The sequence below is a fragment of the Carcharodon carcharias genome, chromosome 2 (assembly GCF_017639515.1).
Source record: "Carcharodon carcharias isolate sCarCar2 chromosome 2, sCarCar2.pri, whole genome shotgun sequence".
Taxonomy (NCBI): Eukaryota; Metazoa; Chordata; class Chondrichthyes; order Lamniformes; family Lamnidae; genus Carcharodon; species Carcharodon carcharias.
The window spans coordinates 131,924,772-132,068,950 of NC_054468.1; the positions used below are offsets into that span (position 1 = coordinate 131,924,772).

General features: G+C 44.3%; 1 protein-coding gene across 1 annotated transcript; it reads left to right on the plus strand.

The window, feature by feature from the left end:
- The first annotated feature begins 16,737 nt into the window (after window positions 1-16,737).
- Window positions 16,738-63,576, plus strand: LOC121275376 (synapse differentiation-inducing gene protein 1-like). The gene is made up of 3 exons (XM_041182907.1): window positions 16,738-17,220; window positions 32,095-32,232; window positions 63,418-63,576. The coding sequence occupies exons 1-3, from the start codon at window positions 16,738-16,740 to the stop codon at window positions 63,574-63,576; spliced, it is 780 nt and encodes a 259-aa protein (XP_041038841.1).
- Window positions 63,577-144,179: the final 80,603 nt, after the last annotated feature.

The following is a 144,179-nucleotide window of genomic DNA, read 5'->3' on the forward strand; positions in this document are numbered from 1 at the left end:
TCTATCCCCCTGGTTATTGACCTCTCTACCACTCTATCTCAGCTCCTCATACTTTTATACTCCTCCATTAAACCTTCCTTCAGCATTTGCTGTTCCAAAGAAAACAACACCAGCCTATTGAATCTTTCTAAGATGATCCAGTTCCCTCTCTCTCTCTCTCTTTTCTAACACTATGCCCTAAGAGGGCATCGGTGGCCATGGACTTCCATGTGTTGGTCCATGGTTATGCTTGGTACTGCAGTGGCTTACCAGTCCTGACATCCTCATAAATCTCCTTTGTTGTGCGATCACATTTTTCCTATAAAGAGGTGACCAGAACTGTACGCAATGGCCTAATGAGTATTTTATACAGTTCCAGCATGACCTCCCTGCTCTTATAATCTCTGCCTCAGTTAATATACCTTTCTACTTTTCCCCTTCCCCCACTCTCTAGCCTTTTCCCCTTTCTCCCTTTCCCCTTCCTCCCCTTTCCCTTTCCCCCCTCCCAAAGTACAGCCATGCTTGAAATAAAACCTTCCCTCTCTAATGAACTTGTAGTATTGCCTTTTAAAACAGATTTCCCCCTCCTTGAGAATGTCCACCAAATTGTAGTGTGGTACTATCCCTGTGTAGAATGGACAGACCAAGGACAGATCTAGCTGGACACCAATGGAACACCAGTGGAATGCTTTATCATCACCGTCTGTAACCTCATGGCCTGAGAAATCTTTTACCCCTTGATCACCATCAAGTGAGGAGACCAATCCTAATTCAAGGCAAAGTGTGGAAGGGTCTGCTAAGACGAGAGGCAGGCATACTTTAGAATGAAGTACAAATCTGGTAAGGACACTACACAAGACTACTAACATGATAAGAACCAAAAGCAGCAGGCTGCAGACAGAGCTTAATGGTACAAAAACAAACAACATGTCAAACAAGCCTCGATAGCCCTTACCACATCTACAACAGAACAGAAGTGGGAAATCAAGCTGCTATTGTCTTCTCAAACATGGTGGAACCCAGTGAGTGCAGGAGAGGAGACATAAATGTGTACAAGTATCTTCAGCCAAAATTGCCAAATGCATGATTCTAATTGGCCAGTTTCCAGTAAATTCAATTAATGCCATGTAATACTAAGATATGTCTGAATGCATTGGACACAAGTGTCCCTGATAACCTTCCGGCTGCAGTGCTGAAGAGCAATGCTAGTGATTTGCCAAATTATTTCAATACAGCTCCAAAACTGTCATTCACCCAGCAGTATGGAAGGTTCCCCATCTATGTCTTATCCACAAGAAACAGACCTGCATAAGGCTCGATAGAGAAAGAGTGTGTGTGTGTGTGTTTGTGTGTGTGTGTTGCTGGTGGTGGGGGGGGGTGGGGGGGGTGTAGTGCGGGGGTGTAAAATGGGCTGGTGAGTCGCTACTGCGCAAAACAAATTTCACCTCCAGTAGATGTACATGTTGGGAGTTATGAGAGCTGGGCAGAATATTCACCTACCTAATTTATGAAGCCCAGTGACTTTCAATCCACTGAGGGCAGACAGGGCCTCGGCTTCACATGTCATCCTAAATACAGCACTCCTGGCAGTGCAGCACTCCCTCAATACTGCACTGGGAGTATCAGTCTGGATTTTATATTCAAAGCCCTGGTGTGGGGCTTGAACCCAGTTCTCTGAGGGAGATTGCAAGCTCTAACCCAGGCTGATGCTTGTGGTAAACACATCTTTCTGACACTGACTTGGAGGCAAAGTGAGGATTCAAAGGAACTGATGACAACTACATTTTTAGGGCCCCTCGAGATTGTTAATTAAATTGAATTCCACTCAGAGACTCAGCAGATGAGTGAAAACTGACTAACCTAAACCATATTTCATCAAAATACACCAGGCACCAGGGTGAAGGGGCATGAAGAAATAGCGGCATTCCCTCTTATGAAATTCATATCTGCATCTCTGAGTGCTGAGTAAAGCACAGTGTAGCTTAAATGAGACTGCCCTTGAAACAAGAATGCTTGCCTTTAAAATTCACGTATATATTCAATGTTCACTATTCTGCTGTCAGTAAACACATTTAGTTAGATATAAACTTCCAGTGCTGACTGCCTGTTCTGTTAAACAAAAGGGTTATGAATCAAAAAGACTACAAAAAGCTGCCTCAATAGAGTGACTGTGGATTTCAACTTTTATATAAAAACAGATGCAAGATAAATTGCATAATAAAAACGAAATGTTGCTGAATTGCGATGCAGTGCTCAAAATTTCAGTGAGCCTGTCTGCACTGAATAAGTGCCAGGTTTTCATCAGGTCCTGGCTCAGCTCCTGAGGACACTTGGCTCAGTACCAAAGGCAGGCATGCTGGCTAACTGGGGGCTATCGGGAGAAAGAAATCAGGAAGCCAGTCATACTTTTGCAAAATGGAGTGGGGAGGCAGAAGCAAATTAAGAAAAATGTCGAGTACATGACTGTTCTTCCAACAAGGGAGTTGGCTCCAATTCCAAATTCAAACTGCATTCAGGGCCAGTCAAGTTGGATAATTTATTCTGCAGGAAATAATCTAAAGATTGTGAGTTTTATGCACTCAGTGATGATAATTTGGGGGAATGATGACACCATTGCAAGGATTCAAGGGCACTCTGCCCCATTTTTAAAGTCATATTGGTGCCTGCGGCCAATTTTCATGTTGTTTAATACTCTGGATGTGAGTGTTGCTGACATGACAGCATTTAATGCCCATCCCTTAAATGAGTGGCTAACTAGGCTAAGTCAAGGTGATGGTTAAGAGTCAACCACATTGGTGTAGGACTGGAGTCATATGTAGGCCAGGCTGGGTAAGAAGGTTTCCTTCCCTAAAGACCATTGGTAAACCCCTTTGGTTTATGACAACCCACTGTTCAGCTGTTTAGCCAGGTAGAGACCTTGGTTTGGTAACAGGGTACGGTGAGGTAGAGAGAGAGAGAGCAGGGGGTAATAGAGTGAAGTAGAGAGAGAGCAGGGGATGATGGAGTGAGGTAGATAGAGAGAGGGCTGAGTATGATGGAGTAAGAGAGAGAGGGGCAGGGGATAATAGTGAGGTAGGGAGAGATGATAGGGGATGATGGAGTGAGGTAGATAGAGAGAGAGAGGGCAGAGGATAATAGAGTGAGGGAAAGAGTGAAGCAGGGAGAGATGAGGGGGGATGATGGAGTGAGGTGCAGAGAGAGAGAGAGGGCAGGGAATGATGTAATGAGATAGAGAGAGAGAGATGGGGAGGGCAGGGGATGTTGGAGCGAGATAGGTAGAGAGAGAGGGCCAGATATAATAGAGTGAGGTAGAGAGAGAGAGAGACAGGGAGGCAGGGAATGATGGAGTGAAATAGAGAGAGAGAAAGAAAGAGAGTGCAGGGGATGATGGAGTGAGGTGGAGAGAACAAGAGAGAGCAGAGGATATTAGAGTGAGGTGGAGAGAGAGGGGACGGGATGATGGAATGAAATCGAGAGAGCGCAGGGGATGATGGAGTGAGGTCGAGAAAGAGAGAGGGTGGGGGATGATGGAGTGAGGTAGAGAGAGAGAGAGATAGAGAGCAGGAGAATGGCCTCCTTCTGTTCCCGTCCAGCATAGCTTGACTGAAAAACCTTCAAGTAAAGGATGAACAATGAGAAACATCCTTCAGATCTTTAACTGAAGCCATCTGCAAGATCAATAATTGTGCATCATATTCCAAGCCCAGGTAATTCCTGACAAACTGGACTATTCCTTATCCCTTTGAGAATGTGATTATTATTAGAATATAAAAATCAACTTGTGAGAAGGATACAAAGAGTCTGCAAAGGGATGTAGATAGGTTAAGTGAGTGGGCAAAAATTGGCAAATGGAGCATAACAAGGCAAAACCTGGGGTTACCCACTTTGGTAGGAAGAATAGAAAAGCAAAATATTATTTAAATGGAGAGAAACTACAAAACTACAAAAGGATCTCTTACCTGAATCACAAGAAAAATGCAGGTATAGCAAATAATTCAGGAGGGATGTTGGTCTGTATTGCAAGAGGATGGAGTAAAAAAGTAGGGAAGTCTTGCTAGAACTGCACAGGGCTTTGGTGAGACCACAACTAGAAAATTGTGTACAATGTTGGTCTCCTTATTTAAGGAGGGATATCCTTACATTGGAGGCTGTTCACAGAAGGTTTAATAGGTAGATTTCTGGAATGAAGGTGTTGCCTCATAAGGGACGATTAAGCTTATACACATCACCGATGACATAAAAGTTGGTGGGGTGGTAAATAGCGAGGAGGAAAGCCTTAGACTACAGAATGATATAGATGGGCTGATCAGATGGGCAGAACAGTGGTAAATGGAATTTAATCCTGAAAAGTGTGAGGTGTTGCATTTTGGGAGGACTAACAAGGCAAGGATGTCCACGACGAATGGTAGGAAGTACAGAGGATCAGAGGGACATTGGTATGCATGTTCATAGATCCTTGAAGGCAGCAGGACAGGTAGATAAAGTGGTTAAGAAGGCCATGAAAGTGACCACAGTGCTGAATGTTTATGCTAGTGGCTCCTTTCAGGGCTCCACAGGTGACCTGTGCAGAATCTCACGAGCCTCCATCCACAAGTGATTCTGTGATTCTGTGAAGTTGGATTCAGGAGGTCACAGATGCCATCTTCACAAAGGCACAGAACCTTGTGCATTTTGACCAGGATCAGGAATGCCAGGAAGCAAGAGCATTGGGATTTACACAGATCTCAGGTTTTCCACAGGTGCAGGGTGCCATCAACTGCACTCACATGGCACTTGGATCTCCATGGCAACAAGCAGTCAACTATGTCAACCGTTTGGACTGCCACTCGCTGAATGTTCAGCTGATGTGTGACCACCACAAACACATCCTGCAGGTCTTCACACAGTTCCCAGGGAGCATCCACGATTCCTACATCCTTAGCAGGCCTCAGATCCCTGACATCTTCCAGGCCCACAGAGGCTGCAGGGTTGGCTCCTCGGGGACAAGGGCTACCCACAGAGAATGAGGCTGATGACACCCGTGCAGTGGCCTCAGCCTGCAACAGAGTGACGGTACAACGAGGCTCATGCTGCGGCCCGGACTTAGGTGGGGCAATAATAGGCATCTTGAAAATGAGGTTCTGGTGCCTCAGCAGGTCAGGTGAAGCACTGCAATACAGTCCCCAGAGGGTATAGCACATCATCGTCGCTTGCTGCGCAGTCCACAACCTGTCGCTGCAACAGGAGGAGGACCTGGCTGAGGAGGAGATGGAAGAGCTGCACATCTCCGATGAGGAGGATGTCGAAGGGGATGAGAGTGATGAGGTCCTCAAAGTCAAGGATGCTGGTGATGAGGCCGTCACACTGACCAGACGAGGCAGGCATGCTCGGGAGGCCTTCATAGCTGCAAGATTCATGGAGGATGACGAAGAGATGCAGTGAGGACAGTTCTGACATCCTTACCTTGCACCTGTGAACGTTTGACTCCTGTGTGGCTGATGGCAGTGCACATACTCTCAGTGCTCAGACTCATGTCATGGAGACGCAGTAGAGGCTCCAATAGTTGCTCGATTGCAGGAGGATGATGATGACATGCACTGAGGACACTCCAAAGATCTTCACATTGCCTCTGTGAATGTCTGACTCCTGTCTGGCTGAGGACAGCTCACTTGAGCTCTGTGATCAGGGTCATATCATAGAGACGCAGCCGTGAAACTTTAAATGTGCCTGATACTTTGTCCGCCTTCAGCACCTGAGCCCTTCAGGAGCACAGCATCACTGGCACAGATGCTAAAGAGATGGGGGCCAGCCCCACCTTAAAGGCGCTGAGAGCACACAGAGAGGAAGACGGAATTCTGAGATGCCTGACTGTGACATTCTGGCAGCAATGACCAGCACCACTGAGGTACTGGCATCAGCAATGTGTCCAATGAGTGTGAAGCTGGACCATCACTTTGGTCTGAAGGTTACACACTGCACAGGGAAGAGGCCCTGGACTGAGACACCTGCCTTTATCTTAAGGTTTCACATCTGAATGACACAAAAACTGCTCATCAGAACAAGGAGCCCTAGACAAGGAAACATTCTTGAGAGTTTACTTACAATAGTGAACATTCTGTACAAGTTATAACACCCGTGCTCACACTGTGCAACTGTATCTTAACCTTCACAACCCTGCCGTTACGTCTTGGTGCTCCCCCAACATCCACAGGTGAGGTGGAGACAGCTTGCTGACTGCCACATCCTGTCCATGATGACCTTGGTGGGCTTCCTCTAGAGGGCTGAGACATGGAGGGCCCCAGCCTGCTTTGGGTGTCCTGCTGCGGGCCAGGTGCACCCTCCTCAGCCTGTTGAGTTGGTGCTGCGGGGTCGCAGGAAGAGGGGATTTGGATCGACCGGACATTCCCAGAGTCTCCTGAGTGTATGGCCCCAGGCTGACTCTTTGAGGAGAAGGGGAAGCTGGAGTGAGATCGGGCTGCCCCACATCCATATCATATTGACACTGTTGGAGGCCAAATATGGCTTCAGCGATGGAGTTCAGCCTGCGCAGCAGTGCGAGACCGATATCCTGGACCCAGGTCTCTATGGCAGCCACTATGCCACCAGTGTTGACCTCGATGGTTTGGCATACCGGCACAATCACCTCAGACTGAAGGCAGACAGACTCCTCCATCATCCCTTGCAATCTGAGGAATGCACCAGACATCCCTTCCTGATGTTCCCATGATTGTCTTTGCAGCTCCACTAACTGATTGAAGACCGAGTCCAGAGGCTCATCATCCGACTCGGACCCAGCAGATTCCTTGCCTCCAGCAGTCCTCTGAGTGCCGGCAACCAAGGATGTCCCTGCCCTTGCCTGCTGTGGAACAGATTGTGTGCTGTGCTCACCAGAATGTGATCCCGAGGCGACTCTAAAGCTAGGTCCCACCGAGGTGCGTGTCGCTGCGCTGGTGGAGGGTATGGGTGAGCCTTATGACGGGTCTTCAAAGGCCCTCAGGGTCCTCATCCAAGGTGCTCTTGATGCTGGGGTCGGGGTCAAGGTTACCTGAGGGCAACATGTCGGATGTGCTTAGGATAGAAAGTGGAGATTATTAGTTCTTGGCAGTCACATTGACCACAGAACAATGGACTCATAATGGTGTTGAGAGACAGATGTGGTGCAGGATCCTCACGTGGGTGTTCGCCACTGAACTCACCGTTCCCGCAGGAATGGTCGATGCCCTCTCCATCCAGCTTCAATATTCAACTCTCGAACGGAATGAAGAACTTGATGTCCAGCACTCTATTCCACCCCCCCAACCCCCAGGTTTGGGACCCCTCCCATTGTTTGTGCACAATCTTGTCCTGCATAAAGACAGGTGGAGAGAGCAGATGCTGTGAGCAAGGCACATGCCAGGCCAAATGAGAAGGATGCCAGGCGTGCGTGTGTGCTGAGTGGAGCCATGGACAGGATGAGGAGGCTATCTCCAGAACAGATTAAGCCAGATGGAGATCTGAGGGTGTGTGTGAGAGAATGAGTGGTGATGTCTCTTGAGCTGGCAGTGAGTGAGATTGCAGTGAATGTGTGATGGGCTGGTGAGTGGTTGAGTTGAGATTGGTGAGATGGTTGACTTACCCTGGCAGCACAGATGAGGTCATTCTTCTGTTTTCTACACTGGATGGCCGACCACTTGAGTGCAGTGTTGGGACTGACCACCTCTGCCACCGCCTCCCAAGCCCAAGTGGTGAGACTGATGGGCCCTCTGTGGCCAGAGTGGGGGTAGAGGACTTCGTGGCGGACCTCCACAGTGTCTAGAAGGCATCCCACTGAATTGGGGGGGATTCAATCTTCCTGATTTTTGGGGCAATGTCTTCAGCGGAGCAGTCCTGGGCTGCAAGCATTGAGAAGTGTGCGCGTGGCTGCAGTTTAAATATGGCGTCCGGCATAAGGAAGCAACGAGGTAACAGCGTGGCAGGCCAATCGGTGGCCACCTGCCAGTGATACGGTGCGTTTCCTGCGACTGCGTAATTTATGAGGCGGAAAGGGGACGATACGGTGCGAAATCCCGCCATTGCGGCCGGCAGGTAAAACGACTATTTTCACACCCACTACCGCACTTAATGCAAATCTGGGATGATTCCACCCAATGTTTACATTAACTCGGTTTCTTTCTCCACAGATCATCTGGGTGCTTCCAGCATTGTCTGTTTTTATTTTCAATTTCTGGCATGCGGAGTATTTTGCTTCCGTTTTTAGGCTCTTATTTTCTGAAAGGTTTCCCCTGGCACGGAATTGATTTTTACATCTTGCTGAACCACAGTTAATAAATTCAGCTGATCCTCTTTCCAAGTACTGCGCAAACTGTGCAAACTAACAAGGGAACAAGCTCGTTGGAGGTTATGATCCTGGTCAGCATTCCATTTCTCGCTGTCAGGATAACATTGCTGACTTTAGCAATGGCAGGAGCTGGAAATGGTTGTCGATCGAACACGGAAACTTCATTTGTTTGCTTTCTAACACCAAGGGCAGGATTTTCGGGTCAGCGGGTGGACCCGGGAGATGGCCTGTCACCTGCGATCAGGCCCCCGACTGTGACTTCACGCCAGTTAACGGCCAGCCAGCATGAAACGCACACTGAAAGGCTCAGTGCTGCCGGTGTGGGGGGCAGGAGGAGGGAGAGCACAAAAGTCTGCGCAGGCGCAGGGGAGCACGCACTGAAAGCTCCCTGACAGCAGGGAGCTGCCTCACGGAGCTGAAGAATTTTAAAATCAAAATTTTAAGATATTGAAATTCGGAAAAAAATGTCCCCACACAGGACTCACTCACATGAACAGAAACATAATAAAAATGATGTTAAAACGTCTTTTTTTTAATTGATGTCAGAAACCTCATCCTGCCGTGGTTCAAGAAGCCTGCTCACCACCACCTTCTCAAGGGCAATTAAGGATGAACAATAAATGTTGGCCCAGCCAGCGAAGCCCACATCCCGTGAATGAATAAATTTTTAAAACTTGAGATATTAATGTTTGGTGTTTTCAATCTATTAATATCTCCTTCACCAATGCCATGGGAACTCTCAAAATGTCAATCACCTTGAGAGACAGAGAAGTGGCTAAAATGACTTAATTGATAGCGTTAAATCAGCTTGTCACTGAAACAGTAGGAGAATGGCAGTGGCTATGTTATTGGACTAATAACCCACAGAGTGTCAGTTCAAACCCGACTGTGGGAGTTGAAAATTTGAATTCAATTTATTCATTATTTTAATTTTTATGTTTTCAAGAAATTGGTAGAAATGATCATGAAGATGTTGGATTGTCTTCAAAACCCAAATGGTTCACTAATGTCCTTTGAGGAAGGAAACCTATCAACCTTAAATGGCCTGGCCTATATGTGGCTCCAGTCCCACACCAACGTGAGTAGCTCTTAACTGCCCTCTGAAATGACCTAGTGAACCACTCCTTCGTATCAAACTGCTACAGCAATTGTTCACCAAGCAGGCCCACTATCACTTTCTCTGGACAATTAGGAATAGCCAAGAAGTGTCTCCAGCAACAGCTCCTAAGGAATGAATTATTTTAAAATTTTGTCTAAAATAGCATTTTATAAAGCTTCAGTTGCCTTGTTTCAAGCAAAATAATGTTTGGGCTGTTGTATGCTAAGCAGCTGCACTGAGCGATATCATTCATTTCACCCAAGAACATCTAATTTGCCATTCATGGATTACAAGGTTTTCCTGACTGCTGACATAAACCATCCTCAATTTATGGCTTCTTCACATTGCCTCCATTTATAATCAAGTCAGACACAATAGACGACTGCAGTGATTATGATTAAGATGCAGTAAAAATAGAAAATGCTGGAGGTGTGCATTAGGTGAATCAACGTCTGAAGTTGAAAGGTAGGCCAGTGTTTCAGGTAGAACCTTTCATCATTAAGTTAGCAATAATTTGGCTCACCCATTAGTGTTTCTGGTTCTACAACTCTCCTTCCCTTAAATTCTGTTCTCCTCTCCCCTATAATATACCCATTTCCATACCTTGTGTCCTCTCCCCAGCTTTGCCCTGACCATTCATTCTGCTCCTTCCCTCATCTTGCATTTATTTCCCCTCCACCCTGCTTGTATTCTCACCCCTCCCCTTTCTATTCTTCCCTTAGGCTGATCTTTATCTTCTCTTGTCTCTTGCATTCTTTCTTCCCTTTTCCCTGCTCTTGCATTATTTCCTCATTCCCCTCCCATTTCCATTCTCTCCCACCTTTCCCTCCGTTATTTTCGAGGTACCAATGTCAACCAGAGAGTGGCTGCTTGGTGACAAGGGCTAACCTCTCTATACAGGGTTCATGACTCCCCTCCACTACCCAACCATTGCTGAAACAATGAGTGACTCATCAGACTCGGGCTGCCCTGAAAACAATAGTGCCTTCCCTTGGCCTAGCGATCCTATGCAGTACCAATGCAGTGGCCGCACCATGGCTGGTGGAAGGATTCTACCTTTCAAAGAGGCAAACTGCGGATGGCCTTTCGACCTCAAGTAGCTGTGGCCCTTTGAAGGCCCAACTTCAGACTGTAGCACCTGGAAATGGGTGATAGCAGCCTGGGAGTGGCAGTGGTGGGAACACAAACCCTATCTCCTTAGAGTGGACAGCAGGTTCAGGCACCATGGAACCACTACCACGCCCCACTGTGTAATCTATAGATTTAGCAATAGTGCACTGTACCCAAATCCAAGTCATTAATGTACATCAAAAAAAAGCAATGGTCCTCATACTGAAACCTAAGGAAAACACTGTATATTTCCCTTCAGTCCAAAAATTCACTACAACTCTTTGTTTTCTATCTCTTAGCCAATTTTCTATCCATGCTGTTACTGTCACTTTTAACCCATGGGCCTTGGTTGATATGTGGCATGCTGTCAAACACGTTTTGAGAGTTCATGTATACAACATCAACTGCACTGCCTCGTTCACCCTCTCTGTTATCTCTACAAAAAACTTAGTCAAGCTAGTCAAACACAATTTGCCCATAATGAACTTGTGTCCTTTATTTTTCAGCTTGCCCAAGTAGCTGTTAATTTTCCCCCAGATTGTTGTTTATAAAAACTTCCACCAATATTAAACTGACCGGCCTGTATTTGCCAAGTTTATCCTCCTCCTTTGTTTTGAACAAGGGTTTAACATTTGCAATCCTCCAGCCGTCTGGCACCTAACCCCCCACCCACCCCACCCTGTATGTAAGGAGGATTGGAAGAATGTGGCCAGCATTTCTGTAATTCCCTGTCTTACTTCCCTCAGCACCCCATCTGGATGTGGTGATTTATCCAATTTGAATGCTGCCAACATTCTAGTACCCTCACTTTATCTATTATCTTAGCTGGTATCCCATCAAGTTTGCTGTTTACCGCGGGTGGAATTTTAACCATGGCACGCCTGACTGCGGAACAGAAAATGGGTGCCAATTCCACTCTCTTGCTTTTTTGCTGGTTCCCACACAAATGCAATTAAAATTTAAAGTGCCACAGGAGACATGTGCAATCAGACAGTGTGGGGAAGCTTTTCAATAATGAAACCTGCCGTTAGCTGACAATACAGCAGATACAGACGGGTTATAAAAGAGCCTCCTGGACAAACAGGGAGGCTTCTTATCATGGCCATAACTTTCCTGCCCAACTCCATTGCCATAAATGTGAGACATATTGAAAGCGCAAAGATAGCAGGGGTGCTTTTCAATTTTAATTTTCACTTGTAAGTATTTCACATTACATTGGTTTCACTTCATTCATGAGTGCATCATCGTTATTTGTTGAAATTAGCTTAGTCAGAGAACTAAATGTACTAGCACGCCTCATGGTTGGCACGCATTGATGCTTACAGGGGAATTAGGACCATTTCCTTTATTGTGGAAGAAATAATGTGTATTTTTGTTTACTCTTTATTGAATGTCAGTGTTAGTGTCCAGTGTTGTACTCACCACTCTGTGGGAGCTGCTGACCTTACAGGCTCAGCTGGTCCTCCTTTCTGTGCATTGTAAAGGACATTGTCCGAGATCATTCTCAACAGGGACAATTGATGTTGTAGGTGAAATCAAAGCCCTGTAAGGACTCTGCCAGCCAACACCCTGAGGTGGACCCACATTTGGACAGTACTGAGACTGCCCTTCAGACCCCTCATTTTCTCCCCTTGTCTGACTGTTCCAACCACACTGCACCACCCCAGAATGCCAGGCTCTTCCCATTTCATTCCTCCATACCCCCAACCCCACTCTCTGTCCTCCCTTGGATGCCCCTTCCACTCCATGCCCCCAACCACAATCCACACCTCTATTCACCACTGACTCACCCTTGCCAATCCCGGGCCTCCATACAAGCTGCCATTCTCCTTCACCCCTGTGCCATATAGTTAAACGAGGAAAAGCCGCTGGCCTCAGACACAACTTCACAAAGCCGATTGTTGCATGCCACCTTTAAACAAAGTGAACCAGATGGCTCAGGATACTTGTGCGCTGTTGACTTTATCATGAAGGTAGGATATAATTACAAAAAGTTTTAAATATAATGAGTATTCATGGCATGCAAATGTATTGCTGAAGAAAGAGTTATGTCAAAGCTTTTCACCTTGCACACATCAGGACACTTCGCAAGAATACCAATCTAAGGAGAAAACAACAATTTATACTGTATGAGAAGAGAGTCTTCTGATATAGTATAAATTGTTATTTTCCCCTTATAGTAGGATTCTTGTGAACTGTCTTGATAAGTAAAAGATGAAAAGCTTCGACATGTCTCGTTTTTCAGCAATACTCAAGTTCAGTACTATCAAACAACTATTTGCATGCAAATGTATTACTATTAGGAAAGCAACACAGGACGGCATGAGGCTGAACCTGCCACAAACATGCCACTGAGTTCATCTCAAAATTTGAACCCGGTGAAAAACAAAATTTCAGCTCACTCCTAATTACGTCACCCCCGCCCGCCACAGTTCCCACTCTTGCAGATCCCATAAATAGCCCCTAAACTTTAGCAAAGTCCTCTTCAATAGTAAACACCAGTGCAGAACACTCATTTAGTAACTCATCCATCCTTCTGTCTCCACCAATAGCCCTTTATTTTGGTCCTTAAATGGCCTTGCTGCTCATCTGCCAGCCCTTTTACTGTTGATATGCTGACAGAAAATCTTTGGATTTCCTTTTATGCTTGGCGACAATTTATTCTTATACTCCCTTTGTCCCTTTTATTTCCTTTTTCACTTCTCCCCTCCTTTTTCTATTCATCCTGATTTCCATTCCATTATCTAACGTATTAGTTGACATCGATCATGCATTACTTTCTCTGCTCCATCCTAATCTCTAACACCTTCGTCAACCAGGGAACACTGGCTTTGGTTTCACTCGCTTTCTCCCTTGTGTATCTAGTCTGCAGCCTGTTTAAAGGGTCCCCTTTGCTCCATTGCATTGCTGCTTGCCAGCCGTTGACTTCAATTTAACTGGGTTAGATCCCTCACATTAAGTGAGACGGATTGAGCGCATTCATCTCGGCCTCCCCCTGCTCAGATGCCAGTCTTCAGCCATTTTGTTTCACTCTACATAATATCAAGAAACAGCACAGCATACAGCAAAGACAACGGGCCCTGACAACATCTAGCAATAATACTGAAGACTTGTGCTCTAGAATTAGACACACTCCTAGCCAAACTGTTCCAGTATAGCTACAACAATAGCATCTACCCATCAATACGGAAATTTAACCAGGTACGTCCTGCCCACAAAAAGCAGGACAAATCCAATCTGGCCAATTAGCGCCCCATCAGTCTATTCTCAATCGTCAGCAAAGCAATGGGAGGGGTCGTCGACAATGCCAGCAAGTGGCACTTACTCCCCCTAGCCTGCTCACTGATGCTCAGTTTGGGTTCTGCCAGGGCCACTCAGCTCCTGACCAAATTACAGTCTTAGTTCAAACAAGGGCATAAAAGCGGAACTCCAGGGGTGGGGTGAGAGTGACTGCCCTTGACTTCAAGGCAACATTTGACTGAGTGTGGCATCAAGGAGCCCTAGCAAAACTGAAGTCAATGGAAATCAGGGGAAAACTCTCCACTGCTTAGAGCCATACCTAGCACAAAGAAAGATGATTGTGATTGTTGGAGGCCAATCATCTCAGTCCCAGGGTATTGCTGAAGGAGTGTCCTAGGCCCAACCATCTTCAGATGCTTAATCAATGAACTTCCCTCCATCATAAGGGCAGAAGTGGGAATGTTCACTGATGATTGCACAATGTTCAGTACCGTTTGCAAATCCCCAGATACTGAAGTGCTGCGTGCCCGCATGCAGCAAGACCTGGATAACATTCAGGCTTGGGCTAATAAGTGGCATTTGCCAAGCATTGATCATCTCTAACAAGAGAGAATCTAACCATCTCCTCTTGACGTTTAGTGGCATTACCACTGCTGAATCCCCCATCACCTACATCCTGGAGAGTCACCATTGGCCAGAATTTTAACTGGACTTGCCACATAAATACTGTAGCTACAGGAGCAAGTCAGAGGCTGGGAATTCTGCAGCAACTATCTCACATTCTGACTCCCCAAAGCCTGTCCACCATCTACAAAGTACAAGTCTGGAATGTAATGGAACACTGTCCACTTGGATGGATAGGTATCCAGCAATACTCAAAAAACTCAACACCAGCCAGACAAAGCAGCCCACTTGATCAGCACCCTGTCCACCACTTTAAGCATTCACTCCCTCCACCACTGATGCACAGTGGCAACAGTGTGTACCATTGACAGGATGCACTGCAGCAACTCACCAAGGCTCCATTGACAGCACTTTCCAATTCTGGGACCTCCACCACCTAGAACAAGCGGAACAGTAGGCGCATGGGAACACCACCACCTGCATTTTCCTTCCAAGTCACCAGTGTGACTTCGAAATATATCACCATTCCTTCAATGTTGCAGGGATAAAGTCCTGGAACTCCCGTCTCAGCAGCATTGTGGGTGTACCCACACCACATGGACAGATGCAGTTCAAGAAGGTGAGTCACCATCACCTTTGCAAGGGCAATTAGGGATGAACAATAAATGTTGGCCTTGTCAGCAATGCTCACGTCCCAAGGACAAAGGAAGTCTAGGACTTGGTGAATGGGATATGCAAATTGTATTACTGCGGTCAGATTGTGAGACAACTCTCTGGACACGAGCAGGATTTGCTCAACCAGTTCTGCAGACAGCAATTCAAATTCATACTGAACCTAATGCCCTGGAATCAGGACTTGAGAATTCCATTCCACAAGGAGTTTCCTTTGCAGGTATTTAACACATTATACAGATCGCCGTGGCTATTTTAAAACAAATTTCAAATGTCAACAATAAGTGTGCTCCTTTATGTATTATCTGGACTATAAATGAAGGACAGTCATCATCTGTAAAATGAAACATAAAGAACAATGGCTTAGGAAATTGATTGCACAGTGCATGTATTTTGGTTGCTAAATGACTACTTAAGTGTCCCATATAGCAGGCAGGAAGTGTAGAAACATTAGGAGCTAGAAATGTACCATTCATCAAATTGCTAAAAACCAAAAGCTCATGCCTACATCTGTAACACACACTGAGACCCTTTGGCACATGCAGGTAAGGGGCCTAATGCCTGTTTGAGGCCCCCACTGCAAGATTGGTTTGCCCTGCACCAGTCAGCATCACCTGTATCAGGAAAACTGGGCCTAAATGCAGTCTAATCCATGGTCCTTAAAAGCATCGCCTGTTAGTCCACAACCAACAAGGTAAGATTCGAGACTCCCACATTTCTATGATATTGAAACTCGAAATTGAAATTATCCAAACTCTGCGGCCTGTTTCCTAATGGCACCCAATTCTAGTCACGCAATACCCAACCAGTCACTGACCTACATTGGCTCCTGGTCCACAAACATCTCTTTAAAGTTTTTATCCTTGTGTTCAAATCTCTCCAAACTCACTATCTCTTAAACCTCCTACAATCTTCTGATCACTCTGCTCTGTCCTCTTATGGATCCTCTCACCTCCTTCACTGTTACCATTGGTGGTTTTTGAATTTTTCTTTCTTTAAAATATTCCTTCAAACCTACCTGTGTAGTCAAGTTTTAGCCAAGCTTTTAGTCACCTGTCCTAACAAAGTAAACTTTGTGTTATCCAGTACTCTGCCAATCAGAATCCTCTGCTAACCGGAATTCCTGCTGTTACCCTAATACGATTCACCACTTTACCAACCGGAAACAATTACAAAGTTATCCGGAACCTGGACCTGTATACTCTTATTATTTTTTAGTTTAAATAATGTTTCCATGTATTGTTGAAGATTAGAAGTAAAAAGAATACTGTTCTTTACTTCCTGAGCACTTGCTACATGTATTGCCCTGTATCCTATTGGTAAATGGAACTCTCCTGATTAACCGGCACCACCCATTCCCTGTGCAAGCTGGACAATAAAGATTTTACTGTACCTCATTCTGTGGTTCAGTGTCAAACTAGGCTTGATAACACTCCTTTGAAGCCTTAGGGGATTTTTCGCTGTATTATGCAAGATGCTGACTGAGCTCAGAAAAGTTAGTAATCTACAAAAAAAGGTGGATGGAGAGGTCAATAAGTCTGATGGTGCATCAGGAGCCCTCACCTGCTCCCTTGGCTTGAAGTGATAAGCAAAAGACTATTTCTGCTCTCTCAACAGGAAGAAGACCTAAGAGGTTGGATGTGCTCCACTTAAATAACTTTTCTTCTTGGGCAGCATTGGGAATTCTGAGGAAAATAGGTAGGAGGTAGCAAGCAAAATGGAGGGTTACATGGATCAAAGCAAGGGCTTGAATCACAAAGCTCCTATCGAGGCTGGGAAGAGGAACGGTCTAATCAACACCAAAGACTTGGCAGCAGACAGCAAGGACGGGCTGGTATCTCTCTATTCAGCTCCTCAATACCAGGGACACACACTGGGGAGTTTCCCACCTCAGAACTACATAGAGAGGAGCAGGAATGATTCCGGCCAGCAACAGGTCCTCAACCCCAGTACCCTGCAACATGCAGTTGAGGCCCAATACCGACCTAATATCATTTTGTACTCCGAGAGCATCCTGAGACCCTGGAGTGAAAACAACAGTTCGGACTGCTGTGAAACAACTTTCATTGAAAGCAGGTCCCCCACAAAGGATGGCCTGGAGTATGGAGACAGCCAATTTATAGACCTGTCAGCTGATGATAGCAAAGTCCAAACCCTGTCTTATGATGTGGAAGATGATGATGACTTCCAAGAGCTGGAGGTAGGAATCTTTTTCAAACTGTTCCTTCAGAAGCTAAATTTTGGGGTTAGTGGGAGGTGGGTAGATGGGGGGATAATTTCAATATAAACTGCCCAATGGAAATGAGTATGGAATTGGGTCTGAATCCACTTTACAACCTTGCCCAATTTTACACTCCATTGAAATCAATGGAAACACAATTCCAGTGAACAAGTGTCCAATTTGTGCTATAGGCTCCCTTTCAAATGGTGGAAACGTCAACAACAACAAATTGCATCTACACAGTGCCTACAACATAGTAAGAAGTCCCAAGGTGCTTCACAGAGGTGTTAGCAAATAAAATTTTACACCCACCCACATGAGGGGACATTAGGGCAGGTGACCCAAAATTTGAAAAAAGAAGTAGGTTTTAATGAGCGTTGTCAAGGAAGGCAGAGAGGCGAAGAGTTTTAGAGTGGTGTTCTAGAGTTAAAGGCCTATGAGAAGCACAAGGGCCTTGACAGAATGATAACAATTGTTATCAATTCGGTATGTACTGAAGGTTGTGTTAACTGAGCAGATTTCAATTTAAGTCTTCCCACTTTCACTAGAGGAATAATGAAACTGTTTTTTTAAAACCTTTTTTTAAAACTTGTTTTTATGTAACACTTTACACATCCTCAGGACATCCAAATGCATTTTACAGCCATTAAACACTTCTGAAATGTACTCACTGTTGTAATATAGGGAAACGTGCCAGTTGATTAATACACAGCAAGCTTCCACAAACAGCCATAAGAAAATAATCAGATCATTTGTTTAGTCAAGGGATAATTATCGACCAGGAAACTGAGGAGAGCTCTCCTGTTCTTATTGGATCTTTTACATCCACCTGAAAGGACATATAGAGTCTCAGTTTAATGCCCCATCCAAAAGACGACACCACTGGCAGGGCAGCACTCCTTCAGTACTCCAGTGGTATGTCACCGTAGATTCAAGTCTCTGGAGTGGGGCTTGAACCTACAGCCTTCTGATTCATGGGCAAGAGTAATACTGAGCCACAACTATAGTTAGCAAATTACACCAGGGGTCATACTATCTACGAAACTGAAACCAGTCAAAATACAGTAATTGTAGACTGATGAACTGTTGTGTTAATTAGGTCACAGAATCACCTTTCGGTTCTCACATCAAATTCTTCTTTTGCCCAAATTGGTAGAAATGAAAGTAAACACAATTCTGTAATAATATGAATCAGATTGCCAGTAATTACTATGTGGGAGTTGATGTAGGAAGAAGTCATGTTAAAGATGTCATTACCTGCCAAATTCTGCAGACTTTAATGTGCGGCAGTTTAACCATATAACCAGAGGACACGGGTTTAAGATAATTGGAAGAAGGCAAGATGAGGCATATTTTTTGCACACTGAGTTATTAAGAGCTGGAATGCATTGTCTGAAAAAGCAGTGAAATCAGATTCAACTGTAACTTTCAAGAGAGAATTGAAAAATGCTTAAGAAGGGAATATTTTTAGGTTATGGGGAAAGAACAGGGGAGTGGAACTAATTGGATAGCTTTCAAAGAGATGGAATATATTGTTACAGACAGGATTGGGTCCATTCAAACAGCACTCACTTTCTCTCATTGGAGACAGAGAGGTGTTTTGATTTCTTTCCTTTTTAATAAGCAATGGTGTATTTCCCAACCTCTTGTTTTTTGTGTGGTCCAATTACTACTAATATTCCCACAGCAAACTCGAGATAGGATGGACTCAAAAGGTTATTTTATTGTGCGCATTCAAAAACCGTGAAAAGGAGGGTCCGCAATGTTCCCCTCTACACACATAGAGTAAAGAGAAGGAGAGAGGCAGAAGGTTTGACAGTGCAGAGACAAGAGTGAAAAATAAATATTGGTTCATGTGAAGCCCAGAGCCCAGAATCAAAGTCCCATGAGGAATTCTTTCATGGAGGTCAGCAAGCTGAAAACCGGTGGTGTAAAATTCACTTTTCCAATGGGGTTGACTTCACAAGATGAAATAGGCATGCAGAGATTAACCTGTAGGTGACGGTGCAGAACTTTCAGCTAAAGCAGGGTCGTTGGGGCCAGTTGTCCAGCCTGGCCAGAGCTCCTCCTAGTCAGCTCAGGAAGTCCATACTAATTTGTTTAACAAGTCAGAGTCTTAAGTCATGTGGTCAGACCTCACCACAAGGTCTTCAACAAAGGATGTTTATCCAGTATCTGGAGTTCAGCTTGGTCTTCAGGACTGCTAACATCCCCATCATTGTGGGTTAAAGGGAATGTTTGAGAGGTCATTATTTTAATAGACTCTCTGACTCCGCAAGCCTGGTCTTATCAAATGCAAATGGATTTGTGTAGCTTGCTTTGAAGTTAGGCTGTGCAGTCCCCAGGTGGTCTGTTCGTAGCTCGTGAGAAATAGCGAGATGTGACATTTCCAACACTGCGACATGGCTTCTTTTGTTCTGGTGAAACACAGACAATAACTCACAGACATAGGGTCAGCCATCCTAATGGTCTTTGTCAGCCAGTTTAAAATTAAGAAATAACCATGAGGACATATTTTATAAATGAAATGTACAGTGTTAAGTTCTGTTCCATCGCAGTATATATGTATATAAAATCATACAATTTTCTCACCCTCTGCCTACTTCAGCATCTTTTAAAATGTTTTCAGAATTCCCCTCTCCTCCACTTTGTCTGAAAATCCATTCCAGGTGTTGATAATTTTTTATGGATAAAGTATCAGTCTTAAATGTACAGTTTTACTAGCTTGGACCCATGTCCTACTTTAAATTAAATGCCCAGAGTCATACTCTGGATTTATGCCTTCCACCCCCATGACTCTCATCTATTCCTCTCAGCCACCTCCTCTCCAGGCTGACAAGCCAACGTTTTCCCAGTCCCTCCTCATAACTCAGATTCCTGTCATTAGGCTATTAGTCTTGTGGCTCTTTGCTGCACTGTCTGCAGTTTTTAATGTCTCTTGTTTCTCAGTGATCAGAACTGAACCCAGTACTCAACGTGCAGTCTGACCAGAGCCCTGTACTGTTTGATTATGACTTCCCCTGCTTTGTATTCTACTGTGCTAACAACATCCTATTGGCTTAACTGACCTTGTTGAGTATCGAGCTTACAACAACTCTTCAACCTCTTTCTACCTCTTCCGGAGCCAAATCAACCCCACTTTCCTTCCCTGTGTGTGTCATTTTAGGTCAGCCTTAAATCTCATCTGTCATTTTTCTGACCACCATGAATACTTTGCCCAATTCATTTTGTTGTTTCTGACCTGTCTCCTCCAGTTCCACTGCATATTCTGGTTTTTAATCATCTGCAAACTGACTGCCTGAAAGGAAAGTAAAATCAGGAACTGATGCAAAACAGACAGCCGATCCAATCTCCTCAGATTCCCATCATTGACATAAATCCAAGGTCAGGAAACACAGGGCCCTGAGCACCTCACGCAGTCCTCTTTTTCCCACCCCACCACTGGCCCCCACCACTGACCCTCCAACACTGGCATTATTCCTTTAACCAGGAGTTTTCTGCTCTCCAGCGAGTTTCTTATCTATTCCCATGGTTATCCCTCACCGTTCATAGTGTTATGGCGTGGCAGATGCTTTGTGCCAGGTTGACCAAATCCACAAGAGAAACTTGGTCATGCTATCACAAGTTTTGCAATTTGCATTTATTACAAGAAGATGTGTGTACTGAATTCAGAAGTAATAAGTCTACCAAGATTTTTAGAGATTTTAAAAATTAAATTAAGCTATTTATTAACAAAACAAAAGATTTCAAGCGCATATATCATACTACAATTACTACTATAATAACTCCTAAAATTCCTAATTAACTTGACTCCCAGTTACACTCCCTTTAAGGAAACAGTCCAAAATAGACTTTAGATTTAAAACAGAACCATCAAATTAACACAATACCCACTTGACAGTGGAATTCCAAATGGCTTTTCCCCAACTTCAGTTTCGCTACATAGCAAGCTTATGCACAAATGGCTGGAGGCTTCATTAAGGCTATTTCACACACTCCTGTTAGGTCTTACATGGACTTCTTCTACATAACCTTTCATTTTCCTTTATATATGTTTCCTCTCTTTTTAATATGTAAATTCTATTGTTTCATATGTCTTTGAAATTGTATCTCCCTCACAATATAAAAATGTTCATATTGCCAATATTGTCAGTAACCTTTGGGAAAAATAAACATACTCTTTAGCCTTGCTTATCTGGCTAGTTGTAAACAGGTTAACATCCCTTTGAAATCCAAATCTCTTCATTTATCTAAAAATGCAAATTCCCTTCATACCTTACATGCTCAGCCAGCATCCATGTTTACTCATTAGCATGTCAAGCACTTAGCTTCTTTTAATGATTTAAAGCTTGCAGTCTACTTGACTCCAAATCACACTGACAAACTCAACTTTACTTACCCCCATAAACCTACTTCACAATAACCAGGAAAATACCATGAAAATTATTATACTTTCATCACAATAGTTCCAACTTTCACCTATGGCCCTTCATGTGAAATATTGTCCAATTGGTTTTAAAAGCCTAGGTACTCTACAATGTAGAAGTCAGCTTGAGTTATCACATCCTCAAAGAATTTGACAAGGTTAGTCAACCAGGATCTTCTCCTTCTACAGCCATGTTGACTACTGTTTACTTGGTTATTATTGTACAGATCATCTGTTAGCTTACTCTGATGGTCAATGCCATTTTATGGGATTAAAGTGGAACTCATGGCTCTGTAATTATGCTTGGTTTGCCCCCCTATTTGAATGTGGGCACAACATTTGCCTGTTTTCAATCTACTGGTATCTCCACACTGCCCATTAACTCACTGATAATGATTGTCATTGCCTCACAAATCCCCTCCCTAGGCCGGGATTTTCCAACCCCGTTGTGGGTGGGACCTGTCGCGGGTGAGGCGGGGACGCCCCAGCCAGAAGTCCATTGACTTGCGGCGGAACCAGAAGATCTGGCAGCGGGCGGGTGATGAAGATCCCGCCCCTAGTCTCTCTCAGCTCTCAGGGATAAGTGCCATCTATCCCCGGAGATGTATTTGTTTTGAATCTATTAAGCCTGATTGGTAGCTCCATCATTAAGGTCATTATTCTGCCTTGGTTACCCAGGCGTTCTGGTCAATATTCGTCCTTCATCTAACATCAATCAGAGGAATAATCTGCTTGAGGAGACCATATGGCTCGTGCCTTCCCTTGTGAATAGTTATAGGAAGTGACCATTCAGAATATTTGCTATGTTATGCTGATTCTTAGTCTTAAAACACTAGCACCTTTTATGGTTCTTAATTCTTTTCTAACTATTCTTCCTAAGGCATTGTCAACATACGTATCAGTGCTATCAGCCTCACCTGAGTCAGAAGGTAATGGATTTAAGTTCCACTTCAAAGATTTACGCTCATAACCCAGGCTGACACTCCAGTGCCAGTACTGAGGCAGTGCTGCATAGTCAGAGGTGCTAGCTTTCAGACTGACTGTTAAACCGAAGCTGAGTCTGCCCTCTTGGGTGGACATAAAAGATTCCACTGCAGTATTTTAAAGAGGAACAAGGGAACAATCTCTATGATCTGGTCAATATTTACCCCTCATCCAACATCACTATGAGAAATTTTCTGGTCATTTATCACATTGTTGTTTGTGGGATCTTGCTGTGTACAAATTAGCTGCCACAGTTCTTACTTTAAAATAATAACTAACACTTCTCAAAAATACTTACTTGGCTATAAAATGCTTTGGGGGATCCTGAGGTCATATAAGTTGCTATACAAATGCAAGTCAATTTTTTTTTCCAGTACTGAAATTTTTTTAATAGTCACGTTTTTCCACAGCATGTGTGCAGTTTTCTACTAATCTATGTTCCTGCTGTTCAAACTTTTAGTGCTTTTCCTCATGTTTCTCCATTCATCTAACTTCCCATTTTTTTTCTTTATGGAATATACAGAGGTAATATTTTTTCTCATCACTTTTGAGTTGTTTATTAATCCATTTAGGCTCATGTTTGTTTAGCCTGGGCTTGATGAATTTAGGTATATATTTGCCTTGTGTGATCAGCACTATTCCTTCAAAGGTGTTCCATTTATCCTCTCTACTTCATCTTTGCCTGAGCACCTTCTTCCAATCCAGTTGCTTTAGTTGTTTCCTTGTTTGCGTGAAAGTTATATACAGGTCGAGTATCCTTTATCCAAAATCCTCAGAGCCAATTGCGGTTCAGTGTTCAGATATGTTCAGTTTTCGGATCTACCGTATATACGATAGGCCTGGGCCTACTTACATTAAAATAGCCTCGGCCTATAGCCTACAAACACTGGGTTGGTTCTCCATTTGCTAACTCTCTCACCCTACTTCTTGCCTGTTAACACTTATTACACCTGTAATGTAAATATTACATTGCTTTATAAAATACAAATTAACTGCATAGCCATTCAAAAAAACATTCGGTTTTTGGATGTGTTTAGTTTTCAGATGTACGAATAAAGGATATTCGACCTGCACTTGGCTGGTAGCCTTTGGAGCCTCTAAATCCCAGATCATTCAATTCTAGCACTGCACCTCAGAAAAGATAGATTGGGCCTGGAAAGGATACGATGCAGATTCACAAGGATCATGTTCAAGCCAAAAGGATTCAATTACAGGTTGCATAGATTAGGCTTGTATTCTCTAGAAGATTAAGGGGTGATCTGACTGAGGTGTTTATGATTATAGAGAGAAATCTCTGGTTTCCTCTGGTGGGAGTCCAGACAAGGAGCATAACTTTAAAACTAGAACTAGGCTGTTCAGTGATCAGGAAACATTTCTTCACAGAAAGGGGAGTAGAAATCTGGAACTCTTCCCCAATCACCACCACCCGAAAAAGGTGTTGAGGCTAGGTCAATTGAAAACTCCAAACCTGAGAATGATAGATTTTTGTTAGGCAAGGGTATCAAGGGATATTGGACTTGTTGTAATATGCCTTTAAGGAGTAGCAGCATGCCATCACTTTAAGGGAAGTGTGTCATGTGATCCAGCCTCAGTTTCATTTCGGTCTGGAGTAGAACACAGACACACAGCTCTACAGCTCAGATGTCCTCAAGCTTCCTATCCATGAATGTATATTCACATGTGCCTCAAATTAATAAATGAACCCACAATGTGTTTGCACAAGCCCTTATGAGTGATTGGTGCCTTTTATATTATTATAACACACACAACAAGACTAAGTCAGGTAAATGAAGATAAAATTCAGATCAGCCATGATCTGATTGAATAGCAATCTAGGTTTGAGAGGTTAAATGACCTATTCCTATATTCCCAATCATTCCGTGGTCATTATTCACCAGAGATCTATGACTTCCATTGCCTGTACACTGTCTGGATCATTAATGAATGCTAAGTCAAGGTGGACATTTCCACTTGCAGCTCCCTTGAAGCAATAGGCCATGAAGCAGGCGTGCATTGGATTTAACAATTCTGGCTCAAAACTGCTGGGGTATTCCCAGTTTATATTTAGGCTACAATAAGTCTCCCATTAAAATTACTTCCCTGTTCTTACAACACCATTTTACTTCTTCACAATAGTCTTTCTTATGCCAGCCTACCAGTGGTATGATACACCTGCAGCTGGATTTCCCTCTTTATAGTAGGAATCACACATCAGGAGGTTCTCTGACATTATGGTGCCACCTCCTGGGCGGCTGTGCCTGCCCACATTATTTTCATGGTGGGACGAGCTGGTGTTGGGACTGCCGCTGCCCAAAGCAGGCCCAAGGTGGGAACAGAGGTGGACAAATGTCGAGGTGGACAAATTAGAAGCCCCCCTCCATTCACTGCGACGTTGGTCCAGTTCTGTACATGAGTATTAAGCATCCTAACCCTCATTCCTCAACTGCCTCATTTCCCTGTCCCCATGCCCCCTCCATACACCCCATTCCCCCTCCATAACTCCCATGACCCTCATATTCCTTCATGGCCCTATATCCTTCCATGCCCACTCATTTGGTATCCATGATGGACAGAACCCACAAGTCCTATAATAACATTGGGAAGAATTTTCAGATGCTCATGAAACTGTCAAAATAAGCAAATAGCAAATCTAAAATCTCTTCAAAAAACCTTAATCCTCTCAGGAGCTCATAAAATTGGTAAGAAAGTCAAAGCTCACAGTCCTCTTGACAGTTTTATCAACAACCCCTGCTAAGCTGAATCCATGGGCAGAATTTAATGCCCTCCATTGAGGCGAGTTTGAAGGCTGGAGGGTATTTAATCAGTGGAAGGGTGTCAGGTAGAGACCCTGCCACCTTCCTGCCTCTGCCCCAATTAAACCTGGGATGGAAAGTTTGCAGATGGCCTATCTGCCCCGCCATCAATTGAAGCTCTTTATGTTTGAATTAAATTCAGCCCCATTAGTGGGATTTCAAGCTCAGCCAAGTATCCATAATGAGGTTCCATTGCACAATCATGTCAACAAAGCCTCCAGGAGTGTAAACATTGACATTTTTGCAATAATGGAACAGATCAACATCTGTTCCACTGGTTCAAAGGTAGAATAGATAATGAACTGTCAATCAAATAACTCAGCCATCTGTTCCATTTTTTCAAAAGCTGAACAGATGCCTTACCTGCCAATCAAAGAAAAGATCAATGAACAGAGTCCAATTGACACATTAAAATCTGAATCTCAATATCATTCAGTGCAAAAGAGCACTTTATCCACTGAACAAAGAACTCTAATGCAGCTGAAAACTTTCACAATACTGGTCAATTTAATGGTCACTTACCCTTTAAGAACAAAGCTCTATGATAAATCTTTGTATTTAAAGAACATTTAAATTATCATACAGCATGTAATTATGAAATGTAACGTTGTCAACATGTTTTTTACACTTACCTGTTAAAAGGTTCCCAAATCCAGAACAGCCTTCTGCCATGATTCACGACCCCTCTGACCTGACATGAACTATGTCACCTTTAGAACCTTTCTGAAGCCAGCCCAGCTCCATGAAAATTGCAGGGGTTCTGAAATCACCAGACCGCCCCCCGTCCCCCAACCCCCACCCCTCAATGAAGTGGCCTGCGTCTGGATTTCTGAGTGTCGGCTCACAACCTGTACCCTTACCCTGCACCTGTGAATATAGCAGAGGATTGAATTGGGGGCATGAATCCTGGAATCAGGTCACCCACCTCTTTATCCCTTCCTGCCTGACACGGGTTTACCCCATGACCGGACAGCAAAATTCGGTCCGAGTTTGTCACATAGGAACAAGAGTCAGCCATACAGCCCCTTTTCCACCATCCTGTTCAGTCATGGCTGATCTTCACCTCAACTCCATTTACCCCCCCCCCATTGCTGCACGTCCATCAATAATCTAATCAGCCTTGAAAATGACATTTGGCTCAGAATCTACAGCAGTTTGCGAGAGATGGTTCCAAATTTCTAATATCCTTTATGTGAGAAAGTGTCTTCTGATTTTACTTCAAAATTGTCCAGAGCTAATTTTAAACTGACGCACTCGTGTTCCAATTCCCCAACTGGAGGAAATGAATTCTCATTATCTATCATTTATCAAGTTAAAAATCTCATTTCGATCACCCCTTCAACTAAAGAAAATGCAAAGCAGGTTTATTCAGTTCATCCTCATAATTGAATCTTTTTAACCCAGTGTGATTCTGGTGAATATGCACAGTACCCCTACCAATGCCAATATATCCTTCATGAGGTGTTTTGCCCAGGACTGAACTGTGTACACAAGATGGAGTCTGACTAACTGTATCCTGTTCACTACAGCCACTGTGTTGAGTTGGTTTGTCCAGTTTTATTCCTGGCTGAGATGAACCATCAGATCAGGTGTTTAGGTTCCGCAGTGTTAAAGGTCAGGGATCGTCATGACATTTCCCCCGTACAGTGAGTTCCTTATCTCAGCCAGGTCTTTGGGTGAGTTGCTGAGCAAAGTCAAGAGTTGTCACCTCAGGGACGGATAAGGTAAAAGAAAAATCTAAGGGGAACCCTACCCATATGACTCTCAGCATCAGGAAAGGTTTGGAAATCACAACCACCTGCCCACACTTTATGTTTGAGAAATGTCTTGTCACATGTTCCAAAGGTACAGGAAATGATGGGGCTTGAGTAAAAAGAAATAAAGACTTGCATTTATACAGAACCTTCTACATCCTCAGGACGTCCAACAGTGCTTTATAGCCAACTAAGTGCTTTTGAAGTGTAATTATGCTGGTAATGTAGAAAATGTGGCAGCCAATTTGTGCACAGCGATGTCCAAGGAGCAGCAATGTGATAATGACTATCCAATCTGGTTTTGCAATGCTGAGAGGACTCGCTTGATGTTCTTTGAAATATTGGTGTGAGACATTTTATGCCCAACTCAGAGGGCAGACAGAGCCTCTGCTAAACTTTTATCTGAAAAACAGCACCGTCGACAGTGCAGTCCTCCCTCGGCACTGCACTGGGAATGCCAGCCTAGATTAAGTGCTCAAGCGTGGAGTGGGACATTCTAATTTGGGGGTGTGCATGAACGTTTCAGGCATGGGTAAAGGGTGCATCATGTTTTTCCTTTCACAAACAGAGGGTAGTGCATGTTTGGTCATATGTGAACGATTCCAGCCTGCCATAAATCTTGAAATGAACACAATTTCACTAGGCTTCATTCAGTTCTATTTCGGAGTCAAATCTCCACCCTCACATATCTTCTGTAACTCAGCTGATTGAATAGAAATTCTGAAGCAGTCTTCAAATAGAGTGCTTTATGCCCTTTGTAAGAATAGCAGTATATTTTTATATTACACTTCTATTAAAGCTGAGACTATAATGTAGAAAGAATTGGTTTAAATCATGACTTCAATAAGTTTTGGCTTGAAATTGGGACAGGTGGCGCACGTTGTTTGGGTTCTGTTTGGGGATCAAAATGGTGTCTGCAGCGCACCAGCACACTTTTGGGGTGAGTCACGCCACAGGCACTACATTATGATGGCATATTGGCTGCCATAAATATGCAGGACAGACAGATCATGGTGTTAATCGACATACAAAGCTGATTTACGCCAGCTGTGCAATTCTGGAGCTCATCTCGAGCTGAAACCCCCTCTTAAACTTGCATGGCTGAACGCACAGAAAAAAGGTCAGCTCCCTCTCAGGTCTCAGCACCTGCTTACAGATTAGCTGCCAATTGATTTCCTCTGTCTGTGACTTTAATTTTACAAACGTTTGGAACTTTCTGTGTATGTTTAAAGTTAAAAAAACTTTATGAGGAGTAGCGTGGCAGAGTTTTTTCTGACTTCAAGGTTTCTGCAGAAACCAGTTGCTCCCAGGCATGAATTCACTAGTAGCCATTCCCTTGGAGCACAGCATGACTTGGAGAATGAAGATGCCACACAGAACAGGACAGGCTGCTGGAAGAGAAAGGAGGAGGAGGAGAGAGAGAAGGGCTCTCGGTGGGAGGCCATATTCATCCTGGCATGTTCAAGGAACAATTCCCCTTACGAATCTCAGTGAGGATAACGATTTGTGACTTCTGCTGTTCAGAAAGGAGGTCCTCACTGAAATCTGCCACCTGCTGCAGCCACCATTGAGATTTCAGAGCAGGGCAAGGATAACATTGCCAGTGGCTGTAAAGTGGCCACTTTGAAGAACTTTATGCATCCTGCTCCTCCAACATAGAGCTGGAAACATTCGCAGCATCTCATGGTTTGCCATCCACTGTTCTGTAAGGGAGGTCACTGATGATCTCTATTCATTGAGAGATAGCTACATTTCATTTGCTTTGGCCAGAGAGAATCCAGCAGAGCAAGCACATGGCTTCACTAGGATTGCAGACTGTCCCCTGGTGTAGGTGCCATTGACCTCAGCTCAACATTTTACAGGCACTGCATGTCAACTCTGCCCATTAAAGGAACTGAAAGAGATTTCATTCCCTCAATGTTTAGCTGGAGTGTGACCATACACAACGAGACATGAAGGTCAATGCCCAGTATCCTGACAGCAGCCACAATGCCTTCATCCTGCGCCAGCCACATTTGGTAGCAAGTAACAATATGTTGTAAAAAGGCATGGGGCCTCTCAATAATGTGTGGCAACCTATTCAAGCAACTTGTAGTCATAAAAGATGAGATAGGGTTGCAGCCAGCAATAAGCTACAAGAACAGGTCAGAGGCTAGGAATTCTGCAGCAAGTACCTCACCTCCTGACTCCACCATCCACAAGGCACAAGTATGATGGAATACTCTCCACTTGCCTGGATGAGTGCAGCTCCAACAACACTCAAGTGGCTTGACACCATCCAGGACAAAGCAGTCCGCTTGATTGGCACCCCATCCACAAATATTCACTCCCTCCACCACAGTAACAGCAGTGCACACAACCTACAAGATGCACTGCAGGAACTCATTGAGGGTCCTTAGACAGCACCTTCCAAAGTCACGACCACTACCATCTAGAAGGACAAAGAGAGCAGATAGATGGGAATTCCACCAATTGGAAGTTTCCCTCCAAGTCACTCACCATCCTGACTTGGAACTATATCGTCATTCCTTCACTGTCACTGGGTCAAAATCCTGGAACTCTCTCCCTAACAGCACTGTGGTGTACCTGCACCTCAGGGATTGCAGCAGTTCAAGAAGGCAGCTCAGCACCACATTCTCAAGGGTAGTTAGGGATGGCCAATAAACGCTGGCCTTGCCAGCGATGCCCATATCCCATGAATGAATAAAAAGAGAGAACCATAAAAGAAAATGCTACAAGAGGGATGCTATATTTTTACTTACTTGGAAAGAAGGGAAGAAAGAAAGACTATTGCTGCCCTCGAGACCTGAGGTGGAAAATGCTTAATTCTTCACTGGCCCTTATTAAATAGACACACAGTAATTCTTGGAGGCAGAGCTAATGTGGGCTACTTTGTATACTTGGTTAGGTTGTTTAAGATTAATGCATTATCAATAATAAATGAAGTGAATTATCAAACGTATTGGCCTGGATCTTCTGAGGAATGGCAATCATTGTAGAGTTGGGGGAAAGATGGGACACGACCCCTTTTTATGGCACTGGCTGCCATCCACTAAGTTTAAATGTAAAGTGTGAATGATAGAGCATGGGTGAATGGATAAATGTTAGTGAATGAGAGTGGATGAATGAGTGAATGAGTAGGGTGGTGGGGTGGGTGAAGTAAGTGAGTAGGATGGGTGAGGTAAGTGCATAGGTGGGTAGGGTGGGTGAGGTGGGTGAGTGGGTAGATGAGCCAGGATAGTCCAGTCATGTTGGGAGGGTTAGTCAGGTAGGGGGGTAGTCAGGTCTGGTTGGAGGAGTAGTTGGGTGGTCAGGGGGTAGCATGGTCAGGAGGTGTAGTTGGGTTGGGTTGGAGAGTTGGTTGGGTTGGGTCAGAGGTTAGGCTGGATGAGTCAGGAGTTAGTCAGGGGATCAGGGAGGTGGTTGGGTGCTCCGGGGGTGGTGGTGGTGGGTGTGAGGGGTGGGGTTGGTGGGGGGGGGCGGGGGGGGGGGTTGTGGTGTCAGGAGTCGTTGGCAGGTCAGGGGATATTTGGGTACTCGGCTGGTCAAGGTAGTTCCAGAGATAGTCAGTGGTCAGAGTGCTAGTTGGAGGTCGGAGATGGTTAGGGAATCGGTGTGAATAATTTTGGGGAGAGTTCTGTAGTTACCCAGGTGCTAAACTAGGATTTTTCTGTCTAACATTTCCCAGGAAACTACTCAGGTAAGTAAGTCGGAACCACCCAAAGTCTCTGACTCTAACTCAGAATTGGAGACTTTTTTGGAGGGCCCTGGGGAGCAGGGGAATTGCCCATTGGAAGTTCAAACTTCCCAGGCAATTCCTATGGAGGTCAGGGGGGTAGCACTTCCGGAGGGTCTGACACACATCTTCAGATGTACTTCTGGTCTCCAATGATATGGAGACCGGAGCATCTGGTGTCCTAGCTCTCTGCAAATCTATATATTGGTTAAAAGTTTTATCCATTAGTAAAGTTAATTCAAGTTGAACAAGGAGGTGTCATGCACAAAAGTTAGCCCATCAGTGATGCCAGGAGAAGAGAATGTTCACAAGACAGCCTTTTTATGATCATTCCTTACTTGTGGACAAATTGGCTGTTATAATGTGTGTGCTCTTTAAATAAATTCCTCGCCTGTCTTTTTTTTATGTAAAGAATTAAATAGTGATCTATCCCATTGCTGCCTCAGTTCTTTCCTCCACTAGGAGGTGTCAGACTAGCTGAACAAAACTAGTGAACAAATGGGCAAAACATAAATAAAATTGCAAATTGGATCATTAAAGTCAATTGTTGTTGGCACCAGTTCATTGTTTTAAAGTGTGTGGTAGAGCGTTTTGAAATAGCCAGCCAATTCACGACAGTCCCCATTATCCTCATTTGAATTTGTTCTGAGTTCCCTATGTCTCATGATGGGACAGCCTATCCCTCGACTAGCTTCTGACTGCATCAATGGTGCTCCTATTTTAATTGGCCAGGAATTGTAGCATCTTGAGCCAATCAGATTTTTCCTCCCTGAAAGGACTAAACTGAGACTGGCAAATGTACTCTTATGAATCACTTAAACGTCAGTCGGGACTGGTCCCTCAGTCTGGACTCTAGTCTTGTAGCTATCGAGCTGTGTCAATAACTCTATTTTATTCAGATTTGTGTTTTTCGACATTTCTGATTAACAGCGACTGGTATTGAGAGTTCCAATCTTATAGGTTGACATTGTTGTACCAGTTGTAAACCACAAAACAGAATGCATTGGAATTTAGTCACAGCCCATTAACTCTTTACTTAGGTCTTGGATTTTCTCACTAACTTATGCTTTTATTATGAAATGATGGAAAATTCCAGGATTATGTAATTAATTGGATGCCTTGCCTTTTGATTTCATGCAGAGTGATTACTCAAGTGAGACAGAAAGTGAGGACAATTTCCTAATGATACCACCTAGGGACCATCTGGGCCTCAGTGTTTTCTCCATGCTCTGCTGCTTCTGGCCTTTGGGAATCGCTGCCTTCTATCTTTCACATGAAGTAAGTAGGGGTGAAAAGCCACATGGACTGCTAAATGAAGGTAACATAACAATTCATCATCAAACATTAGCTGACATTGGAGTGACTATTGATCATCGTAGCTTTATTCCACAGTGGCAGCAATTCTATTGGGTCAATGTATTTTGTTAGAGCAAAACTCATGAAACTACTCCTGATTGTTCTGATTCATTAGTTAATTCAGCCCTGATGGCATTGCATACCCACTGCCAGTATAAATGGTATCTTGAGGTATCTGGAGAGGAATTTGGAAAAGTTGGGGAAAATGCAGTTGTTGTGGTCAATGTTAGATCAAAGTGACATATGTAGGAATAGGAAGGAGGTCTTTCTGAGGGAATATCGGAAATTGGGAGCTAAATTAAAAAGATGGACCTCAAAGGCAATAATCATTGGATTATTGCCCAAGTCAATACTAACAGAATTAAGCGATAGGGGGATAGTACGGGAAGGTGAAGGTCAGGTCGATCAGTAATTATCTTGTTGAATGCCAGAGCAGGCTCGAAGAGCCAAATGGTCTACTCCAGCTCCTGTTTCCTATGTTCTTAGGTAAGATGGTTAAGCATAAAGTGAGAGAGACTGCTATTAAAAATGAGTTAAATTGTCAGTACAGCATTGCACACAATGTCTGTAATCAAGGGGGAAACTGGAAGCAATGATACATTACAGGAAACCAGAGTTGGGAATACTAAGACATGGCAGCAAGAAAAAATCAGGGCATGGTAGGGTATGACATACTTAGAAAAGATAGAGAAGGAAAACGAGAAGATGGCATCATGCTACTCAATAGAGATAACATAATGCCAGTTTAAAATAATGTGATGCAGTCATCCATAAGACAGAAATAGAATCTTTATGAGTCAAGATACAAGATAATAAAGGGGCAATCACGGGAATAAGTGTAGCCTACAGACCACCAATTAGTGAAAGGGAGGTGAGGGAAGATGGATGCAGACATATTGGAGAAATGGAAAGAAAACAAGACTTAAATTTATAAGCACTTTTCATACCACCAAAAGCACTTTTCAGCCAATAAATTAGTTTTTGAAGTGTAGTGACTATCGTAATTTATGAAGCACGGCAGCCAATTTGTGCTCAGCACATTCCCACAATGTGATAATGACCTGATAATCTGTTTTTGTGATGCTGATTGAGGGATAAATATTGGCCAGGATAACGGGGATAATTCCTGCTCTTTGAAATAGTGCCATGGGATCTTTTACATCCATCTGGGAGTACAAACGGGGTCTCGGCTTAATGTCTCATCCAAAAGAAGTGAAAAAAGGATAATATTTATGGGGGGATTTCAAACATTCTGAAATTAGTTGGCCAGGGAAGGTAGGTAAAGGGACTGAGGAAATGGAATTTCTATAATGTATACAGGACTCCTTTCTAACCCCATTTGCAAAGCACCCAACAAGGGAGAATTCACTCTCAGATCTAGTAATGGGAAATGAACCAAAGAAGATAAAAGAAAAACAGGGGAACATCCAGGCAATAGTGGCCATAATATAATATGATTTAAAGTTAAGAGAAAGGCATACACATGATAAAGATCATGTCAAAGACCAAGGCAATAGAGTGGAAAAAAGTTGATTTTAAGCTGCCCAGAATAGAACTACAAGTAAAATGGGTAATAACATTAGCAAACAATGACATTTAAAACAAAAACAGAATTACCTGGAAAAACTCAGCAGGTCTGGCAGCATCGGCGGAGAAGAAAAGAGTTGACGTTTCGAGTCCTCATGACCCTTCGACAGAACTTGAGTTCGAGTCCAGGAAAGAGCTGAAATATAAGCTGGTTTAAGGTGTGTGTGTGGGGGGCGGAGAGATAGAGAGACAGAGAGGTGGAGGGGGTTGGTGTGGTTGTAGGGACAAACAAGCAGTGATAGAAGCAGATCATCAAAAGATGTCAACGACAATAGTACAATAGAACACATAGGTGTTAAAGTTAAAGTTGGTGATATTATCTAAACGAATGTGCTAATTAAGAATGGATGGTAGGGCACTCAAGGTATAGCTCTAGTGGCTTTTTTTTTAATAATGGAAATAGGTGGGAAAAGGAAAATCTTTATAATTTATTGGAAAAAAAAAAGGGGGAAACAGAAAGGGGGTGGAGATGGGGGAGGGAGCTCATGACCTAAAGTTGTTGAATTCAATATTCAGTCCGGAAGGCTGTAAAGTCCCTAGTCGGAAGATGAGGTGTTGTTCCTCCAGTTTGCGTTGGGCTTCACTGGAACAATGCAGCAAGCCAAGGACAGACATGTGGGCAAGAGAGCAGGGTGGAGTGTTAAAATGGCAAGCAACAGGGAGGTTTGGGTCATTCTTGCGGACAGACCGCAGCTGTTCTGCAAAGCGGTCGCCCAGCTTACGTTTGGTCTCTCCAATGTAGAGGAGACCACATTGGGAGCAACGAATGCAGTAGACTAAGTTGGGGGAAATGCAAGTGAAATGCTGCTTCACTTGAAAGGAGTGTTTGGGTCCTTGGACGGTGAGGAGAGAGGAAGTGAAGGGGCAGGTGTTGCATCTTTTGCGTGGGCATGGGGTTGTGCCATAGGAGGGGGTTGAGGAGTAGGGGGTGATGGAGGAGTGGACCAGGGTGTCCCGGAGGGAGCAATCCCTACGGAATGCCGATAAGGGGGGTGAAGGGAAGATGTGTTTGGTAGTGGCATCATGCTGGAGTTGGCGGAAATGGCGGAGGATGATCCTTTGAATGCGGAGGCTGGTGGGGTGATAAGTGAGGACAAGGGGGACCCTATCATGTTTCTGGGAGGGAGGAGAAGGAGTGAGGGCGGATGCGCGGGAGATGGGCCGGACACGGTTGAGGGCCCTGTCAACGACCGTGGGTGGAAAACCTCGGTTAAGGAAGAAGGAGGACATGTCAGAGGAACTGTTTTTGAATGTAGCATCATCGGAACAGATGCGACGGAGGCGAAGGAACTGAGAGAATGGGATGGAGTCCTTACAGGAAGTGGGGTGTGAGGAGCTGTAGTCGAGATAGCTGTGGGAGTCGGTGGGTTTGTAATGGATATTGGTAGACAGTCTATCACCAGAGATTGAGACAGAGAGGTCAAGGAAGGGAAGGGAAGTGTCAGAGATGGACCACGTGAAAATGATGGAGGGGTGGAGATTGGAAGCAAAATTAATAAATTTTTCCAAGTCCTGACGAGAGCATGAAGCGGCACCGAAATAATCATCGATGTACCGGAGAAAGAGTTGTGGAAGGGGGCCGGAGTAGGACTGCAACAAGGAATGTTCCACATACCCCATAAAGAGACAGGCATAGCTGGGGCCCATGCGGGTACCCATAGCCACACCTTTTATTTGGAGGAAGTGGGAGGAGTTGAAGGAGAAATTGTTCAGTGTGAGAACAAGTTCAGCCAGACGGAGGAGAGTAGTGGTGGATGGGGATTGTTCGGGCCTCTGTTCGAGGAAGAAGCTAAGGGCCCTCAGACCACCCTGGTGGGGGATGGAGGTGTAGAGGGATTGGACGTCCATGGTGAAGAGGAAGCGGTAGGGGCCAGGGAACTGGAAATTGTTGATGTGACGTAAGGTGTCAGAGGAATCACGGATGTAGGTGGGAAGGGACTGGACAAGGGGAGAGAGAAGGGAGTCAAGATAACGAGAAATGAGTTCTGTGGGGCAGGAGCAAGCTGAGACGATCGGTCTACCGGGGCAGTTCTGTTTGTGGATTTTGGGTAGGAGATAGAAGCGGGCCGTCCGAGGTTGGGCGACTATCAGGTTGGAAGCTGTGGGAGGGAGATCCCCAGAGGAGATGAGGTCAGTGACAGTCCTGGAAACAGCGGCTTGATGTTCAGTGGTGGGGTCATGGTCCAGGGAGAGGCTGGAGGAAGTGTCTGCGAGTTGACGCTCAGCCTCCGTGAGGTAGAGGTCAGTGCGCCAGACAACAACAGCACCACCCTTGTCAGCGGGTTTGATGACAATGTCAGGGTTGGACCTGAGAGAATGGAGTGCAGTAAGTTCAGAGAGAGACAGGTTAGAATGGGTGAGAGGAGCAGAGAAATTGAGACGACTAATGTCGCGCCGACAGTTCTCAATGAAAAGATCGAGAGAAGGTAAGAATCCAGAGGGAGGGGTCCAGGTGGAGGGAGAATATTGGAGATGGGTAAAAGGATCCATTGAACTGGGAGAGGACTCCTGCCCAAAGAAGTGAGCCCGGAGACGAAGACGGCGGAAGAAGAGTTCAGTATCATGCCGAGCCCGAAATTCATTGAGGTGAGGGCGTAAGGGTATGAAACTAAGTCCTTTGCTGAGCACTGAACGTTCAGCATCGGAGAGGGGAAGGTCAGGGGGTATAGTGAATACACGGCTGGGGTTGGGACTGGAAGAAAGGGTGGGGACGGAGGGACAGGCAGGGGTGGAGGGTCCTAGATGGGTGTTGGTGTCGATGAGTTGTTGGAGCTTGCGTTCCTTAGCACTTGAGAGAAAGAGAAAAAGTTTCTTGTTGAGGCGTCGAGTGAGCCGAAGGATAAAATGAAACTGGGGGCACGCGCAGCTTTGAAAAAGGGTACGGCGGTGCTGCTGGAGGGAGAGGTCGAGTGTGTTCATATGGCGGCGCATGGCACTGAGAGTGGATTTCAGAATGTGACGGGAACACCAGTCCGAGAAACGTTTTATGTCCCGGAGATACCTGTAATCCTGGGTGGGTTCGAAACATGAGGGGTGGAATTTCAGTTGAAATCCACGTGGGGCGATGATGCTACATTCAAAAACAGTTCCTCTGACATGTCCTCCTTCTTCCTTAACCGAGGTTTTCCACCCACGGTCGTTGACAGGGCCCTCAACCGTGTCCGGCCCATCTCCCGCGCATCCGCCCTCACTCCTTCTCCTCCCTCCCAGAAACATGATAGGGTCCCCCTTGTCCTCACTTATCACCCCACCAGCCTCCGCATTCAAAGGATCATCCTCCGCCATTTCCGCCAACGCCAGCATGATGCCACCACCAAACACATCTTCCCTTCACCCCCCTTATCGGCATTCCGTAGGGATTGCTCCCTCCGGGACACCCTGGTCCACTCCTCCATCACCCCCTACTCCTCAACCCCCTCCTATGGCACAACCCCATGCCCACGCAAAAGATGCAACACCTGCCCCTTCACTTCCTCTCTCCTCACCGTCCAAGGACCCAAACACTCCTTTCAAGTGAAGCAGCATTTCACTTGCATTTCCCCCAACTTAGTCTACTGCATTCGTTGCTCCCAATGTGGTCTCCTCTACATTGGAGAGACCAAACGTAAGCTGGGCGACCGCTTTGCAGAACAGCTGCGGTCTGTCCGCAAGAATGACCCAAACCTCCCTGTTGCTTGCCATTTTAACACTCCACCCTGCTCTCTTGCCCACATGTCTGTCCTTGGCTTGCTGCATTGTTCCAGTGAAGCCCAACGCAAACTGGAGGAACAACACCTCATCTTCCGACTAGGGACTTTACAGCCTTCCGGACTGAATATTGAATTCAACAACTTTAGGTCATGAGCTCCCTCCCCCATCTCCACCCCCTTTCTGTTTCCCCCTTCTTTTTTTTCCAATAAATTATAAAGATTTTCCTTTTCCCACCTATTTCCATTATTAAAAAAAAAAACCACTAGAGCTATACCTTGAGTGCCCTACCATCCATTCTTAATTAGCACATTCGTTTAGATAATATCACCAACTTTAACTTTAACACCTATGTGTTCTATTGTACTATTGTTGTTGACATCTTTTGATGATCTGCTTCTATCACTGCTTGTTTGTCCCTACAACCACACCAACCCCCTCCACCTCTCTGTCTCTCTATCTCTCCGCCCCCCACACACACACCATAAACCAGCTTATATTTCAGCTCTTTCCTGGACTCGAACTCAAGTTCTGTCGAAGGGTCATGAGGACTCGAAACATCAACTCTTTTCTTCTCCGCCGATGCTGCCAGACCTGCTGAGTTTTTCCAGGTAATTCTGTTTTCGTTTTGGATTTCCAGCATCCGCAGTTTTTTTGTTTTTAATGACATTTAAAACTGTGTTCAGAGTCAAGGAAAAATCTATTCAATTAAACACTAATGGCACTCCATGGATGAATAAAGAAACAAGGGAAACATTGAGGACAAGAAATGAGGTATACAAGAAGTATACGGACAACAGGGGAGAGCGGGATAAAATACTGCGGATGCTGGAAATCTGAAACGAAAACAGAAAATGCCAGAAAAACTCAGCATTTTAGAGTTCTGAAGAAGAGTCATATGGACTCAAAATGTTAACTCTGTTTTTCTCTCCACAGATGCTGTTAGACCTGCTGAGTTTTTCTAGCATTTTCTGTTTTTGTGTGAGGGGAGAGCATGATATGGGAGAAAAGAAAGAAATTAGGAGAGACGTCAAAAAAGCAATTAGGAAGGCAGGAACATAAAGCAAATGAGCAAAATAATTTAGAGGCACAAAATTAAAAAATGAAAGTCAGGGCAGGAATAGGACCACTAAGGGATGGATAGGATAGAATCACAGGTAATAACCACAAAATGGAAGAAATGTTACATAATTACTTTGCTTCAGTATTTGCCAAGGAGACAGATTAGGTGGATTGGGGAAGATGAAATCAGTCATGATACAACCACATTTAAAATAAAAAGAGGAGAAATAGTTAAAAAAAACTAATCAAACTCAAAGAAGATAAAACTGTAGGTTCAGATGGATTACTTTAGCGCATTTTAAAAGAATTTAGAGATAGTACTATTGCACATGTTAAATAATTTGTTAGAAAAGGTGTGGAAATGCTAGAGAAATAGCAGACAGCCAATGTTATATCTATATTTGAGAAGGGACATGGAACATATCCAGGAAATTATAAACATCAGTGGTAGGAAAAATGATGGAATCTACAGTGAAACTAAAATTGGTAAAACATTGAGAAGCCAAAAATATAATAATGAACAGTCAGCATGGATTTCAAAGGGAAAAGACTTGCTTGAATAACCTCATTGAATTCTGAGAGAGTAGACAAGGGTAATGCAGTGGATGTAATTTATCCAGTTTTCCAAAAGGCTTCAATAAGTTTGCACTTAATAAACTAATGAATAAGGTCCGAGCATATGGAGTCAGAGGACAAACAGCAGAATGGATAGATAGCTGGGTGCAAGACAGGAAACAGAGAGTCGGAGTAAAGGGTAGCTATTCAGAGCGACCAAGGTAGAATGTGGTGTCCCCCAAGGATTAGTGCTAGGACACCTGTTGTTCTCAATTTATGGCAATGATTTAGACTCTAGGATCAAAAACCCAGTTTATATATTTACAATTGAGACCAAATTGGGTGGCGGGGGGGGGTGGGGTGCCAGTCAATACTGAGGAAGCCTGCAACAAATTACAAGTAGACAGTAAATAAAACATCCAAAATAAGTGTATAATTAACAAATGAATTTCAACATAGATTAAATGTGAAGCATTACATTTTGGTGAGAAAAATAAGGTGGTTATTTATTGTTTGAAAAATAAGAATCTAAATGGGATTGAGGAGCAAAAGGATTTGGGAGCACAAATATGCAAATCACTAAAAATAACGACACAGATTAATAAGGCTTTTTTAAAAAATGCAAACCAGGCATTAGGAATTATTTATAAAGGGATAGATTTAAAAAACTAAACTGTATCAAACCCTGGTTACACCTCACTTGAAGTATTATGCATAGTTCTGGTCACCGTATCATTAAAAAAGATATAGGGCTGGATTTTATTATCCCCCACCAGCATGTTTGAAGGGGGCATGTAAAATTCAGCAAGTGGCCTTCCCACTGCCTACCCACCCATCCCAACTTGCCTGAGATTTTATAGGGGGCAGAGAGACGTCAGGCGGCCTTGCCTGCCCTTGGGCCTATTGAGGCCTTTAAGTGGCTAGTTAATGACCAGTTGGCCGGCATCTCTCTAAGCTGGGACTTCCTTCAGAGAAAGAGGTGGAAGTCTTGTTTTAAAGCAATTAATAGTCGTTTAAGGCCCTCATCCCACCATTGCCAGTATTTTGCCTGCGATGGGGGAGGACCACACCATACAGCAAGTTCATCAGCTTTAGCTTCATGGATGGGGTCAGGCCAGGAGGGGAGTGGCCTCCTTTGCAGACTGCCTGGACCCATCAGATCCTGCCTCCCCCTCCCCCACAAAACTCATTCCCAACCCCACTGACCCTCCCTGTAGGCTCGAACCTAGCCCGCGACCCACTCATCACTCACCCCCTCTCCAAGACTCCCAACTCAGACTTACCTGGGCTCCTCAGCATTCCGGACCGTCCGTAGCAACCACAGTAGCCACTGCTCCCAGTGACACTGCTGGGACTACAGAGTAGCCGGCTGTCCGATTGGCCAGCATCTCTCTAAGGTGGGACTTCCTCCAGAGAAAGGGGTGGAAGTCTTGCCTTAAGACAATTAACACTGCTCCCAGTGTTAAATTGTTGAGGGGCAGCCACTGGGATCGTGGTTGGGCTCCCCCACCCTGACCTTTTAGCTGGGGGTGTGAGGGCGAGACCACAGCACCCCAAAAAATCCAGCCCATTGAGGAGCTGGAGAAGGTGCAAAAATAATTTTCAAGGATGATGCCAGAAATGTAAAGCTATACCTTTCAGGAAAGGATAAACAGATTAGGTCTCTTTTCTCTAGAAAAGAGAAGGCCGAGGGGTGAATTAATAGAGTAATTTAAATTGTGAAAGATTTTCACAAGGGTATACACAAAAAAAGGTGTCTCCACAGCATAGTGATTGCAGGTGTAACCTTCCCTACTGTATTTTGGGGTCACATGATTCGACTGGCGAATCAGCCTTAAGCACGGGTAATCTAGGGGCTGAGCTTTCTGGTCATGGACCTGGCTCAAGCATGTAGCTTCTAAACAAGCTTTGTAATAAAGTTATCTGTTTCAAGTAAGAAAGCTGTCCGGTACATCAAGTTCATTTCAATTGGCGACGAAGCTGGGATAGCTCCGATGTTGCACCTTGTCTTGTGAATGTGAGTACATCAATTCTTAAGGGATGATAGAAAAGTATACTCACCAGTCATGCCACTTTTCAGCAGAATCGACCCTTATGACTCATCCATGGAAGGCTGGAGCCAGTACATGGAGCGCCTGGGTTTTTATTTCATTGTGAATGAAATAACAGTGGAGGATAAGCAGAAAGCAATTCTTTTGAGTGTCTGTGGTAGCAAGACACATAACCTCATCTGTAGTCTGACAGCCCCGAACGCGATTAATTCTAAATCTTTTAACAAGCTGGTAGACCTTGTGAAGATGCATTTTCAGCCGAAGCCATCGGTAATTATGCAGAGATTTAAGTTCAACTCCAGAGTAAGGGCCCCAGGTGAGTCCATGGTAACTTATAGCGCGAAGTTGGAACAGTTGACTGAGCACTGCAAATTTGGAGATACACTCAATGGCATGTTGCGAGACCAACTGGTTTGTGGCATTCACAACGACACCATTCAGCGTTGTTTACTTGCAGAAGTTAACATTGATTTGAAGCACACCATGGAATTAGCACTAGCAATCGAGAGTGCTTAGATGGACTTTGCAGAGTATGCAACATAGCGCCCCTGTTCAGTGGGGGCAGGAACCTACTGCCGGGCGAGGCACAAAAACCAGAGAAACAGCCACAAAATGGGATATGGTCTCTACTGCTGGAAAAATGGAAAGGCACAGTGGAAGCATCTCACCAGTTATTCAGAAATTAATCTGTTACTGATGTGGGGGTAACCATGTACCAGAAACCTGTAGATTTAAAGAGGCAGAATGCCACTACTGTCACAAAAAAGGCATGTAATAAAGCAATGCAGGGCAAAATCGAGATAGCCAATCAGACAGTAAGCCAAGATGATTGAAGTGCACAATATAACAGAACCAGAAGCTGCTGATACTGATATCTATTCCCTACACAATGTCGAAGCAGTAAAAACTGAGCCAATCACCATCACCCTTCAAGTGAATGGGAAGCTTTTAGTCATGGAGGTAGACATGGGAGCCTTAACCACAATGGTGGGAGAACACACACTTAAATACCTAAGTGAAGGTGTCCAGCCACTGAATCTGGAGCAAACCATGGCTCAGCTGAAGATGTACACTGGAGAGTCAATACAGGTAAAAGGCCATCGCCACAGTACCCGTGTCCTATAGGCAACAGACAGCCCAGCTTCCAGTGATCATTGTAGCAGGTGAAGGACCTAGTCTTTTGGGCCACGACTGGTTACAAAATATTACAAGCAACTGGTCGGAAATCTTTTAAGTGAGCTGTTGAGGAAGTATGACAGCATAATGTGTGACAAATTGGGGAAGATTTTGGTTACAAGCAAAAATATTTGTAGTTTTGAAGGCGACACCCCAGTTCTATAAGGCCAGACCTGTGCCTTATGCCCTAAAAGTGAAGGTGGATGCAGAATTGTGCCGCTTGGAGAACATGGGCATCACCCACCCACTCATAGTCCCTGTGATGAAACCAGGTCAAACTATTCACATCTGCAGAGACTACAAATTAACTGTGAACATGGCTACTAAATTAGATAAATATCCTAAACTGGGGATAGAGGATTTGTATGCTAAATTAACTGGAGGCAAATCTTACACCAAACTGGACATGAGCCATGCATATCAACAGCTACAGTTGGATAGCACATTTAGAGGGTATATAACCATCAACACACACAAGGGCCTGCACCAATATACATGCCTACCCTCTTGGAGTATCGTCTGCATGTGCAATCTTCCAAAGGACCATGGAAAGCCTATTGCAAGGACTTCCCCAAGTAGTAGTGTACATGATGACATCTTGATCACAGGATCAACAGAAACCAACATTTGGCCAACCTAGAAGAGGTTTTAAGAAGAGTTTTGGAAGCTGGTGTATGATTGAAGAAAGAGAAATGTACTTTCCAAATGACTGAAGTCACTTACTTGGGTCATTGAGTGAATGCCCAGGGGTTGCATCCAGTAGAGGAGAAAGTTAGGGCAATTAAGGAGGTGCCCTCTCCTACCAGTGACACTGAACTCAAGACTTTTTTGGGCATGATAAATTATTTCTGTTGCTTCTTGCCAAGCTTGTTAACAGTGTTAGCACCATTGCACTTATTACTGAAAAGAACCATCATTGGCCATGCAGTGCGCACAAGAAGAAGCCTTCATAAAGGTCAAGAAGATATTACACTCATCATGTCTACTCATACATTATGACCCATAAAAAGAATTAATATTAATATTAACTTGTGACGCATCTCCCAACGGGGTGGGAGCGGTCTTGTCACACAGGATGGAAGATGTTTCCAAAAGGCCAGTTGGCTATGTCTCCAGAACCTTCTCTGCAGCCAAGGAAGGTTATTCACAATTAGAAGAGTGTGTGGGTGGTGAGTGGTCCCATGCATGGGGCGAGGGCAATGACAGTGTGTGTGAAAGAGTGAATGGTGATTTCCCTTGCACTGGCAGTGATTGACACCCTGTGGGTGTGTGATGGGTTTGTGAGTGTGCGAGTTGGGAGCAATGAAAAGAGTGACTTACCCTGGCAGAACAGAGGAGATCATTAACTCTTTTGCATCACTGGGTGGCTGTCCTCTTCTGAAGGGCGTTGGCACTGACCACAGCTGCCACTGCCTCCCAAGCCGGGTTGGTGATATTGCTATCCATCCAGCATCCAGAGCGGGGGTAGAGCCAATCACATCGGGCCTCTACATCATCCAGCAGTCACTCAAAGGACCCGTCGTTAAAGCGGGGTGGGGGGGGTGGAGGAGCGGGGCTGCACTCTTTTTGCCTTTTCTGACATGTCTCCCAGGCAGCAGTGGTGAGCTGGTGGCGATGAGCGCTTTGCTAGCGACTGCCTTTTAAAGATGGCGGCTGGCGTGATGCAACAGTGGGGTGATGGCGAGCGGGCGAATGAGAGCCCGCTCACCATGGAAACAGTGTGTTTCATGGGAGTGAATATATAATCAGGCGGCCTTGGGATGATATGGCATGAAAATCCGCCATTTTCATCAGCGGGTAGGACTCCATTTTACCCGCTTGCTCCTTCACTTAGTGCAATTCTGGGAAAATTCAGCCCTGAATCTTTAATTGCATGACTTCTGTATATATGTATATGTTGTGGATTAAGATATTTTTTGTAAATAAGAAATGTAAAAGAAACTAAAGGGGGAGGAAATGTAGTGATTGTAGGTATAACCTTTCCTGCTGCCTTTAAGTGTCACAAGCTTGTACTGCCAAATCAGCCCTAAGCACGGGTAACCTTAGGGGCAGAGCTTTCTACTCGTGGACCTGGTTCAAGCACATAGCTTCTGCAAGAGCTCTATAATAAAGTTATCTGTTTCAAGTAAGAAATCTGTCTGGTACATCAAGTTAATTCCACACTGCGAATAAGAAATTCAGAATGAACTTCTTTACCCAAAGAGTGGTGAAAATGTGGAACCCGCTGCCATAAGGATTGTCTGAAACAGATAGGACAGATGTGTTTAAGGGAGATTAGATAAGCATATGAGGGAGAAGGGAATAAAGATCATGCTGATAAAGTTAGATGAGGAAAGATAGGAGTGGGCTTGAGTGGAGCTTAAACATTGGCATGGACTTTTGGGTGGAATGGCCAGTTTCTATGCTGTGCATTCTATGTAATTCTAAGTTGAGTACTCTTGTCCTATGTACATGTAGAGATGAATAATCTCATCTAAAGAACTATTACAGAACCTGTGGACTCTGCACATATAGGGATTAGTAATAACAATAATCTCATTTAAAGAACTATCACAGCGCCTGTCTCCTATGAAAATGTAGGAATTAATGATAGAATTGATTTCATCTGAATAATTATTACAGTACCTGGGTCCTGTGTACATATACTGATTAATAACAATCCTCTCATCTAAAGACCTATTGCAATACTCATTCCCATTCCCATGTCATAATTGTTCATGCTCACACTCATTATCCTCATACCTCCACCTACCGCTTGGCACCATAGTGCTGTCCTCTTAACAGTTCCCTGCAAAGAAGATTAACATGTGTGCCTGGACTGCTGCTGCCTTCCTAATCAAGACACATGTACAAATTTAGACCCACAGACAGAAACCAGAAGTCTAACACCACGCAATTCACTGTTTCTGGCAGGTGTACTGTCATTCTCTATAAGACCTACATCACGCCTCATTACCCACAAAATAAACCAAAATCTTTCTGGCTCTTCAGTGAACCTTTAAGTCTGCCTGTGCCTTCTAACGGCCCAAGAAACACCTAGACTTCCTCTTGTCACCAACTGTCAGGGTGGGTGGCACCTTCTTCATTTTCATTACACACAAGAACATGTTCAAGGGAGTGTGTTCCAGGTTCCAGTCGCATGCAATCCGGTGTTTCCTGCAATTATTTACATCTGGATGGTGTCAGGAGGGGGAGGTCATCCCTGACACCAGCTAGAAGGTGATCTGAAGCTCCTTCAGATTCCAAATCATCTTGCATATGAACCTGAGGTTGGAGTTTTACTGGTCCCCATGCTTCACAGGAGTGTAATAAGACAAAAGGTGACACTGAAGCAAAGAGGGAGATGTTAGGACAGGTGACCAAAAGCTTGCTCCAAGAAGTAGGTTTTAAGGAGGAGTGGGAGACTGACATGCAGAGTGGTTTAGGGAATAAGTTTAAAAAAGTTTAGGGCCTAGGCTACTGAAGACACAACTGCCAATAGTAGGGCAGAGGAACTGAAAACAGAGTGCAGATTGCAAACAGAGTGAGCTGATATGAGTTTGGTGAATGGGGAGTTTTAAATATCAATAACTTTATAAAAATCTGTTTTGCAGTTAACATTTAACTGGTATTTAGTTAATAAATTAAAGTAAGTTTCTTCCAGCCTTCGGCAGGGATAAACAAGCTCTACTGGAGAGCAGCTGATTGGTAAATTGGCTAACTTGTCCAATCTAGCTGTTATAGTATCAGCTCCAAAGACTATAAATATGGAAGTTTGTGTGCAGCTTTGCAAACGGAGTGCAGATTGCAAGCAGAGTAAACTGATATGAGTTTGGTGAGTGAGGAGTTCAGTGAGGGAGGAGGAGTTGCTCTATTATTTTGCATTTTTCTTACTTCAGTGCAGCGGAAGAAGCTGTTTGGTGAGTAACCGGTAAGCCAATTAGGAATTAAGAAGCATATAACTCAGTTGCAGTACTAGTATATATTAAGCAGAGTAAATTGTAGTATATATAGGAATTAATCTGTTAAGTAAGAAAGTAATTAAATTAAATTAACTAAATAACGTAAGTAGCAATGGCAGGACAAGTGTTGTGCTGCAGCTGTGGAATGTGGACCGTTCAACAGAACTCATGAGGACTCGAGACATCAACTCTTTTCTTCTCCGCCAATGCTGCCAGACCTGCTGAGTTTTTCCAGGTAATTCTGTTTTTATCCCTGGATCATTACCTGAGCCACGTGCAAATTGGCACAGGGTAAATAAAATTAGAGAGATGAATATGTGGGAGAAGAGGATTCCAGTCCGTGGGGCACTGGCACCAGTACTGGGAAAAGTTGGGACTATACCGTTCAGATGGTCTACACCTGAACCATGCTGGGACCAGTGTTCCAGTGAGCTGTGTAACTAGGGAAGTAGAGAGGGTTTAATCTAACAGTGGGGGCAAGGGATCAAGTTTGGGAAGATGTGATAACTCAAAGAGTAGAGACAATGCAAGAAAGAAATATATTAATATGGAAAATGATAAAAAGACCATGACAGGAAGGGACTGAGAGTACAAAACTAAGAGTAAAACAGCAGATATGGCTAGGGGTTACAAAAGTAATAGAAGGACAAAACTAAAGACTCTGTATCTTAGCATTTGAAATAAAACAGATGAACTGAGAGCACAAATAGAAATAAATAAGTATGATCTGATAGCCATTACAGGGACATGGCTTCAGGCGGACACAGATTGGGACCTGAATATTGAAGAGTACATGACATTTAGGGAGGATGGGAAGCTAGGAAAAGGTGGAGGGGTGGCTCTGTTAATTCCACGGAGTGGAATTAGCACCATAGAGAGGGATGACCTAAGTTCAGAAAACCAGGATGTATAAGCGGTTTGGGTAGAGATGAGAAGTGATAAAGGCAAGAAGTCACTTGTGGGAGTGGTGTACAGATCCCCTAACAGTAATCACATGGTAGGACAGGGTATAAAGGAAGAAATAATGGAAGCTTGTCAGAAAGGTTCGGTGATAAGCATGGGGGATTTTAAACTACATATAGACTGGAAAAATCAGATGGGTAAAGGGAGCCTAGATGAGGAGTTCATAGAATGTTTTTTGGATAGTTTCTTGGAACAGTACATTCTAGCACCAACCAGAGAGCAGGTTATACTAGATCTGGTATTGTGCAATGAAATAGAATTAATTAGTGATCTCATAATGAAGGCACCCAAGACAGCAGTGATCATAACATGATTGAATTTTACATTCAGTTTGAGGGAGAGAAGAATGGGTTTAAGACTAGTATTTTAAACATATATAAGGGCAATTATGAGGGCATGAAAGCTAAAGTGAACTGGTAAATTAGGTGAAAGGATAGGTCAATAAAAAGTAAACAGCAGGCGTTTAAGGGGACATTTCAGAATGAACAGAATAGATATATTCCAATGAGAACAAAAAATTCCAAGGGGACCCATCATCCATGGTTAACTAAAGAAGTTAAAGATCGTATCAAACTTAAAGAAAAGCATGTACTTGCATAAAGATGGGTGGCAGGTCAGAAGATTGGACAGAATATAAAAAACAGTAAAGAATTACTAAAAGATTAATAAAGAGAGAAAAATTAGAGTACTAGAGAAAGCTAGCTAGAAATATAAAGGCAGACAGTAGGAGTTACTTTGGTATTTAAAAAAAGAAAAGAGTTAACAAAGTGAGCATTGGTCCTATAGGAAGTGAACCTGGGGAATTAATATTGGAAAATAAGGTGAAGGCAGATTAACTGAACAGGTATTTTGCATCGGTCTTCACTGCAGAGCATACAAGTAACATCTCAGAAGTAGCTATATATCTTGAAATGGAAGGGAGGGAGGAACTCAAGAAAATTGCAATCACCAGGGAAGTGGTACTGAGCAAATTGTTGGAGCTACAGGCTGAGAAGTCCTTGGGTCCTGGTGGACTTCCTCCTATGATCTTAAAACAAATGACTGGTGAGATAGTTTTGGGCCTGGATTTTTCCTATGTTGGGCAGGCTGGGCGGGAGCGGGCGGAGGTGGGCGCAGAGCCGATTGCCACCCGTGATCAGCTGCGCGCCGCCGGCCCACCCATCATCATGTGCGACCGATAGCACTCAGCACTATCTGTGCAGGCAGGGGGAGAAGGGAGATTCAGGGCCTGCACACTTGCACGTATGCGCGCAAAAGAGCGCAGCAATCTCCCTGAGGCACGGAGCTGCCTCAGGGATATTGAATGGTTATGAAAATGACTAAGAATCAATTGAAAAATTCATTCAAACATGTCCCTTCATGTGACTGTGTCACATGTGTTGGGATATGTTTGTAAAGGTGGGAAAATTTATTTATTTATTTTATAAAAGTTTCAGGAAACCTCATTCTGCCCGGGGATGAGGTTTCCTGAAAAATGCGAAGGACGCTTGGGCTTTTCGCCAGCCCGCCAACCTTAAGATTGGACAGGTAGCGTTCTTATATACTTTAATTAATCCTTCAATGGCTTTAATAGGCCCTTAACATTTCGGCGGGCGCACAGCCGACTCTGGCGCGCACCCGTCGAATGAAATATCATGATGACGTTGGAACGCATGCTGACATCATCACACATCATTTTACGTGTCGGCGTGTCAGGCCTACCCCTGTACACTGACCGGAAGATCCTGCCCTTAATTTCCAAAATTCCCTAGTTTTGGGGAAGGCTCCATTGGATTGGAAAATAGGGAATGAAATAAAAAGCAGGAAACTACAGGCCGGTTAGCTTAACATCTGTCATAGAGAATATGTTAGAAGCTTTTATTAAAGACATTATAGCAGGGCACTTAGATAAATTCAAGAGTCAACATGGTTTTGTGATGGGAAATCATGTTTAGCCAATTTATTGGAGTTTTTTGAAGAAGGAACATGTACTGTACTTAGATTTCTGGAAGGCATTTGATAAACTGCGACATCAAAGGTTATTGCGGAAAATAAAAGCTCATGGTCTAGGGAGTAACATGTTGGCATGGATAAAAGATTGGCTAATTAACAGGAAACAGAGAGTATGCATAAATGGGTCATTTTTTGGTTGGCAAGATGTAATGAGTGATATGCCAAAGGGATCAGTGGTGGGGCCACAACCTTTTATAATTTATATAAATGACTTGGGTGAAGGGACCGAAGGTATGGTTGCTAATTTTGCTGATGACACAAAGATAGGTAGAAAAGTACGTTGTGAAGAGGACATAAGGGGCTACACAGGGATAAAGATAGGTTAAGTGAGCGGGTAAAGATCTGGCAAATGGAGTATAATGTGGAAAAATGCAAATTTGTCCATTTTGGCAGGAAGAATAAAAAAGAAGCACATTATCTAAATGGTGAGAGATTGCAGAGCTCCGAGATACAGAGGGATTTGGGTGTCCTAGTGCGTGAATCCTAAAAGATTAGTATGCAGGTCCAGCAAGAAATTAAGAAAGCCAATCAAATGTTATTGTTTATTGTGAGGGGAATTGAATACAAAAGTAGGGGGGGTTTGCTTCAGTTATACAGTGCTAGTGAGACCACAGCTGGTGTACTGTGTACAGTATTGGTCACCTTATTTAAGGAAAGATGTAAATGCATTAGAAGCAGTTATGGGGAGGTAGTGGCATTGTCACTGGACTGGTAATCCAGAGACCCAGAATAATGCCCTGAGTTCAAATCCCACCATGGCAGATGGTGCAATTTGAATTCAATAAAAATCTGAAATTAAATGTCTAATGATGACTATGAAACCATTGTTGTTTATTGTAAAAGCCCATCTGGTTCACTAATGCCCTTTAGGGAAGGAAATCTGCTGTCCTTACCTGGTCTGCCCTACATGTGACTCCAGACCACAACAACGTGGTTGACCCTTGACTGCCTTCTGAACAAGGGCAATAAATACTTAGCCAGCAATGCCCACATCCAATGAATTTTTTAAAAAAATTAGAGTCAACCACAATGCTGTGGATCTAGAGTCACATGTAGGCTAGACCAGGTAAGGATGGCAGATTTCCTTCCCTAAAGGACATTAGTGAACCAGGTGAGTTTTTAACAATAACAGTTAATTGGTCTTCATTAGACTTTTAATTCCAGATTTTTATTGAATTCAAATTCCACCATCTGCTGTGGCAGGATTTGAACCCTGGTCCCCAGAGTATTATCCTAGCTCTCTGAATTACTAGTCCAGTGATAATACCACTATACCATCACCTCCCTGTAAACAAGAGTAATTATGAATGGGCAATAAATGTTGGCCTAGCCCAGCGACACCCACATCCCATGAACGAATAATTTTTAAAAAGTTCAGAGAAGGTTTACCAGGCTAATACCTGGAATGGTCAGGTTGTGTTATGAGGAAAGGTTGAACAGGCTAGGCTTGTATCCACTGGAGTTTAGAAGAGTAAGAGGCAACTTGATTGAAACATATAAGATCCTGAGGGGTCCTGACAGGGTGGATGTGTAAAAAATATTTCCTCATGTGAGAGAATCTTGAACTAGGTGTCACTGTTCAAAAATAAGACGTCGCCTATTTAAGACAGAGATAAGGAGAAATTTTTTCTCTCAGAGGGTCAGGGTCATGAGTCTTTGGAACTCTCTTCCTCAAAAGCTGGCAGAAGCGGAGTCTTTGAATATTTTTAAGACAGAGGTAAAAAGATTCTTGATAAGCAACCAGGTGAAAGGTTATCGGGGGTAGGTAAGAATGTGGAATTAAAATTACAATCAGGTCAGTCATGATCTTATTGTTTGGCGGAGCAGACTGGAGGGGCTAAGTGGCCTACTCCTGCTCCTAATTCATATGTTCATATGTATGTTCATATGACAAGAGGCCAGAGTTGGAGAAATGTAGAAATCTCAGAGGGCTGTAACCAGGAGAAAGTTACAGTGGTGTAGAGAGGTGAGACCATGGATGGATTTGAACAAGAGGATGAGGTCTTTCCCACATACATGTTTTACTGTATCACACTTAGGAGTTACGGGCAAAGGCCATGACTAACAGCATTAACCATGATTGAGGTTAAAAAAAAAGAAACAGTAGGTTGACCATATAGATCGCTTTGAAATTATCCACCCTGCTGCAGTGTATTGAAAATTGCATTGTGCATTTTATCCACTTGAGGCTACCGTACACACATATACCAGCAGAGGAAGTCTGCTGGGAGAGACACTAAAGGATCCATGTTTAACAGCTCATGCAGTTCTAATTCTAAATGTCTTTGGCTAAATATATAACTAAGAACTACTTACCTGCTTTACATTGTGTGACCTCTGTAACTATTTTTATGTATAATTGAAGAGAAAACAATGTTTAACTGAACTATCACAAGGTTTGTAGTGACAGTTTAAGAGAAAATCTTCAACTTTCACACAAAAAATGCATTTGTATATAGCCTTTCACAGCCTCAGGATGTCCCAAAGCACTACACTACCAACTAAGTACTTTTTTTTCGAAGTGTAGTCACTGTTGTAAGAAATGCATGGCCAATTTGTGCATACCAAGCTCCCACAAACAACAATGTGATATTAGCTAGCTAATGTGTTTGAGTGATACTGTATTGGCCAGGACACTTGAAACAGAGGAACATGTACTACAGACAGCTTTGTCATTGCACATAAATTATGTGAACTTGGTTTCTCCTCCTATTGGTCAGTTTGCAATAGGAAGATCCTAGCCTCCACCAATGTGACACCCTTTTTAACAGGGAATATTAACCTTACAGCATGGTTTGGAGGGCAGAAAACCAGGTCTTCACTGACAGGACTAAGAAAGCATCTTTGGATCTGGTGTATTGGCAACCCAACCTCCTGCATCGTTCTCATTGTTTTCCTTTGGTCATCATCCCGGGATTTTTGACACCTGTGCCATTTTATTTCGGTGAATCTTTTGTGTATAAAAGGGTGGTACACTCCCACAACCCAAGAGCTCCATGCACAAACAACAATTGCTGAACACAACAGATGAATCTGTCTAATATTACTGAGGGGGAGGTGTAAGGTGTAGGTAATATTCAGCTGGCCAGCAGAGACTCTCATTAAATTGTAAAGTCTCTGTTCGAAAGCTATTGGACCTTAGTTTGATTTGATGCCGTGTTGTGGGAAGTGCACTCCAGCACTTTCTTCATTATAGTGCAGCTCCTGAGGTTGGCATGACAATGAAGGTGGATAACATTGTAAAATTCAGAAAGATATTAAACTACAATCCAGGAGCCTCAAAGGAAATAACTTTCAGCATGCACTGTGCCCCAAGGCACCACGCAACCCCGACTGGAGATGTTTCGGGTCTATAATCTTAGTTGCCTCGCAGCTTGACAGGGACCCTGTGCATCCCTGAAGTGAAAGTAAGTAGCGTGGAGGCTTCCTTCGTATGGAACGGGGAAATATTATGCCATCTGTCTCCATGCAGGTCAATTGAAACAGATTCAAGCCTTGACTCTGAGAGAGAACAGCAGCAGCTTGAGAAGGTGCCAGATGATGCAGTTTGATTTCCTGTTCCATCGGCCACTTTGCAGGAACACTGCAGCAGCTAACGCAAATCAGCCAGGCGCCAAAAAAGCGCAAAACATGTGCTTCAGCCCACACTGCATCTGCAGGCACCTGCACAGTTTCTGCCACCGCTGTTGTCACTGTGGTGCATCCATCGGCTGGTGCCAGTACTGGTTTGCACTTTGTCATCCACTGCATCACTGGCCCAAGACATGGCCGCCTCTATCCACCACATGTTCAGTGCACCTCTGGCCTGAGCCCTCGCCACTTCTGTATTCCCTTTCCCCACGACATGTCCAGTGCACCACTGGCCTGAACCCTCGTCATCTCGCTCCCCCTCTCTCCAACACATATCCAGTTCGCCACTCACCATGTCTCGCTCACCGCCCCTTTCCCAAGCACTTGCCACCCCTCTCCTGCATTTACAGTATCCGTCAGATACAGAGGAAAGTGCCCTGTACATTGTCTCATCACACACTGTCAGGAATGACAGGTGTTATGTACAGAGTAAAGCAGCATATCATCCATTTTTATTTTTGAAAAAGGCAAATTTTTTTTATCAAAGAGGGTATATCATCGTTAGCAGTTTCCGGTTCATGAAATAACCTGTTTTCTGGGTGAGTTTTTTTTTTCAGCCATTTTTGATGCAGGCAGGTACCTGGGGCATCACTGGCAGTGATGTCACAGGCAATGCAACAACATGTGCAAGAAGTCACCTAACTCAACCTTGCAGGAAAACCCACTGTTGACAGGGGAGCAGCGGCCGGACGACTGCCTTTGCGCGGTTGCAACTGTGAAAGCCGTACTTGAATTATTAACACGTTGGATGTCTTTAAAAAGCCTTTCCTTTCCAAATCTCTTCCTTGTGTCAACAGTGACTACATTTCAGTCGATTTGCTGTGAAGCAACTGGGGCCATCCTGAGATCATGAAAGGTGTTATATAGATACAATTTTTCCTTTCTATTCATTAAGTTTAATAAGAATCTACACTTCAATGCTTTAAGGCAAAACATAAAGAATGGCATCCACCAACAATGGAGAAAACAATGACATGAGGGGGTGTAGGCTTGATAGGGGCCAGCAACAATTTGGGTCCCATCCTCCTGGATCCCCTTTTCCCCATGAGGGATTAGACTCTTCTTGCACCAGTATCGGACCAACATCCCATGCTCCAAGACTCCTTTTCAAGTTGCTGGTCCTCGGAATGGTCCTCCTTAGCCTTATTTCTCTGCCACACCACTAGACCCTATGACCCTCTTTCTCAGTGGTTGCATTCCCCTAGAGTAGACACTGTGCCAGTGCTCCCAACTCCTTAATCATCCCCAGGCATTTGGAGCCCACCTGAAACTTGCCCGGCCCTGAGATGCCACCCCCTGTACTGTTGGCTTTCACCCCACACCATGAGAGACTCACCTGTAGATGTCTTTGCTTGCGACTTTACGCAAAACCCATCCATCACATGGAAATTACTCAACACCTTTATAGCTCCTTTTTCATCCGAAGACGATTCATTAGGTACAATTGCAGAAACTGAATGTGTTGATATTGCCAGATATCACAGAACCTTGTGCAGAGATGGAAAAACAAAGTGACAAAAATAAAATGCCCATCTGTTAAGTCAGCCTGCCTTTAGGGCAACAATCCAATTGATTGCCATCTGCTTTGTGCTAACAGCAAGACTTCATTTTGCTCGACATGCTAATGGCACAAATTGCAAATTGAATGTTGTCCATTCTCCTCCCGTTCGCCTCATGAACACTGGGGTGAAGACAAGGCCTCCTCTGTTGCAGTGCCTCAGTGGTAGCACTCATGCTTCTGAGTCAGATTCCCACCCCAGAGACGTGAGCGCAACACCTAGGTTGAGACTCCAGAGCAGTACTGAAAGAGTGCTGCACTGTCAGAAGTGCTGATTTTCAAACGAGATCTTAAACCGAGTGTTATGACGTGGCAAATGATGTGTGCCAGTTGGATCAAATCCAAGAGGGAAACGTGATCATGTGATCACAGCTGTTTTGCAATTAGTATTTTATTTCAAGACGCATGCCTTGAATTCAGAAGTAATAAGATTACTGCAACTTCAGAGGTTTAAACAAAGGAAAAGATTTCAAGTACATACATAAGTCTACAAATTACTATTATAATAACAACTAAAATTCCTAATTAATCTGACTCCCAGTTGCACCTTCATTAAGGCAACAGTAAAAACTAATAGATTTAAACAGACCCAGGCAAAACAACACAATACCCTGGATAGGAGAATTCAAAGTGAGGTTTCTCAATCTTGGTTCCTGTAGACAGCAACTTGATGCACAGAGGCTGGAGGCTTTTCACACTTGTGTTAGTTCTTAAAATGCCTTCTTTCTTACACATAGCCTCATCTCCTTTATACATGTTCCTCCATTTTTAATGTAAATTCCATTGTTCCCATATGTTTTTGCAATTTTACTTTCTTCATAATATAAATATTTCATAGTACTAATTTTATCAGCAACCTTTGGGAAAAATAAACACACTGTTTGGCTTAGCTTCTTCTGGCTAGGTGTAACTCCTTACCATCTCTTTGAAATTCAAACTAACCTAATTTATCTAAAAATGTAAATCTTTCTTACACCTCACATTCTAAAACTTCAGCCATGTTTACGTGTTTAGCATTTCAACCCTAGCTTCCTTTTTGATGACTCAAAAGCCTCCAGACCAGCTGTCTCCAATTCAATTAAATCTCCCCCCACACACACATACACACAGAGATATTAATCCAAAGCCCACAATTAGCCCTCTTTTACAATAAATCACAATAGTATTATGAAAATTATTATATTCCCATGACACCGAGGCCCTGTTTGCACTCTCTGATGGATACAAAGACCTATGGCATTATTTTACAAAAGAGCAGGGAACCCCTGGCCAACAATCATCACTCAACCAACATCATTAAAACAGATTATATGATCATTTTCTCATTTGCTGTTTATGGGACTGTGCTGTGCACAACATGGCTGCTGTACTATACTATACTATATATAGTACTATATGTACTATATGCCTATAGTATAACAGTGACTCCACTTCAAAAAGTACTTCATTGGCCGTAAAGCACTTGTGAACATCATGAGGTCATGAAAAGCGTTGTATAAATGCATATTCTTTCTTCTTTTCACACAGGAGACACATGTGAAGAAAGACAAAAGCACGGTAAAAGGGGAAATTGATGGATTTTTATTTTACCCAGAGTATCAGACCGGTGGAGTTAGTAAAGCAATGAGATGGGCAATAAAAATGGATTCAAATGACATGTAGATATCTTTGGCAGAGAAAGGATTGAGGGATGAAGTGAGAGGTGGGCTGATAGGCTTGAACAGTTTCAACAAAGCATAGCCTCGCTGGGTTGGGAATGGTTACATTACTGGACTATTAATCCAGAGGCCTGTACTGATCAGCTAGGGAGGGAGTGTTCAAATCCAACCATGGCAATTTGAGTTCAGTATTTTTACATTTTTCTTAAACCTTGAAAGAACAATCCAGTCTCAGTAGAAAGCGACCATATCATTGTTGGTAAAAAAGTCCAACTGGTTCCCACAAGTCCGTTTAGGGAAGGAAACCTGCCACCCTTACCTAGTCTGCCTGTGTGTGATTCCAGTCCCACACCAACATGGTTGGTTCTTAGCTGTTCTCTCTGAGGTGGCCTAGCAAGCAACTCGGTGCATCAACCTGCTAGAGATGGGCAATAATCACTGGCATTGTTAGCAATGTCCACATCCCAAGAATGAACAAAAAGAAGGATTCAATTAGGTTTTCCATTCCCTGTGAAAACTTCTGTTCATGAAGTACTTTTGAAGCGTAGTTATTTTTTTAATGTAGGAAACAGTGGATAATTTGCGCATGAACACAATCCAACAACCAGCAATGAGGTGATAACCAGATCATCTGTTTTAGTGACGTTCGTTGAGGGATAAATTTTAACCAAGACACGAAGGAGAACTCTCCAGTTCTTCAAACAGTGCCACAGGAATTTGTACATCCACCTGTGAGAGCAGATGGGGCCTCAGTTTAACATCTCATTTGAAAGATAGCATATCCAACTGTGCAGCACTCTCTCAGTCCTGCATTGGAGTATCAGCCTAGATTTTGTGCTCAAGGCTGTGGAGTGCGATTTTAACCTGTGGCTTTCAAATCAGAAGTATGAATACTACTGTTGAACCATAGCTGATACCACTTGATATGAAGACATTATGCATTCACAGGATAAAATCTTACAGTTCCATTTTTCTCGCCGACTGTAACAAATTGAATCTGATGCGAATTTGAAAATGTCCAATAAATTAATACAAGTTGCCACAGTTTGTCAATCAGGGAAACAAATTGGATGTCTTGGAAAAGATCACAAACGTTTAAATGTGTACTTCTTCATTATCTGTTGAATGGTTTTACGTCTGTTGCTTAGAAACCTACTTGGTTGCTAAGAAACCTTCCACGTTTTAACGAATCATCAGAAATGTATTGAAACAATGGCATGGCCATTTGTTGCAGAATTGTAAAATTGAGTACTTAGTCCTCCATTAGATATTAATATCTTGCATGTAATCAGGATTATTAAAAGAATAAATCATGAGAGCGACATCCCTCATTTCTCTGTAAGCGCAGAGCTTTCTAAGACAAATGGATAAAAGCCATTAAAAGTCTACAACCTGCATGTTGTCACCACTGATATGAGCTACATTAGTAACTAACAGAATCACAAACTAGGCTTATTCGTACACAGGGGTCGATTTTCACTTGTGTTACTTGTACAGTATCAACCTCAAAATGGGGTCAGCTGCCATATCGTCCCTGTTAATACCGGTGTTGTGGCTGGCTCCATTTTGAAAGGGCCGTCTGCCCACCTGTTTCAGGCAATAGAATATTTTTAATATGGAAGCCGGGGCCCTGTGATGTAAATACAGACCCCCAAAACCATCTTCAGTCAGAACTAGTAGAGGCTACACTGAGGAGGCACTGACCGATTCCACAGAAAGTAATTATGCATTAATTTCTGAGTGCACATCCATGGTCCGCAAAAATACTCTGGGCTGCTGCAATGCCAGGGTCTCCACCCACCACTGTCTCGACCTTTCTGCACTCCCCTCCTCCCCTGCATTGTACATTGACCCAAACCCAATCTTGAGGTCTCTATCTAGCGAGCTGTACCAGATTGCCTTTCATATATCTGGTGCTCCAATCATCCACGGGAGCAGTTTAGCCCCTTATCCTTTATTTCAGTTGTCAGCCATAGCTCAGTGAGTAACACTATTGTCTCTCATGAACTCAGGGTGTTCCAAAGTGTTTTACAACCGCTGCAGTACTTTAAAGTGTAGTCACTGTTGTAGTGCAGGAAAAGTGCCAGCCAATTTGTGTACAGCAAGATCCCAGAGACAGTAATGTGGTAATGACCAGATAACCTTGTTTTTAAGTGATGTTGGATCAGGAATAAATATTGATCAGGACACCTTCTCTTTGAAACCCCGATTTTTTTTTCTTCCCTCCTGGGATGTGAGCATCATTGCTCATCCCTAATTGCCCTTAAGAAAGTGGTGGTGAGCTGCCTTCTTGAATAGTTGCAGTCCACAGTGCCAATGGAAGGGAGTTCCAGGAGTTTGACCTAGTGATAGCTGGTGATATAGTTCCAAGTCAGGATGGTGTGTTGCTTGCAGGTACTGGTGATCCCATGTGTCTGCTGCCCTTGTCTTTCTAGATGGTAGAGGCTGCGGCTTTGGAAGGTGCTGTTGAAGGATCGTTAGTAAGTTGCTGCAGTGCATCTTGCATATGGTACACACTGCTGCCACTGTGCATTGGTGACAAGGGAGTGAATGTTTAAGGTGATGAATGGGGTGCTGATCATGCAGGCTGCTTTGTCCTGAATCTTTGCTCTGGGGTCTTTATCTGAGAGGTCACTCAGGACAGGTTTATGATTCAAAAGGATGAAAACCCAATCAGTGCTCACTATCATGCCTCCTTTCCATTAAACCTAACACCCAGAGACACTATCTGGCTGTGTAAACACAAAATGCCTTGGCCTGCTGAGGAAATGTTGGGAGGCAAACACATGATTAACATTTTGATTCTAGCCAACTGAAGCAGAAAGTGAATTGAACAGACAACACTTGACAGAGACAAATGTGAATCAATAGAGAAACGAGCCCTTCACACTATCTCACCAACCTTGGATTATGCTGAGTCTCTGCCTGAATTCAATCTTCCTCAGCTATTTGTGTGACCCCCAGACAACTGTGCATGAAACATTTCTGGAACATGCAATTTTCTCCCAACAATTAAATAGAGCAGCTGTTGCAGTGCTGTGTTGTGTAAGGGATGATGGAGTGGGTTATTCCACTGGCTCATAAAAAAAATGATTTAGTAGTTTTATTCATCAGTTACTCAACACAAAGAAAATCGTTGTGTATTATACATCATTTTTGTGTATATGCTGGCTTTCCATAGCACTACTATGCATTATCTTTATGATGCTTTGCTGTAGAATTGTGCAAGTAGAAACCAGGCTTCATTGTGCCCTTTTCTGTGTATAAAACAGGTCCAATGCTGCCCAGTTTCAAGGCCCAAAGTCCTGCGCCCAAGGATCTCTGAAAAACCTCCAACTCAAGAGTGAGTCAGGTCATTTTTCAGTCCTCCTCAAACAGGCCTTAGAACTCTCATGTTTGGAAATGCAGGGCCCAAGGCCTGCTTCGGACCCATCTGCTAAATGGGTCCAGCAAGGCCTCGCCCTGGTTTCTTCGGCAACCACTGCTAACGAAATTATTCTTAAAAAAAATCATTCCTGTGGAACTCCTCCTGCCTTTACTAGATTCCTGATCATGATCAGCTCCCCCGCGCCCCCCCCCCCACCCCATCACCCCCCCCCCCCCCCCCCCCCCCCCCCCCCCAACTAGCTCTGATTTTCCTCCCCTCCCAGGGATTTACTTGAGGGCCTACAGTTCTCAGTGAAGATTAATTCTCTTCTGTTTGTAATGTGCAGCAGGTAGACTGAAAATATCAAATGGATTTCAGCCAGGAAAGGGTCAAGAACTGCAGCTTCAAGTTGCTGCTATGCAGCTATTTTTGTAACGTTCTTTATGCCATAAATATGACTTATTTACATTTGAGGCAGCTGCAAAGGGTGTGCATGAATAATTAAAACCTGTCACTCTGGAATGTTACTGGCTGAATAAAAAAAGGGAGACACCCATTTCTCTAGCGCCTCAGCAACTTCGGCCTGTCCCAAAGCACTTCACAGCCAATTAAATGCTTTTGAAGTGCAGCCACTGTTTTTAATGCGGGGAACATACCAGCCAACTTTCACACAGCAAGATCCCACAAACAGCAAAATAATACCAACCACATAACCTGTTTTGGTGGTGTTAGCTCAAAGATAAATACCAATCAGGACACCGGGGAGAGAAGCCTCCTCCCCTTGGGACTATGGTGCCATGGGATCTTTTGCCTCCACCTAAGAGCACAGACGGAGCTCTGGTTTAGCCTCCCATTCAAAAGGTAGTCTTTCCGACAGTGCATCGCTCCCTTAGTGGAGGTAACAACATCCTGACTCACAACCAAGGCAGCAATACAGTTACAGACCCAACAAGAAGGCCAAGTGAAATTAAGTCAGGCTGATGCAGTGACGGTATCCATGTAGGATACATTTCAGTTTGATGCTTCAATCCTGTGAACAATCAGGATTGGGGTGGTGGGGAAGTACAACTCAAAGAAAACTCTCCTGTTGGATACTTGCATTCTCTCCAGAGACCTGTGAAATTGACAGGAGAAAATTGTTACAGTGTTCTCGCCTTTTTCCCTCTCCTAAAGTCTGTGGTAAGTTTCTGAAGCGTCCCGGTCTAAAAAGTCCTTCTTTATAAATATAAGGTAGTCACTAACAAACCCAGTCCAGAATTCAGGAGAAACAGCTTTACCCAGAGAGTGGTTAGAACTCTTTTTCTTTATTCTTTCATGGGAGGTGGGTGTCAGAGGCAAGGCTAGCATTTGTTGCCCATCCCTAATCAGCCTTGAGCTGAGTGGCTTGCCAGGCCAATTCAGAGGCACTACAGAGTGAACCACATTTCTATTGTCCTGGAGTCACATCTGGGGCCAGACCAGGTGAGGGTGGCATATTTCCTTCCCTAAAGGGCATTAGTGAACCAGATGGGTTTTTACCACAATGGATGATAGCTGCATGGTCACTATTGATGAGACTAGCTTTCAATTCCAGATTTATTCATTGAATTTAAATTCCACCAGCTGCTGTAGTGGGATTTGAACACAAGTACCCAGAGCATTAGCTCAGGCCTCTGGATTACTTGCCCAGTGATATTACCAGTATGTCACCATCTCCCCCAGTGAATAGTAGAGATAAGGGGAAGTTAGATAGTCATTTGAGGGAGAAAGGAATGGCAGGAGGCTTGTGCAGGATATAAATGCCAACATAGATCTTTTGGGGCTGTTTCTTTTGCTGTAGAAGCCTTATAGATGATGACTGTTAGTTTGTTGTTCCCTGGATGGGGAGAATTTCTTTTAAAGGTGGGTAGAGAATACTGCAAAGCAAACTTATCTTTCAGCTTCTATACTGATCAGTACACCTCCTCCACATTGTCTCATATCCAAATCACCATAGCCCAGGTTTTCATGAGAATCTGTCACTAATAATCACTCATCGCCTGCACATAACAAAAATGAGGTGCCACTGTAAGAGCCATATTCCATTATAGGTTTCATTTTAAAGTATCCAAGGAACATATGTAAAAAGCTCATGTCAGAAATATATAACCTTTGCTGTATCTCGTCAAACAATCAGATTCCAGAGCTTTGTTCAGTCAGGTGTCTGATAACACCAATCCTTCAGTAACCCTTCAACCAGTCAGGCCCCAGAACAAGAGACCATTATCCTGTTAATTAATCAGACATCAAAACACATATAAAACAGATCCCTAACAGCCTTGCCTCTTCAGCCAATTATATCCCCAAGAACACTGCCCATCCACCAATTAGAACCAGGATCCAATTAAGTCCAAAACCATGAAACCAAGACCCCATCAGATTCCTGAACCACGTCTGTTGTCATTTCTGATTACTTCCACCCCTCCATGATTGGACTCTTGTATCAGACTCTGCTTCCCAGCTACATGCACCAGGTGTCAGAGCCATCACATCCTGATCCTCGCCTCACCACTCCCCTCACAGTCCCTAATTCCAGCTGCACTGCTGTTCCCCTCACAACTCCCTACATCACAAGCCAATTGGGATCATACAAACTAGGAGAAGTAGGCATTTCAGTCCATAGAGTCATCGAGTCTGCTCTGCCATTCAATAAGATCATGGCAGATCCAATTGGAGCCTTAATTCCACTTTCCTGCCTGCCACCCCGCAGCCCATAACCCTTGACTCCCTTGTCAATCAAAAATCTGCCTAACTCAGCCTTGCATATAGTCAATGACCCAGTCTCCACTGCCCCACTGGAAGAGAATCCAAAGACTAATAACACTCTGAGTGAACATTCTTTGTCGTCTTAAATGGGAGATCCCTTATTTTGAACTGTCTCCTAGTTCTAGATTCCCCCACAAGAGATAACATCCTCCAGCATCTACCTTGCCAATCCCCCTCAGAATCTCAATCAGCTCACCTCTCATTCTTCTAAACTCCAATTGTGGAGAAGCCCGAATGGGGAAGGCAATTCAGGCCATCTTTTTTCACCCAACTGGAATGGCCCTACAGTTCTTAAGTGATTCAAGGGGTTTTGTCCCTGCCTCCTCTCTCTGAAGTCCCTTCTAAGTTTTGAGCAGTTTCTGTGATAAAATAATTTCTGATGTCAATTCTAAATTTGCTTTTACTCATTCCACCTGTGACATCTACTTCCAGTTTAATTCAAATTCCCAGCTTACTTTTTCCATACCATTTGCAATCTTATATTCCTGTACAAGATCACAACTCAGACATTTTAATTCAAGGCTGAAAAACTATTGGTCTTTCCTCACAGCTCATTTCAGAATAGTGTCATGCGATTTTTGAGGTCAGAGAGAGGACAGAGGGCATGTTGGTTTACTGTCTTATATGAAATTTAACGCCTTGAACAAGGCTGCACCCCTTCAGCCCTGCACTGGAGTGTCAGCCAAGATTATGTGCCTAAGTCCCCTGAGTGGGACTTGAACCCACAACCTCTGACTCAAAAATGTGATTGCTAGCACCACACCAAATGCTGATATGCTGACATGTGCACTTTCTCCTAAGCCCACACTCAATGCTTAAATGCTTTCGTTGGGTACCTGAGCACACTTCTGGAAAGATACCTGAAGTGGTCTATTCCTCAGCACTAGCATATTTTACCATGAAGAGCACAATACTCACAATATAAAGACTTTATAAACAGCCGTATATTTCAAAGTGTTATGATGCAATACAATTTTTCTAGGAAATGTTGATAAGCAGCTTTGGTTAAAGAGACAGTTTCATCATTGAATAACTGATGTAAAGTGTACCATTCCTCACTGTTCAAAACTATTTATTTTTATTCATTCCTCTCTAGACCAACAAGGGTGTGGCGAAGGGAGACTACCACCATGCGAGCTCCAGCTCCAGGCGGGCCCTGTTCTTGGCCGTGCTCTCCATCACCATTGGAACTGGCATTTACGTGGGTGTTGCTGTGGCACTGATAGCCTACCTGTCCAAGAACAACCATTTGTAGGACTCTGACCTAAGTGGACACACACGTAACTCTTTGGCATGTGACCTCTTGAGACATGCAAGAGAAGGCCCAAAATCAGAAGGTGAACTGGGCAGCTCCAACACGGCCAATGGAACATTTGATTAAAACAAAAACCTCATCAGCATTCATTATGCCGATCAATCGCATCAGTGTACAGTATTAGGAGAACAGAAGACCAAGTGTTTCCGGAAAGTAGCCCGGGCTCTAACTGGTAATTCAGTCAGCTAAAGAAGGAGGAAGCTTTGCCCCAAATGTAAGGATGAGGCAGCTTTTCAGAAGTGTGTTAGAGCAATGACAATAATGTAGAAAATTTGTTCAAGTTGTCCTGATAGCTTATGGTTGTTTTGGAAACAGCTTGTGAAGATGAGGCTCTCCAAAGTATCTCTTTGCTTCTTTCTTGTCTCCTTCTGTTAATCTCCTCACAGGTTGTAGCCTGCTCCAAGGCCTTTGGTAAATGACCAGACTGGAAACTGGCTACCAGACCAGACCCCCTCCCCCCTCCCCCTCACCAGCTCTCTTCTGCCCTGCTTCAATGAATCTCTGTAGACAAGCACCTGGCTTCTCAAGGACATCTTTTCAAATGGCATCTCCCACCTCCAGCCACTGGTTTGTCCTGAGTCAGCTGACCAGCCACATTTGGAGTGAGGCTTCACTTGGTTGTAGAATCCACCAAAGGAAGGGTTCTCACTCCTGGCGGCCACCTGACAACCATTGGCTGGAGACGTAGGGGTCGTGTCACCAGATGAGGACGGCGCCAGGCTTAGCAGTTCAGTTATGATCAGCCAAGTCTCTGACCGAATGCGCAGGCTCTAGCCCAGAGAACGAGTGTGGTGTGAGTCTGTGAACTTCATCAATTGGACCTTGATGCCTTTCATGATTGAATGGCTTGCTAATACTCAGGGTCAAGGCACCCACATGCATAATGGTTCCAGACCTCATTATAGCCTTGTCCCTAAACATAGACAAAAGAGCTGAGTTCAAAGATTAAATAAGGTGATTGTCCTTGACATCGAGGTAGCATTTGACCAAGTGTCAAATCAAGGAGCCCTAGCAAAACTGGCGTCAATGGGAATCAGGGGGAAACCTCTCCACTGGTTGGAGTCATACCTAGCGCAAAGGAAGATGGTGGCACTTGTTGGAGGTCAATCATCTCAGTCCCAGGACATCACTGCAGAAGTTCCTCAGGGTAGTGCCCTAGGCCCAACCATCTTCAGCTGCTTTAGCAATGACCTTCCAGAGGTGGGGATGTTTGCTGATGAATGCACAGTGTTCATTCCCATTTATAACTCTCAGATAATAAGATAGTCCAGGCCGGCATGCAGCAAGACCTGGACAACATTCAGGCTTGGGCTGACTAGTGGCAAGTAATATTTGTGCCACTCAAGTGTCAGGCACTTTCCATCGAGAGAAAGTCTAACCATTTCCCCTCGACATTCAACATGATTACTATCGCTGAATCCCCCACGATCAACATCCTGGGGGTTACCATTCAACCATTTTATTACCTCTTTGACAAAAAGAGAATATTGTTTGGCTAAATCCAGTTAAATTTTGAATCAATTTCCTTTCAGAGGTTTCAAGAACAAAGAGCAACAATCTTAAAATCTAAGAGCCAAGCCATACAGGATCAAAATCAGGGAGCATGGTTTCACATAAAGGGTAGTAGAAGTATGAAACTTACTCCTCAAAAGGCTCTTGATGTTCAAGTTCAACTGGAGCTTTCAAAATTGAGATTGATATATTTTTGTTCTGTAAGACTATTGAGGGATATGGAGCAAAGTTGGGTGAAGGGAGTCGAGTACAGATCAGCCATGAATGGTGGAGCAGGCTTAAAGGGCTGAATGGCCTCTTCCTTTTCCTAGGTAATCTTTGTTTATATTGATTCAAAAACATAATTGAAACAGAAACGGGATAACTTTTGTTTTATCCCAGCATTGTTCTCGTTCCACGGGCTTAAAGGCATTGTTACCTCCCAAATCAAACAGCTTCCACCTTCTCTAAAGCAGCATACCCTAATGCGAAGATATATCTGACAGCATTAATGTCATGAAGCCAAACTCTAGTAGTTTAATGATCTCTAACTGTGCCTGGAAGTTGAAACCGGGCCTGGTTCTATAATCAATTGATTCTTACGAATATTTAAGCAAAAGGTTTTTTCAGCAGAACTGAAAGCTTGCTTCCTCAAAGAACTTGTAGCAACTGATTCTCCTCTCAGTTCAAACTGCTAATTGTTCTCTACATCTAGTACAACCTACCTTTCTTTGTTTTAACCCTTATTCCCATTCCCCGACAAGCTTGGCATCATTTAAATTCTACTCCTTGACTTGTCCCATTTTCACTCCTATTATTTTCACCGACCTAAACTTTGGTTCAGTGGGAGTCTGAAGGTGATGGTTCAAGTCCGACTCCATCAACTTGACTACAGTAGTGTAGTGTTGACTAAGTCAACACTTCTAGTGCATTACTAAGGGAGTTTTGCACTGCTGGAGGTGTCATGTGTTAGTTGAGACATTAAACAAAGGTCCTGTCTACCCTCTCAGGTGGATGTAAAAGATTCCACGGGACAATTTTGAAGGAAAGCTGGTGTCCTGACCAATATTTATCGTTCAACCAGATTCACTAAAAGCAGATCATATGATCATTATCATATTGCTGTTTTTGGGACCTTGCTATGCATACATTGACTATTATAGCACCATTTTCTACTCATGTCTACAATCCAATAAAACTAATCATAAAGGGGAAATGATAACCCATTGTCATTGGGCGAGTTGATACTTTACCATGGCCTCTGATCAGAATTGTGTACAATTATGCGGTCAGTGCTGCCACACTGACACCATGCCATTAATCACATCCACAGGAAAATTCCTGAACTTTAATTGGAAAGGGAAAAGTGTGGATTACCAAATCTCACCCTCAGTTACAACTGTGCAAATGTACACCAACACAGCTGATTTACAACAAAGTCCTGCTGGCTAGTACTAGAATTCAACACGCTCAACAGGATTCCATCAATTCTTGAAGAGGAGAGCCTTTACCAAACCTTTATGCTAACTGTGGTATCGAGAGATTGAAATGATTATTCAGCTAATCACACCTACTCAATGTGAAATCTGGTTAAAGCAGGATAAGAACAATTTACCTGGAGCATGTAGAAATGTCCATAAAAGTGAACTTAAAAACAAATTGATTTGACAGTACTGATTTAGTCACCTAACACATTCCTGAAAGTTAAGCATGCAGAAGATAAAAAAGGTAATTGTATGTTATTTCGAATTTTGCAGTTAATGAATGCCCTAATGTTACCAGAATGGTTTAAGTTCTATTTGCATGTAAAATTGGATGTGTATTAATCAGAACGTAGAAGATCACATGGATATATATATTATATATATATATTGAGCTACCACAGTCCCATTGGCGTATTTATTGCTTATATTTTTCTGACTACTCTTGGATGGGTTTTAGCTTCAAAGCTCAAAGTAAAACTTATATATACTTTGTTTTCATTAGAATGAAATATCAACCAAGCACTTGGAGACTGCAGCTAGCGTCCATTTAAACTGTCGGACTAGTTAGCCAGTTAGAGGCTGTTACCAGTGTCCATCAAAACCCATTGGACTAAATGGTTCTGGAGACATCATGACAAGTATCTATAAAACACATTGGGCTAGTTGGCCCATGAAAGATTGTGGCTGGTGCCCCTTCGAATTTGGGTGAAGAATTTTTGACAAAGGTTGATGAAAACAAGCTATTTGTACTATTGGGACTAATACCCAGTGTTGTTTATTAGGGGCTGAAAATAAGGTTTACAGATTATGATCTATAATGAAAATATGTCACTTCAAAAAATTAAACACACCTCCATAAATTTAATTGCTCTATTTAATAATTCTAACTAATCATAAATCTCACTCCTAATGTTGCTCTGATCCTGACAGTTTTGCAAGGTAATGTTGTTCATGCCACTTACGATTTATTTGTCATAAACACCTACACTTAATACATATTCAGCTATAAATTGAAGTTGATGGAATACAGACTGCTGATTCACTGTCGCTCATTTTGCATTACGAGCCAAGACATAATGATATCCCCAAACATTCGGTCGGACTTCCTTTAGAGTGCCATGTTTAGTCTTGGGCACCACACCTCAGGAGGGAGATATTGAGGGAACGCAGCACAGATTTACCAAAATGATGCACTGGGCTTAAAGGGTTAAATTCTGAAGACGGGTCATTTAAATTTGGCTTGTGTTCCCTTGAGCTTAAAAAGTTGTGTGGTAATCTACTGGAGGTGTTTAAAATTATAAAATAATTTGATGGAGTAGATACAGAGAAACATATTCTCCTGGTCAGACAAGGGGCACAATCTTAAAATTTGAGTTATACCACCTAGGAGTCTATTCTTGAAGCATTTTTTACACAAAGGCTAGTGAAAATCTGGCGCTCACTCCCGCAAATAGTTGTGGACTCTTAGAGCTTCCAAGACTGAGATGGACAGATCTTTGTTAGTTAAGAGATATGGATAAATGAAGTTGAGCTATGATCTAACTGAATTCCAGAATAGCACCGAGGGGCTGAATGGTCTCCTCTTGATCTCTGTTTTGTTAACAGGTCTCCTGTGTCTCTTATGATGCAGTTGCACCATTAAAAAAAAATGTCCCTACTGGCCAAGTAACTCCATCCTAAAGAAACAACCAGGAAGCTTCCCCATTGTCCCGGAAAACCATAGCTGTTTATGGTGCCCGTGGGGCATAAACCCCTCAGTTTTGAAATAAGTCAGGGATGATAGCATAAAACAAGTAATAGCAAATTGGCAACCCATTTTAACTGTGTTCCATTTTCCCCTCACATGAAATCAATGGATGAAGTGTAAAACAGGCAGCCAGTTTGCTAACACCCGCTTTGCACTTCCAACCAAGAACAATTTTACCCCAATGTTTCAAACTGACATCCTTCCTCTTGTGCGTCCCACTGTCCTTCTTCCTTTAACTGTGATGATTTTGATTTTCCTTAACTTTTGCTGATTGCACTTCTAGCCTCACACTTAGAGATAGAAGAGGCAGGGAAGAAGAAATGATTATACCAGCCTCGCCCCCCCCTCCACCTCCACCCCTCACCCACCAATGCCGATCGCCCTGCGTGGAGGCGGAAGGAATGGTTGGGAAAAATTTTGCTCCGACCTACTTCCAGGGCACTTGAATGGTGTGTGCTTGTAATTGTAGTAAAAGCACTGAACAGCAGGGAACTTCGCCAATACATTTATGATAGCACTACCCGGAACAAGTAGCATACAATTCTTCCTTCATCAAAAACAGAAGTTTGGTGAGAAGACAAAAAGAGAATATTTGTGTTATCTTACTCCAATAGAATTCTATCATAATAAAAGTCTGGAATGCTTGGAAGAGATCTTCGAGGCTTCTTCCCACAGATGGCAATGAGTGACTGCCAAAGACAACATTTGAGCTTCAATCTATATGTAGTTCACTGTTTCAGAGATTGCGATTTTCCACAATGTCCCGCCAAAACTCATGGCAGTCTGTCTCAAAGGTAAATTCACTTCCACTCCTCCAATTAATGAAACATGCTTAATGTTCAGCCTGCTTTCATGAGCTTAGTTTAAACTACCACCATTACAGAGGAGATATTTAAGCAACAGCAGAAATATAATATGTCTTTTCCTATTTGTTTACTCATCTCCTTCCACTTGTTTGTGTATTTCCACTCATGGGTGCACCTTGTCCAGAGGACCAATTACCAGTAACACCTCTCCTCAAGCACTAATATCAGTTGTAGATTTACAGAACTTAATGTATAATAAAATGACATTGCAAAATAAAACATTCTGGCAGTTCTGCAAATGAATAAATGTATGGCAGTTGTGTGCATCATTGGAGCAGATCTTTTAGGGAGGCCAATGTACAGAGTTGAACGCTTCCAATCATAAATGATTGTCTGCTTCTTCCAGCATGGAGTTAGAAACAAGGATCAGATAGGCCTCGAGCATGACTTTCTAAGCTAACAGTCATCATCAGCGACAATGGCGGACAAACGCATAACGTATTCATTTGAGATTCCGTTGTTGGCCAACTAACAAAGGCATTAACCAATTTATTTTGTCAGAGAAGAACACAAAATGTTAAGAAGTAGTGCCTTATTGTCAGCTTTGCACTTCCACCTTCCATAAACTTCTGTTTGTCCAAAACCCTCCACTAAGCCATCCACCTTCGGGAGCAAAGCACATCAGATGCCGGAAATTTGAAATGAAAACAGAAATGCTGAGAACACTCAGCAGATCTGCCAGCACCACTGGAGAGAGAAACAGAGTTAATGTTTCAGGTCAGTGACCCTTCATCAGAACTTCCAAGCTGACATTGGCTCTTGATCTTGATCTCCAATATCCCATTCTCACTTTCCCCTGGTTTAAATACCTTAATGGCTTGCTTCTCCCTATCTCTGAACTCCTCCATCCCTAGAAAATCACCTCACTGCCTAATCGCCCCTTGCAAAAATAAAAAATCTCTTTCTGCATGGATTCATCCCATTCTCACTTTCAATCACTTTGATCCCATCATCCCATCTCTGTTTGAAGCAACGATGCATCCTGGACTTGTTGGCTTTCCAGCTCTGCCCTTGTAACTTTACACTTGGTGGAAACCTCAGCCGTTGTCTTTTTAGAAATTAGCCGATGATTTACATTTGCACGGGTTCAAATCCCACTCCAGACACTTGAGCACATGATCCAGGCTGACATTCCCAGCTCTGCACTATCAGAGCTGCCATTTTTCAGGTGAGATGTTAAACTGAGGCCCAGTCAGCTTTTACAAGGGGATGTAAAAGATCCCAGGGCATTATTTCAAAGAAGAGCAGGGGAGTTCACCTCTGCCCTGGCCAATATCTATCCTGAAAGCAAAATCATTGAAAAGCAGGTGACATGGTCACATATCTCATTGGTGCTTGTGGGATCTTGCCGTGCACAAATCCACTGCTGTGTATCCTGCCTTACAGCAGTGAAACACTGCAAAAGTATTTCATTGGCCGTGAAATGCTTTAGGATAATCTGAGGCTGTGAAGTTTGCTTTATAAATGTAAGTTAATTTCTTTAATTTTGTGTCCTGGTTTCTCACCAACTCTGTCCTGGAATCAAGATGTGAACATACAAATTAGGAGCAGGAGTGGGCCACTCGGCCCCTCGAGCCTGCTCTTCCATTCAATAAGACCATGGCTGATCTGATTTTAACCTCAACTCCACATTCTTGCCTGCCCCAATAACCTTTCACCTCCTTGCTTATCAAGAATCTGTCTACCCCTACCTTAAAAATATTCAAAGACTCTGCCTCAACCACCTTTTGAGAAAGCGAATTCCAAAGTCTCGCAACCCTCTGAGAGCAAAATTTTTCCTCATCTCTGCCTTAAATGGGTGACCCCTTGTGAAACGATTGAGTTATCCCATCATTTGATGCAGCATCGTGATCACTTATAATGTTACTAAGAATTCTTCATTTTTAAATAGATTACACCGCTGGAGTAGCATGCTAGTCATAAGAAAACCTTTTCCATCATCAACGGTCAGGCTTCTGACTTGATTTTTTTTAAACAAGATCCTCTTCATTCTTGCCTTAGCACTGGCACAGTCATCATATATAAATGCACTTATTAACAAATTGACATTGCCAACCAATCTCATGTGCCAAGGTTTAAATGTACCTTATCTTTCTTGGACAAGATAATGATGATTTATATTTTATGTCTGAGGTGCCTTATCAATTCTGTTTTTTTTTCCACAGACAATGATTCTTCTCATAAATCACAGAAGAGGAATGAGTTCCCATTATTTAGAAGTTAAAGGAATTTCTTATTGTGTGCATTAGATGAAATAAAGTCATGCTCTGCCTCTCAGGCAAGTGAATAACATAAATTCAAATAAAGACCATCAAAGTAAATGGATAGTTATAGGAATGGTGGGGCTAAATAGCGACAGAAAAGGAAACCCTCTTGCGAAGAAAGAGGACATGACTGAGGTACTGGATGAGTACGTTGCATTTGTCTTGAGAAAGGAAGAGGAGGACATCACAGAAGAGGAAGGGAGGTGGTAGAGATATCAGATAGGGAAGTGATATATAGTTCAGTATCACTCAAAGTAAACAAGCCATCGGTTCCCGAAAGGGTGCATCCTAGGTTGCTGAGGGAAGCTAAGGTGGAGATAGCCGAAGCTCTGATCACAATCTTTCAATCCTCCTTGAGTATGAGACTAATGCCAGAGGACTTAAAGATTACAAATGTTACACTCCTATTCAAAAGGGAGGAGGGAAATAAGCCTGATGACTACAGATCAATCAGTCTAACTCAGGCTGGTAAACCACCAGAAACCATTGTCAAGGACAAAATCAATTCTCAATTGGAGAAACATGAGTTAGTAAAGGTCAGACAGGCTGGGCTTGTTAAAGGAAAATTGTGCCTAGCTAACCTGATTGAGTTTTTTGATAAAGTAACACAGATGGTTGATGGAGGTAGGGCAGTAGACGTTGTATGCATGGGTTTTCAGAGCACGTTTGATAAAGTAACACTCAACAGATTTATGTGGAAAATAGAAGCACATGTTATTAAAGGGACAGTGGTAACCTGCACACATAATTGGCTCAAGGATGTGAAGTGGAGAGTAGTAGTGAATAAACTAGTTTTTCAGACTGGAGAGAAGATGTTGTGGGTTCTGCAGGGGCCAGTATTAGGACCATTGCTTTCCTTGTTATATTTAAATGGCCTGGTCGTCAGCATAGAGAGTACAATTTCAAAGTCTAGGTTGATACAAAACTTAGCAGCATAGCAAAAATTGAGCATGATAGCTGACCTCAGGAGGACATAGTCAGTTGAAATGGGCAGACACATGGCAGATGCAGTTTAATATGGAAAAGTGTGAAGTGATGCACTTTGGGTGGAACAACATGGAGAAGCTGTATGATCCACATGTGCTATTCTGAAGAGATTGCCAGAGCAGGGAGACCTATGAGTGCATATTCACAACTCTTTGAAAGTGGCAGGGAAAGTGAATAAGGCAGTTAATATCATTCAGATATATGGATTTAAGCCCATGAAATAACGTCTAACCCAGGTTTGATACAGGTTTAGCATAACTTCCTTACTTTTCAATTCCATCCCTCTAGAAATAAAGGCAAGTGTTTGCTTTGCTTTTTTTTATGACCTTGCTAACCTGTAGCACAACTTTTAGTGATTGATGTGTTTGTAGCCCGAGTTCCCTTTGTTCCTGTACCCCACCTAGACTTGCACCTTCCAAGTAATAAGCGACCTCCCTTTTCTTCCTGCCATAATGTACTACCTCATGTGTATCCGTGTGAACTTCATTTGCCAATGGTTTGTCATTCTGCAAATTTATTAATGCCCTCCTGTAATTTGTTGCAGAACTCAAGTATTGACTATCACCCAGTTCCCCGACCCCGACCCAGCTCCCGCTATTTTGGTGTCATTTTCAAATATAGAAATTGTGCTTTTTTTTTCCAAATTCTAGAATGTTAAAGTGAATTGTGTGCAGGAGTGTTCCCAGCACTGATCCTTGTGGAACACCATTTCCCACCTTCTGCCTCCAGCCACTCTCAAGAACTACCCTTTATGCCCACTCTCTGCTTCCTGTCTTGAAGGCAGCTAGCAATCCATTCTGCCACATGTCCCCTGCCTCCACATTCTCTGACCTTACTCATTTGTCTATTATGAAGCACCTTATCAAAAGCCATTTGAAAATCCAGGGGCAGGATTTTTATTTTGTCCGACGGGCATGGTGGGCGAGCCTGGGAGCAGTCATGAAACTGACTGCCATCCACGATTGTGCCCCAGCCACGATTTCATGCTGGCTGGCCAATTAACAGCCAGTCGGTGTGAATCGCTTGCTGCAACACTGAGCACTGCCGGGATGGGGGCGGGAGGAGGGCAAGCGCCCAAGTTTGTGCTTGCACGTGGTTGCGCGCACTGAATGCTCCCTGAAGGCACAGAGCTGCCTCAGGGAGCTGAAGAATTTTAAAAACATAAATAAAGAATTTAAAAATGGTAGAAACATGTCCCCTCATGTTCACATGAGCAGGGACATGTTAAGAATCATTTTAAAAGTTTTTTTTTAAACACTGGTCGAAACTTCATCCCGCCTGTGGATGAGGTTTCGCAAAAAATGCAAAGGCCACTTGGCCTATTTGCCCACCCGCCAACTGAACGATTGAATGGGCAACAAAAAATCTGATTTAATTAATTGATTAAGAGCCTTAATAGGCCTCTTAATTGTCGGTGGGTGCACTGCCACCTTTCGCGCGCGCCCACCAAGCAAAAAATCGTGAGAACGTCCAATCATGCTGGGACGCTCACCCAACATCATCATGCACCATTTTGCTCTAGTTCGGGTCGAGCGCGCACTATCCAATGAGGGAAAATTCTGCCCCAGATCAACTACATCTACTGCATTACCATTGTCGACTCTCTCAAAAAATCCAGTAAGGTTGATCAAACAAGGTTTTCCCTTTTGTGATCTATGCTGACTATTTATTATTATACATTTTGTTTTTAGATATCATTCTATTCTCTCCTCTAGTAGGGATTCCATTATTTTTATGACCGCCGATCTTAAGCTCACTGGTCTATAATTCCCTAGGCACATTCTTTCCCAGTTCTTAAATTAAGGAATTACATTAGACATCCTCCAGTCCCCTGACACCATATATTTTTCAAATGAATTATGAAATATGTGTAGTAATGTTTCTGCTGTCCCTTCCCTAGATCCTTTCAAAATACCATGGATGTAATCCATCTGGGCCAGAAACTTTATCCTCTTTAATCTTAATTAATTTATTCAATACAGCTTTAGCTTATTGCTTAATCTCATCATTCAATGTCATGTCATGATAACTCTTTCAAAGAGCCAGCCTAAGTGCATCAGTCTGAATTGCCTCTAATATAAAAGCAAAATACTGTGGATGCTGGAAATCTGAAATAAAAACAGAAAATGCTGCACACACTTAACACTCTGGCAACGCCAGCGGACAGAAACAGAGTTAACCGGCTGGATTTTCATTACCAAGACAGATAACTCAAGTAAGGGAATTTCCCACCTCGACAGACCTGCCTCGGTAAAAGGTGCCTCATCAGACTCAAATTTTTGCTCTGGAGTGGGGGTACTGCAATGGAGAGGGTGTGGAATAGAGTCAGGCCCTTTGGCCCTGGAAGCGGACTCGAGGTGGCCACAAGGGCATCAAGTTCCAAGCCTGCCTTGGTTCTCCAGCACTTTGTTCCTTTTGCTTGTTTACATTTTAGGCCCTCCAACTCTCACCCTCACAGCCCCTAATGAGGCTTCATTGAGAGCCCAGACTTTCATTAAAGGATAATGTGAGTGAGTTTGGTGACACAGGTGCAGAGAATATTGGAAGCTTTATGATGTTATAAGTTATTTTTTATGTAATCTGTTTTGTCAATGGCTCAATGTTTATTTGCACAAAATAAAAAGTTATCAAGTGCTTATAGTTTCTACCACTGATATTTTAAAGATCTGGTTGATTGACATTTTTATAGGGTCGTAGCAACAGCAGTTTTTTTGAAGAAAATCATGAATGTTCTTTTTAAAGCAGTTCCAAACATTAAATACTACAGGGTTAATCAGTTCTGTCTAGAATTTATACTGAGCGAATGGGCATGGAAGTGCCCTGAGTAGACTTGGAGAGTATGAGAGGCCATTGGGGATGGATGGGGGGACATGATTTGGCATAGAGGTGGCATGGTGGGCATGAGTAAGACCTTACCTTTCAAAGGTTTTCTAAATCCAGACTCTGAGGGGCCATGAATCACGAGCCATGGAAAAGTTGACCCGATTCCATGAAAATGGTGGGTGAGGGGGTTGGGGGGGGTGGCTGTGGTAGGAGATGCCTACCCCTGCAATGGAACCAGCCAGGTCGGGAGTACAAGATGGGAGCCTACTACCCGCATACCAGCATCCTACGTCACCGCAAATTGGCTGCAAATCCCAAAATTGGGTCCCGTCCACCATTTTTAAAGGCCCCAGAATCCTTACGATTCTGTAAAAATCTGGCCCAACTTTCCAGATCGGTGACCTTTCATCACAACTTGAAAATATGTCAGATTTTAAGTAAGAGACAAGGAAAGGTGAGAGGGGAGGAAAAGAACTAAAAGGAAATCTATGACAGGGTGGAAGACAAAGGAGATTAAATAACAAAAGGAATTATGGTGCAAGACGAAAGGAGGTGGTAATGGAAGAAACAAAAGAGTGTCTAGAGGTGGCGTTAATGGGAAAGTGCAGAATAATTACCAACAGCTGCCAGTCAAAAGCAAACAAAAAAAATTGGAAGCAGAGGTTATAATATGAAATTGTTAAACTCAATGCTGAGTACAGACGGTTTTAAAGTGCCTAATCAAAAGATGAGGTACTGTTCCTCGAGCTTACATTAAGTTTCATTGGAACAGTGTAGAAGAGGACAGAGAGGTCAGAGTGGGAATGGAGCGAAGAATCAAAAAGACAGGTGACTGGAAGTTTAAGGTCTTGCTTGCAAATTGAACCGAGTTAAGCAATTCCCAATGCATTCAGTCTTTCAAATGTAAAGGAGATCACATCGTGAGCAGCAAACACAGCATACTAAGTGAAAGGAGTACAAGTACAAACACCTGGAAGGAGTTTTTGAGGACTTGGACAGTGATAAGGGTGCAGGTAAAGGGGCAGGAATGTATGGGAAGGTACCATGGGAAGGGGAGTGGATAATCATGGTGATGGAGGAATGGACCAGGGTCGCAGAGGGAATGGTCCCTTCAGAATGCTGAAAAGGGAGGGGAAGACATGTTAGGTGGTGGTATCACACTGGAGGTGATGGAAATGGCGGAGGATGATGCATTGAATGTGAAGGCTGGTGGGTTGGAATGAGCACAAGGGGAACCCTCTCGTGTTTCTGGGAGCAGGGGTGATAGGGTAAGAGCAGAATTACTGAAAATGGAATGGGCACATTCGATGGCCCTGTCGACCACAATGGAGGATGATCCTCAGATGAGGTAAAAGGAAGACAAACTGAAAGCACTGCTTTGGCAGGAAACTTCAATTGCCTCTTTTTTGCTGTGGTATTCTATGATTCTGTGATATGTCTCCAGCTTTATGTATAACTGCCCTCTTTCATATATAGTTAAAACAGAAAAAAAATACCTAACAAATCAGAGGGTATACAGTTCTATGTGTTTATAGAACAAGATTCTGAGTTGTTGAACAGACCACAAATTGACAGCACTAAAGCAATTATCTGGAGGCCCAACATAGTATAGGCATAGAAATTCAGCAGTGTCCATTGTTGGGCATCTCGCAGGGAGTGACAACAGTCTGTGCTCAAATGGGGAGGTCTGAGAAACCAGGGATTTTGGGCCTCTCATTATCATATAAGAAGCACAGCAGCAGAATCCAGGTTGGTGCGTCAAAGGTCAGGTGAATGGACTCCATATTGTTTGGGGATCGGGAGTGTTTTTAGGCAAGGGGAGCTGGGAGGTCAGGGATAGGCCGGCAGGATAACAGGGGATGCCTGGAGGTCAGGGTCAGGAGTAAGATTGGAGATCTTGGGGAGGGGAGCAATGATGATTAAGGTAAGTACAAAATCTTTCTTTTTAATTCTCTGCTGTTGAGCATTGGTTTTACCAGAGGCAATCAGCACTGGTGCTAGCTACCTCAGGAACAAGCCAAAATCTCAAGAGGGAGCGACAGCAAGCATCAGGTCGCTTATCTGCATATGTCAAAGGCCTAATGCCTGTTTCTATTGGGTATACAAATGGCACACCTTGCTTGGACTATACTAAATTTGTGTCTGGCATACCAGAAGGATGCACTCACAGTGGACCCCATCTTGGACACAAAATAGTGCTGGTAGCACCAAAAATGCAGGTGCTATGGAGTCAAATTTCTAGCCCATAGAACCTTGCAGCACAGAAAGTGGCCATTCAGGTCACCATGATTAGACCAGCCCAATGAATCACTTGGCCTCACTCTCCCACCCTTTCACCATAGTCCTGCAAATGATTCCTTCTCAAGTATATATCCAATTTCTTTTTGGAGGTACCACAACTTACCATGTGTAGCAGAATCTGCCACTTAATGTTGGGGCAAGTTGATTTTTGAAGGTGAGTCTCCCTGCTGCCATATATAAATCTTTAATTTTCACTATTGGGGATTCTAAGGTCTAATTCTTAGGCACAGAAAGATGGAATTAAGAGGAATCTAGACAATTACATGAAGGACAAAAAAAAAGAAGGAAATACTGATAGCGGGGGCCATGAATTATAGTGAGAGGAGGTTCAGGCGTGGCGTAAACACCAGAAGAGATCTGTTGGATCAAATAACCCATAATTAAATGATCGGTTTAATAATCCTATGTAATTTTCTATAAAGCCCATTAATATGTGAAGGATTGTGAAGAGAAAAAAGTAGGATTACTCACCAATATTGGGAAGGTAGGGTTGGGCAATAAATGCCTGTGACCTCCCAAGAAGGGGTTTTAAAAAACTGACTCGTAACTAATGTATGCTGTGGTGCCATGTGGCGTGAGATGCATGGATAAACTATTAAACATCTTCTCATGGATAAGCTTCGATCACTGACACAAATCAGATTGTTTTCTTTTCAATTATCTTATCCATTTCATATTGAAGCTAAAATAAATTAGCTCTGCGTTATTGCATGGATCCATATCTATTTTTGGAAAAAGTACTTACGATCCCACATAGGTTGCATCAATAGTACTCTAATGCGTTACATCAATGATAGGTCTGAAATCTCAGTTAAACTAATCAAGCAAAAGATTTTTGTCTGATAAAGATTTTTTGTTAACTTTGTTCCAAACTTGGATGAGTTTTAATCACCTTCCAAATCCTAACCCTTGGTGTGTTATGCCTAACCAGCTTCTGTTGACTTTGTAACATTCACAATGCGATTAACAGTCTGACAGGTTGGTGATTTTACTGTTTTTGTATCTTCACCCTCTTCTCTTGGAAAAACAGTGTGAAGTATGAAAGGATTTGTCGTCTGATTAACAGTTTGACAAGCCACAACATGAACTCCCCTTCCACACCCGTAACCATCTTTATCCCAGCTGATAAGGTGGTTAGGCCTTTGCAGTGGGTGGGTTTCATGGGCTCTCACAACCCATATGATGCAAGTAAAGTTGGGTGGGGGGTGCGGGGTGCTGTCATCCACAGCCACTGGATGAGGGTATCCTATTGGTTGTCAATCCAGAATTCAGATACAGAAATCCAGTCTCCGGTCACTGGACTCAAGCAAACAATTTTCAAACCCTGTACCTTCTGACTCAGGGGCAGCTGTGGAATCACTGAGCCAAAGGCTTCATGGGAGTTAGTTTGAAGTTTATTGAAAACTGACCTGCCTTTCCCTCACATGTCTATTGAAACACAATTATTACAGTGTAGATATCTGAAACAAATCACCGAATTTGACGGCAATGTCATTCCAACAAATACTTGCGTGAGAGCTGACTCAGTCTCCCCTCAATGTGCCTTCTACCATAGATAAAGCCATTGCAAGGGCAATTATAAATCTATATAATGAGGAGGCTGTGGATTTGAGACCCCACATGAGACTTGAGCACATAATCTAGGCTGATGGTCCATTGCAGTTCTGAAGGAGTACTGCATTGTCAGAGGTACCACCATACGGATGAAATGTTAAACCAAGTCCCCATCGACCATCTCAAATGGATGCAAAGGACCCCATGGTACTATTCTGCAGAAGTGTTGAGAAGTTCTCCCCAGTGTCCTGGCCAATATTTATCACTCAATCACCATCAGTAACAACAGATGACCTGGTCATGAATTTGCTATTCGTGAGACCTTCCTGGGTACAAATTAGCTGACAAGTTTCCCACATTACGCCAGTGACTACACTTCAAAGGTGCACATTGGCACATTTTGTGGTCATGAAAGGTATTACATAAATTCAATTCTTTCCTTCTAACATCCAGAACAAATATAGCAATGATGATATTTGTTCCACAGGATTTGTTACAAAATGAGAGGTCCCGCAATATACGTTGCACTGAAGAGCTAACAGAAATTCCAGGACTAACACAATGTGGATTAGATTAACCATAAAAAGCTAAATCAAGATTATACAGAGTAGAGATTTCTCAGTTTCACAGGGATAGGAATGTTGTAATCCTGCATACGAAGTAGCAACACAACAATACACAATGCTTTAAAATAGATCACTAAGGTAGAACTGAAAGACCATGTGGAAAATAAAATGTCTTTCCAATCATGAAGGTTACACTTACATCAAGCCTTTTAAAGAAACAGGTTTATTTTTTGGAAAAGGCAAATTGCATTTACCTAACTTGATTGAGACTTTTGGTGAGGTAATGGAGAGCGTTAAGGGGAGACAACGGTGTAGTGTTAATGTCACTGGACTAGTAATCCAGAGACCCAGACCAACTCTCTGGGGACAGGGGGTCAAATCCCAACGTGGCAACTGGTGGAATTTCAACTCAGTTAATAAATCTGGAATATAAAGATAGTCTCAGTAATGGTGACCATGAAACTATCATTGGTTGTCATAAAAATCCATCTGCTTTAATGCCCTTTAGGGAAGAAAATCTGCACTCTTTACTTGGTCTGGCTTACGTGTGATTTCAGACCACAGTGATGTAGTTGACTCTTAGCTGCCATCTGAAATGGCCTAGCAAGCCATTTAGTTCAAGGGTGATTAGGAGATGGGCAACAAATGCTAGCCTTGCCAGTGACACCCACATCCCATGAAAGAATAAAGCTGATGTGGGTAATGCAGTTGATGTGGTGTACATGGATTTCCAAAAGGCATTTGATAAAGTGCCACACAATAGACTTGTGAGCAAAGTTGAAGCCTGTGAAATTAAAAAGAAAAAGTTGCAGCATGGCTACGAAGTTAGTGAAGTAGACAAGAAACAGAGAATAATGGTGAACAGTTGTTTTTTGCACTGGAGAACAGGATATAGTGGAGTTCCCTAGAGGTCGGTACTAGGACCACTACTTTCCTTGATATATAATGATGTAGACTTCTGTGTACAATTTCAAAATTTGCAGATTATGTAAAACTTCGAAGTATTGTGAGCCATGAGGAGGACAGTGATAGACTTCAAGAGAACATAGACAGGCTGGCCAGACATGTGGCAGATTAAATTTAATGCAGAGAAGTGCAAACTGATAGATTTGGGTAGGAAGAAGCAGGAGAGGCAACATAAAACAAAGGGTACAATTCTAAATGGGGTGCAGAGAGAACTGAACAAACTATTGTATGTAGCAGGTCAGGTTGAGAAATTAACTGCAAAGGTATACAGGATTCTGGGCTTTATAAATTGAAGCATAGGGTACAAAAGCAAGGAAGTTATGCTAAACACTGGTTCCATCTCAACGAGTGTATCATTTCCAGTTCTGGGCACAAAACTTTAGGAAAGATGTGAAGGGTTTGGGAAAGGTGTAGAAAAGATTTACAACAATGGTTCCAGGAATGAGCGGCTTCAGTTTTGTGGATAGGTTGGAGCAGCTGGGATTGTTCTCTTTAGGGAAGAGAAAGTTGAGAGGAGATTTGATAGCAGTGTTCAAAATTATGAGGGATCTAGACAGGGTAGATAGCAAGAAATGGTTCCCATTGATTGAAGGCTTGAAAACCTGAGAACACTGAGAAGAAAAATTACAAGGCTGTAGGGAAAGGGCAGGGGAGTGGGACTAACTAAGTTGCTCTTGCATTGAGCAGGCCTGACACAACGGTCTAGAAGACTTCCTTCGGTTCTGTAGTTATTCTATGATGCTATGGTTCTAAAAAGAGAAGCTGGAATTTGTGTGTTCCAGTCCTTATAATGACCATTGTATGGCAAAAATAAAATCTAAAATTGTTCTTTTACATGGTCATTTGGATTAATAGGAGGGGAGGTGCATTCTTCAATAAATATGCTGACAGGCATCAAGTCCTGAGTGTAGGAACTGTAAAGGATGAAGGAAGTGCAGGGAGGGTGATTGGATGATTTAGGATTCAATGCCTGTAGCAGCCACAGTTTTTCATTCAAGATTGGCCAGCACTTTTGCTTATTTCTCTTATTTACTTCAAGACTTTTAAAGAAACAGATTTATTTTTTGTTAAAGGAAAATTGCATTTACCTAACTTCATTGAGGCTTTTGATGAGGTAACAGTATTAAGGAGCAATGATGATGTAGTGGTATTGTCACTAGACAAATAATCTAACAGACCCAGGCTAACTCCCTGGGGGTAGGGGTTCATAATCCCAACCTAGCAACTGGTGGAATTTCAATTTGGTTAATAAATCTGGGATATAAAGATAGCCTCAGTAATGGTGACCCTGAAACTATCATTGATTGTCATAAAAATCATCCTTTGCAATTTTGAACACTTCTTTAAATCTCCCCTTAACCTTCTTTGTTCTAAGGAGGACAACCTGGTCACTCTATTTTCTTCATGTACCTGAAGTTCCACATCCCTGGTATCATGCTAATAAACCTCCACCACCCTCTCTACAACCTTGGCATCCTTCCTAAAGTGTACTGCTATGAACTGGGCACAATACTTCCACATGAGTAAAAACATGTTTACACAGCAAGTGGTTACAATCTGGAATGCACTGCCTGAAAGGTTGGTGAAGCCATATGCAATCCTGGCTTTCAATACAGAAGGGGGAGAAAATTGCAGATCTACGGGAAAAGAGCAGGATGTGGGGCTCCAAATTGCTCTTGCAAAGTGCCAGCACAGGCTTGACGGGCCGAATAGTCTCTTTTTGTGCTGAAACTATTCTATGATTCACACCACTGATTTATAACTGTTTAGCATAACTTCCTTGTGTTTGTATTCTATGCCTCTATTTATAAACCCAAGGATACTTTTTTCAGAGCCTTCTCAACTTGTCCTGCCACTTTCAAGATTTGTGTATGTACATCCCCAGTTCTTTATGTTCATGTTCCACTTTTAAAATTGTACCACTTAGTTTATTTTTGCCTCTTCGCATTCCACACAAGATACAGCTAGCTAAAATTAAAGCTCATGGAATTGAAGGTAAATTATTGACCTGCGTAGGAGATTAGTTAGGCAGTAGAAGACAGAGTAGAGATAATCAGGATGCACTCTGCTTGCACAAAGTGATAATTAGTGTCCCACAAGAGCCTGAACTACTCACTATATTTACTAATGACTTCAAAAATGCAATAGACAGCCGTGTATCCAGGTTTGTCGATGACACAAAGATTGTGGTATATAATAAGTACATAATATAGTCAGGAGCATAAATTTACAGAGACCTCATAGATTAAGGGCAGAATTTTCCTGTTGACATGCAGGGGCAGGCCCCGCATGCCGACACATAAAATGACGCAGTGACGTTGGATGAGCGTCCCGACGTCACCACACGCCATCGCGATATTTTGGTGGGTGGACAGGTGATGATCTCCGATGCACGTCCGTCATTAATTAATGGGCCACTTAAGGCCCTTGAGGCACCAATTGGCGGTGATTTTTCAGGGCCCGTGTGATCTTCAGATTCAGGTTCAGGCGGGTAGCAGACATTTGTATAAACTTCATCCACGGATAAGAGGGGTGTCTGGGGTCGTAAATGTGCTCTGTCAGTTATTTCATTTGGAAGGGTACTGATACTTGCCTGTGAGAGCAGGATATTTCAAAACTCATACCAGCTGCTTGGACAGCACTCACAACCTTCAGGTCAGGACTCTACAGTGAAGATCATTTTTGGGGCCTGCAGGTTTCAGGAAGCCTTCCGTTAACCTGGGAATGGGAGTTGTGTTCTCCGCTGGAGACACCTACTCTGAGGAGGAAGGGAGGGCCAGAAAGGACAGGAGGCCAGGAGTGCACATTCAGCCTCCAGGGGAGCCACCTTTGGGAGAAGAGGCGCAGGCACAAGGGGCGCAGGGCCAACAGGAAGTCCCAGGCAGAAAGGACAGTGGAAGATGCCACTATCCTGCTGCCAGGGTATACAGGCGGCAAAGCATCTACCTCAATATGTCTGAGGTGCAGTGCCGAAGGAGGCTCCGTCTCTGAAGGGAGACAGTCAACTCCATCTGTCAGATGATTAGGCCTGAGATCTCCACTAACTGTGTAGGTGGACACCCCATGCCAGTGGCTCTAAAGGTCACAGCTGCTCTCAACATCTATGACTCTGGCTCTTTCCAGAACTCGGTGGGTGATCATTGCGGTGTCACCCAATCAGCTGTCCACACGTGTGTGAAGTAGGTGACAGGCGCTCTGTTCAGGCGTGCACTGAAATTCATGCACTACTGCTCGGACGAGGCCAGTCAGACACAGCGAGCCAGAGGTTTTGCAGCCATTGCTGGCTTCCCCCGCATCCAGGGTGCAATAGACTGTACACATGTGGCCATCAAGGCGCCAGCAGGTGAGCCCGGTGTCTTCGTCAACAGGAAGGGCTTCCACTCCATGAACGTGCAGATAGTGTGTGATCACAAGATGCTGATTCTACAAGTCTGTGCAAGGTACCCAGGCAGCTCCCACGACACATTCATCCTCAGACACTCGCAGGTGCCGGGTCTCTTCAGTGCTCCAGCCCGGCTGGATGGATGGCTGCTGGATGACAAGGGCTATCCTCTCAGAAGGTGGCTCATGACGCCTCTCCGCCATCCAAGAACAGAAGCTGAGCAGCGCTACAATAGGAGCTAAGCCTCCACAAGGACTGTGGTGGAGAGAACCATCAGTCTTCTCAAGATGTGCTTCCGATGCCTGGACCATTCAGAGGCTGCACTCCAGTACCCCCCAGATCGTGTGTCACAGATAGTGGTTGCATGCTGCGCTCTCCACAATTCTTGCACTGGAAAGAGAGGACACAGTAGATGATGAAGACGTCGATGCAGTGGCTGCAGCTGCACGCAAATGGGTCCAGCAGTGATTCCGAGGATGAGCATGCACAGGGAAATGCTGAGGGGGTAGACACTGACCCAGGCATACTCCAGGGAGGCAGCAACACCTGGGAGGCTTTAATCCAACAAACCTTCAGCTAGCACACCACAGATGGAACTCCAACACAAGCCTGTACTGCAGGCTCCAAAATCAATACTTGAGTGCACAATCTGCATGGATAGCAACATTAACTAAGGGCCTTGTCAATAAAGCTCAATGTCACACAACTCACTCATAACATCATAGGTAACCATCCACTGGCAGAAGAAAGGAGGCACCCTAAGCCATGCTCACGTATCTAAATTTAATATTACAAAATGAAGTTAAGGAAAAAGAATTACAAAGGTGTTAAGCATCACACCAACTCATCATGAACTCATAGTGGGGCAACATAAAAGCACCAGTGAGAAACCCCTGGTATGCCTAAGGTGCCTTAAGTTTACGCTTACGGATGCTACGTCTTGGTGCTGACCCCTCGCTGGGACTGGCATCTGAGACAGCCTGCTGACTCTGCTGTCCTGTTGGCCTCAATGACCTTGGTGGCCGTCCTCTGGCCCGTGGAGCCTGTGCTGGCCCCACCTGGGAGGGAGCTGCCAGTTCCACAGCTGGCATCTCCCCAAACATTGCAGCCTCATCAGATGCCACGGTCACTGGCAGAGGGGCAATGGAGCTGCTGCACTCATCCAGAGCACCCTAAGAAGAGCTCGCAGAGACAACAGGCAGCTGCTGCACCAACGTGAGGTCTCTTCGGACCTCACTGTTCACCATGGATGGGCACCAAGCTGGGAAACTTGGTGCCCAAACCATCTCTCACACTGGCACTGACCAGCTGAGGTCAATGCTGATGTGAGGGCTTGCTGGTCAGAGCGCATCCCCAGGAAGCCCTGATTGGTTCGCCACTTTCTCCATGGAGGATGCATGGCACTCAGCCATGAGGCTCATTGCATCGGCAATGGTCCGCGTAGACTCCACCATGGAGACCAAGCCAAGCATAACCTCATGTATCTCCCCCAGATGCTCCCATACACCCCACCGCATTTTCTGCACCTGCTGTGTTGTGGACGACTCCAGAGACACATCATCAGGCACCGACTGAGCACGTGCCTGGTCCCCTGCAGTCCTCCAACTGCTGGCGCCATGGGCACTCTCTGTCTCCACCTGCACCTCAGGTGACCATGACGTGCCCTCACCGCTGTGCCCCAGGACACTAGCCAATGATCTAATTCCCACCGAGGTGCTAGTATCTGCGCTGGTGCCTGCCTGGCACAGATGGTGTGATGCTGGTGAGTCCGAGACTTCAGGGCCCTCAGGTGTGAGAGGGGGCCTCTGCTGCTCCTCCTCCCGGCCCTGCTCCGCTGATGCTGAAAGGAAGAAGGACATTGGATCAGTTAACATGGAGACAATGTCATTGTGCATCCCTGTCCCCCAGATCATTAAGCGCTCATCTTTCCATAAGCAATGGTCAAGCCATGTTAAAAACTTCAATCACTGAGCATTCAGCACTGCCATGGCTGCTGTGACACTAATGGTGACCTCAGTGCTCGGCAAACATACCTGCCCTTGGCACCCCAGCCTCACCGACACCGGTGGAACTGGGTTCATGGCGCCTCTCCAGATTGAGGGTCTCCTGCTCGAATCTGCTGACGATGGACAACTGGACTGGCCCTCTGCCAGTCCGCAATTTCTCGGTGGCATTGTGAACATTCTTCCCCTGAAAAGGAGAGAAGAGCATTGATTTGTACCTGTATTCTCATCACAGCCAGCCCACTCCAACCAGAGTGGGACATATCAGGGCTCCAGTGCCTCCTCACCCTGCTGCTGCCAAACATTCACACAAAGATGCCAGGCCTGTCTCCCCCTTGCCCAAATGCTGCCTATATCACATTTGGCACCATACGGTCTAACCTTGCAAAGCAAGGAGGCACAAGCATGTGGAACGCCAAGGGCAGCAGATGAATCGGTGCCCCGCCACCTGAAAGCTCCCCTCCCAGCATGTCAGCACCCTGACTTTGACATGTTTTGGAGTTACAGCACTGCACCAAGGGGCAGATCCTCGAGGTAGCCCCAAACCAGTAATGTGGGTGTCTGTCTACCACATGCTGGGAGTGCAGAACTTATCTCATCACAACCCTCTCAGGGTGGCCTAGGCATGGGCAATATCTGCTGGCCCACCCAGCAAGGGATACATGCCATCAATGATTCAGTGCAGTAACTACACTCAGAGTTGGGGGGATGGTGGTGCAGCCATGGGGGAACGCTGGGTTAAGTGACCAATGTCAACATGGTACTCACCCTTCCAGAGCACAAGAGGTCATTGAAACGCTCGCAGCACTGGACCCAGGTGCATCGCACCACGTTGTGGGAGCTCACTATCTCCACCACCTCCTCCCAGGAATGTTTAGTCATGTGGAGGGGGCCTCCTCTTCCCGTCCCTGGGGACAAGGGCCTCCCACTGTGCTGCCACCTCCCCTAAGCAAATGCACAAAACTACGGTAGATTTTTAAAAAAATTTATTCATTCACGGGATGTGGGCATCACTGGCTCGGCCAACGTTTATTGCCCATCCCTAATTACCTTTGTAAAGGTGATGGTGAGCCACCTTTTTGAACTGCTGCAGTCCATGTGGTGTAGCTACACATACAGTGCTGTTAGGGAGGGAGTTCCAGGATTTTGACCCAGCGACAGTGAAAGAACGGCAATATATTTCCAAGTCAGGATGGTGAGTGGATTGGAGGGGAACTTGCAGGTGATGGTGTTCCCATCTATCTGCTGCCCTTGTCCTTCTAGTTGGTAGAGGTCGCATTGTTTGGAAGGGGCTGTTGAAGGAACCTTAGCAAGTTGCTGCAGTGCATCTTGTAGATGGTACACACTGCTGCCACTGTGCGTCAGTGCTGGAGGGAGTGGGTCTTTTTTTAAGGTGGTGAACAATGTGCCAATCAAGCGGGCTGCTAGATTTTTATGCAGGTAAGCATGAAATCATCCATTTTGGATCAAAAATGAATTGATCAGAGTATTTTTTAAATGGTGAAAAACTAGCAAATGTGAAAGTGCAAAGAGATTTATGGGTCCATATATATAGATTACTAAAATTCAGTGGTCAAGTACAAAAATATTCAAAACATAAATAGAATTTTAAACTTATAAATAGGGCATTAGAATGTAAAGGGGAGGAAGCTTTGCTACGGCTGTACAAAACAATTATATCACAACTGGAGTGCTATCTATAGATCTAGCCATCACACCTTGGAAAGGATAATACTGACTTTGAAAGGAGTGCAAGCACAGATTCACCAGAATGTTACCAGGCCTCTGAGGGTTAGACTATGAGGAGAGATTACATAAACTTGGCTTGTATTTCCTAGAATATGGAAGGTTCTGGGGTGATTCGGTGAAAAAGACATGTAGGGATGAGTTTTGTCGCTTACTTGGAATTTGGAAAGGCAGCTCCCTCATAGTGCCGCCTCCCTTACAGACATGTCATGGCATTCTGCTGCTGCTTCCAAGCTGAAATACCTCTGACTGGCCATCCAGCTTTGAGAGCCACCCACCATCCTGAATTGAACAGTAAGCCCACCTTCTTAATTGGCCGCTGTGGGGAAAATCACAATGAGTGACTGTTTCTCACACAGTGGGGGCTTCTGACCCTTATTTGAGCCAGATAGCAGGGTTTAGAAACCCACAGGGAAAATCATGCCCCTATCTCTAATCTCCTCCAATCCCCAACACTCTGACAAATCTCTACTCATCTCATTCTGATCTCTTGATTATCCTAGGTTTTAATCAACTGAAAGCTGTACCCTCAGTGCCTTGGCCCTAAGCTCTGAAATTCTCTCCCTACACCTCTCCACCGCTCTACCACATTGTCCTTCTGTAAGACACTTCTTCAAATCTATCACTTTGGCCAAGTTTTTGGCCCTCTTAACTAATATCGCCTTGTGTGTCTTTGTTTTATAATGCTCCTGAAGCATCTTGGGATGATTTATCACATTAAAGGTGCTATAAGTATAAGTTGTTGTTGCTGTTGTTGGTGATGGTGGTGGACAGGCTTAGAGGAATCAGGAGGTGAGTTATTCATCATGAAGTACCTAGCTTCTGACCTGCTCTTGGAGCCACAGGGCAGAATTTTTCCCTTGGTGTGCGGGATCTGTGGGGGCAAGCAGGGGCGATCGGGAAACCGACTGCCACTCGCAATCGACGGCGCACCGCGATTTCATGCTTGCGGGCCAATTAAGGATTGTTTCATTATCTGAGGAGTTGTGAATGGTGCTGAACACTGTGCAATCATGAGTGAGTATCCCCACTTGTGACCTTATGATGAAGGTTGAAGTTGGTTGGCCTGGAGTCAGTGGTATAATGGTATGGTCAGTGGGCTTGTAATCCAGAGGCCCTCGCTAATACTCTGGAGACCATGGATTCAAATCCCACCATGGTAGCGGGTAGAATTTGAATTCAATTAAAAAGTCTGGAATATAAAGGTAACCATGCCAACCATCATCAATTGTTGTAAAAGTCCAACTACTTCACTAATGACCTTTAGGGAAGAAAATCTGCCATCTTTATCTGGTCTGGCCTACATATGACTCCAGACCAACAGCAATGTGGTTGACTATTAACTGCCCTCTGAAATGGCCTAACAAGCCACTCAGTTCAAAGTCAATTAGGGAAAGGCAATAAATGCTGACCTTGCCATCCCATGAAAAAAAAGCTATTGTGCTAAATCTAAGGAACACACATATATTGTGCCTGCCTATCATTCCAAAATCTTGTTCAGACATTTGCTAGCAGATTACTCACTGTTTTTCTGTACTCCTTCCTGTCACTGTCATTTTACTGACTGTGCCTGTCACAAAACCTGGAATGGGGTATACAAAAACTAATAAGAGGGGATGCACCAATGACTATGGACTAACTTTTTTTCCTCACCTCACAGGTAGCAACCTGGCAGAGCCCAATGCCCGCCCTCGTGAAACCAGCCTGAAGGCATGCAGTCTGCTGGCCCCCGGATTACCACCCAAGAGGTAGAGATGCAAATTTAGCCCCATATATGTAACAGGTCTACATCTTCTGAGAATGAGGACCCAATCTTACTTACACTCTTAAATACACAACTTTACTGTAATGCAACTTTCCTAAGATACCTGATATCACTCAAAGTGACCTTGAAGCTGTCAGATTGTCATAAAAACCCAGCTGGTTCACTAATGTCTTTCAGGGAAGCAAACAGGGCATCCGAACTAAGTCTGGACTGTACATGACTCCAGTCCCATTCCAATGGGATTGACTCTTACCTGCCCTCTGAACTAGCAATTCAGTTGTACTCAGAATGAGAAATAAATGTTGGCATTGCCAGGGATGCCACAGCCTGAGAATGCATAAAAAATAGGCCCCATTGACATGGAAAATTTACTTATCACAACTGTTAAGTACTGAGCAGAACTAGAAGAATCACAAGTACAATACACAGAGCACAGTGCACTGCCAGAGTGCTTTCATAACATTGGTTCGAAGCTGTGGCATTGCACTGTACTATATCACACAAAAAACCATAAATAAAATGCAGTGATTGGAGCAGTCCTTTTAATATCCAGAGGACTTTGACTCCACTGAGCTTTCATATTTTGTGACATGCAGCATGCGAAAGTCTATACTAATTAGCTATCAATTTGATCAATTGTTAGGCAGTGAACTGTAACTGACAGTGCATCTGGCCAATCAATAATGGATAAACCTGTGCTAAATGGCCAACTCAACAATCACTCCATAGATTTTTTAAGGTTGGGTAGAGCGACATGATTGGTGTTTTGCTTATGGATCCAAGTCATATTTTACTTAATTCCTTTTGAATTATTCATTGAAAAATGTCACACTCTGTTTCTTTTGACATATATTTTTCCTAGTATGCGATGGATAGGTTTTCAAATCAGAAAATCATACAGCACAATAGGAGGCATTTGGCCCATCATACCCATACCAGCTCTCTGAAAGAACTACAAATTAATTCCACTCCTTTGCACTTTTCCATAGTGTTGCAAATATTTCCTTTTTAACCACATATTCAATTCCCTTTTGAGATCGACTATTGAATCTGCTTCCACCAACCTTTCAGGCAGCGACTTGCTGCTCATAATAACTCACTGAGTAAAAAACAAAACCTCCTCCAGCGGAATTTAATGTTGGCGAGGGGGGTCTCACCCACCATCTAGAGAACCAGGATGCCCATGTTGCCTCTATTGCCCAGCGGAACTAAGGGGCAGTCAGTAAGGGGTGCACAAGGAGACAGGCAACTGTGCCAGAGTGAGACGGAGTCCAAGTGAATCGCGAATTAGGCTCATGTGGGGATTTGGTGCACAGGGGAAAGAGGTGTGGTATACACAGGAATTATTCTAAGTTGGGAACAGGAGCAGCTGAGCAGAAACGGTCCTGGGTGTAAACCTCACCTTTGGAGCTGAGTTTGAAAAACAAAACAAACAGTGGCATCACAGGAAAACCGTAAGTTCATTTGTTGGTAAGAAACTGCTGTTAGGGGGTGTGTAAATAGCTGTAAATTAGAAAAGCATATTATTTTTAAAGAAGTAACTACCTGGATTTGAGTAAGAAATATTAGGAGTAAGGGAAGTCAAGGCCAGTAACATAAAGTAATATAAGTAAACCAAAGTAAAATAGGGTTAACATAAGGGAAGTAAAGTTAAGACCTGGCAGGGCAGCCAGATCGTGTGAAATGCATGTCCTGTATTGTGTGGGAAGTCATGGACACTACTGGTGACCTAGATGACCACGTGTGCTGGAAGTGCTGCCAGCTGCAGAAACTTAAGCTCCAGCTGTAAGAGCTCAAGTGGTGGCTGGAATCGCTGTGTCACATCCACGAGGTTGAGAGCTATGTGGATAGCATGTTCAGAGAGGTGATCACACCGCAGGTTAGGAGCATGGAGGCAGAAAGGGAATAGGTGACCACAGGGCTATCTAAGAGAACCAGGCAGATACAGGTAGTGCAGGAGTGTAGTCAGAGCCAAGTTTGTCGCACCACAGGTGATTCTGCTGTACAGGAAAGGAGGAAGAAGAAAGGAAGAGCAGTATTGATAGGGGTTCATTAGTTAGGGGAACAGACAGGCATTTCTGTGTCTGTTGATGTGACTTCAGGATGGTATGCTGCTTCCCTGGTGCCAGGTTCAAGGATGCTGAATGGCTGCAGGGCACTCTTCCGGGGGAGGGTGAACAGCCAGATGTCATGGTCCATGTAATCTCCGGATTACTCCCAGTCGTTATCGGCGGTCCTTCGGATTTAAGGATGACTTCCGTCACGCTTGGTGAGACTTAGATGGCTGATTTTGGATTCACATGTTCTTCCAGAGTGGGAGCACGTTATTGCGCAGGGAAGTGGAAATCGCAGCCCCGGATTGCCTATCTTCTTCCTCTGCTGCCGCTGTTGCGCCTCGCTGCCGAATCACTGAGCCTCGACGTGGTGGTGGTGCCATGTCGAGCGATCAGCAGCATTCTCCTCCCAGTCAGCCTTTGTGCTTTAGGGCAACCTTGAGCACATCCTTATATGTTTTCCTTTGGCCGCCCTTTGAGCATTGGTCAATGGAGAGCTGTGAGAAGAGAACCTACAGAGGGAGGTGATTTTCAGGCATCTGGGTGCAATGGCCCGTCCATCAAAGTTGGTTCCACAAGAACAGGATTTCAATGCTGGTCGCTCACGTTAGTCTGGCTGATTCTCAGTATTCGATGCAAACACCGCTGATGGAAGCTCTCAGAGGTCTTAATGTGGCTTCGGTAGACAGTCCATGTTTCACTGCAGTCGACGGGGGGGTGGTCAATACAACAGCCTTATAAACCAGAACCCTTATTGACTTGTAAAGGTCTCTGTTGTCAAGGACACGTTGGTGCAGCTTGAAGAAGGCAATGCCGGCACAGTAGACTCGGTGTTGGACTTCCTCGTTGGTGATAGCCCCTTGGGAGAGGTGGCTGCGAGATAAGGGAAGTGCCGCATTTGGTCCAGAACCACCCCATCTATGTGGATGGCACAAAAGATGCTCAATTGGCCCGGGGGAGGTTGGTGATGGACCTTCATCTTGGTGATGTTTAAGGACAGGCCAAGCCTCTTATATGAGGTGTTGAAGAGGTCAAGCGTCCTTTGCATGTCCTGTACATCACGCAGCCGTCATCCACAAACTGAATGTCATGGATGTCCATGGTGGTGAATTTGGTTTTTGCCCAGGAGCAACCAAGGTTGAAGAACTTCCTGTCCAGATGATACTGAATGCTGACACCAGGTGGTAGGTCATCTCAGATGAGGTGGACGATGACGGTCAGGTAAATGGTGAACAAGGTGGGGATGATCACACAGCCTTGTTTGACCCCAGTCCGGATATGAAAGGTGTCAGTTTCAGATCCTCCGCGCTGGCAGCCATGTTATCCTGCAGGAGTCTCAGGATGGTGACATACCAGCAAACAAAGCGTTGGAGGATGATCCATAGAGCTTCACGATTTAAAGAATCAAACGCCTTGGTCAGGTTGATGAAGGCGAGGAACAATTCTTGATTTTGCTCCCAACATTTTCCCTGGATTTGTCCAGCTGCAAAGACCATGTCCGCAGTACCCCGGGATGGTTGGGAGCCCCACTGGGTTTCCAGGAGAATCTCCTCAGCAAGTGCGTACAGAAATAGAAGGATAAGACAGATGAATGCATGGCTGGAATGATGGTGCAGGGGGGAGGGCTTTAGATTCCTGGGGCACTGGGACTGGCTCTGGGGAAGATAGCATCTGTACCAGCCAGACGGGTTGCACCTGAACAGAGCCAGGACTCAGTTCCTTGCAGGGAGTTTTGCTAGTGCAGCTGGAGAGGCTTTAAACTAACTCAACAGCGATGAGGGAACCAGGAAAGAATATTAGTGAGTGATACCAAGGTGCAGAAAATACTGGGAGAGCAGATAGCACTAGTATAGAGAATAGTAAGTTAATAGGCAGAGTCGGAGTAAGGGAGAAAGTAATGAAGTCTAAATCAGGGTTACTGTGCATGTATGTGAATGCACGGAACATAGTAAATAAGATTGGGGAATTACAGGTGCAGGTTGCCATGTGGAAATATGATGTTATAGTGATAACAGAAACCTGGCTCAAGGAAGGGCAAGACTCAGTGTTAAATATTCCTAGGTACAAGGCATTCAGAAAAGATAGGGCAGGAAGAAAAGGAGGAGGGGTGGCAGTATTGGTTGAGGAGAATATTGCAGTGCTGGAGAAAGAGGACGTCCCAGAGGGTTCAAGGACAGAATCAATTTGGCTAGAGCTAAGGGGCAAAAAGAGTGCAATTACATTGCTCGTTTTAACCTATAGACCATCAACTAGTGGGAAGAATGTAGAGGAACAAATCTGCAGGGAAATTACAAAGAGGTACAAACATTATGGAGTAGTTATAATGGGGGACTTTAACTACCTGAATGTAGACTGGGACAGTGGTAGTGTAAAGGGCAGAGAGGGGCAAAAGTTCCTAGATTGTGTACAGGAGAATTTCCTACAGCAGTATGCATCCAATCCAACAAGAAATGATGCACTGTTGAGCCTGGTTCTTGGAAATGAGGTGGGCTAAGTAGATCAAGTGTCACTGGGGGAACGTTTAGGAGACAGTGATCGCTGTATCATAAGGTTTAGAATGGAGCTGGGCATAACCCATGGGCATTCATGGGTTAGAATGGACTGGAACCAAAGGTTGGTGGGAAAAACTGTAGCTGCACAATGGGCTACCTTCAAAGAAGAAATGGTTTGTGCAGAGTCAAGGTATATTCCCTCAGAAGGAAAAGGTAGGGCAAACACATCCAGAGATCCCTGGATGAAAAAAAGAGATAGAACTTAAGATAAATAAGAAAAAGTGTGCTTATGACAGGTGTCAGGTAGAAAATACAATTGAGAACCAAGCTGAATACAGAAGGTTCAGAGGGGAGGTGCAGAAGCAAATAAGAGAAGCAAAGAGGGATTATGAGAAAATCAGCCAACATAAAGCAGAATCCCAAAGTCTTCTATAGATCCTGTAAAGTCCTCCTTATTAACATCTGGAGGCTTGTGCCAAAATTGGGAGATCTGTTTCTCAGACTAGTCAAGCAACAGCCTGACATAGTCATCCTCACAGAGCTATACCTTACAGATCATGTCCAAGACACCACCATCAGCATCCCTGAGTATGCCCTTTCCCACTGACCAGACAGACCCAGCAGATGTGAAGGCACAGTGATATACAGTCAGGAGGGAGTTGCCCTGGGAGTCCTCAACATCAACTCTGGCCCCCATGAAGTCTCATGGCATCAAGTCAAACATGGGCAAGGAAACCTCCTGCTAATTAGCACGTACCGCGCACCAGCCCCCCGCCCACCACCCTGCAGTCCTCAGCTGATGAATCAGCACACCAACAAGGACACCGAATATACACTGGTTGGGGGACCTCAAATTCCATCACCAAGAGTAACTTGGTAGCACCACCACAGTCTGAGCTGGCCGAGTCCTAAAGGAGCGGGTCTCTGGCATGTGGTGAGGGAACCAACAAGATGGAAAAACATACTTGACTTCATCCTCACCAACCTGCCTGCAACAGATGCATCTGTCCATGACAGTATCAGTAGGAGTGAACACCACACAGTTCTTGTGGAGACAAAGTCCCATCTTCACATGTTAAATGGATAGATTTAGAACAGATCTAGCAACTCAAGACTGGGCATCCATGAGGCACTGTGGCCATCAGCAGCAACAGAATTGTACTCAACCATAATCTGTAACCTCATGGCCCGGTATATACCCTACTCTCCCATTACCATCAAGCCAGGGGATCAACTCTGGTTCAATGAAGAGTGCAGGAGGACATGCCAGGAGAGGCACAAGGCATACCTAAAATTGAGGTGTCAACCTGGTGGAGCCACAACACAGGACTACGTGCAAGCTAAACAGCATAAGTAACAAGTGATAGACAGAGCTAAGTGATTCCACAACCAATGGATCAGATCTAAGATCTGCAGTCCTGCCACATCCAGTCGTGAATGGTGGTGGACAATTAAAAAACTCACTGGAGGAGAAGGCACCACAAATATTTCCATCCTCACTGATCGAGGAGCCCAGCACACCAGTGAAAAAAATAAGGCTGAAGCATTCACAACAATCTTCAACCAGAAGTGCCAAATGGATGATCCATCTCGGCCTCCACCGGAGCTCCTCAGCATCACAGATGCCAGTCTTCAGCCAATTCAGTTCACTCCACATGATATCAATAAATGGCTGAAGGCACTGGATACTGCAAAGGCTATGGGCCCTGACAATATTCTGCCAATAGTACTCAAGACTTGTGCTCCAGAACTTGCCGCGCCCCTAGCCGAGCTGTTCCAGTACAGCTACAACACTGGCATCTACCTGGCTATGTGGAAAATTGCTCAGGTATGTCCTGTACACAAAAAGCAGGACAAATCCGACTTGCCTAATTACCACCCCATCAGTCTACTCTGGATCATCAGTAAATTGATGGAAGGGGTCATCAGTAGTGCTATCAAGTGGCACTTGCTTAGCAATAACCTGCTCACTGATGCTCAGTTTAGGTTCCGCCAGGGCCGCTCAGCTCCTGAACTCATTACAGCCTTGGTTCAAACAGGGGCAAAAGAGCTGAACTCCCGAAGTGATGCGAGAGTTACTGCCCTTGACATCAAGGCAGCATTTGATTGAGTGTGGCATCAAGGAGCCCTGGCAAAACTGGTGTCAATAGGAATCAGGGGGAAAAATCTCCACTGGTTAGAGTCATACCTAGCATAAAGGAAGATGGTTGTGGTTGTCAGAGGTCAATCATCTCAGTTCCAGGACATCACTGCAGGAGTTCCTCCAAATAGTGTCCTCAGCCCAACTATCTTCAGCTGCTTCATCAATGACCTTCCTTCCACCATAAGGTCAGAAGTAAGGATGTTCACTGAAGATTACACAATGTTCAGCACCATTCACGACTCCTCAAATCCTGAAGAAGTCCATGTCCAAATGCAGCAAGACCTGGACAATATCCAGGCTTGGGCTGACAAGTGGCAAGTGACATTCACGCCACACAAGTGCCAGGCAATGACCATCTCCAACAAGTGAGAATCCAACCATCACCTCTTGCCATTAGCATCACTGAATCCCAAATACCGATGTCCTGAGGGTTACCATTGACCAGAAACTGAACTGGACTTGCCATATAAATACTGTGGCTACAAGTGCAGGTCAGAGGCTAGGAATCCTGCAGCAAGTAACTCATCTTCTGATTCCCCAAAGCCTGTCCACCATCTACAAGGCACATGTCAGGAGTATGATGGAATACTCCCCACTTGCCTCGTTGAGTGCAGCTCCAACAAATCTCAAGAAGCTTGATGATCCAGGACAAACCAGCCCACTTGCTTGGCACCACATCCACAAACATTCACTCCATCCACCAACAATGAACAGTGGCAGCAGTGTGTACCATCTACAAGATGCACTGTAGAAACTCACCAATGCTCCTTAGGCAGCACCTTCCAAATCCACGACTGCTACCATCTAGAAGGTCAAGGTGGGAACACCACCACGTGGAATTTCCCCTCCAAGTCACTCACCATCCTAACTTGGGAATATATCACCTTTCCTTCACTGTTGCTGGGTCAAAATCCTGGAACTCCCTCCCTAAAAGCACTGTGGTTTTACCTACACCAAGTGGACTGCAGTGATTCAAGAAGGCAGCTCACCACCACCATCTCATGGGCAATTAGGGATGGGCAATAAATGCTGGCCTAGCCAGAAACGCCACATCCCGTAAATTAATTGTTTTAAAATAGTAAAAGGGTGACAAAAGGAGGAGTAGGGCCAATTAGGGACCAAAAAGGGGAATTACACATGGAGGCAGAGGGCATGGCTGAGGTATTAAATGAATACTTTGCATCTGTCATTAACAAGGAAGCAGATGCTACCCAGGCCATAGTGACAGAAGAGGAAACTCTGTCAATAGAATGGCTCAAAATTGATAAGGATGAGGTATTGGATAAACTGCCGATACTTAAAATTGACAAGCACCGTGAGATGCATCCAAGGATATTGAAGAAAGTGAGATTGGAAATTGCAGAGCCACTGGCCATAATCTTTCGGTCTTCCCTAGACACAGGGGTGGTGTCAGAGGACTGAAGAATTGTAAACATTACGCCCTTGTTCAAAAAAGACTGTAAGGATAAGCCCAGCAATTATGGACCAGTCAGTTTAACTTTGGTGATGGGGTAACTTCTAAAAACAATTATTCAGGATAGAATTAGTAGTCACATGGAAAAATGTGGGTAGATTAGGAAGAGCCAGCATGGATTTCTAAAGGGGAAATCACGTTTAACTAACTTGCTGAAGTTTTTTGAAGAGTTAACAGAGAGGGTTGATGAGGGTAATGGTGTTGATGTGGTGTACATCAACTTTCAAAAGGCATTCAATACAGTGCCACATAACAAATTTGTGAGAAAATTTATAGCTCATGGAACAAGAAGGACAGTAACAACATGGATACAAAATTGGCTGAATAATAGGAAACAGCGAGTAATGGTTACTGGATATTTTGCAAGCTGGTGGAAGATTTGTAGTGGAGTTCCCCAGGAGTCACTATTGGGACCTTTTACCTGATATTTAATAATGACCTAGATCTTGTTGTGCAGGGGACAACTTCAAATTTTGCAGCTGATACGAAACTTGGAAGCATTAAAAACTGTGTTGACCTTCAAAAGGAAATAAACAAGTTGGTGGAGTGGGCAGATTGGTGGCAGATGAAATTCAATGCAGAGAAGTGTGAGGTGAGGGAGGAAGGATATGGAGAGACAACATAAAATAAGGGGTACAATTCTAAAAGCTGTGCAGCAGCGAGGTACCTGCATATATGTATATGTGCAAACATAATTACAGGTGGCAGGACTGGTGGAATAAAGCATACAGTGTCCTAGGCTTTATTAATAGGGGCAGAGAGCACAAGAACACGGAGATTATGCTGAACTTCTGTAGGACACTAGTTAGACCTCAGCTGGAGCACTGTGTACAGTTCTGGGCACTACAAATTAGAAAGGATGTTAACGCATTGGAGAAAGTACAGGAGTGGCTTACAAAAATGGTTCCAGGAATGAGAAACTTCAGTTATGAAGGTAGATTGGAGAGGCTGGGACTGTTCTCCTTGGAAAGGAGAAGGCTAAGAGGAGATTTAATAGAGGTGTTCAAAATCATGAGGGAGTTGGACAGAATAGATAGGGAGAAACTGTTCCTGCTCCTAAAAGGATCAAGAATGAAATGGCATAGATTTAAAGTGATTTGAAAAAGAAGCAAATGCAATGTGAGAAAAATCTTTTTCACACAGCGAGTGGCTTGATTCTGGAATGCACTGCCTGGAAGTGTGGTGGAGGCAAGTTCAATCGAGGCATTCAAGAGGGCATTATTTAATAGAAACAACGTGCAGGGTTACTGGGAAAAGGCAGAAGAATGGCACTGTGTCATAATGCTCATTCGGAGAGCTGGAGCAGACATGATGGGCTGAATGGCCTCCTTCTGCACCGTAACAATTCTGTAATTCTGTGAACTATGTGGCCATCAGGCTCTTAACTGGCCATTGTCAGTCTTTTCTCCTGGATTTTGGACCCTGGGAAGTGCTACCGTTGCTGGCCTATCATAGGCAGCTGCAGCTCTCCATTGCCCATCAGCACCACTGGGAGCAGTGGCCGCTGCTGGTAATGCACCCACCAGAGGTCCAGGATTGATGAGAGACACAGGTCACAGGTGACCGAGCACGGGATGGGTGCGGCAGGGAGGGGATTGCTGGGTGTTGATGGGAGTGGATGAGAAGATAGGGCAGGGAGGGTGGCTCTTAGCGGGCCCCTCCTTCAATCAGGCACGGAGTGCCTTTGAACGAGGGACTACCCCACCCCACCCCAGAAACCCACCTTCAGCTTCACCAGCGGTGGCAGGGTTAGTGTCTGGGCAGAAGGCCATCCATCAGCCTTCCCATCCCCAACTTTTTAAAAATTTACTCTTTCATTGGATGTGGGCATCACTGACAAGTCCAGCATTTGTTGCTCATTCCTAATTGCCCTTGAATTGAATGCTTGCTAGGCCACTTGTGAGGGCAGTTAAGAACCAAACACATTGCTGTGGGTCTGGAGTCACATGTAGGCCAGACTGGGTAAGGATGGCAGATTTCCTTCCCTGAACGACATTAGTGAAGCAAATGGGTTCTTAAAAGAATCGATGGTAATTTCATGGTCATGGCTACTGAGACTAGCTTTATATTCCAAATTTTATTAATTAAATTTTAAATTCCACCAGCTGCCGGAGTGCAGTTGAGCTAACTGAGTGAAGACTTGGAGTTTGGTGAGAGGGGAGTTTAAAGTGTTAATTTTGTTCTTAAATTTTGCTCTTAAAATCTAATCTAGTCTGTAATTAGCAGTAACTGGAAAGTACTGTGTAAGCAGGCTAAGTTCTTTCTTTCTTGCAGTTTAGACAGGGTAAACTCACTCTCGGCTTTAGGAGCAGAGTTAATTAGCTAACTGGTTGAATCTGGTTACTGGAGTCGAGTTCAGTTTACTACAAATTCAGGGCTCTTTCATGCAGCCATGGCAAATGGAGAGCAACTGAGTTAACTGAGTGAAGACTTGGAGTTTGGGTAGGTGGGGAGTTGGGGGAAGGGCATGTCTGTTTCCTTTTCCTATCTTTCTCACCCCACAGAAATTGTTCTTTGCTCTACTACAGGGAAAGGAGCTAGCTGTTTGATGAGTATCTGGCAAGTGAGTAAGTTCTATTCTAACCCTAAGGTTTAAAATAGTACACAAATTGATGGTAACGTTAATAAAATATATGAGAAAACAACATAAATAAGTGATTAATAGTGTCATAGTCATAGAGGTCTGCAGAAAAAGGCCCTTTGGCCCATCGAGTCTCCCGCAGGTCGAACAAGTACCTAACTATTCTAATCCAATTTTCCAGCACTAGGCCCATATCCTTGTATGCCATGGCATCGCAAGTGCACATCCAAATACTTCCTAAATGTTATGAGGGTTTCTGCCTCTACCACCCTTTCAGGCAGTGAGTTCCAGATTCCCACCAGCCCCTGGGTGAAAAAATTCTTCCTCATATTCCCTCAAAACCTCCTGCCCCTTACCTTAAATCTATGCCCCCTGGTTATTGATCCAAAGGGAAAAGTTCCTTCCTGTCCACCCTATCTATGCCCCTCATAATTTTATACACCACAATCATATCCCCCTCAATCTCCTCTGCTCCAAGGAAAATAACCCCAGCCTATCCAATCTCTCCTCATAACTAAAACTCTCCACCCAGGCAACATCCTGGTAAATCACCTCTGCACTGTCTCTAGTGCAATCACATCCTTTTAATTAATTAATTTATTCTATTTAAAACACATTACGGGCAACAGGACAGGTTATGTGTCAAGGCTGCAGCATATGGGAGTTCCTGTATAACATTGTGATCCAGGGCATACACATTTGCAGCTTGAGGAACTTCAGCTCAAAGCCATTGAGCTGGAGGCTGAGCTGCAGAATCTTCGACACATCAGGGAGGGTGAAAGTTACCTGGATGCTTTATACCAGTAGGCAGTCACACCACTTAGGACAGGGTCTCTTGATTTGGTCAGTGGCCAGAGACAGGAGAGTGTGACAGTGGATGAGGCAAGTAAGAGGACACAGAGGGCAGGAGTGTGAGCCTCTGCAATTGTCCAATAGGTTTGAGGTTCTCTCAGCTTGTTTGGGTGAGAGTGGGGGCTGCAGGATGGATGAGCAAACACACCATGGCACCATGGTACAGGAAGACGTTCAAGTGGGGGGAGCAGAAAAGAATGTAGTGGTAGTATGGGACATACTATGGTATGGTAGTATGGTAGAGGGGGACTGATACTGTTCTCTGTAGCAAAGAGCGAGAGTCCAGACAGCTGTGTTGCCTGGCCGGTGCCAGGGTTTGGGACATCTGCTCAGGGCTGAGGAGGAACTTGCAGTGGGAGGGGGGAAGATCCAGTTGTCGTGGTCCATGTAGGTACCAATGACATAGGCAGGATGACCAATGAGGTTCTGCATAGTCAGTATGAGAAGCTAGGCACCAAATTAAGAAGCAGATCCTCAAAGGTAATAATTTCAGGATTATTACCTGAGCCACGTGCAAATTGGCATAGGGCAAATAAGATTAGAGAAATGAATGCGTGGCTTAGAGACTGGTGTGGGAGAGGTGGGTTCCGGTTCTTGCAACAATGGCACCAGTATTGGAGAAAGTGGGATCTGTACCATTGGGACGCTCTACACCTGAACTGTGCTGGAGCTGGTATCCTCATGAACTGCATAACTAGGGAAATAGAGAGGGTTTTAACTGAATAGTAAGGGCAAGGGATCAAATGTGACGTGGTAAACCAAAGAGTGGAGACAAGAGACACAGGTATTAATATGGGAAATGATAAACAGAATGTGACAGGAAGGGACAGAGAGTACAAATCTAAGAGTAAATCAGCAGATCAGGCCAGACATTATAAAAATAATAAAAGAACAAAACTAAAGGCCTTGTGTCTAAACGCAGGTAGCATTCGAAACAAAACAGATGAATTGATAGCATAAATAGAAATAAATAAGTACAATCTATTAGTCATTGCAGAGTCATGGCTACAGGATGTCATGGATTTGGACTTGAATATTGAAAGGTATGTGACATTTAGGAAGGACAGGAAGTTAGGAAAAGGTGGAGGGGTGGCTCTGTTAATTAATGGTGGTGTTAGCACAATAGAGAGGGATGATCTAAGTTCAGGAAACCAGGATGTAGAAACAGTTTGTGTAGAGATGAGGAATGATAAAGACAAAGAAGTCACTTGTGGGAGTGATATACAGGCCCCCTAACTGTAACTACACAATAGGACAGAGCATAAAAGAAGAGATAATGGGAGATGGCCAGAAAGGTACAGCAATAATCATGAGGGATTTTAATCTACACAGACTGGCAAAATCAGATGGGCAAAGGTAGCATAGATGAGGAGTTCATAGAATGTTTTCAGAATAGTTTCTTAGAACAGCACATTCTGGAGCCAACCAGAGAGCAGGCTGGTAGTGAGCAATGAGATAGGGTTAATTGATAACCTCATAGTGAAGGCACCCTTAGGTAGCAGCGATCATAATGATTGAATTTTACATTAATTTTGAGGGAGAAACGAGTGCATCCAAAACTAGTATTTTAAACTTAAATAAGGGTAATTATGAGGGTATGAAAGCAGAGCTAGATAAAATGAACTGGCAAATGAGATTAAGGGATAGGTCAACAGAGGTTCAGTGGCAGACATTTAAAGGGATATTTCAGAATACACAGAATAGATGCATTCCAATGAGAAAGAAAAATTCCAAGGGGACAGCCAACCATCCATGGCTAACAAAACATTAAAGACAGTATCAAACTTAAAGAAAAGGCATATAATTACACAAAGACAGATGGTAGCTCAGAAGATTGAAAAGAATATAAAGAACAGCAAAAGATGACAAAAAGATTAATAAGGAGGGAAAATTAGAGTATGAGAGAAAGCTAGCTAGTAATCTAAAGGTGGATAATAAGAGTTTCTATAGATATTTAATTAAGAAAAGAATTAACAAAGTAAGCGTTAGTCCTACAGAAAGTGAATCTGAGGAATTGGTCATGGAAAATAGGGAGATGGCAGACGAATTAAACAGATATTTTTCTTCTGTCTTCACAACAGAGGACACAAGTAATGAGAAAAATCTGTAAATCAGAAGGAGGAAGGGGAGGAGGAGGAACAAGAAAAATTACAATCACCAGGAAAGTGATATTAAGCAAATTGTTGGGGCTGTGGGTTGACAAGTCCTCAGGCCCAGATGAACTTCACCCTAAGGTCTTGAAAGAAGTGGCTAGTGAGATAGCTGATGGATTGTATTTAATTATCCAAAATTCCCTAGAATCGGGGAAGGTGCATTAGATTGGAAAATAGCATATGTAACTCATTTATTTAAAAAGGGAGACAGAAAGCAGGAAACTACAGGCCAGTTAGCCTAACATCTGTCATAGGTAAAATGTTCAAAGCTATTATTAAAGATGTTATAGCAGGGCACTTAGAAAAATTCAAAGCAATTAGGCAGAGTCAATATGGTTTTGTAAAAGGGAAATGAAAACCAGTTTATTGGAGTTCTTTGAAGGAGTCACGTGTGCTGTGGATAAAGGGGAACCGATGGGGGTACTGTACTTAGATTTCCAGAAGGCACTTGATAAAGTGCCACATCAAAGGTTATTGTAGAAAATAGAAGCTCATGGTGTAGGGGGTAACATATATTGGCATGGAGAGAAGATTGGCTACCCAACAGGAAGAGAATTGGTATAAATGGGTCTTTTTCTGGTTGGCAGGATGTGAAGAGTGGTGTGCTACAGGGATCAGCGCTGAGGCCTCAACTTTTTACAATTTATATAAATGAGTTGTAAGAAGGGACCGAAGGTATGGTTGCTAAATTTGCTGATGACACGAAGATAGGCAGGAAAGTAAATTGTGAAGAGGATATAAGGAGGCTAGAAAGTGATATCGCTCGGTTAAGTGAGTGGACATAGATCTGGAAAATGGAGTATAATGTGGGAAAATGTGAAATCGTTCATTTTGGTAGGAAGAATAAAAAAGAAACATATTATCTAAATGGTGAGAGATTGCAGAGCTCTGAGATTCAGAGGGATCTGGGTGTCCTAGTGCATGAATAACAAAAGATTAGTATGCAGTTACAGCAGGTAATTAGGAATGCTAATAGGATGTTATCATTTATTGTGAGGGGAATTGATTACTAAAGTAGAGAGGTTGTGCTTCAGTTGTACAGGGCATTGATGAGACCACATCTGGAGTATTGTGTACAGTACTGGTCTTACTTAAAGAAAGATTTAAATGCATTTGAAGCAGCTCAGAGAAGGTTTACTGGAATAATATCAAGGATGGGTGGGTTGTCTTATGAGGAAAGGCTGAACAGGTTAGGCTTGTATCCACTGGAATTTAGAAAAGTAAGGCGTGACTTGATTGAAACCTTTAAGATCCTGAGGGGTCTTCACAGGGTGGTTGTGGAGAGATGTTTCCTCTTGTGGGAGAATCTAAAACCAGGGGTCACTGTTTAAAAATAAGGGGTTGCTCATTTAAGACAGAGATGAGGAGAAATCTTTTCCCTCGGAGGGTTGAGAGTCTTTGGAATTCTCTTCCTCACTAGGTGGTGAGGCAGAGTCTTTGAATATTTTTAAGGCAGAGCTAAATAGATTCTTGATAAGCCAAGGGATTGAAAATTTATCAGGAGTAGGCAGGAATGTGGGGTTGAGGTTACATTCAGATCAACCATGATCTTATTGAATGGTGGAGCAGGCTTGAGCGGCCGAGTGGTCTACTCCTGCTCCTAATTTGTAAGTTTGTGTGCCATGGTGGGATTTGAACCCCTGTCCCCACAGCATTTGCCTAGTCTGCTGGATTACTAGTCTAGTGTTGTTACCAGTAGCCAACTATCTCGCCTTTAATTGGGTCAAGGCGGGAAGGTGGTGGGGTACCCAGCTTGCACCCTTCTGCCTGATTAAATGCCCTTCACCTCGCTGCTGGGATGGGGCAGAGGTTAAATTCCACCCTAGTTCTTTTGCTAATTATCTTCAATCTGCATCCACTGGCTACCTACCCTCCTGTCAGTGGAAACGTTTTATCCTTATTTACTGTATGAAAGTTTTCATAATTTTAACACCTCTATTAAATCTTCCTTTCACCTTCTCTGGTTGAAAGTGAACAACCCCAGCTTCTGCAGTCTCTCCACATAACTGAAGACCTGCATCCTTGGTCCCATTCTGGTTTTGTCCAGTATTTTCATTACTTTAGGTAAACCTCTCCTGTAAGTTACCTGCTTTAGATTCTATAGCATTCACCAATCTTTATCAGCCCATTGAATTTCTAGTATTGCCCTCCCTCCCTCTTTCATTCGGACACTCGCTGGGAAGCTCCTCGGTTGCCAGCCCTCCAGGGTTGTCCTGGAGTCTCAGGAATAAAAGATTAATCCCTGGGGTATTTCAATGAACTAAAACAGGGAAAACAAATTGTGGATTGCTTTTGGTTCCCTTGAACACTTTTATCTATGAGTAATGACAGTATTGGAGAGGGTGGAGAGGTCTAAATTACAGCCAGACTGGGCAGGGTGGTCAGAGGCAGGTCATGCGATGAATCCTCCAGGCATATCTTCTACCAGAGTTGGTAACCCTGCTCGGTCTGGGCATGTTAAGAGGTGGGAGGGTGCTCTTTCCCGGTTGACTGTTGAACTTCAGCAGGTCAACAGCAACCTCCAGTTTGCATGCTCTAGCGTGATTACGGCCAGCTGATCAGAGAAATGATGAGGAGGAGATTTAGAACAAGTGTCACATTGAACTGGACTCGCACTGAATGCACATTGTAGCACAGATAACAATTACATGCCTGTTAAGACCAGGTAGATGATGGCATCAGTTGCCAGGGTCATTCCATAGGTATCTGATGATCAAGCAAGGTAGGGAGTTCCACCACAGTGGAAGCCTAAACTTTCAGAGCTCGAAGAATTATGTATGCTCTTCCTGGTTCTACAAGGGAAGTTTTTTTAATAGTACCCTTATGGGCTATTCACATCAAGCTCCCTCTCTCTCTGCTCTCTCTTCACCCTCCTTCATCCTCTCATTTTCTACCCACCTTCCACCCTCCATCTTCACCTTACAGGAAACTCACTGCTATTTCCCATTCAGGCTGCTGAGGTAAAATTGCAATGCAGTATTCAGGGGTGCTGCAGTCTCAGGTGTGTTTTTTTTTCACTTCTAAGTTGCGTCAATCCTGTTGGGTGGATGTCAAGGATTCCATGTCGCTATTTGAAGAAAAGCAGTGTAATTCTCCAGGGGTGCCCCAGCCAATATTAATCCTTCAACCAGCATTATTATAAGAGAGGGCAGGATTTTCCCCATGGGCATCAGGCCCAAATGGAGCTGAGAAGACTGCACTGTATGGGGAGCAGTCACTCATCTGTGATTTTCCCCACGTTGGCCCTTATTGGCTAGAAGCCAGGCTTACTGTCCAATTAAGAGTGGTGGGCAGGCTCTCGAAGCTGGAGCACCAAGTGGAGACTGAATCTCCAGCACTGAAGAAGCAGCGGGATGCCTCTGCATGTAACAGTGAGCCAAGATGTAAGGGCCCCTTCTCCAACATGTTAAAATTGAAAATTGAAAATGCCCCCTACAGTTGCAGTGGCAGCTGAAGCCAAACAGGCAGGAAGGGCCCTTAAGCCAAAAATGGCACAGAGACGGAATGGAGCTCAGGAACCAGCATGGCAGGCAACAGCACAAACTCATCCTGCCCATCTCTGTGCTTGCCAACCAACCACCCACCACACCCGCCCCCCACCCCCCCGCCCCCACCCCCCCCCCCCCACCCCCCCACCCACCTCCCCAACATTCCCAGTTTGTCCGGTCATTATTTCATTGCTGTCTGCAAATTGTGTGAACAGTGTCCACATTTCAAGCCTACTCGATTGGCTATAAAATGTGAAAGGTGCTACAGAAATGCAAGACTTTCTTTCTTTAATATTCGTGTGCCATAAGACTGAGTGATATTAAAAAATCTTAATTCCCAACTGCTATCAAACCTTAATTGTTCCACCTTGTGGCAAGGCTATGACCCAACCAAGCTCCCATCAAGTGAATTTGTTTGATCTGAATGTCAGCTGATGCTGTGATGCGACCTTTGGTCAAAGAGATTAACACAAGGTTAATGCACCACCACAGAGGAACAATCGATCGGTCTTTGGCAGCAGTCAAATAGTCACAGTGAACTCAAGCTCCCTTTCAGCAGATGCTGCAGTTTTGAGATGCATTTGAGCTCATTCAGCTGAATATATCCTAAATTAACCTTTATGTTCACCAACTGGAATCCCATCTTATAGCCACCTACTTAATTCACTCCTTTTAATTGCCAGTTTTTAAACTGTGCGCTCCTAACAAAGTCATATATTTTTAAGTTACATCTTTTGGCATACTGTGGGAGTACGGTAGAGTAGTGGCTATGCTACTGGGCTAATAATCCAGAGAAAGTTGAGTTTGAATCCCACCATGGCAGTTTGAGAATTTGAATTCAGTTTAAGCAAACTTGGAAATTAAAAAGCTAGTATCAATAATAATGACCATTGTCATATTTAACACTAATGTCCTTTTAAGGAAGAAAAGTTTGGTCCTTATCTAGCCTAGTCTACTTCAGTCCCACACCAATATGGTTAACTCTTAGCTGTCTACAGGGACACTCAAGAAAAGCCACACCACCACCTTCTCGGGGCAACTAGGGTGGATTTCATAAGAAATGACGACCAGGTAAGAATTGTGGGATGATTACAGCACAGAAGGAGGCCATTTGGCTCATCAAGTCCATACCAGCTCTCTACAAAGTGAACTCAGCTACTCCTACTCTCTTACCCTTCCTCTGTAACCCAGCAAATATTTCCTCACCAGGTGCTTGCTTATCCAATTCCCTTTTGAAAACCACAATTGTATCTGCGTCCACCCCATTCTCAGACAGTGCATTCCAAATCCTAATCACTCACTATGTCAAAAGGACTTTCCTAGCGTTGTCGAATTGGTTCTTTTGCCAATCAACTTAAATTGATGCCCTCTGATTACCAACCATTCCACCAATGGGAATAACTCTTTCTACCCTGTCCAAAAGCCCTCCTAATTTTGAACATTTCTATCAAATCTCCTCTTCTCAAAACAATGCCAGCTTCTCCAATCTATTCATTTAATTGAAGTCACTCATCCCTGGAACTATTCTCGCTCTCTAAAGCTTGAGCATCCTTCCTAAGTGTGCAAAATTGAACACAAGTGTTTGATAAAGGGTTCACCATAACTTCCTTGCTTGTACTCTGTATCTCTATTTATAAAGCCCAGGATGCCCTTTTAGCCACTTCTTCAAACTGCTCTCCCACCTTCAATGAATTGTGCATTTGGACCCCAGGCCTCTCTATCCCTCAATCCCCTTTAGAATTGTACACTGTATTTTATATTAACTCTCCTCATCCTTCCTATATCACTTCACAATTCTCTGCATTAAATTTCATTTGCCACATGTCCACCCATTCCACCAGCCTGCCTATGTTCTCCTGAAGTTCATCACTATTCACTTCACAGTTCATAATACTTCCAAGTTACGCTTCATCTGCATCTCTTACATATATGTATATATATATTACATATATAAGAAAAGCAGTGGCCCTAGTATCAGTCCCTGAGGAACCCCACTGTATACCTTCCTCCAATCTGAAAAACAATTGTTCACCACTACTCTCTGTTCCCTGTCTTTCAGCCTTCAAAGAGCTGGGAGGTCGGGAGGGTTCTTCCCAGAGCCCCAGTCAATATGAATTCCTCAATCAACATCACTGCCATCGTCACTTTACTCTTTGTGGAATCCTGTTGTGATCAACGGGAAGAATTTGAGCAGGAAGGAAATTAATGAAGGAATAAAAGTGGGTGGTGGAGGGAGAGATCAAGTTGGAGAGATGTATTTTTAGAAGCCCTTTTAAAAACGCCAACAAGGATGGTGAAATGTTTTCAAAAGCAAGTGGAAAGGTCAGTCTCCAGTGAAAAATAAGAAATAATCAAGTGTTAGAGAAATGAAGAATTCAAACCGAGACCTGAAATGCAATAGAAATATATCTTAGATATTTAATCTGCTACATTGACTCTGCTTTTTGAATTTGTGAGCTTTCTGACATGTCAGTTTACCCAGAAGGCCATGCAGCACCCACTGTTGGTGACAAATGAAGGTCCTGATTGACCAGGACAGATCAAGGTAGCAGGGAATACAGGTAGGTGAGACAGGTAGCTTTGACTCTCTGCAATTCCAATAACATCCACAAATCGTTGAGGACTTCGATTGAAATTCCTGCCAACTTCCAACATAACTCACTATTAATCAGCATGCAGTTAATGGGGAGAATGGAATCCCTTAGAGGGTGATGTTACAAACTGCTCTACACCACAGCATTTACTTAATACACTTGTCAGTTAAAGAAATTTAGTTAAAAGCTTTACCCCCACGCATTTTTCATGACTCCTCCATCATCTGTATATTCAGGGCACATGCCAGCACCACAAATCAACTAAGGATTCTACTGTCTTTTGAACAAAGCTCCTCAGGATATTTTTCTTCATTAATAGGAAGAGGAATAGGTCTTTCAGATGAATGAGCCTATGAGATCATCTCCACACTGTTTGCCCGCCTTGTTGTTTATTACTTGATATTTTATTGTCGTAGGGTGGCCGAGTTGTACTATTAATGATAGAGTTGATCCACTGACACTTCTTGGGTGGAAAAATTAAAGTTTATTTACAATGCACTCAGCAGCAACAACACATGTGCTTTCAACTCCAACTCTACCTCTGTACTGACTGTTGAGGAAGCTCGAGCTACTCTCCTACTGATTACTACAGATCATGCGATCTTATTTAAAAAGCATTATTCTTAAAGGTACATTGCACATTAAATAAAACCATAATTACTATATTCCTCCCCCTTTAACACAGCTATACATATTATATTCACAAGTACATATTTTTCAAGACAACATAATGGGCAACATTTACCCCACGTTGGGGGTCTGTGTGGGATTGGGCATGGGTGGGCGTGTTCCCGATTGGCACCCCCAATTGGGGGCACACCGCTATTTTATGTGGGAGGGCCAATTAAGGCCCACCCAGCATGACGTCCACCAGCCAGCTATGCGCTCCCTGTGCAGGCGGGGGGTGGGGGGTGGGGGGACTCCCTTAGCTGGGAGTGCGCTCTTTCGCAAAGTGCTGCCTCAGGGAGACCGGCTCAGATGTTAATTTTAAATAAAGCTGAGAAAAAAATTTCGCTACCATGTCCCCTCATGTGAGTTGGGACATGTCCATATCTTTTATTTTGAAATATTCTTACATTTTTAAATCCCTCATGAAACCTCATCCTGCCCACGGATGAGGTTTCATGCTTTTTCTGAAGGCCGCCTGGTCTCCTCGCCTGCTCGCCAGCCTTAAGGTTGGACGGGCAGGTCCATTAATTAACTTAATTACTTTTTTAAAGGCCTTAAGTGGCCATTGACAGTCCGGCTGCACACCCACCGAACTGGCCATCTAAATGATGAGCGGTGACATAGGGATGCCCGCCCCACGTCACCCCACGTCATTTGGCGCGTCGGCGAGCAGGCCCCGCCCCTGCTCGCTGACCAGAAGATCCTGCCCAATATTTACACTGGGTAAGAAATTTACAAGTTCAGTCTTTCAGGTAGTTTCCTGGTACGTGTGGAACATCGCAGCTCCACAACTTCAGATTCTTTGTCAGGGACCTCCATTTCCAGAGTTGCCTGAGAATCAGGTGCTTCAGTGGTATCCTCAACTCTTATAAGAACATCAGATATGTCTGTCCTGGGTTGGGGTATCCTCAACAGGAAATGCTGACCCGGTCATGATCACTGGTGGAACCATATCTTGATGATTTGTCTCTCTCTTCCTCAAATGGTCCACATGTTTACGGATGAAACGGCCTTCCATCTCCACATGGTACGATAGAGGTCCAGTAACTGCACTTATTTCACCTGGTAACTACTTTGGTCCTTTCCCGAAATTTTTCACGTATACCGGCTCTCCCATGCTAAATTTCCTCTTGCGACTTTGCCAGTCATGTCTTGTTTTCTGGCTTCCCTGACTCCTTTCCACCTTCCCCTCTAAATTCAGCATTTTTGAGCTCAATCTCATCCTGAGACAGTATTTCAACAATAATTCCGCAGATGTGACATCTTTTGCTGTGTGAGGTGTGGTCCTGTAATGAAAAAGAAAGCATGCTAGCTTGGTTGCCAAGGAGTGGCCAATTAGCTTTTTCATACCTGCCTTGAACATTTGAACTGCCCTTTCAGCCAGTCCATTTGAGGAAGGTTGGTACAGTGCAGTTTTCACATGAGTGACATCATTGAGGCTGATAAACCATTGAAATTCAGTACTCGTAAATGCCATGCCATTATCGGAAACGGCTACTTATGGTAGTCCATGAATGGCAAAACTCTGACCTAGTCTCTCAATTGTAGCGGCCGACGTTGGTGACTTCACCTAGTATGCATCCAACCATTTTGAATGATCATCAACAATGAGCAGAAACATTGTTCCCAGGAAAGATCCAACATAGTCAATATGTAACCACACCCAGGGTCTATCTGGCCACTCCCTTAAGTGTAACAGAGCTGTCACTGGCAACTTTTACAGTTGCTGACATTGCACATAGTGATTTACTCAGCTCTCTATTTCGCCATCCATCCCAGGCCACCATAGATAGCTGTGTGCTGTGGTCTTCACTGGGGAAATTCCTGGATGGGTACTGCGTAGTTCAATTAAAAGTGGCTCCTTCCCTTTGGAGAAACTATCACTCGTGCTCCACACAATAAGATGCCATCCTGCCTGGTTATTTCATGTCTTCTGTTGAGGTACAGTTTCATTTCATCAAATACGGGCTCCTGTGACCAACCATGTAGCACTTGTTCTCGTACCTGAGATAGGATTGGGTCCCAACTTGCCCAGTCTCTGATCTGTCGAGTACATACTAGCAGGGAATCTAAGAAATTTAACAGTAAAACAAGCTCATTTGGAATTGGGACGTGCTCATCATGTTCTTGTAAAGGCAAATGACTAAGTGCGTCGGTGTTTGCGATTTGATTTCCAGACCTATGTACGAAAGTGTATTTGTATGCTGCCAGAATTAAAGCCCTATTAATATTTCTGCATCTTCTTTCTACGTGCCTTCTCCTTTCTAGCGCAGACTTTAACCTCGGCTTTCTTTTGACTTCACTGTTGGCCAGACTTCTCTCAGATGCAAGCTCAACTTGTCTGAGCTCAGTGGCTGAGTCTCCCAAAATTTCATTATCTGTCTGCTTCTTGGAAAATTCTGCGACTTTTGCTTCCTAAGCCTCTTTGGCTTCATTTAGCTGGTTCTTCAGTTCTTCCGTCTTTTTTTTGTATTTGTTTGCTGCCTCCTGGAAAATTGAATTTTGTTGCGTCTTCTCTGCCAACTCATTCTTCAGTTTGTTCAGAGAGGTGCTGAATTCTTTCTGTTTCTCTTCATATTTTTTCAGTAGTACGAACTTTGACTTGAGGGAATCTTGTAGTGTGTGAAGGTCTTTCAACAGGTTTTCTTTTTCCCTTCGAAGGTCACTCACCTTGTCTCAAACTCTGTCATCAAGCAGAGTCTCTTCAAGGTTCTTCTGCTGTTCTCCCAGGGTTTGGCTTAAGACAGTGTGCATTTCTTCATGTTGTTGAGTCCTTGCACACTCCCTTTTCAAAACAGGAATGCTTCCAGCTTCCCTTTGGAATCTGTGTGCAACGAAGTTTGATTTCCCTTAGCCAATTTCACCCTAGAAGGCTTGGTCCTCTGCCTCTCAATACCAACACTGGTAGCTTTGCCAATTGGCTTCTATAATGGACAATCGCTCTGTTTATGCCTTTTACTTGAATGTCTTCACCCATATATGTTTTTAGCTTGGCGGCTGTTTCTTCTAAACTTAATTGATTTTCACCATTATTCAAATATCTGAAGGTATATTTTCCAATTACTATTGTGGAATTTGGGAGAATTGATCATTTTGAGCCAGCCATTGACAATTGGTCTCAGTACATACAGCACCTCACGTTCTTTTTTCAAGCAAATGAGATTACGGGGGAAGGAGAAGAGGCGAGCGATCCTCTTGAGCACTTGTTGGAGCAAAACCTACATTCTGATTTGAAATTTGACTGTACCCTTGGCCCCAGATTTGAAAAATTTTGATGAATTGGTGGACCTCATGAAGGGTCATTTTCAACCAAAGTCCTCAGTCATGATGCCGAGGTTCAGGTTAATTCACGAAATAAGTGAACTCTCGTGTCCACTTCCATTCTAATAGGTTTGCCATTTACTTTCACAGTGACAAATATTGGTTCTGTCTTTCCAACTTTCAGATTAAACAATGAGTAAATGTCTTAATTTGTTGTTTCAGGATCTTCTATATTGTAGATTTCATTGGGCTTCTTCTTTTGTTTACAAGCCTGCTTGAACTGCCTCATCATCTGTCCATTTCTATGACAATACTTGGATTTGATTTTCTTAAACTGCCATTTGCTAAAAGACTGATTGTTTCCACGTCTATTAAAATTACTCTTCAATTTCGCTACTAAGTTATTTTTTTTTATTCTTCAGCTAAGCGAGCTGTTTCCCGCTTCCCGGCAGAGTCTCGCTTTTTCACACCTCTTTCGGCTGAGGTTTCCTGCCTAAAGTGGAGGACAGCACCATTTTGCACACCCTGTATTGTTTTCAAATCTCTTACTCTGCTTTCCATGGCCAGCACTATCTCTAGCACCTTCTTGAAATCCAGATTCACCTCAGACAATAATCTTATCTGAATAGTGTCCTCTTTCACACCACACACTAAACAACATCTAAGCATGTCGTTCAGATCATACCAAACTCACAATGTTCCATTAACTGCTTCAAATTTGCCACGTGGCATGCAATTGTCTCCCCGGGGCTTAATTTCGTGAATTAACCTGAACCTCGGCATCGTGGCTGAGGGCTTTGGTTGAAAATGACCCTTCGCGAGGTCCACCAATTCATCAACATTTTTCGAATCTGGGGCCAGTGGTACAGTCAAACTTCAAATCAGACTGTAGGTTTTGCTCCAACAAGTGCTCAAGAGGATCACTCGCTCTTCTCTTTCCCCCGTAATCTCGTTTGCTTAAAAAAGGAATGCAAGGCGCTCTATGTACTGGGACCAATCATCCATGGCTGGCTCAAAAGGATCAATTCTCCCAAATTGTGGCATTTTGAAAGAGGATAGCTTCTTCAATTCTAACGCACCTTATTACTTATTGTGTGAGGTACAGTGCTGATTTCTTTTTAACTTGATTTCTTCTGTTCAATCCTGTTTTATCCTCATCGCCAGTTTGTTGTAGGGTGGCCAAGTTGTGCTGTTAATGATGGAGTTGATCTGCATACACTTCTTGGGTGGAAACATTAAGTTTATTTACAATGTACTCAGTAGCAACTACACGTGTGCTTTCAACTCCCATTCTATCTCCATACTGATTGCTGAAGTAGCCTGATTACTTTCCTATTGGTTACTACAGACCATGTTGTCTTCCTTAACAAACATTATTGTTAAAGATACATTGCACACTGAATAAAACCATAATTACTACACTTATCCAACAAAAATATCAGTTTCAGTCTTGAAAATTTCGATTTTGATTGACCCCAGCAGCCACAGCCTTTTGGCAGAACCAAGTTCCAGGTATCTACTACCCTTTGCATGAAAAAATGCTTCTAGATTTTTCTTCCTTCGTAACCTAGCTCTAATGTTTTAGCTTCCTCCACCAGAGGGAATGGTATGTCTTTAGTCTACTCTATCAAATCCTGTTGTTATTTTAGCGCTTTGGACTGATCACCTCGCAACCAATTTTAGCCCTGGTATCATCCTGTTAAGACAGTACTGCACCTCTTCCAAGACCAAAATATCCTCCCTGAGGTGCGATGTCCAGATCTGCACACAGCACTCTAGGTGGGGGTCTGAACAAGGCTCGATTCAACTGAAGCATAACTTTCTCCCATCTTTATTCCAGCCCCCTTGAAATAAAGGCCAGCATTATATTAGCTTTACTGATTGCTTTCTGTGCCAGTCCAAACTTGCTTACCTTGAACAAGTTGCTCCCACTCAGGATTATCTCTCTGGCACTTTTTCAGTCACTTTAAGGCAGTCTTTATGTCTTGTTCGCTGTCAGCCTAGATGTCATTTGCCAATTGTCAGGGATTTATAATATTCTTCAGGGTTGGTCCATTGGTTCATTTTGCACCATATGACCTGACTTTCATAGCCATGCCTTCACGATCAGGGTGTCTGTGCTTGGTCTATCAGCTATTTTAAGAACTAGTGTCAGGGAATATACTGTTGTGTCTTGCACAAGTCATGTAGTTACTTCTATTTTGTGACAAGACATAATCTACAGACATTTCAAGAATATCATTCCTTTGGTATTATTGCAGTTGGTAACACCTTTACCTCTGAACCAGAAGGCCATGGGTTCAAGCCTCATTCCAGATTTGAACACAAATTCTACATTGATGTTCCAGTGCAGTATTGAGGAAATGTAGCGCTTTCAAAAGTGTCATCTTTGGATGAGATAGAAACCTCAGGTCCCATCTGCCAGTTTTGTTGGATTTTAATGATCCTGTGGAACTATTTTGAAGAAGAGGGATGGGAGTTATCTCTGGTGACCTTGTTAATATTTAACCCTCTATCAACATCACTAAGACAGATTATTTGGTCATTATCACATTGCTGTTTGTAAGAGCTTGCTGTGTGCAAATTGACTGTTGCTTTCCCTATATTACAACAATGATTACACTTCAAAATGTATTTAATTGGCTGTGAAGGACTTTGGGACATTCTGAAATTGGGGTGCAAACTTATATTAGTGATGTTACTTGCCTTTCAGAGTCACAACAATTAGCTGATTTCCGGCACACTAACCCAGATGTGCAGTGGAAAGGTGATTGGACACAAGCTCCCTGGAGGAGACCAATTGAGAAGCCACCTCTGGTAGCACCATCCAATTAAGGACAGTGGGCTTTTTCCTCCTGAGGAGATAAGCTACACACACAGTGGGAGTCCCATGCATTGCTGGCAAAATTCCATAGCCTTCCAAAAATGCCCACTAATTGCCTCCATAATTACTTTAATTGGCTTCCTGCCACTGACAGGCTGCTTGCTGTCACCACACTGAAGCTGCCTCTGGTTAACATTGCAGGAGGCGGGAACATGCTGGGGAGCCATCTCAATGCAGTTTTGCGCCATTTCTCAGCCCTCAATAAACCTCACCTCCACACCAAACTAAAAGATGCTTAGAAAGCTTCCGCCATAAACCTTAAAGCACAGTGGGAAGTCATTCGGCTCTTTGGTGCCTGTGCTGGCTGTTTGAAGAAGCTGTCCAATTAATTGCACTGCCCTTCCCCTCCATAAACCCCCAACCCCCTCTTTCCCCATTGCCCTCGGCTGCAGTAAGAATCAAATGGACCTCAGTTTATCCCTGTCCCTTAGCATTTTTGATACATCAGTAATTAAGTGTCTTCAGTGGACAGGGATGAAGAGTGCTGTTAGTGTAAGATGTAATTAATGAACACACGCTCTGACTAGACCTTCTAGAGTCTGTAATTTATTACCTCCTTCTGTGCTGCAACCATTCTTTGATTCTATCACACCATCAGGAAAAGATGGGTTGAACTGAGAATTGTTCTTAAAGAAATGCTCATCTTATTCCAAAGTGTTTGGCAAACATTTATTTTCAGTTTATTTAGTCTTTCAATGATGTAATTCACATTAAAAGCATGTCATCAGGTTATTCAACTGCGATGACACAAGAATGAAAATGTTGCACTGCATTTTCAGGCATACATGTGTCTCGCCCTGCCGCCCACAAGCTGAATTAGCCCGAATGCTGTTATCTTCAACTATATTGTGTTTGTTGATCTAGGGTCTAGGGAATGAACCTTTCTCTTCCTTTTACCAATGAGATCCTGGTAAAAGAGAATAATGACGCTCAAGGATTAAGAAAAATCAGCAAAGCAAAATAATAGAAAAGGCTTCACAGATTAGGTGGAGCTATGAGATGCAGAATTCAGATCAGCACCCATTGTTTGGGTGCTAAGGGGGCCGCTTGAGATACAAAATGGTACCCAAGGTCCACACACAGAGTCCTGGCGCATATTGCACCAGGCACAATATTGTTGTATTCAACTGTGGCCCTCAACAGCCCCCCAACAACACCCACCAGCAATATTTAAAGGGATCTCCAATGTTTACAGGTTAGTTGCTGGTTGATTTCTACTGGCTGTTGCTTCAATTCTACAGACGTTTGGTGCTTTTTGTGGTTGTTTCAAGCTTCAATACCTTTTGCTGACTTCAGTCTTCTGCACAAACCAGTTGCTCCCTGACATGGGTGCAGCAGTCGGCATTCCCCCTTGGAATGCAGCATGACTCCGTGATTGAGCAGAGGGCACATAGAGCAGGACAGGCTGCTGGAAGAGGGGGGAGGTAGAGGTGGGAAGGGCTCTCAGTAGAAGACTATATCCATGCAGTGTGTTCAGCAAGGAACAGTGTGAGATATTTGCATTCCTTAAGGATCTTGTGTGATCAGACATGAGTTTCACTGCACAGCAAATCTAAGAAAACTGCAAAGAACAGCACCAACCACTGTACATGGCCTTTTTCGACCTCACAAAACACCTTTGGCTCTGACAACGATGAAGACTGGTGGAGTATCCTTCTCAAGTTTTGCTGCCCTCAGAAATTTGTCACCGTCCTCCATCTATTCCATGATGACATGCAAGGCGTGATCCTCACCACCGGAGCCACCACGGACCCCATTAGTGAAGACTGGGGTTAAACAATGTTGTGTTATCGCACCGACATTTATCTCCATTCTCCTTGCTGTTTTACTGCACCTCACCTCCAGGAAATGACCCACAGGCATGGAGATAATTTACAGAACAGAGGGGAAACAGAGGGTTCAACCTAAGTTGCCTTCAATCCAAAGTTCAAATCACTCCAACTTCAATCATTGAGCTCCTGTATGCAGATGACACTTACATGCACTCACTCAGAAACTGAGCTCCAGGTCATTGTCGCCTCCTTCTCTAAAGCATGAGGATGTGAACATTTCACTAAGCACCCAGAAAAACTAAAGTCCTCTTTTAACCAGGACACCACTCCCCGATCGGTTAAGATCAATGTCAACCATTTTCCATATCCTGGGAGCTTCCTCTTGATGAAAGCAGACATAGACAATGAAATTCATCATTGCCTCCAATGTGCCAGCTCAGCCTTCAGCAGACTGAGGGAAAGAATGTTTGAGAATCAGGATCTCAAACATGAGATTAAAATCATGGTTTACCAGGCAGCGGTGATCCCCACTCCTATATGCTTCAGAGACTTGGACAACCTAGAACAGGCACCTCAAAGCACTGGAGAAGTACCACCAGCAGTACCTTTGCAAGATCCTCCAAATCCAATAGCAAGAAATGTGGTCCAAGTGCGCCCTCCTCTCCTAAGCCAATCTGTCCAGCACCGAGGGACTAATTGCTGAAAACCAGCTCCGCTGGGTGGGACATGTCGATCATATGCCTGACATCAGACTTCCAAAGCAACTACTCCCTGAACTAAGTCATGGCAGGAGAGTCCCAGGAGGACAGTGGAAACTCTTTAGGGATGTCTTCAAAGCATCCCTGAAGAAATCAAACTTCCCGATGACTCATGGGAGTCCCTGGTCTGTGACCGACCAAAATTGCAAAGGTTCATTTGGGAAGGCACAGAATGCAGAGAAACCTCTGGAGCCTGCAGAGGCAAGGTCAAGGCTCCGGGCGGAATGCACAAACGTCCAAACAATTCATCATGTGGCAGAGCCTGCAGATCCTGAAGGCAGTTGACAAGGTGCTAGATCAAAGGTTACTACACAAAATAAAAGCTCATGGTGTAGGAGGTGACAGGAGGAAACAGAGAGTAGAAATAAATGAATCATTTTCAGGTTGTCAAGATGTGACGAGTGGAGCAGCAGAGGGATCAGAGCTGGGGCCTCAACTATTTACAATTTAGATCAATGACTTGGAGAATGTGACCAAACATATGATTGCTAAACTTGATGACAGAAAGATAGGAAATCAAGTTATAAAGAGGACGTGAGCCTGCAAAGGGATAAAGACAAGTTAAGTGACTGGACAAAAATTTGGCAGATGAAGTATAATGTGGGAAAATATGAACTTGTCCACTTTGAGGAATAAAAAAGTAGCATTATATTTAAATGGAGAGAGATTGCAGAGTTCTTGAGGTGCACAGGGGCCTGAGTGTTTTGGTACATGAATCACAGAAAGTTAGTATGTAGATACAACAAGTGATTAGGAAAGCAAATGGAATGCTGTCATTTATTGCAAGGGAATGGGATATAAAAGTAGGGATGTTTAATTACAATTGTATATGGTTTTGGTGTGACCACATCCAGAGTACTGGGTACAGTTTTGGTCTCCTTATCTAAGAAAGGATGTAATTGCACTGCAAGCAGTTCAGAGAAGCTTCACTCCATTGATCCCTGTGATGAGGGAGTTGTCTTATGAGGAAAGGTTGAGCAGACTGGGCCAGTATCCTCTGGAGTTTAGAAGAATGAGAGATGGTCTTATTGAAACATATAAGATCCTGAAGGGTCTTGACAGGGTGGGCACTGAAATGATGTTTCCCCTTGTAGGAGAGACTAGAACTAGGGGACAGTTTAAAAATAAGGAGTCTCCCATTTAAGATGAAAATTAAGAGAATTTTTTTTCACTCAGAGGATTGTGAATCTATGGAACTCTCTTCCCCAGAGAAGGGTGGAGGGAGGGTCATTTAGTATTTTTCAGCCTGAATTAGATAGATTCTTGATTAACATCAAACTGTCAATTCCTGAGAAGGACCAGGGAGTCAAAGGTACGGAGAGTAGGAAAGAAAGTGGAGTTGAGGCCATAGTTAGATCAGTTATGATCTTATTGAATGACGGAGCAGGCTTGAGGGGCTGATTGGCCTACTCCTGCTCCTAATTCATACACATATGTATCATACATTGGACTTATCAGCCATCTCAGAACTCATTGATCCAGAGTGAAGCAATTCATCCTTGACCTTGAGGGACTGCTGAAGAAGGAGTCCGAAATCTGTCACCTGCTGCAGCCACAACTGCAACCTCAGGACTTTGCAAAGCAAGTGCTGCGCTGCCAGTGGCTGGGAAAGTGACTGTGGCGAGGAATTTTTATGCATCTGACTCCTTCCAGGCTTAACTGGAGATATTTACAGCATCTCACAGTTTGAGGTCCACTGTTGTGTAAGGAAGGTTACTGAAGCTCTCTATCCTTTGAGAGCTAACTACACTTCATCCTCTCTTGCCAGGGAGAAATAGGTGGACCAAGCACACAACTAATCCTAATTGCTGGCTTCTACGTGGTGCAGGGTGACATTGGCTGCCCATCCATCACTTTCCGGGTATTGCATCCCATCTCTGTCTCATATTGCAACAGAAAGGGATCCCACTCCTTCAAATTCCAGCTGGTGTGTGACAAAATGCAGAGAATTATGGAGGTCAATGCCCAGTATTCTCATAGAAACCATGTGCCTTTGTCCTCTGACAGTCTGCTGTGCTAACTGAATTTGAGCCAACATGGTAAAGCAAAGAATGGCTACTAGATGACAAGGACTACCTGCTAACTGCATGACTGATGACACCAGTGTGCAATACACACACACACACACACACACACACACACACGCACACACACACATGTGCACAATATGAAAGCCATGCTGCCACACAAAAAGCGATAGAGCAAACCAGTGGCATGCTGAAAGAATTCTTCCACTGCCTACATGAGCTTGCAGAACTTGGCAGAGTAAATGCTAAGGTTTGCAGTGGTCTGCTGTGCTCTGCACAAACTCACCAGCCTGTCAGGATAACCCTCACCATCAGCTCAAAGGTGAGCAGCTGAGGAGCACGAGGAGGGCGAAGAGGAAGAGAGGAGTCAACCTGGGCAGCCACTTTCTGGCTGGTCTATCCATGAAGAACTCAGCTGCAATAATTTGACAAAGTGGACAGGTTTAAACAAGAAACAAATAAACTTTATTACAGAGAGTTTTTCAGGTGCTACATGCTCGATCAGGACACTTGTCAGGAAGCCCTACCCCCTAGATTGCCCGCACTTTGGGCTCATTGGTCAGAGCCTCCCAGAGCCTCAAGTGACCCCTGATAGACAGCAGGAGGGGCTATACCCTCAGTTACTACATATCCTCGCACCTTAGTATTTTACAATTTCTATTTACAAGGAAACATTTGAATATCCAACAACATATATATATTTACAACTTCGGGTGATTAAAGATCAAGTCCCTGAGGTCTCCTTATATGGCTAGAGCTGTGTAGCTCTACCACTTAAGGTTCCTCAATAGGATCTGGAACTGCAGCATGAGACACATCCTCAAAAAGTGGCAGTCCATTGGGCATGTCTATTCTAGGTCAATTGGTCACCTCAGGAATTGGCAGTTTGACATTAATCACAGACGGAATAGTTGGTTGTTAGAATGTCTCTCTAACACAAATATGATTTACATGCTTACAGATGGTTCTATCTTCCACTTGTACTTGGAAAGATAATAGACCACTCTCTGAGATAGTGGTTCCAGGAATCTAACAAGGTCCACTTCCAAAGTTTTGCACCAATACCGTGTCACCTACACTACCGTATGAGCTTTGCTGTATATATTGTGGTTCAATTTTTGATTACTCTGATTCCGCTCTACCTTCCCCTCTAAATTTGGAAACACCAGGCTTAACCGCGTACATAGGCAATGTTTCATCAATAATTTAAACGGTGTCGAACCTGTAGTCAAATGTGGTGTGTATGATAATGGAGAAGAAAGCGGGAAGTCTAGGTTCTAGAGTACCTTCTGATAACTTCTTCATACCAGACTTGAAAGTTTGTACAGCTCTCTCAGCTAAACCATTCGATGAGGAGTGGCAAAGGGCTGTCTTTATATGGCGGATTCCATTCAGGTCCATGAACTTCTGAAACCCTGTGCTGGTAAAGGCTGTACCTTTATAAGAAACGATGATTTCAGGTAGGTCACGTATGCTAAAACAGTGATGCAGCTTCTCAATAGTTGCACTCGATGTTGGCGATTTGACTTCATATACATCCATCCACTTAGAATGTGCATCTGCAATCAACAAAAAACATTGTACCCAAGAATGGTCCTACATAATTGATATGTAGTCTAACCCAGAGTCAACCCGGCCACTCCCATGGATGCAGAGGAGTTGAAACAGGCAACTTCTGTTGTTGCTGACGATGGAGACAGTGCTTGACCATGCTTTCAATGTCACTGTCAATGCCTGGCCACCAGACGAAGCTTCATGCTAGCATTTTCATCTTCGATATGCCTGGATGTACACTGTGAAGATCTGTCAAGAGTGATTCTTTATCTTGTGATGGGACAACTCTTGATCCCCAACAACAAAATTCGATCTTGACAGATTAACTCTGTGTTACTGGCATGGAATGGTCTCACATCTTCAGACACAGGCAAATTTGACCATCCTTGCGCAATGAAGTCTCTGACTTTCAACAATATTGCATCTCTGTTTGTCCAATTTCTGATTTGCTTCGCATACACAAGTGAAGAATCCAAGAAATTCAATAATAGCACAACTTATTGTGTGACAGGAGCATGTACAATGCTATCTGGTAATGGAGATGACTGAGTGTGTCTGTATTTGCAATGTGTAAGCCAGGGCAGTACATAAATGTATACTCATACCCAGATAATATCAAATCCCAACATTGTATTCTTGCTGATGCTATTGGAGGAATCGCCCTGCCCTCACTGAATAAATCCATTAATAGTTTATGGCCCAACACTGGTGAAATGTCGTCCATGTAGCTACTGGTGGAATTTCTTCACTCCGAATATCACCAATAAACCTTTTTTTTCTAGTTGTTAATAACCCTTCTTGGCTGTGGATAGGGTTCTCGAGACATAGCCAATGGACGTTTCTGATCCATTTTCCATTCTATGTGATAACATAGCTCCTACATCATAAGGAGACGTAATACCAATTATTTTGGTGGATTGTAGTGTACCAATAAACACTACGAATGCAACAGTTTCTTTACTTTCACAAAGGCTTCTCCCTGTTGTGAATTCCATGACCAACGGTGATTATTTTTTAACAACAAGTGTAATGGTGCCAACACAGTTGATAAGTTAGGCAAGAAGCGGCTATAGTAGTTGATCATACCCGGGAAAGATTTAAGTTCGGTTAGATTGGACGGTGAGGGCGCATCTTTTATTGCCCGAGCTTTCTCTTCTCCTGGATATAAACCCATGGTGTCCACCCTGTGACCCAGGTAAGTAACTTCTGGCACTTGAAATGTGCATTTTTCCATTATTAACCATACGCCGGTTTCTATGAGCCTTTTTAGCACCTCTTCCAGGTTGCCAAGAGTTCGGTCTCGGTTGAACCTATGATTAGAACATCATTTAGTTTTACTACCACTCAGGGAATCCTTGCAAGAGACTCTCCATTGTTCTCTGGAAGATAACGCATGCAGATGAGACTTCAAAGGATAGGTGAGTGTACTGATAAAGACCCTTGTGTGTGTTAATAGTCACGTATTCTCTCGATGTGCTATCCAGTTCTAATTGTTGGTAGGCATGGCTCATATCCAATTATGTATAGTACTTGCCTCCAGCCAGCTTTGCATATAAGTCGTCTATCCTTGGAATGAGTGCTTATCTAGTTAGTTTATGGTCAAATTATAATCCCTACAGATGCGTATTGTTTGGTAAGGCCTAACCAATGGAATTTTGGGTACTGCCCATTCCTAGGATCGGACAGGTTGGATGATGCCCAGCTTTTCCAACCGGCACAGTACTGCATCCACCTTCTCCTTCAACACATAAGGCACAGGCCTGGCCTTAAAGAAATGTGGTGTCACCTGAAGGTCCATATATATCTTGGCCTGCACACCTTTTAACTTTCCTAATTCATCCTGAAAATCCATGTTGTATTTCAGGAACTCCTCCCTGTTTCAGGTAAAATATCTCGGACCAGTCAAGCTTGATCCTCTGTAACCAGTCTCAGCCTAAATGACTGGGTCCTTCTCCTTTCATTATTATCACTGGCAGCTGGGCTGTCTGTTGCATATAAGACACTGGTACTGTGGCAATGCCCTTTACCCGAATAGATTCTCCCATGTGTGTCTTCAATTTAGCAGCTATTCACTCCAGGTTTATTGGCTGCCTACCTTCATTCAGGTATTTGAATGTGTGCGCTCCCACCAATGTAGTTGAGGCGCCTGCATCCACCTCCATTACTAGTGGCTTCTCATTAACTTGGATCATGACAGCAATAGGTTCAGTTTTTACAGCGGTAATGTGATACAAGGAATAAATGTCAGTGTCAGCAGCTTCAGGTTCTGCTGTATTCTTTAATTCAATCATGTTGGTTTGCTGTTTTGTGGGCTGCTTCAACTTTGCCCAGCATCGCCTTACTTCGTGACATTTTATGGCAGTAATAGCATTCTGTCTCCTTGAATTTACAGGTGTCCAGTCCGTGAGCACCTCCACATCTATAACAACTTAATCTTGAAGCCACTGCTGAAGTGTTTCTACAAGGCATTTTCATGTTCCTAACAGCAGACATTGCATCTTGCTCCGATGCTGTGTCTCTGGTTTTCGTGCCATTCTCGGCAGTGGGTTCCTGCCCAACATGAAGAACAGCGTCATGTTATATGTGTTGCAAAGCTTGAGAGTCTCTCACAGCACTTTTCATGGTAAGGGAGATTTCTAGGTACATTTAAAGTTGATGTTGACCTCGACAAGTAAACAGTGCTGTATGGCATTGTCCTGAACTCTACAAACTAATCAGTCCTGCAGCGTATCATTTAATGTGTCACCGAAGTCGCAGTGTTCTGTCAACTGCAGAAGGTTCACTGCATAGGACTCTCCCAGGGCCTTAACTCTGGAATTAAATTTAAAACGCTGCATTATTAGGAATGCAATCAACTGAAAATGCGTTTACACAAGGTCCACTAATTCATTAAAGGACTTAGAATTGGGCGTGTTCGGGGCTGTCAGGTTGCAAATGAGATTGTATGTCTCACTAATGCATACACTCAAAAGGATGACTTTCTGCTTTTCCTCCATTGTAATTTTGATCGCTATGAAATAAAATCCAAGGTGCTCCACGCAGTGGCTCCAGTCTTTCATGGTGACTATCATAAGGATCGATTCTGCAGAAGAGTGGCATGACTGCTGAGTAGTCTTTTCTTTTTCTTAAGATTCGATGTACTCGCAGTAACAGGACAAGGTGCAGAGTGGGAGCTATTTTACCCTCGTCACCAAACGTAATGACTCGACGGAGCAGACAGGTTTCAACAAGAAGCAGATAAACTTTATTACAGAGAGCTTTTCAGGTGCTACATGCTCGATCAGGAAGCCCCGACCACTGGATTGCCCGCGCTTAGGGCTCATTGGTCAGAGCCTCCCAGAACATCACGTGACCCTTGATAGACAGCAGGAGGGGCTGTACCCTCAGTTACTACATCATCCAACTGCAATACCAGGAGCTGCAATCCTAATTCTCCAATCACTAACAGTCCAACACCTAACCTTCCCTGTGTCACTGACCATCACAGTGTCTGTGTTAGAATTCCAACCAGGGAGTCAGCTAACCCTTTATCCTCTTATATCAAACTCTGAAATGATTCAAAGAGATAGATAGCCTGTATTAGTGGCAGTGGTTATATTTTATTCAGTGTATGTAAGGCCTGACATGTGCTGATGTTTGAACAGCAACATTAAAGCACAGCAACGTTACCATTATACACTGGGTCAAAGGGTGATCTCCATATATTCACTCTGTGAAATTGCCAGTCAATGCGGCACATACACATGTGGTCTTTCCACCTGCCCTAATCTCCTGTGAGATCTTTGGGATTGTCCCACACCTCCTCTGACCAAATATGTTTCGCCCTACCCAGGGAATCATTTTTTTATATTTTCTTTTCACAGCAGAGTGTATGGAGACCAATTTAACCCAATCATTACCTCATTATATTTGGAACGGTCTAATTACAAAAGAATCATCTGTGCCTGCCCAAGCCCAAACTCTCAAAATCTTATCAACTTATAAACTTTTCCATGCTAATGCCTGCCAAAAGGTAGCCTTGGCACCCAAGTTATTTTGTCTCAGTCTATCTGCATTTAAGTTCTAGGAAGTGCTTATCTTTCAGTTTCCACAGAAGTATGTCTGTTTTCACACTTTGTTGGATTACTGCTGGGCTTGTTCTTTTACCAAAGGACCTCTTTTACACTTTTCAGACCAATAAAACGTTTGGTCAATGAAGGCCCAAATCACAGTTTCTCATCAAGTCACCACTCAACTGCTTCAAGCATCAATCACAAACTGGATTTGAAATATAGTTCAGTATAACAGTGAAATTAAAGAAATGTAACAATCAGTCATAGTATTTAAGTCAGTTCTCGTTAATCAGCAAGAAAACCTAATGTAGGGATTCCCCAGGATTCTTACACTTGGGGAAGGATTTTTCCCTCATTGGGTGGGCTCGGTGGGGGCGGTCAGGAAGCCGACAACGTCCACAATCACGGCCGGACCAGGATTTCACGCTGGCAGGCCAATTAAGGCCCGCCCAGCATGAAACACTCTGTGTCACATGAGCAGGGGCATGTTATTAATTAAATTTAAAAATGTTTATTTTTATTTTATTTGCTGTTGGAAACCTCATCCCACCTGGCCGCCAATCACAGGGTTGGATGGGCAGCGAAAAATTTATTCTAATTACCTTAATAGGCTTTTTAATTGTCAGTGGGCGTGCTGCCGACTCTGGCGCATGCCCACTGACTGAAATATCGAGCGAGCGCACAATGGCACCGGGACACTTGCATGACGTCATCGCACAGCATTTTACGCTGGGTCGGGTCGGGCATGCCCAATGAGCTAAAAATTCAGCCGCTGGTCACAATGCAAAAATAGAAACCAACATAAAATTGGAATTCCAAACTAAATTTATAAATCGAACTATTTTGTATTGCATACAAAAATCAACTAATCGCCCTTCTGCATTCCCTTAGCGCCTGTCTTTCACACGGCTTTGCCTGTCCTCGTAGGCGGTGCTACCCAGGACCCAGGAGAGGTGGGTACACAAGGTGCAAAACACTGGGGCCTAGGGGGTCCAGGTTCATTGTGTAAATGGAGTTCTCATAAATGGAGACTGAGCAGTGAAGGCTTCAGATCTGAAGGACCAGCTTTAAAGGAGGTGGGAACTGTCAGGCTGATTGCTGCTGCACTGCTGCTGCTTCGGGCAACTTCATGGTTTTGATTTTTTTATATGCCAGCCACAATATCATGAAGCTGACCACTGGTCCTATTTGTCGTAGCAACTGTCAGTGTCATGAAAATGCTTTTGGGAGAAAATCTGGTGTAAAACTTTTAAGCGTGAAATCCCTGGAATCACCTTAGAACCAATCGGATACTGTGGGTGTTGAGGAGGGGAGCTTTTAAGATCATTCTGGATGGATGAAATGAGCTGGGTTCGATGGCCTTTGTCATCCATAATTAACTTGTGAACGGAGGGCAGAATCATAGCTGGAGTTCTGTTTATTTTGTCGCTAATGGAAGTTTATTGTGAGCAGGCTTTGTAAGGTGAAATTGCCAGGACAAGAGCACGTAATGGGCTCATAGTGGACAGTAAACTGTTTTACACTGCACATGATTCTCAAGAGCTCTTTCCATTGACTTCAATCTTCACAGAACCACAGAATCACACAGTGCAGGAGAGGCCCTTCAGCCCATCAAGTCTGCACCGACACATGAGAAACACCTGACCTACCTACCTAATCCCATTTAGCAGCACTTGGCCCATAGCCTTGAATGTTATGACCTGCCAAGTGCTCATCCAGGTACTTTTTAAAGGATGTGAGGCAACCCGCCTCCACCACCCTGCCAGGCAGCACATTCCAGACCGTCACCACCCTCTGGGTAAAAAAGTTTTTCCTCACATCCCCCCTAAACCTCTTGCCCCTCAACTTGAACTTGTGTCCCCTCGTGACTGACCCTTCAACTAAGGAGAACAGCTGCTCTCTGTCCACCCTGTCCATGCCCCTCATAATCTTGTACACCTTGATCAGGTCGCCCCTCAGTCTTCCCTGGGCCAATGAAAACAACCCAAGTCTATCCAACCTCTCTTCATAACTTAAATGTTTCATCCCAGGCAACATCCTGGTGAATCTCCTCTGCACCCCCTCCAGTGCAATCACATCCTTCCTATAATGTGGCAACCAGAACTGCACACAGTAATCCAGCTGTGGCCTCACCAAGGCTCTATACAACTCTCAACCTGTCCTGCTAACTTCAATGACTTATGCACGTATACACCCAGGTCCCTCTGCTCTTGCACACCCTTTAGAGCTGTTCCCTTTATATTGGCCAGGATTTGGGTGGGACTGGAAATTCCCAGCCAAAGTCAATGAATGTGTGGCTGCCTCTCCAAATTTTCAACAAACTATACAACATGACCTCCCTACTATTGTAATCTATGCCTCGATTGATAAAGGCAAGTGTCCCATATGCCTTTTTCTTGTCCTATTTGTCTAGTAGTTGTCTATTATTCCACTCTATCACAGAATCACAGAATTGTTACAGTGCTGAAGGGAGCCTTTCAGTCTATCGTGTACACACTGGCTCTCAAAATGAGCAATTCACCTAGTGCCATTCTCCCACCTTCTCCCTGTAACCCTGCACATAGGTTGTGCATTCCAAACCTTACTCACTCACTGTGTGAAAAAGTTTTGCCTTATGTCACCTTTGTTTCTTTTGCAAATTACTTTAAATCTGTGCCCACATGTTCTCGATCCTGTCACGAGCAGGAACAGTTTCTCTCTATCTACTCTGTCCAGACCCCTGATGAATTTGAATACCTCAATCAATCTCCTCTCATCCTTCTCTTCTCCAAGGAAAGCAGCCCCTTCTTCTTCAATCTATCTACATAACTGAGCTTCCTCTTCCCTAGAACCATTTTTGTGAATCTTTTCTGCACTTTCCCAAATGCCTTCACATCTTTCCTAAAGTGCGGTGCCCAGAACTGGACACAACACTCCAGCTGAGGCCGAATTAGTGTCTTACACAAGTTCAGCATAACCTTTTTGCTCTTGTATCCTATGCCCTTATTAATAAAGCCTAGGGTACTTTATGTTTTATTAACATAACATCCCAACCTGTCCTGCTACCTTCAATGACTTATGCACGTATACACCCAGGTCCCTCTGCTCTTGCACACCCTTTATATTGGCCAGAATTTGGGTGGGACTGGAAATTCCCAGCCAAAGTCAATGAATGTGTGGCTGCCGCTCCAAATTTTCATGGGCGGGACCAGAAAACCCCATGTTTTTCCTACGAAAATGAATCACTTCACATATCTCCACATTGAACTTCATCTGCCACTTCTCCATCTATTCCACCAACTTGTCTATGCTATTTTGAACTTCTGCGCTATTCTCCTCACAGTTCACGCTTCCAAGGGCAGAATTTTGCCCTTGGTGGGCGTGCAGGCCCCACCGGCTAGGTGGCAGGTGGCCAGCCGACACCCGCCACCGAAATGGGGCCCGCCGCCATTTGAATGGGCGGGCAAATTAAGGCCCGCCCAGCGACATGCCCGACAGGAAGCGCTTTGTGCTTCCTGTGCGGGGGTGGGGAGAGGGATTCCCCATCTGTCAAAGTGCACACTTTCGGCGTGTGAAAGAGCGCCCTACTCCCTGAGACCAAGTGCTGTCTCAGGGAGATTACTGACAGGTAAAAAAATAGAAAACTATTAAAATTATTAACATGTCCCCCTCATGTGACAATGTCACATGAGATGGGACATGTTAATAAGAAACACATTAACTTTATGAAACTTTTTAAAAACGGACATGAAACCTCATCCTGCCAGAGTCTTCAGACTTGCTGATCAAGAAAGCACAGTCACAATTGTGAACCATTCAGTCTTTGTCCTCCAGCTTCCTAATAGTTGTATCACACAGACACACTGGAGTGCTCCAAGACTTCTCACTGACAGTGAAGATCTGTGCTGTTCAAGCATTCCACTTTGTTGCTCATGAATCATTTGATCTTTCTACCCTGTGAGATTACTAATAAAATAGAATCCAATTACACTCCTTGTATGAAATAATTATATTAAATAATTTTATGCATCCAGGCAGGAGAAAGTCTTCTTCTACTCCTACAGAATGGAAAACATCTCATGCAGTTTAAGTAGTCTAAGTCATTTGGAAATTAGGTATCACTGTAGAATTAATGGTTACCATTAAGCTCTTACTGAGTTCTACAAAGGAGCCCAATTTATGCTTCAGAAGAAGGAATAGATTGTGAAATAGTTCAACAAAAACACATAGCCAGGAACACTCTGGGGTTTATTCCTCCCAAACTTACTTCCTGAACTAAGAAAGATTCCTAAATGTGAAGCGATTAGAAAGATCCTTATGCAAAACATAAACGGGATGGATGGGGCACTGTGCGAAGGTGGAAAAACATCTTTGTCACTAAAAGTATCTGAAAGTGGCAGATCTTAAATAAGCAGCAATCCCCGGATGATCAACTGAGAAAGCAGTGTTTGGAACATGACTTATCCACCTCCTTGAAATGCCAGAGGCATGCGAAGCTTTAAGATATTCTCTCAGTAACAATCCTGAAATCAGCCAATCAGGCATAACAGTTCCACATTGCATTAAAAAATCTGTTTCTTAAACAATGAGTCAAACAAAAAAGATGACCATCTGTCATCAACCATCTAAGGGATTATCATGATACACGTCATCAATATAATATATCAGTTGCAATTTGTATAATAAATAGTTAATACGATGTGATCCATTTGCATTTCTCAATAGAGAGAAGGAGAGTGGTAAATATTGGTGCAAGTTCCTATAGTCAAAAAAGAAAAGGAAGTCTTGCAACCAGTGACCTACTCCTGAAGTGTAGTCACTGCAGTGAAACTGACAGTTTCAACGTTTTTTAAAGCTGGTCAACCACAAAGCTGCCCAAAGTTCCTTCACTCTCTCAGCAACTGTCAGTTTTCGTAGGCTGACAGCTGCTGAGAGCAGGAACTCACAGCAGAGCAATGAATGGAGGAGCAGCAGGCGCAGGAAGGGCAGATCTGTTCCTCCAATGACAGAATCTGTCTCTCTCATGTTGGATTTATGTAATTTCATCCTTCCAGTCATTGATTTCTGATGATTTGCTTGCTAAGCTGGTTTTCTAGTAGCTCCGCGTGGTACTATCTGTTCCTCTCTCCCTCATGCTTATTGGTCTGTAAAGTAAGGCATTTCATTTGATATTTGAAAAAGAAATGAGCAAGCTATAATGAATGAACAGATCTGCAGGCATGAGTGTACTGCTGACGGCTTTCTTTTGAAGCTCTCACATAGTCTTCCCTTTAAGTTGCTAAGCCCCGTTGAATGCAATCTATTGCGGAAACCAATGAGGCAAGACAAGACTGCATTCAGTTCTAAAGTTAGTCATTGCTCCAGCTCCTCCAATCACAGTTCCCTTCACTCATGTTCTTGTCGCTCCTCCAGAGATAGAATCTATGATTGGAGGAGCAGCAAGGACGGGAGGGAGGGAACCTGTGATTGGAGGAGCTGGAGAAATTATTCTAGCTGTTCCTGTTGGCCACCATGCAGGACTCTTTCAGCTGCACAGAGCAATTTGTGATGACATCTTCTGGGAGGCCAAGGAGAAGAAACAAAAAATGAAAGAAAAGGAGGGAGTTTTCCACTGGTAACAAGGCTGGAGCAGGTTGGCACTCGGCCTTGTGACAGGCCAGAGACAGCAGTCGTCTGCACCCACAGCACAAGCCACTCCCAGGGGACTGGAACTTTGGCCAGGATTTTCTAGGCCCACCAGTGGTGGGCGTGTTTGATGGCATGAGTGGACAATATGGCGCGATTGGGTTCACAACGGCATGAAATCTGTTTGCAATTGCCCACTCAGCCACCAAAGGCGTTTCCTGCCATCGGATGTCAGGGACCTCATTGTACTTCATTTAAGACAGAAATAGTGAGAGTTCAGGGCCAACATGAAGGGTAGGACCAACAAGTCCAGGAGACCCTGGATGTCAAGGGACATAGAGGATTGGATAAGGAAAAAATAAGGAGGCTTATGGCAGATACAAAGGGCTGAAAACAGCCTTAGAGGAGTATAGAAAGTATAGGGGGATACTTAAAAAAGTAATTAGGAGGGCAAAGAGAGGGCATAAAACAACACCTGCGGGCAAGATAAAGGAAAATCCCAAATATATTAAGGGCAAGAGGATAATCAGGGAAAGACTAGGGCCAATTAGGGACCAAAGTGGCAATTTGCATGGAGCCAGAGAATGTAGGTGAGGTTTTAAATGATTATTTTTCATCCGTGTTCACTTTGGAGAAGGACGCTGTAGGTGTAGAAATCAGAGAGATGGACTATGATATACTTGAACAAATTAGCATTGAAAGGGAGGAGGTATTAGCAGTTTAAGCAGGCTTAAAAGTGAATAAATCCCCAGGCCCAGATGAGATGTATCCCAGGCTGCTATGGGAGGCAAGGGAGGAGATTGCAGGGGCTCTAACAATAATTCTCAAACTCTCTCTGGCCACAGGAGAGGTGCCAGTGGACTGGAGGACAGAAAATGCAGTACCATTATTCAATAAGTGTCATATGGATAAACCAGATAATTACAGGCCTGTAAGTTTAACATCAGTGGTAGGAAAACTATTGGAAAGAATTCTGAGGGACAGGATTAATCTTCACTTGGAGAGGCAGGGATTAATCAGGGATAGTCATCATGGCTTTATCAGGGGGAGATCATGTCTAACAAATTTGGTTGAATTTTTCGAGGAGGTGACTAGTTGTGTAGATGACGGTAGTGCAGTTAATGTAGTCTACATGGACTTCAGGAAAGGTGTTGACAAGGTCCCACATGGGATAATGGTCAAGAGGGTAAGAGCCCTTGGGATCCAGGGCAATTTGGCAAATTGGATCCAAAATTGGCTTAGTGGCAGGAGGCAGACTGTGATGATCGTAGTTCTTTTTGCGATTGGAAGCCTGTGATGAGCGGTGTACTGCAGGGATGCATGCTGGGACCCTTGCTGTACATTAATGATTTAGACATGAATATAGGAGGTATGATCAGTAAGTTCGTAGATGATAAAAAAATTGGTGGTGTCGTAAATAGTGAGGAGGAAAGCCTTAGATTACAGGGCGATATAGAAGGGCTGATAAGATGTGCAGAGCAGTGGCAAATGGAATTTAATCCTTAGAAGTGTGAGGTGATGCATTTTGGGAGGACTAACATGGCAAGGGAATACACAATGAATAGTAAGACCCTAGGAAGGACAAGGGATCAGAGGGGCCGTGTGTACATGTCCATAGATCCCTGAAGGCAACAGCACAGGTGGTTAAGAAGACATATGGGATACTTGACTTTATTAGCCAAGGCATAGAATATAAGAGAGGGAGGTTATGTTGGAGCTGTGTAAAATGCTAGTTAGGCCACAGCTGGAGTACTGTGTTCAATTCTGGTCTCCACCCTATAGGAAGGATGTGATTGCACTGGAGAGGGTGCAGAGGAGATTCACCAGGATGTTGCCTGGGCTGGAGCGTTTCAGCTATAAAGAAAGACTGGATAGGCTAGGGTTGCTTTCGTTAAAGCAGGAAAGGCTGAAGGGGGACCTGATAGAGGTATACAAAATTATGAGGGGCAGGGATAAGGTAGATAGGAAGAAACTTTTCCCCTTAGCAAAGGTATCAATAACCAGGGGGCATAGATTTAAGCTAAGGGGCAGAAGGTTTAGAGGGGCTTTGAGGAAAAAAATTTTCACCCAGAGGGTGTTTGGACACTGGAACACACTGCCTGAGGGGGTGGTAGAGGCAGGAACCCTCACAACATTTAAGAAGTATTTGGATGAACACTTGAAATGCCACAGCAGACAGGGCTACAGGCCAAGTGCTGGAAAATGGGGTTTGAATACATAGGTGATTGTTGGCTGGCATGGAAATGCTGGGCCGAAGGGCCTGTTTCTGTGCTGTATAACTCTATGATTCTATGACTACATTAGCATATCATTATCAGGCCAGCCTGCCAGAATTTACCCCCTCCCTGCACTGGATCTTCCATCCACATCAGCTGGAAAGCACGCCGACGTGTTTCACAACAGCACATAAAAGGGGTGCATTTGGCAGGCTGCAATTTGGGGGGGAAGTTGGAGGTGAGTGCACAGCAACGATATGCAGCACTCACTAGGTTCACCGGTTGGACTTTAAGCTTGAGGAATGTAGCCAAGGGGAGCAGAGCGGTTAAGGGCAGCTCTGCCATTGAGGCAACTTGTTGGGGCAGGGTGCAAGGGCTGCCTTGCCTTTGAATATAGTGCACAAGCATTTGGGGTGGGGGTACGGTGGGTGAGGGAAGTGGCCACGCATTCGGAAAACCTGTGTGAAGTGACCATTCCTCTGCAACTGATACAGTTCAGGCGCAGCCACATTGATATGATTAGAGTCGGGCTTCTAGTGTATCTTCCACTCAAGCAATATAGGAGCATCAAAATGCACCAAGTGCTCCAGAGCTTCACCCCTCACCCCACTGGCACAAACTGCAAAGTCATGAGTGTTTTAGTGGACTGTAGAACAATTGGATGACTGGGCACATTGTACAATCTCCTTGCTAAAGCTGGGTGTGGAGCATCACTGATGGAGTCGCTCACAGCCTCTTGCAATGTCATAATTCTGATTTGGACCAGTGTCCCCCATAGTTCAAGCTAACAGCACAGCCTGGCAGTGCAGGTTAGGAAGATGCCTGTGCCTGAGCTGAGAGTACATGCAGTCCAATTGACAAAGCTGCTGCCAATTGGTCGGGTGGAGTGGGGCAGAAATGGGTGGGGTTTCTGGCAGCGATGCAGCGCGCTAATCTCTGGCCATCCAAGTGGTAGACAGCATTCTCCAAGAAGGATTGAGAAGCCTACAGATTTATCCAGGAGAGGTTCTCAGTACACCACGCTAACCCACATGTCTCTCTCTTTCATCCTGCAAGAGGAGTAAATCGGGATCATGGAGACTGGTGAACCAACTGAATGCCTGATGGTGTACAGAGAGTGAAAGAAGATGAAGGAGAGAGTGACTGAGGCTCCTGGGTATGCAGAGTTGGAAGCAGCAACTTCAGGAAAAAGGGGCTGCTGGGGCTCATGCACACGCCATCCAAGAGCCACAACGAGCTGTCACTTGTTGGCACCTAGTAAGACCCAGGGTCTATAGATGCCGCCTTTCATTCCTGCAGGTGACTGAGAACTAGTGTCGCCGAAGGCTGCGCATGTCCAGGGAACTGGTCGGTCACGTCTGCCACCTGCTGCAGGACTTGGCGCCAAGGAGACATGAAGAGCATCCACTGCCAGTGGGCTGTGAAAATGACCGCGAAGCTCAATTTCTTTGCCAGTGTCTCCTTTCAGGGCTCCACAGGTGACCTCTGTGGGATATCACAATCCTCCACTCACAAGCATATCCGTGAGGTCATGGATGCAATCTTCGCGAGGGCGCACAACTTTGTGCATTTCGCCCGGGACCGGGACAGCCAGGATGCAAGGGCGATTGGGTTTCCCACAGCTGCAGGGTGCCATCGACTGTACTCATGTGGCGCTCAGGTCTCCGTCACAACATGTGGGGAACTATGCCAACCACAAGTGTTTCCATGCGCTGAATGTACAGCTGGTGTGCGACCACCAGAAATGCATCCAGCAGGTCTGCACATGGATTCCAGGGAGTGTGCACAACTCCTATATTCCCAGTTGGTCACAGATCCCTGGAGTCTTCCAGGGTCCACATAAGCTGCAGGGTTGGCTTTTTGGGAACAAGGGCCACCCACAGAGGACATGGCTGATGACACCTGTGTAGTGATCTCAGACTGCAGCAAAGCGAAGTTATAATGAGGTTCCATGCTGCAGCTCGCAACTTGGTGGAGCAGACCATTGGGAGGCTGAAAATGAGGTTCCGGTGCCTGGAGAGGTCTGGTGGAGCCCTGCAATATAGTGCACAGAGGGTGTCACACATCGTTGTCGTCTGCTGTGCCCTTTACAACCTGGCGCTGCAACGGGGAGAGGAGCTGGCTGAGGAGGAATTGGAGGACCTGGAGGTCTCCTCTGATGAGGAGGATGCCGATGGGGATGAGGGTGATGAGGACCTCGAAGGTGACACAATGAATGGTAAGACCCTAGGAAGGACAAGGGATCAGAGGGGCCTTGTGTACATGTTCATAGATCCCCGAAGGCAACAGCAGAGGTGGTTAAGAAGACATATGGGATACTTGACTTTATTAGCCAAGGCATAGAATATAAGAGAGGGAGGTTATGTTGGAGCTGTATAAAATGCTAGTTAGGCCACAGCTGGAGTACTGTGTTCAATTCTGGTCTCCACCCTATTGGAAGGATGTGATTGCACTGGAGAGGGTGCAGAGGAAATTCACCAGGATGTTGCCTGGGCTGGAACGTTTCGGCTATAAAGAAAGACTAGATAGGCTAGGGTTGCTTTCGTTAAAGCAGGAAAGGCTGAAGGGGGACCTGATAGAGGTATACAAAATTATGAGGGGCAGAGATAGGGTAGATAGGAAGAAACTTTTCCCCTTAGCAAAGGTATCAATAACCAGGGGGCATAGATTTAAGCTAAGGGGCAGAAGGTTTAGAGGGGCTTTGAGAAAAAAAAATTTCACCCAAAGGGTGCAGTTTGGACACTGGAACACACTGCCTGAGGGGGTGGTAGAGGCAGGAACCCTCACAACATTTAAGAAGTATTTGGATGAACACTTGAAATGCCACAGCAGACAGGGCTACAGGCCAAGTGCTGGAAAATGGGGTTTGAATAGATAGGTGCTTGTTGGCTGGCATGGAAATGATGGGCCAAAGGGCCTGTTTCTGTGCTGTATAACTCTATGACTCTATGACTACATTAGCATATCATTATCAGGCCAGCCCGCCAGAATTTACCCCCTCCCTGCACTGGATCCTCCATCCACGTCAGCGGGAAAGCACGCCGACATGCTTCACAACAGCACATAAAAGGGGTGCATTTGGCAGGCTGCAATTTACAACCTGGCTCTGCAACAGGGAAAGGAGCTGGCTGAGGAGGAATTGGAGGACCTGGAGGTCTCCTCTGATGAGGAGGATGCCGATGGGGATGAGGGTGATGAGGGCCTCGAAAGTGACGATGATAGGGATGGGGCCCTTGCACTGGCCAGACGAGGCAGGCACGCTCTGATGGCCCTCTTAGCTCTTAGATTTGTGGACAATAATGACGGCATGCAGTGAGATGTCTCCATAGATCCTCACATTGCATCCTTGAATGTTTGACTCCGGCCTGGCTGATGGCAGTGCACATACCCTTACTGCTCAGGCTCCTGTCACGGAGACGCAGCTGAGGCCCTAATAGTCGCTCGATTGCAGGAGGATGATGATAACATGCAGTGAGGACACTCCATAAATCTTCACAGTCTCTGAGAATGTCTGACTCCTGTCTGGCTGAAGGTAGTTTGCTTGCCCTCTGTGATCAGGGTCATATCATAGAAACACAGCCATGAAAATTTAGAAGCATCTGATCTTTTGTCCGCCTTCAGCACCTGAGCCCTTCAGGAGCACAGCATCACTGGTCACAGATGCTGAAGAGATGGGGCCCAGCCCCACCTTAAAGGTGCTGAAAGCACACAGAGAGAATGAGAGAACTCTGTGGTGCCTGACCACTATATTCTGGCAGCAATGACAAGCACCACTGAGGTGCAGGCATCAGTAATGTTTCCAGGGAGTGTGAGGCCGGACCATCACTTTGGTCTGAAGGCTGCAAAGAGCACAGGGAAGAGACTCTGGACTGAGACACCTGCCTTCATCACATATGAGTGATTAGAAAACTGCTCATCAGAACAAGGAGCCATAGGCAGGAAATCATTCTTGGGAGTTTATTGACAATAGTGAACAGTATGTACCAGTGGTTAACACCCATGCCCAGGCTGTGCAACTACATCTTCTTAACTTTCCTAACCCTGCCGCTACATCTTGGTGTTCCCCAGACATCCACGGCTGCCTTCCTCTGGAGAGCTGAGACTTGGAGGGCCCCAGTCTGCTTTCGGGATCCTGCTGTGTAGCAGTGGCACCCTCCTCAGCCTTTGGAGCTGGAGCTGCTGAGGTCACAGGAAGAGGGGATTTGGATGGGCCGGATACTCCCGGAGTCACCTAGATGGACGGCCTCAGAGTGTGCATCTGCTGATCCTGCTCCCTATGGGTGACCAAGGGCCCCAGGCTGACACCTTGAGGAGCAGGTGTAGCTGGAGTGAGATCGAGCTGCCAGGCACCCCTCTCGTGTACACACTGTTGGAGTCCAACGATGGAGTTCAGCTCACACAGCAGTGCAGGACCACTGTCTCCGTGGCGGCCACTATCCTACCTGTGTTGACCTTGGAGGTTGGCATGCTGGCGCTATCACCTCAGCCTGAAGGCGGACCAACTCCTCCATTCTGCCTTGTAATCTGAGGAATGCAACGGACATCCCTCCCTGGCGATCCCGAGCTTGCCTTTGCAACTGTGACATGGCCAAGTCCAAAGGCTCGTCATCTGACTCAGATTCAGCAAATTTCTGACCTCCAGCAGTCCTCCGAGTGCCGGGCACCAGGGGCTGCTGCCTGCTGTGGATCAGAAACTGCTATGTGCTCACCAGCTTGTAATCCCGAGGATATCCTAAAGCTAATCCCACTGGGGTGTGTGTCTCTGTGCTGGTGGAGGGTGTGGGTGAGTGCTGTGACTGGTCTTTAATGGTGATGCCTTCAGATTCCTCTTCAGGGGTTTCTTCGGGGATTGATTGGAGGCCCTGGGTCATGAACTCCATTGGCCATTTCCCAGCTGTGCCTGCAGAAGCAAGGGGAGATAATTAGTGCAAGGCAGTGCCCTGTGAAACAGGACACATCACTCATGGCGTGACTGTCTGATGGATGTTGCACTACTGGACTTTCACTTGGTAGAGTAGCACCGACCTCACCATCAGCACAGGACTGGTCCTGATTCTCGCCAGCCAGCTGGATGGCTCTATTTTCAATGTCTGTGGACCTTGACTTCAGGCATTCCTCCACCGACCTGTGGCCTCTCCCTCTTGTGTGCCAGCTTGTCCTGCATGAATAGAGATGGAGAAAATGTAAACTGGATGCCTGCCGGGCCATATGAAAAGTATAAAACAAAAACAGAATTACCTGGAAAAACTCAGCAGGTCTGGCAGCATCGGCGGAGAAGAAAAGAGTTGACGTTTCGAGTCCTCATGACCCTTCGACAGAACTTGCAAATGAAAAGTATGCCTGGCATGTGTGGGTGGTGAGCGGTCCCATGGATGAGATGAGGACAATGAAGGTGTGTGAGAAAGTGAATGGTGATGTCCCTTGAATTGGCAGTAAGTGAGGGCCCTGTGGATGTGTGATGAGTTTGTGAGTGTGTGAGTTGCGAGTGATGAGAAGAGTGACTTACCCTGGCAGAGTGAAGGAGATCATTCATCCTCTTGTAACACTGGGTGGTTGTCTTCCTCTGTAGGGCATTGGCGCTGATCAACGCAGCCACTGCCTCCCAAGCCTGGTTGGTCACACCACTGCCCATCCTGCGTCCAGAGCAGGGTTAGAGGATATCCCAGCAGGACTCCACAGCATCCAAAAGGCATTCCAGTAACGCATCGCTGAACCTGTGGGCTGCAGTCTTTTTGTTCCTCAGGACCCTGTCTTCCCTGCAGCAGTCACGGTCTGGATGCACTGAGATGTGTGTGCATGGCTGGACTTCAAATATGGCACCCAGCATGTTGAAGCGGGAAGATGATGGCGGGCAGACGGATGACAGCCCGCCTGCCATGGAAACAGCGTGTTTCCCGGGAACGTATGAATAATGTGGTGGGTTTGGGACGATACAGTGTGAAAACCCACCATTGCAGCTAGCGGGGGAAACATCGTTTTACCGGCCCACTACCACATTTAGTGCAAGTCTGGGACGTTTCTACCCTTTGCTGAGTTACCTTGAGCAAGGTGAACGAATGTTGTGTCAGTGTGTCCAGGGAGGGAGGAGGAAGCATAGGCAACAGCAAGTGAATGAGACTGTCCAGTATCTTTCCCTTCCCCAACTCTCCAGCAATGAAACAAGCTGCAACTTGGTCTCTCTTTTCCATACAGAACAGGTGGTCAAAATATATAAAGCAAAACCTGAAAAGTTTTCTTGCAATCTGTGTTGCAGCTGTTGAATCTTTCCCTCAATTTATTGTGACCTATATATATATATATAATGCAATGTGCAGAACATGCTAATGAGGGCTGAGGCAGTCATCGAAGTCAGTATTATCATCTGCCACGGTGTGATAAATAACTTGTGGGATATCTTCCTGTCAAATTAACGATATTGCACAATGCTGTTAAAATAACATTTGCACTCTCTGGCTTGTTTAATAGTCGGATTGGGCTCACCTATAGGGTGCTCAAAAACTAACATTGCTGTTCTTAATATTAATGACCCATGCTGCATATCTATCCGATGATATTTGCCAACATTAGGCATTATCATCTTACTAGGACCTTTTTGTGATTGTTTGGTGAATTGACTGGTGAATCTTGAAAGGGGAAAGAAATAACATGCACAATTGAAGGGGAGGGTAAAGGGACCAGGGTGGGTAGGGGGCAGGTAGCATGGGAGTAAGGGGCCTTGAAATAGGGGAAGCTCCTGGGCCCATAATTTCTCTCACTGGTCCTGGTGCTACCCCAATGGATGCAACATGACTGGCAAGAAGGCTGTTTTCAGGGGATGAGACTTCAGATGACCATGGAGGGTGATCCAAAGCAACTCTCAGCCTGGAAGGCCCAGCTTTGGACTGCGCCACCTTGGCCTGGTTGGCAGCAGTCCCAGTTGGCTGCCTGACAGACAACAACAAGGTTACTGGGAGAGTGGCAGTGGTGGAAGGACGAATGCTGTCATCCTGGGAGAGGTCAGCGAGTTCATGCTTCGAGGAACCACTGCCACTGCACACAGGCAGCGCCTCAGCAATGATGCATTCTGCTGTCGGACACTTTGCACCCTGTAATCTGCAGCAACAATGGTAGCAGCCTGAGCTAGCGTGACAGTGAGCTGATCTTGCATGACCTCATTCTGAGCTCACACTGCAGCACCCACACGCCTGGTGGAAGCTGCTTGTTCTGTAATGGAAGCTGAGACATTTGCCATCAGACACTGCATCATGGTTTGGTCTACAACCACGCTGATATAGCTGGCCACCACTCCCATGCTGGAAAGGATAGGCCCTAAGCTCAACAGAATGCCCACACCCGGGTAGGTGCCAGACTCTTTAATGTTTCTTGACATTGACTGCAGGCTTCCCAAGGCAGCAAGCATGTTGTTGTGCAAACCTCAACAGCTTTCTTCTGCAGGTTTCTTTAAACACAAACAATTGCAGAATCAGGCCTTTGTCTTTAACAAGCTTCTGTTATGCACTCCAACATGAGTACTCGGTCAAAACATACAATATGACTCCATATGATTATTTGATTCTTTATTATTGAGCGCACAGATCACTATAAGAACTCTGATGTCATGCTTTACAATTCCAGTCTGACTACAACATGCAGCAGTTTACACTAATTCTAACTTGTGATCTCTGCACTTCATGCATATCATTACTAAACCATGATACGTCAAAAAGCAGACAATGCAGACTTTGGATAACATGGAACTAAGGAGATACACATATTTGTATTCTTTACCATGGATATACGGTGCACTTAAGCACTTCAATCACTTTATTACTACAAGCAATGACCAAACAACATGTCCCAGACCATCAAGACATGGATGAATGACCTTCCCATTCCTTCAGCCCTTTCAGCAGAACTGAAAGCTTTTTTTAACTCATTGTGTGCTGGTCCCACAAACAATGAGGTACACTGATTTACTTGGATAGTGTGAACTCATATGCCCACTCTTTACACTTGTCAGTATCCGACCATTTATTGGCCTGAATTTTACCCTTGGCAGGCGGGCGCAATCAGTAGGCCTGTGACTGGTCGGGAAATGAGCTGCTACCTACAATTGGCCCACCCAGCGTGAAACGCATCTTCCCAATGGTCAGAAAGAGGCGGACAGGGGTCTGTTGGCTGCTGGGTCACCATTGGGCAGCTCTGGATGATGGCAGCAGCTCATCCGCCCCTCTGCCAGTGACTGTGGCATCTGATGAGGCTGCAGCGACTGGCACTGGCTACTCCCTCCCAGGCAGGGCATTCAAAGGCTCCACTGGCCAGAGGACAACCGCCAAGGTCATCAAGGCCAACAGGACAGCAGAGTCAGTAGGCTGTCTCCAATGACACTACCAGCGGTGGTGGCGGGGGTGGGGGGGCACCAAGATGTAGCACTTGGAAAGGTAAGTTAAAGGCACCATGAGCACAAAAGGAACAGTTCACGGGTGATTTTCTGTTAACTTATGTTTAGTTTATCTTTACTGGTCTGGGAATGAAGACCAGAGAAGGTTATGTAAATTGTTTTGGAATGTCAAAATGAGATAAATTTTATTTTTGTCGTAATGGTCTGAGTACGCTTCACCTTTTTATTTCCGTGGTGTGGGGTACGCCAGTATGTAATGCTGGACGAGAGTGACTCTAAACTTTATTGCGCAGACACTGAGTGGACTTTGGGTTCTAATTAAAGGGTCATTTCAGACATCCAGGATGGAGACAGCAGCCCTGGCATGAGGTTGAAGCTGATCTTTGGCAGCCTAGCTGTAGTTGGATCAAGACATCCCTGGTGTCCCTGCCTCCCTGGAGGTCTGCCTTCATGCCCTCAGCAGTCTCTTCACTGTACTCCTCTTCTGACTCACTAGACTCATCATCTGTGGCCTGTGCAGCTACATCAACATCCTTTTCTTCCAGTGAGTCCCCCTTTGCCAAATTGTGGAGAGTGCAGCATGCAACCACTATCAGTGATGCCTGCTCTGGGGGGGCGGTTTGTAGTGCACCCCTTGAACAGTCCAGGCATTGGAAGCAGATCTTCAGAAGACCCATGGTCCTCTCTAACATTGCCCCTGTGGAGGCATGACTTCTATTATAATGCTGTTTTTGTGTGGCGGAGAGGTATCTTGAGCCACCTTTTCAACAGATAGCCCTTGTCACCCAGCAGCCTTCCATCCAGTCGGGCTGGAGCACTGAATAGCCTCAGCACCTGGGATTGTCTCAGGATGTAAGCATCATGGGAGCTGCCAGAGTACCTTGCACAGACTTGCAGAATTTGAATCCTGTGGTCACACACTATCTGGATGTTTATGGAGTGGAAGCCCTTCCTGTTAATGAAGGCACCTTGATGGCCACATGTGCGCAGGCAATGGCATCCTGGGCGCGGGGGAACCCAGCAATCGCTGCAAACCCTCTGGCTCACTCAGTGTGGCTAGCCTCGTCTGTACGGAAATGAATAAAGGTCAGTACCCACCTGAACAGTGCTTCTGTCACCAGCTTGATGCAACTGTGGACAGCTGGTTGGGAGACTCCACAAAGATCCCCCACTGACCACAGGAAAGAGCTGGAGGCATAGAAGTTGAGGGCCACTGTGACCTTCAGAGCCACTGGCATGGGGTGTCCACCCACAAAGTCGAAGCTGATCTCAGGCTTGATCACCTGACAAATGGAGGTCATGGTCTCCCTGAAGAGACAAAGCCTCCTTCAGCATTGCACCTCAGACATATTGAGGGAGCTGCATCGCCACCTGTAAACACTGGCAGCAGGATAGTGGCATCTTCTGCAGCCCCTTCTGCCTTGGGCTACCAGCTGGCCCTGCGCCCCTTGTGTCTGCACCTCTCCTCCCACAGGTCCCTCCCCCGGAAGCTGCACTGGGACACCTGGCCTCCTGTTCCTTCTGCTCCTCTCTTCCTCCTCAGAGGTGGTGCCTCCAGCGGAGAACACAATCCCCATTACCAGGGTAACG

What these genes read in the sequence shown, in the direction of transcription:
- LOC121275376 (XM_041182907.1), top strand. Translation starts at nt 16,738, where the DNA reads ATGGAGGGTTACATGGATCAAAGCAAGGGCTTGAATCACAAAGCTCCT. An exon ending in ATGACTTCCAAGAGCTGGAG is followed by an intron (nt 17,221 to 32,094) that starts GTAGGAATCTTT and finishes GATTTCATGCAG; the next exon opens with AGTGATTACTCAAGTGAGAC. An exon ending in CCTTCTATCTTTCACATGAA is followed by an intron (nt 32,233 to 63,417) that starts GTAAGTAGGGGT and finishes ATTCCTCTCTAG; the next exon opens with ACCAACAAGGGTGTGGCGAA.